At 46.7% G+C, this 141,710-nt stretch overlaps 5 protein-coding genes, 1 long non-coding RNA gene, 3 other non-coding genes and 1 pseudogene across 14 annotated transcripts; 7 read left to right on the forward strand and 3 right to left on the reverse strand.

The window, feature by feature from the left end:
* Nucleotides 1-1,364: 1,364 nt before the first annotated feature.
* LOC136650969 (solute carrier family 12 member 3-like) lies at nt 1,365-24,132 on the forward strand (annotated as a pseudogene).
* Nucleotides 24,133-25,715: 1,583 nt separating this feature from the next.
* Nucleotides 25,716-35,600, reverse strand: OSGEP (O-sialoglycoprotein endopeptidase). 2 transcript variants are annotated; one of them, XM_066628409.1, is made up of 13 exons: nt 35,343-35,599; nt 33,118-33,189; nt 32,821-32,941; nt 32,271-32,390; nt 31,886-32,061; nt 31,275-31,370; nt 30,322-30,371; nt 29,259-29,337; nt 29,072-29,137; nt 28,579-28,669; nt 27,567-27,642; nt 26,903-27,001; nt 25,716-25,899 (listed from the first exon to the last, which is right to left on the reverse strand). In XM_066628409.1, the coding sequence occupies exons 3-13, from the start codon at nt 32,933-32,935 to the stop codon at nt 25,860-25,862; spliced, it is 1,008 nt and encodes a 335-aa protein (XP_066484506.1). In that variant the 5' UTR covers nt 32,936-32,941; nt 33,118-33,189; nt 35,343-35,599; the 3' UTR covers nt 25,716-25,859. The 2 variants fall into 2 exon arrangements, with proteins under 2 accessions (XP_066484506.1, XP_066484507.1); XM_066628410.1 differs by lacking the exon at nt 33,118-33,189 and having other exon boundaries at nt 35,343-35,600.
* Nucleotides 35,601-35,673: 73 nt separating this feature from the next.
* On the forward strand, nt 35,674-42,266 carry APEX1 (apurinic/apyrimidinic endodeoxyribonuclease 1). Of its 5 annotated transcripts, XM_066628412.1 has the most exons (6): nt 35,674-35,847; nt 37,937-38,078; nt 39,098-39,279; nt 40,354-40,546; nt 41,099-41,662; nt 41,745-42,266. In XM_066628412.1, exons 2-5 carry the CDS (start codon nt 38,018-38,020, stop codon nt 41,611-41,613), a joined length of 951 nt encoding a protein of 316 aa, XP_066484509.1. In that variant the 5' UTR covers nt 35,674-35,847; nt 37,937-38,017; the 3' UTR covers nt 41,614-41,662; nt 41,745-42,266. The 5 variants fall into 5 exon arrangements, with proteins under 5 accessions (XP_066484509.1, XP_066484508.1, XP_066484511.1 ...); XM_066628411.1 differs by having other exon boundaries at nt 41,099-42,266; XM_066628414.1 differs by having other exon boundaries at nt 37,940-38,078; nt 41,099-42,266.
* Nucleotides 42,267-44,844: 2,578 nt separating this feature from the next.
* PIP4P1 (phosphatidylinositol-4,5-bisphosphate 4-phosphatase 1) lies at nt 44,845-55,187 on the reverse strand. Its single transcript, XM_066627997.1, has 7 exons — nt 54,992-55,187; nt 53,786-53,988; nt 50,634-50,740; nt 49,598-49,703; nt 48,423-48,475; nt 47,971-48,061; nt 44,845-47,026 (listed from the first exon to the last, which is right to left on the reverse strand). Exons 1-7 carry the CDS (start codon nt 55,137-55,139, stop codon nt 46,883-46,885), a joined length of 852 nt encoding a protein of 283 aa, XP_066484094.1. The 5' UTR covers nt 55,140-55,187; the 3' UTR covers nt 44,845-46,882.
* Nucleotides 55,188-68,286: 13,099 nt separating this feature from the next.
* PNP (purine nucleoside phosphorylase) lies at nt 68,287-94,193 on the forward strand. The gene is made up of 6 exons (XM_066629090.1): nt 68,287-68,323; nt 90,033-90,202; nt 90,318-90,421; nt 91,261-91,436; nt 92,344-92,534; nt 93,342-94,193. Exons 1-6 carry the CDS (start codon nt 68,301-68,303, stop codon nt 93,557-93,559), a joined length of 882 nt encoding a protein of 293 aa, XP_066485187.1. The 5' UTR covers nt 68,287-68,300; the 3' UTR covers nt 93,560-94,193.
* A 5,361-nt stretch (nt 94,194-99,554) lies between these two features.
* Nucleotides 99,555-99,626, forward strand: TRNAP-AGG (transfer RNA proline (anticodon AGG)). The gene has a single exon. It is a non-coding gene; the product is annotated as a tRNA-Pro (tRNA).
* A 16,180-nt stretch (nt 99,627-115,806) lies between these two features.
* TRNAT-UGU (transfer RNA threonine (anticodon UGU)) lies at nt 115,807-115,879 on the forward strand. The gene has a single exon. It is a non-coding gene; the product is annotated as a tRNA-Thr (tRNA).
* Nucleotides 115,880-116,898: 1,019 nt separating this feature from the next.
* TRNAP-AGG (transfer RNA proline (anticodon AGG)) lies at nt 116,899-116,970 on the forward strand. The gene has a single exon. It is a non-coding gene; the product is annotated as a tRNA-Pro (tRNA).
* A 2,153-nt stretch (nt 116,971-119,123) lies between these two features.
* RNASE12 (ribonuclease A family member 12 (inactive)) lies at nt 119,124-119,519 on the reverse strand. The gene has a single exon (XM_066630866.1). The coding sequence runs from the start codon at nt 119,517-119,519 to the stop codon at nt 119,124-119,126; it is 396 nt and encodes a 131-aa protein (XP_066486963.1).
* A 10,873-nt stretch (nt 119,520-130,392) lies between these two features.
* Nucleotides 130,393-139,177, forward strand: LOC136651397 (uncharacterized). Its single transcript, XR_010794515.1, has 3 exons — nt 130,393-130,530; nt 137,306-137,420; nt 138,399-139,177. It is a non-coding gene; the product is annotated as an uncharacterized lncRNA (long non-coding RNA).
* Nucleotides 139,178-141,710: the final 2,533 nt, after the last annotated feature.

Genomic DNA, 141,710 nt, shown 5'->3' on the forward strand with positions numbered 1-141,710 from the left:
AAAATGATAGATCTGGCTTACAATTAACTCTACCCATCTTCGCTTTCTGTTATTGGTAATTTTTCCTGATTCACTGGCAAAGGCACGGCTGAAAGATAGGTTTTTCCACAGAAAAGAGGAATTCTGCCTTACACTTAAGCAGATGAACCCTTTTGTTTTGAAACCTGACTAGTTTCTCTCTATCTAGGCACTGGTGGGCAATCCAATAGGCAGGATCTAAGAAAATGAGGGCAATCCACACTTCAGTGGGATTTAGGGGTAGGCGACTGGCCAATTCCCAAGGAACTACTGTGACACCCTACAGGCCAACACAGGGCCCTCTATTTTCCCTTCATCCATTAGGATAGTGTTCCTCAAACTGTGGATTAGGACCCAGTAGGTGGGTCACGAGTCAATTTCAAGTGGGTTCCCATTCATTTCAATGTGTATTTTATTTTTATTTTATTATACTTGATGCTACCCTGGTATGATGCTAAAGTTGGGGAAATGTTATTAACAGGCTACTATGTATATTCTTTTAAGAATGATAGTTAATGGGGCTTACTCCCGAGTAAGTGTGGATAGGATTGCGTCTTTTGGGATGTTTGGGGAAACGTTTTTTTTTAAACAGATCGGCAACTACTTGGGAGGGTTAGGAGGGTTCATCTTTCTTTTAAATAATATTTTAAACTTATTTATCCCAACTTTTAATTTACTTAGGGTGCAATCCTAACCCACTTTCCAGCAGCAACATAAGGGCAATGCAGCTCCAAGGTCAGGGACAAACATTCCCTTACTTTGAGGAGGCCTCCATGGCTGCCTCCCAACTGCAGGATTCAGCACACGCCCCACTGGCACAGCTATGCCAGCGCTGGAAAATTGGTTAGAATTTGGGCCTTACTTACTTAGGCTGCAATCCTAACCACACTTTCCTGAGAGTAAGCCCTATTGAACAAAATAGAACTTACTTTCTGAGTAGACCTGGTTAGGATTGTGCCCTTAGTTTGTTTGATTTTGTCGTATGGGGGTGTGTGAAAAATTTTCCTGCCTGATGATGTCACTTCTGGCCATGACATCACTTCCAGGTTAATGACATCACTTCTGGTGGGTTCCAACAGATTGTCATTCTAAAAGGTGGGTCTCGGCGCTAAAAGGTTTGAGAAGCTCTGCATTAGGAAAAGCAAGACTTCCTTGGGACGAATGTGAAATTTGCAGGATGAATCTGAGTTCTCCCCCCAAATTTGAGACATTTCTTATAATCTCTTAATAGTTTCTCCTGCCCCCCCCCCAATGTTATTATACAGGGCAAAGGGCAAGTTTTTCCTGGAAACCTGGAGCCTAGTCCTAAGGAAGGAGATGAGAAGGATGTGGAAGCTGAAGAACCAGAAACGGAGCCTGTCCGATTTGGCTGGGTGAAAGGTGTCATGGTAAATGGGTCCTTGATTGAAATGGCTTTTCATTGGGTAGATCGGTGGTTCCCAACCTGTGGTCCGTGGACCACAGGTGGTCTGTGAGACTCTGAGAAGTGGTCTGTGAGGTCTCAGAAAAAAAGATGATCACCTTCTATCACTTCCAGCATCTCGCTGAAGGAGTGCTCCACAAGAACCGCCAGAGAGGGCAGAGAATGCACCCCTGCAGCCACAGCCGGCACTTCCAGCATCTTACCAAGTGAGCGCACCCCCACAGACTACCAAAGAGGGCAGAGAATGGACTACCAGCAGCCAGTACTGAAGTATCAGCTGCAGCTGTGGGCAGTCCATTCTCTGCCCTCTCTGGTAGTTTGTGGGGAAGCACTCACATGGCAAGGTGCTTCCCCACAGACCACCAGAGAGGGCAGAGAATGGACCAGCCATAGCCAGCACTTCCAGAGTCTCGCTGAGTGCTTCTCCATGGACTATCAAATGTGCAGTGCAATTGTATCTTGGGCTGGAACTGGCAGGCCAGGAGGCCTGCAATGTATCCAGTGCAAGAGAGGGCCACTCTTCCCCTTACCCCCGGGTAAGTCACCACAACTCCAATGGGTCTCCTCAGTCTAGCGCCACTGAGGTGGCATAACTCTGAGGAGAGCCACTCCGCACTGCTCGAGGAACAAGGTTGGGATCCGGCATAACACCCAGGTTCTAGCCTTGCCTCCCGCTCCCTGCCCTCCCGCCCTCAGAATCGCCCTCCCCCTGCACTCCCCCCACTCCAGAACACCTCCCTCCTGCCTTCTCCCCACCTCCTCCTGATCCAACCCAGAGCCTTGTGTCGGCCAAGCTCAGCCGACTCAACCCTCCCTGATAGAGTTGGCGCGGAGGCTGGATTCAGCCTCCGCGGGCCAGTGTGCATCTGCGCTCCAGCCCAGTCAACTCTCGAGGAGGCACAAACGTGCTTTTACAGCATGTTTGCAACACCTCTGAGCCAGCGCAAGAGACTTGCGCCAGCCCAAGGCGCACTCAGGATTGCACCCTTAATTGTATGTTTTGTGTGTGCAGGGTGTTGCATGTGGCCCATGACAATTGCAATTTTTGATTTAGTGGTCCATGGGCTCCTAAAGGTTGGGAACCACTGGGGTAGATGTTTTGTCTGTTTGCTCATACAACAACAACAACAACAACAACAACAACAACAGTATTTATATACCACTTTTCAACAAAATACAGTCCTGGTGATATGAAACATCAGGGAGAAACAAGAGGGGACCGCAATTGGTTTCAGATTCATTGATGCAGGATTGTGTGAATGTTCTGAGTAGGTTCTCATTTTTGCCTTCTTGTCATTTCAAAGATTCGGTGTATGTTGAACATTTGGGGTGTGATTCTGTATCTGCGTTTGCCATGGATAACTTCCCAGGCTGGGATAGGTAAGGAATTTTTTTTTTCCTACCATGGATAGCTGGGGATGACTTTAGGAAGACTTTTGTCATTTGTAGGAACCTCCTGTTGGAGGGGTCAAGATATGGCAGCAAACCCTGGTTTGCCAGTGGGTATGTCAATGGAAAATCATGGCCAATCCCAGAATCCCCCATATTTACACCCGTATGTGTTTGCATTCACACTATATCATGTTCAGGCAAAGGGACAGACAAGGGTAAGCATACTATGGGCTCAATCCAAACCTGCGCTGGAGCAGGCAAGCCAGGAGGCTTGTGCTGCATCCAATGCCGGTTCGTTGGGTGCAATGGCTCAGCCAGGGGCAAGGGGAAGCTCTTCCCCTTACTTCTGGGTAAGGGCTGCGCACCTCAATGGGTCTCCTCGGACCTGCACCACCTCTGGAGGTCGTGCAAGTCCGAGGAGAGCAGAATGGCTTGAAGCCGCTCCGTTCTCCCCCGGGACGGGGGTTGGGATCTGGCATAACCGCTGGGTCCCAGCCCCACCCCAGCTCCCCACGCGCGCCCCCCCAGGGCCGTCCATCGCCCGCCCTCCCCCTGCCCAGAAACACCCCCTCCCTCCTCCTCCCCGGCCCCCATGCCTACCTTCGCAGCTTGTGTCGGCGCAGGCGCATCGGTACAAGCGGAGAGGAGGAAGATGCTGCAGAGGCCTCCGCCAGCCTCCGTGCACCAGCGCGTCTGGGAGCACTGGCGCAGCTTCCTCCCATGGAGGTGCAAACATGCTCCAGGGGCTCCTATGCCAGCATAACTGCTGGTTAGGATTGTGCCCTAAGTTTGACAAGTTGGCCCTTGTGCCGGGGAGGAGGGCTGTTAGAGCCAAAGGGGTTGAACCTATGATCACACCAGGCCATGAACCAGTCCAGGTCAGAGCCAGGGAAAAGGTATCATTGCTCAGGCAACATTCCAGCCTGGGCAGGATGCCCGTCTAACCCTTCCTGTTAAGGATAGCCAATAGTCAGCCTGGGAGGGGCAGAGTTACTCCAGCACTCAGGAACTTCATCCAGGGGGATACTTCAGATTGCAGGGCACTCACCTCATGGGGGCAGCATGGGATCACAGCTGTAGTCCTCCATTGTTGGCATCCTTCAGTCTCGGAAGACTATAGTGTCACGCTCTGAATGGTGGTTCTGGAACAGAGTGTCCTCTCCAGTGCGCAAAGCCTGGGTAAAGTAGGTATGGAGGATAGGCTGTTACCCATGCAGCAAATCCCCCCTCTCCACGTCGCTGAAATGGTCCAATGGAAAGGCAGAGGCCAATACGGTTGGTTCCAGCGGCGTCGCAGGAGTTGCCAGAACGTGACTGTGTTCAGCCATGAACTGCCTCAGGGACTCCGGCTCCGGATTTTGCCTCGAGGTTGACTCCTGAAGCCTTTTCCATAACTGGATGTAGCCACAAGGCAGTGGAGGTTTGGGATCAGAGTTTTCCTTCTCTCAGATGAGCTGCCTTCCCAGGCTAACGAGTCCCATCTACCCAGTGGCTGTTTAGTCACCTCTTACGACAAGTACAGCCAACCTGAGGGCCTATTCTTATCCCCTGCCCCCAGGGGAAAGCCCAGGGGAAAGCCCCAGCCCCCAGGGGAAAGCCAGTTGTAGCCCTCACTGCAAAGTATATTACTTGGGTGCAATTCTATCCAACTTTCCAGCGCTGATGCACCTGTGCCGATGGGTCATGTGGTGGGGGGACAGTCATGGAGGCCTCCTGCAGGTAACAGAATATTACACGGGACTGCACAGTGACTGCATTGGTGCAGAAAAGTTGGGTAGGATTGGACCATTTATTTTATGACCTTTTAAGATTTCACCAACAAGAGGGATAAAAATTATGTCCACATCTGTTTGACTCAGATTTCAAAACCAGAATTTGAAAATAATTTTAAATTCAGATTCCGAATACCTGTGAGAAAACATGTTTCTGTTTCATGCATTGTCCTTCTGTTCCTCTATTGAGGTTTTGTTTGTTTGTTTTTAATAAAGTCAGACTGTGCATGTATCTTCCTTCCTTCCTTCCCTGGGGAGAAAGATGAATTTAAATCAGCTTCTTGTTACAAGCATATCCAGAAAAACAAGGACGCACTTTTGAAATCAGGGACATTGGAAGAGAGACGAGGGGCAGCTTAAACAATGAGGTTCCTACTCCCATCTCCACCTCCTGTTTCCCCAGGACTGACCTGGTTAATCATTCTGATGTCAAGTGTGGTGACCAGCATCACTGGCCTCTCCATCTCAGCCATCTCTACCAATGGCAAGGTGAAAGCAGGTAAGCTGTTTTCCTTGCAGAAGCTGGTGCATCTGTTTCTGGGCCTCCCCTATAATGAGAATGGGCAGGTGTTGTTTTGAAAACTGCGGAAGCAACTTTTTACATGCTAAATGAGAGCTGCTGCAACGTGATCATTACTGAGGCCTACAAAACTGTAGATGCTCATTAAAGATCACTGGAGACAGCACCCATGGAGGGCTCATAGGAGGGGATGATTAGAGTGGATCATGTTTGCTCGAATTCCCAAAATGCAGTTAAATACACAACAGAGCTTGTGTGTGTGTGTGTGTGTGTGTGTGAGAGAGAGAGAGAGAGAGAGAGAGAGAGAGAGAGAGAGAGAGGGAGAGCATGTGCATGTGCATGTGCTATGGTGGTGGAACAGATGGCTCAAGGCATTTTGGTTCCTGATATTAAAAATTCAAGGAGTGCCATCATTCCCACAGTGCTAAATATATAATAATCAACCCTCTACTTGGCTATTTGTTGCCCTTGAGTAGCATAGTGAAGTGACCGAGCTGTACATCAAGAGGCGCCCTGATTCAAATCTCCATTCAGTCCATCTGTAATGTGGGCATAATAATCCTGACCTACTTTACAGGATAGCTGTTGAGATCATTTACATGAAACTTGTCAAATGATTAGCAGGTGCTATACAAATGCTGAACACTGCACTGCGTGATTGGCTGATTTGTACCCCACCTTGCCATCCGTATGAGTCTTCCAAGGTGGCTCACAACAAATAATTAAGAACAGAAATGTGAGTCAGTCACCCTCTCACTGACAGCTCCTCTAGTTATAACTACCAACTGTCATCTTGTGCGCCACCAAACTTGAGAACTCCTGCCCCCAAATGACCACCAGGAAAATGTGCCCATGGGTGAAAATTACAGGGGAGCAGAGGTCCTTCTCCATCAGGCTGCAGACTGAATAGTGCAGCAGTTCTGAGTGGCAGAAAGGGTTATGGGAAAAATCTTGGCAACAAAGATGGCAACATCCCAGCCCAGGGATTCCAGTAAATTGTACTTCCAGTTGCTATGTACTAATTATTATCATCATCATCGTTTCAAAACATGCTGCCTGAGTTGGGTAGCCTGATGTTGTCTAATGGTAGGGTTGGCTTGGTGGGGAGGGAGGAGATAATGTCTGAACTGGTTCTCTTGTGTCTGGCACAGGGGGTACCTACTTCCTCATCTCACGCAGCCTGGGCCCAGAGCTTGGTGGTTCCATTGGGCTTCTTTTCTCCTTTGCCAATGCTGTGGCCGTAGCCATGCACGTGGTGGGCTTCTCCGAGACGGTCAAGGATCTCTTGGTGGTATGTGCCGTGTGACCCAATTCTCTTCAATCTGCCCCAGATTGAGAATTGTCCGCTTCTTAATCAGTTCCTTTAACAAGAACTTGACTTGTGCTGCAGTTAATAAGAAGGCATGTTTGGCTCCATAATGTGTAAAACTGGTCAATCTGTGCATATCAGGCTCTGTCTAAAGCAGACTAGATTGGGGGTTTTTTCCTGCTCAGTTGGCAACTGTACATAAGCCCATTGCCTTCCCAAGAACTTACCTTTCTATAGTTTTTAGAAGGCACAGGGAGGTCATGATTTGGATCCAGTGAGAAGCAATCATGGGGTGGGACTACTGGGATTCATTCAGTCTCCTTCAATGTTTTCGTCTATGATTGGAGCACTGTGTTCCAATGTACCATCTAACACCATTTCTCCTTCATCTAGGCCAGATTGACCTTCCCCTTACTTCTGTAGGCACCATGCAACAGCTGAAACCAATAAACCAAGCACTACACCCCAGGGGAAGGCAATCTGGATGCTCAGGCCCTTAGGCCTTTTCTGTCCAGCACTCACCTTTTCGCTCTCCACCAACAGGAATTTGATGCCGTGATGGTTGATCCGGTGAACGATATCCGCATTGTGGGTGTGATCACCGTTACTGTTTTGCTTGGCATTGCCCTGGCTGGCATGGAATGGGAGGCGAAGGTAAGCGGTCTGTGGAACTCCTTGCCACAGGAAGAAGTGATGGCATCTTGCAGAGATGCCTTTAAGAGGGGTTTGGGCAAATTTCTGGAGGAAAAGTTCATCGTGGGTTACAAGTCATGGTAGGTATGTGCAAGGTAGAGGTAGGCTGCCTCTGATTGCCAGATGCAGGGGAGGGCACCAGGACCTATCTGTTGTCTAGTGCAGTGTTTCTCAAACTTTGGATCGGGACCAACTAGGTGGGTCGCGAGGCAATTTCAGGTGGGTCCCCATTCATTTCAATATTTTATTTTCAATATATTAAACTTGATTCTACCATGGTATGTGACTGCATTTAGGGAAATGTTACAGACCTGTACTTTGAACAAGCTACTATGTATATTCTTTTAACAATTTTAGTAAATGGGACTTACTCTTGGGTAAGTGTGGGTAGGATTGCAGCCTAGGATTGTTAAAAATTTTCCTGCTTGATGATGTCGCTTCCGGTCATGACATCACTTCCAGTGGGTCCTGACAAGATTCTCATTCTAAAAAGTGGGTCCTGGTGCTAAATGTGTGAGAGCCGCTGGTCTAGTGTGTTCCCTGAAGCATTTGGTGGGCCACTGTGAGATACAGGAAGCTGGACTAGATCGGCCTTTGGCCTGATCCAGTGGGGCTCTTCTTATGTTCTTATGTTCACAGAGAAATGGGGGTTGGGTTTGTGGACTGAGGGCACTCTGGCCTGCTCTGGGCATGGAGTGGAGCTTAGTGGTTATGTTTGGGAAGCCTGTGTCCTGGGCTATAGTAGTTATACCCATATCAACTTTCATTTTTGAAAGCAAAAGCAAGATTAAAACCCGCAAGAGTAATGAAGACCATGTGTAAGCAAAGGTTGTAAAACAAACTGGCCTGGCCAGCTCCCATGCTTCTAATAGCAGGCTGATCTGCAGATAATAATCAGGTGATGCTTTTCATGGCATGGTGCAAGCATGATGTCAACAGATAAGCAACTATTAAAGGCACAGGAGCATGGGCAGTCCCTCCCCATGATCACTGGAAGCAGGGTGCCTTATGCAAAGCAGACTCACGTTTATTTAATTTGCGTAATGTATCACAGGGTGCTTTCACTGACAAATTGCAGTTCTTCTCAGCATGGAGTAAAAACAGCTCAAATGGTAGCCTTAATTATAGAAGGGAAATAAGATCTCAGGGCATATTTATCCGGTAGATTTAGAGTAGTTTAAGAGTTACTCCCTCTGCCCAGAGAACCTTGGGAATCACAGGTCTGTGAGATTTGGCTGCGTGCATGGGGGGGGGGGGGGGGAGAATATTAGCTCCTGACCAAACTACAATCCCCAGGGGGCTTTGAGCATAGCAGATAGCTTTATGCTGAGTCATTGGCCCATCTAGCCTAATGGTCCATCTAGCCTAATATTGTTTTTGATGGTGGCCTGCTGGTAGACGGTCCTGTTGGTGGACAGTAGCTCTCCAAGGTCTCAAGCAGAGGTCTTCCCCAGCCTTCCTTCTTACGATCATTTCTGCTGGAGGTGGAGATGAACATAACTGACCACAACTGAACTTAGGACCTTCTACATGCAAAGCAGATGCTCTATTATTAAGCTGTGGCTTTGAAGGAAGCTGCGCTGCTTAAATTGAGTTTGTAGTGTAAACATTTGCCTTCGTCATTCTGCAGTAAGAAAGCAAAAACCAGTCTTCTGGGTCATCTAAAGATGGTCTTGGCTTGGAGCTAGTCAAAGCTGAGGAGTGCTGGGAATCCAGGCTCCCTGTTGTCATTGTTGTCCCAAATATTTTCACCTTCCTTTCTTCCCAGGCTCAAGTTGTCTTCTTCTTTGTCATCATGATCTCCTTCATCAATTACTTCGTTGGGACTCTCATCCCAGCTTCACCAGAGAAACAGTCCAAAGGCTATTTCAGCTATCGTGGTAGGGGCCATAACTGAACCTCTCAGAATCCCTTGCATGTTCCAAACACCCCTTCCCTCCTTGAGCTATCATCACTAAGAGTTGCCCTGCTGGGTCAGAGCACTGTGGCTTGACCACAATTTTGATTTATTTATCTTTTAAAGCCAGGGTTTTCATTCCCTGCTTTGTCTTTTCTCTATTCTGCTTGCCAGACCAATCACTTTTCTCTCTTTTCCTTCCTGAAGGCGACATCTTCTTGCAGAACATTGTTCCAGAATGGCGTGGTGAATCTGGAAGTTTCTTTGGCATGTTCTCCATTTTCTTTCCCTCAGCTACAGGGATCCTGGCTGGTGCCAACATCTCAGGAGACCTCAGGGTGGGTTGGTTTGGTCTTGCAGTCCTTCAGGGTAGCAGTAGCCGGAGGCCATGGATGGCACAGAGCTGAGTTGGGGTCTAACCAGACATTTGCTTACTTGGGTCTAATGTCCTTGGGCAGAGGCAACTCTGCAGTTAGGTGAAGTCAGGTGGGTTTTGAATGCCATTAAGGCAGATGGAAGAAGAAGGAACAGGTGTGATCCACAGAGAATTGACCTCTGAGATTTTCTCCTTCACAAGCCCCACTGACCTGAACAGAATCTGACCTGAACAAAAAAGAAAAGAAACAATAGCACACTAATTTCAAGGAGTCTTGTGCAGGAGAACTTCCTGGTGGATTATGCTTTATGTTGACTAGTGGAAGAAGGGTGAGCCAGTGCTTGTACCAGGTTGTTGGAGGACCTGGGGCAAAGCCTTGATCCTCTATGGCCCCCCTTTCCACCTAGTGATGACTCATTGGGCACTGCCATTGGTAGTGTGTGCTCAGCAGTCAGCCTGGTCAAGTGGGCTCTCTAATGACCATGGGCCTTGACCAACTTCTGACATAATTTCTGGGGAGAGCCATCTTAGATTTTCTGCATGAGGTGGAAAAATAATGAAGCAATCAAACCACTTGTACAAAGACTAGACAGGTCCCTGTCATAAGGGCTCACAGTCTTATAGAAGTTATACCCAAGGGGGGAAATATGGGATTGCCAAGGAAGAAAATGAACATGTTCAGGTACCACCTTGATGTAATGCTGGATGTTGTTTACATAATTATGTACTGGAATGAGAACTGCAGGGGAAGGGAGGGACCAGATAGAAGTTTGGGCCCAACTGGGCTGATGTCTTGCTGTCTTGCTGTCTCACCTCTGCAGACAGGTGGAGTCACCACTCTGGAAGCAGTTTTGGGAGGGGCCAAAGGACAATCAGACAGAAAGGGCCACTGTCTCCCCTCTCCCTCTAAGGGCGCAATCCTAACCCCTTATGTCAGTACTTTCCAGCACTGGCACAGCGGTGCCAATGGGACGTGTGCTGCATCCTGCAGTTGGGTGTCACTCACAGAGGCCTCCTCAAAGTAAAGAAATGTTTGTTTCCTTACCTTGGAGCTGCATTGCCCTTATGTCAGTGCTGGAAAGCATTGACATAAGGGGTTGGGATTGCGCCCTAAAGCAATAAGGTAGAAATGTCCTGAGCCAGCCCTGACCTTTGGCTACTACGTGGCACAGGTAATTTCTGTATCTGTCACTGTGCTGTTTTCTTGGCAGGACCCAGCAGTAGCCATCCCACAGGGGACACTAATGGCCATCTTCCTGACCACGCTGTCGTACCTGGCTATCTCTGCCACCATAGGTAAGGAGTGTGCAGTTGGCAGATGATAGGGGATTGCTAGAAAGTGAATAGGTGGTACACCTTTCACACGGAAAATGAGATGTGAGGGCTCTGTGTTTATTTACTCAATGTTGACACTGCTGATTCTGAATTCAATACAGCATCCCTCCTTCTGTCAATGTTAAATCAGAGTAGTATACAGTCTGAATTGCTTTCTTCCTTTCCCAGGTTCTTGCGTGATCCGTGATGCCAGTGGCAATTTGAATGACACCCTGGGAGCCACCAATTTCACAGGGGAATGTGTCGGCATGGGTTGTAGTTACGGGTGGAACTTCACAGAATGCACCTTGGCTGGGACATGTGACTATGGGCTGGCCAATGACTACCAGGTAGGGAAAGCCAAGATTCATAGATTCTCCTCCCCCAGTTTTGTGAACAGAAATGAATGGGGATCTTCTAGACATGACCCAGGGTTCCCTCTACCCTCAAGCTCTTTTCCTGTCTGTCTCCTAGACTATGAGCATGGTGTCTGGATTCAGCCCCCTCATCACAGCCGGGATCTTTGCTGCCACCCTTTCCTCCGCTCTGGCTTGTCTTGTCTCAGCTCCGAAGGTCTTCCAGGTATGTTGTGAGAAGTTGTGGGGGCACAGGGGTGTGAAGTCCAATCTCGTCAGACTCTCCCACAGCCTGAGACAGGAGTGCTGACGCTTCCATAGGGCAAATTTCCCAGTGTCCAAGACTACACTGTTGCTAGGTTCTATGGTTCCCTTCAGGGCCTACCTACAAGCATGTTTGCTGTGTCAACCCCATGCACAATGCCTCTGATTCCTCCTCAGTGTCACTTCACCATGTCCTGTTCCACCCCCACTCACAAGCCCTTTTCAGTTCTTCTAAAACTAGGTGTGCTGTTCGTAGGCAGAGGGGGACCATGCTAGCCCCACCTCCCCTACTGACTCCATTCTCCTTAACAACACACCCTGGGGCCTCCAGGTTCAGCATTTGTCTAAGGAGGGCAGGGCTGAACACTTCCTCTGAGTGCACAACTGAATAGGTTTCATATGCAGCCACAAATGGCCACTTCTCAAGACATAACTTATGAACCCAAAAAAGCTTCTTTGTTCAGACTTAGAGCCCAGTAGGATCTTTCCCAGCCCTTGCTACTTTAATAGGAGATTGTTGAACTTGATGCATTCCATATACAGGGTTTGGAGTCTAGTGCAGAGCAATGACCTCACTCCTCAGGCTAAGTTGCAAATGCAAATAGGGTCTGTCTGTTCCCACAGCCACTTCTCTTCTCCTGCTTTGTCACTTCTTGTGCTGTTCTCCCTCACAGTGCCTTTGTCAGGACAACCTGTACCCCCTCATCGGCTTCTTTGCCAAAGGATACGGGAAGAACCAGGAGCCACTGCGAGCCTATGCCCTGACCTTCATCCTGGCAGTCGCCTTCATCCTGATTGGTGAGTGAGGCCTTCTCCCTAGCTGGTCAATCAGCCCTATCAACCCGCAATTCTCTTCCAAAATTGGCTGGGTCTATGCATGTGGCAGAATGAGGTGGTAGAAAGGACTATACCGCTTTGTGTCGCAGGTGGGGCAATATCACCTTTGATTGCTTTTTCCACATGAACCCCACAAATGCAAAATTAGCCTGCTGGAGACAGGGGGGGTTTCTAGCACAGTTTTTATGTGCTAAGAATATTTATATTCTAAATAAATATTAAGAATATTTATATGCCGCTTTTCAACAGTAGTAGTTCACCAAGCGGTTTACATAGTAAAATAAATCAGTAAATTGTTCATTCATTTCCTGCTGTGCTGTTTAGAAGGAACATTTCACCTAGAAGATTATTCCAATTCCAAATGTGATTTGCCCCCCCAAGCCTGCCTCTGTTCTGCAATCTCAGAACTCTCCCACCTTCATTCTGCTGTATTTATTCTTTTAAACTATTTGTATCCTGCCTTTTCATTCCTAGCAGGGAGGTGCTCAAGGCAGCTCACAATGTATGAATGATAGCTTTACACTCGGCCTTTCAATCAAAATTATGCCTGGGGGGCTTACAGTAACAATCAAAGATAACCCAGGAGCCCTTAGTCCCTTGGCTAGTGCCTCCACTCATTTCTCCAGGCTCCAGCCAACCCTGTAGCAGAAGGGTTCAACAGTTGAGGATCAAGCTGAGCTCAGTGGCACAGGTGCAAAATTGGTTCCTCTGAGGACAAGAGGCCTCAGGACCCAAGAGCACCTTGTCCCACTCCAACATGTGCCAGAATGTGGCATCTCCATGCTCACCCTTCTTTCCCTTGTCTCTGCAGCTGAGCTCAACACCATTGCGCCCATCATCTCCAACTTCTTCCTGTGCTCTTATGCCCTCATCAACTTCAGTTGCTTCCATGCCACCATCACTAACTCTCCAGGTAAGGTGGGTGGGGCAGATGGGACAGGGAGGAGGCAAGGAAGAGCAGCAGGCAGGTGTACTTGGGGTGGGGTGGTCCAATTGGATGAACCAGTGAAGGGAGTCAAGCAACCGCTGCCCAGATAGAGTCTTGTTTTGTGTTGTGGAGGCCTGGACTGTGCTTGGCCTGGACTGGGGAGGTTGTGATGCAGTGGAGGGCTGGTAAAGTGTCTCATGCAGTCAGCAGAATCAACAAATGGTTAAACCTTCCCTGGTTTGTACAATGTTGGGATGTGGGGGTGGCTGGGCTTCATGCTTGCTTTGAATAGTCCACTATGGGAAAAGAATTGAAATACACACCACGACCACATGCAGACATGTAGCAGAGAGAAGGGTTCCAATTTGGTCTATATATGCAGCAGAACAAGGTGGCAGAGTGGTGCCACTTCAGGTTGCTGATTACAAGTGGGGCATGCCTTTTTTGACTGCTCCCTTGGGTAGAAGCCAGCAGGAAATGGTCTAACCTAGGCCACTCATTGCTCTGGGAATTTTCTACTTTCAGGGAGTTTTTACATAAAAGAACATTTAGAAATGGTTATCTCCCACTTATAGTCTATTCTACTACCTCAGCACCCTTCCATGGGTAGACCATGCCTGAGGCTGGGATGGGGCATGGGATGGTGTAGAAAACAGAACCTTCACTTGTAGAAATGTGGCTCCATCTTTACCCCTAGGTTCAGTGTACCTCATGAGGTTCTGCCTCACACTTTTCACCTCACTTATAAGGACTAGTAACTTGGTTGGTTTGTTTGTTAATGAAAGCTGAAGTTCTTGTACTGATGGATTCTATCCCCGTTCTGTTTCTGTGTGGCAACTGGACACACGTTGTCTTTGGAAGGAGGTGGGTTGGCTCAAATGTTGCTAGACCAGGTTATGTGTTAGGTCAGTGATGAGATAAGTCAGGCCTGGTTTTGGACTGAGCAGGGGCATTTTTTCCTCACCCAGGTTGGAGACCTACCTTCCGCTACTTCAGCAAATGGACTGCCCTCTTTGGTTCCATCATCTCTGTGGTCATCATGTTCCTGCTGACATGGTGGGCGGCCCTCATTGTTGTTGGGGTCATCGTTGTGAGCTTGGCATACGTCACCTACAAGAAGCCAGGTGAGGGAGATTGGGGAGTAATGTGCAAATACTGAGGAGCCACAACCTATTGGCTAGAAGTCTTGCTTAGTTAAGCAAGTGAGCTACTAACTGCAAGATTGAGATTTCAGAGGGGGGACCTGACCAGGGGTTATAGACAAACTGAGCAACATCATTACATGATAGGGTCCTTCCTGGAATGTGCCATTTCAGGTGCTGTATCCTTCGACTTGATGCTTGTCAGGGTTGTGGTTAACAGGTTGGCATCTGGTTAAATCCTCTCTGTAGGAAAAGATTTGTGCATGGAACTATTTAAACCTTGCACACGCTTCCTTTTGACACACAGAATCCCCAGAACCTTAACAACAATGTTTTAAAGCAGGGGTGTCCAAAGTTTTTGGCAGGAGGGTCACATTAGCTCTCTGACACTGTGTCGGGGACCGGGGGAAAAAGAATTAATTTACATTTAAAATTTGAATAAATTTATGTAAGTTTACATAAATGCATATATTAAATATGAACTTATATGAATGGATGAAGGTCTTGCAATAGCTCAATGCCTATAAAAGGCCTTGCACAAAGCAAGGCTGGCCTTTCCTTTGCTGCCACTGCTGCATCACAGATGCAAAAGAGCAAGCAGTGGAGGGAGCCCTCATCCCGCAGCTCACACGAGCGGTCAAACAGTCGCCCTCACGCTGAGAGAAGTTGCGTTGGGTCAGTGTGGGCTTTAACAAATCTCCAGAGCGCCAGAGGCTCATTGGAGACTAGGGGCTCCCTGAGGGCCGCATTGAGAGGCCTTGAGGGCCGCAAGTGGCCCCAGGGCCGGGGTTTGGGCACCCCTGTTTTAAAGCACAAAAGCTGTTTTCATTCAAATGCTAACCTCTGAATAGCCTGAATCACACTCATGGTTTCTGAATTAAAACGGGAAGCATGCTTCACTCTGACATCCCAAAACAGTTATGCTAGATTATTTGAGAAGTAAGAATTACCTACTCCTTGTGTTTTTTGTGAATTTTTGGGAGCACCTGTCATGCCGTGGTAGAGCCCCTGCTTTGCATGGAGAAGATCTCATGTTTAGGCCATGCCAGCATTTTCTGGAAATGGGAAAGTACCCTTTTCTGAAACCCTACAAGGTTACTGAATGTCCTGCCCTCAAGGTGAGGCTGATAAGAAGGAGGCAAGGCCAATCATGTAGAGACACAACAGGAAACCTCCTCAGAGTAGTTCTACCTCACCTTTGCAGCAACAGCGATTAAATGAATGACCCTTCCACATCCCAGCAGAGGTTGATTGGATGGTCGAAGCAGTAAATTATACACAGCGGGCAGCCTCCTTTGTGGTTGGGCCCATGGGACACTTTCATGAGACTAGTAGTTCTTTAGCAGCACACAATGAATTTAATGGAATGTACACCAAGCTAAACAGAAAGCTGATCTTTGGACTGGAGGTCTCTGAATTTTCCCAGTAATTTTTTTACTCACTTACTGGCAGGTAAGTGTAGATTGAAAGCACTTATTTTGTTTGTTTGTTTGCTCCCCCCCCCCACCTCATCTCCCCACAGATGTGAACTGGGGTTCTTCAGTGCAGGCTGGCACTTACAACATGGCCCTGTCAAATGCTATGAACCTAATCAACGTTGAGGAGCATGTCAAGAATTTCCGGTGAGGAAGGCGGCATAGCTGTTGTATTGAGCGGAGGGTGGTAGATCTACAGCTGGATTTTCCTGGGTCTCTGTCCCCATTTAGGGCTAGGATAGGGGTTAGGACAGGGAATTTGAGTATAACCTCACTCTTGGGAATAGAATCTGGACAAGTGAAAACATAAGAACATGTGCTTGTTTTTCTTGACTCTTTTTGTGAGATGCAGGCATGCATGCTCCTCACTTGGCCGCTGTAATGTCAAGCAGCAACTGAATGTGTGAAGGGGCACCACAGATATAACTCCACATGCAGAACTTGCATATTGCCTCCAAAACATTACCATCTATGACTCAATGCTTTTCAAAGAGTCACCACACATTCTGCTTTCAGGTCTTCAAGGATATAGTAGAGATGGGGCAGATTTATCAAGCCTGTACCATCCAGCCATATGCTGAATCAAGCAGAGAGTTTTCTCTAGCTCATAATGTTGAACGAGATTCTGTCCACTTTCTGATTCTGAACGAGCACTGACAGGGTGCTGCTGCATAGACCCACATCTAGAAGTCTTTTAGTGCTCATCCCTTGTAATGAAACCCCTGTTCATTGCGGCAAAAGCACACTAACTTTTAATATGAGCATGTGACTTGCAAAACAATACTGTGCTTGGTTAAAAAACCCTGGCTGTATGTATCCAAGCTGGCGTTATACCATTGGCTTCACTTTCACTCATGCATCTGGTACGTAACCAAATTGCAGTTCCCAGGGGAAATTCAAGTGCATGTTGCACAATCAGCACATTATGAGCTGGGAGAGAACTCTTGGGAGACTCACAGGCTTTTCCTGAAGGCTCCTGTATTTGGAGTAAATTCTGAACTGAGGAGAGTTTGCCCACTGCTACTATATAGTTATCAAGAATGTAGAAATCAAGCCGTGGTGCCTGTGTGAACTAATTCATGGCTTAGTATAACCTTCCCTCTTCACAGGCCTCAGTGCCTGGTCCTCTCAGGCCCACCAAACTTCCGTCCAGCCCTGGTCGATTTTGTGGGTGCCTTCACTAAGGGCGTGAGCCTCATGATATGTGGGAATGTGGCTACGGTGAGTATCTCAGGCCAGGCCCCGTAAGACATGGAAAATTGGCAGGAAGGGAGGTGAGGGGCTCTGAAGCAGTTTTCATCGAACCTGCCTTTGCACCAACAGTTGGATGACATCTCATGCGCCGACGACTATGATGAACAACTCCAGTGGCTCAGCAAAAGGAAGATACGCTCTTTCTACAACTTTATCACAGTGGGGGACGTGAGAACGGGGGCCAGGAGCCTCATGCAGGTATCGTATCCGGGAGCTGGCTTGGTCAAGTTGACATGAGAGGTCCTTTCATTGTCAGGGAGGTCAGCAAAAGCAGGGGCACTGTAGGAGAACGAGCCCTTTGATCTTGTTATATGGTTCTCGGGCACACTTGAAGTGTTGGCCTCTAGTGGTCAAGTCAAGTAGTGTTCCATCCATTGAGCACAGCATGCTTCTCTCATTGGTCTACAAGCTAACAGCAGCATCTCCCTGCAGGTCTCAGGCTTGGGACGCCTCAAACCCAACACCATGGTCCTCGGGTACAAGAGGAACTGGCAGACAGACTCACCCCACAACCTGGAGAATTATGTGGGCATAATACAGTAAGGGATGCGCATTGTGAGAATGTGTGATGGAGTGAAGGGTATCAAGTGGGTGTGGAAAGAAATGCTGAAAACCTATAAAGGGGCATTTTAGTCTTCAAGCCTGGTTTTTCATTGTACTTTAGAACACAAGTCCTACTGAGTTTTTAAAAAAATAAATGCAGCCCTCAAACATATTCAAATAGGCAAAAACAGACACTTGAAATTAGAGACAAAGGAATTAAAATTGTAACATCAGCAACTTAAAATGTGATCCTAGCTGAACTTCCTTACTGCAGTTCCCCCTTTGCCTCCTGGGCGTGGAGGGGCCTGACAGCAGCACCCAGCTGGAATAAAACATGCAACATCTCAGTCAAGCTGTACCCTTTTAGGGGGGTTTGAAGAGATTTTTTACTTTTGGCTAATCCACCTGTAGAAAACCCTCTCCTTAGGGGCATGAATTTAACCAGTGGACAGGTATGAGTCAGCCCCTGTAAGGAACCTGTACTTTCCGCTTAGGCCATTGTTCTACCAAGGCCACTTACGTCAACTGCACTGGTGCAGTCCAAATAAACCAGAAATTCAGCCTTTCCAGGGTACATGCAGGCGATAGAGGGGAGGTTGGCAGGGTCGCACAAGTAAACCAAACATACTCCCAAGTTACTTACAAACTGGGGTTCTCCTGTCAGATGAAGAGGGCTTATTCACCATAGCAGAGTTAACCTGATGGAAGACAGATACACTGCACATGTTCAGAGACACTGGCTCCTTTTCCCTCATTAGGTAGGAAAAGAGTGTCCCATCAACCACATGATACAAATGATTTTGGGACCTGACTAATAGGCTTTGGAAAGACTCAAGCAACCACTGAATCTTATTCTTTATGGGTCTTTCTTTCTTTGCAGTGATTCCTTTGACATTAACGTTGGAGTGTGTGTGCTTCGGATGCGGGATGGACTAGATGTGTCACGGAGGGTGAAGGCCCAAGGTGAGCATGTCCAGGAAAGGAGCAGGGTGATCAAGACCACAGAACTGCTGGAATTCAGACCTCTGTCTAGCTGTAGAAGAAAGAAGGAGCTGGGTTTCCATGGAACCACAGGCAAAAATGACTGAAGGCTCCAGGGAAACCGAGAGGTTTCTTCTTCATAAATGGTTTTATATTTTATGCCCCAATAATTAACAATCATATCACAAGGCAAGCTGGAAAAGTCATCTCAGTTAGTGGATTTTGGTTTTTTAATTGCATTTACTTAAAATGTTTATATTGCAGCTTTTTATCCTTCAGAGTACACACATTTATATTTAAACATTTGTTGTATCATTGTTGTGGTTATAAGTTAGACCAGGGGTGCTCAATACGTCGATCTCGATCGACCGGTCGATCGCAAGGCAAAATGAGTCGATCGCAGGCTTCTCTCCCATCCACGCATCCCTGGGAGTGAGCCCCGTTGACTCTACTGGGGCTGACTCATGAGTAGACCTGGAGAGGAGCCGCTGGCAGGCTTCTCTCCTGTCCACGCATCCCTGGGAGTGAGCCCTGTTGACTCTACTGGGGCTGACTCATGAGTAGACCTGGAGAGGAGCCGCTGGCAGGCTTCTCTCCAGTCCACGCATCCCTGGGAGTGAGCCCCGTTGACTCTACTGGGGCTGACTTACCTTTCCCCTGTTTTTGCACTGGTATGTATGGAGATCTGCCCCCCCCCACTTCCATCTGTTGGTTCTGTGTGCAAGGGGTTTTGCACTGGTCTTGCTGTGAAGTCTATATAGAGATCTTCCCTCCCCCACACCTTTCCCCTGTTTTTGCACTGGTCTGTATAGAGATCTGCTTCCCCCCACACTTGTATTGGAATTGAGGAAGATCTGGTGAGGAGGTAGATGTGGTGTCAGCAGTGGCCCCTTTAAGGGTAAGGCCTGGGCATCCAGCAGAGTGTGCTGCACAGCTGCAGCAACTTGAAGGCAATAGGGCCCTCAGGGATATAAGGAGCACCTGAGGCAGGAAGGGCTCCACTTATTTATGTGAGTCAGCCTTTTCCTACATGAAGAACGTTAAGTCCAAGTACCCTTCCACCATGACTGATGAACATTTGAAAGTGTGCTTGAGGCTGGCTGTCAGCAGCTACTGTCCGGACTATGCATCCTTGGCTGATTCACTTCAGTGCAAGTCATCAAAGTAACTCAAGTAATTACAAAAAATGTTTATAGTTAATTATGTTGTGTTGTGCAATATTGGCTCATGCGGTTATGCAAGGTACACCAACATACATTGTACACATAAATGTTATATGTTATGATGGCGCGAACATTGTAAAAAAACTCTGGTAGATCTCTGGGCCTTGCTGGGTTTCAAAGTAGCTCTTGAGCCAAAAAAGTGTGAGCACCCCTGAGTTAGACAATATGTTGGATTCAAGAAGAAATTGACATCTCAGTGGGTGCTGTTGCAACTTTGCCTTTTTTTCATAACTTGTAGAGGCACAATAAATTCTGCAAAATAAAAAAAGCAGAATAAATTATGCAAAACAGGCCAAAATGTTTTAATTTGCATAATTTACCTATCCATCTTTTCTTATTGCAGAATTTATAGTACCCAGACACAGACTTTTGATTCATCTAGAAAAAAAATAAAAATTGCCTTAACTAAACTTCACGTCTCTCTCCTAATAGTGAATCTTGGTTTTGAGGACCCGGAGTCAGCCCTGGACCACGAGAAGCAGAAACGTAAGTTGGAGGTATTAAGGGAATATGACTTAGCGCAATGGTTCTCAACATTTTTTCACTTGCGTACCCCTTGGAAGCCCATTTCTATAAATTGTACCCTCTCTTATTAGCAAAATGTTTGCAATTAATATACTTGCTGTTATTTCAAATATATGTTTACAGCTACTGATCCTTATCCGATAATACATGAATTGATGTCCAGAAACTAGCAGTTGCTGGGACTTTCACAGTGAGCTAGCTGCCTTACTTCCTGCCTTGCCAGCCCCGCAAGGCATTCTAACAGAGACCTACCTTTTCCTGCCATTATTCAATTCTTTTTCAAGTACTCCTACAGGCCCCGGCAGGTGCCCCTGGGGGTAAACGTACCCCAGGTTGCGAACCACTGACTTAGCAGAATGGTTTAACCTGGAATCCAAGTGGCCAACATGACCATCAGGGCTCCTGGCAGGCCTTCTGACTACTGCCCTATTCAGGCTGAGCAGAGATTTGAACCTGCAGTCCCCAGGTTCTGATCTGAGGTTCAAAAATGAGGGTCTCTTGGCAGATCTGGGGGCACTCCAGGGAGACAGTGCAAAGATTCTTCATTTGTGCTTCCTCATAGGTGACGCATTCAAGGTAGTTGGTGCTGACACACACCTGGAAACCGTGTTCCAGGGCAAGCAGAAGAAGAAAAATATTGACATCTATTGGCTTTCTGACGATGGCGGTAAGTGCCTCTCCATCATCATTGGGTTGGCACCCTATGGAGTTGTGGACGTCTCCAGTTCCATTATAATCTGAGGTGGGATTGCAGCATCAAAGGGCTGCAAAATGACAAGCATGACACACATCTATTACTTCCAGTACTGACTGGAAAAACTGCATTTTGTTGTGACACAGGGGGAAGTTGCTCTATCCCCACACATCCAAAGCAAACCTTCTGGAGCTGGTACTATTTGCCATTCCACTTGGCCAGATTCAAACTACCTTAAGAGTGGGATCCTCAGGCCAAACCTATGAGTTTCTTCTCTTGTCCTTACAGGGCTCACCCTCCTCATTCCCTACCTCCTCACCCGCCGAAAACGCTGGAGTCGGTGCAAAGTTCGGGTCTTTATCAGCAGACAGATCGTCAACGCAGAAGCGCATAGAGAAGAGTAAGGGGGTAAAACTTTGTTATGGTGTCATAGTGGTAGCCAGAGCAGCAGTTCTCAGACTTTTTTCCATGGACTCCAGGGTTCCTTAGGAACTTTGTAGGGGTTCTTCATTAAGCACAGCACTCATGGAGGACAAATGTCTCAGAAAGGTCACTTGCCTGGGGCTCCTGAATTGCCTCCTGCATTGTGAAGCCTTAGAAGAATCTTGGGTGTATCCTAGGTCACAGTTCACCCAGAGCAATAGTAAGCCCCCATGTAAGCAGTGTGTCTCCCCCTAGAAGGCATTGCGCAGGTAGCCCATGGCCTATGTGCAGAGGTTTATTGGCAGAAAGGTTGATGTGAAAAGCAGCCCCCAAAGGCAGAACATTTGAAAGCCATTGGGGCAGTGTGTCCAGATGCAACAGGCAGACAGGGCTGTATACGCAAGAGAGAATTTTAGCAAGGCCAGCTTTTCATGTCTGAACATCAGTGATGAGAAAATGCTTCTTGGGTGCAACTTGTAGAGGTTCAAGTACTGTTAAATCCAAAATGAATCACCTTCTATCTGTCTGACCAATAGAAGGCATTTTTTGTGATGCAGCTTCCATATAGAAGCTTAATGCTTTTCTTTACTGAGTAATCACCAGCTTCTCCCCCCCCCCACCTCCAAGTGGTCAGTTAACAAAGACTTATGACTTGTTCCCTTTTTTTCCTCCTCACCCTGACCTTCAGGATCCAGTTTTTGTTGAACAGATTCCGCCTGGGTTTCAATGAAGTTGTGGTTCTACCAGAAATAATGTGGAAGCCAGAAGAGACAAGGTAAACACCCAAAGTTCCCTGCCTAAGAGCTTTGCCCCCCAATCCCAGGTCACCTACAGACTCTCCTTTGTAACATAGCTGTCCTCATCAAGCAAGATTTATCACTATGAGATACACACCAAGTAGTGGGGATGTTTGAAATCCACAGTTATGATCCAGAGCTTGCCCTTTCAAGCTCAGAATTTTCTAACAGGGAAAAGGGCAGGGTGGTGGCTGATCAATAGCCTTTTCCTTATTGTTGTCCTGAGGGTCTGGGGCACTTGAGAGATGCTTTGACAAGTTTTTCCCAAATTCAGTCATTCCTCTCAAGCTATTCAGGAGAACATGACAAGATAGACTTGCCTGCATACAGACATCTAGAATTTTTTTTTTCAGGGCAAGCACAACGACTAACTAACCCCTGCAGTTTTCTACATTTTGGAAACAAATGGCTTGAGTTTGAGTCTATGAAGGCAGCCCTGATATTGCATCCCAAAATAGTAGTTTTCACAAAAGCCCACTATACCCCTCCTAATTCTCACTGATGTCCCATTGTCTCCTCCTCCTTTCAATCTGACTTCTTTTTTTTTCCCTTCTCTTTTGCAGTTGCAAAGAATTTGAGGATCTCATAGCCCCATATCGGCTTCTGGAGAGTCAGAAGGGTGCAGAAGACACAAAAGGGACAGACAAGGACATGCCTTGGAAGGTCACCGAAGAAGACCTCAGAGTCTACAAGAAAAAGGTGAAATGCTTTTGGGTTCCATTTCCAATGTGAGGAGATGGGTGGAGGACCAGAACTGGTGGTTGAAGATAGGAACAGAGAGGCTTCTGCCAGCTTTTTCCAGCCACAGACTTGCTGCACCTCAGCCTCTTGAACTTGACATAGCTACCCTAAGATGGAAGGTCTTTAAATGACTATTTTCTAGTAATCCCTCCTTCCAGATCTCAGAAACATGTGTCCAAGAATCCAGTCTTCTGGAGGCATAGAGGCTGGGAGGTGGCATTTAGATTTGGTAGTGGGAACAGGGTTTCCAGGGCACAACCCAGCAAATATGCTGAACATGTGAAACCCAGCAAACTTTTCAACTCTCAGATGAACTGCCCAGCTGAGAGCATCCATGGCTTCTTGCCTGGGACTTTAAAGGGACACACACATCCTCTGGCTTGTGAACTCAGCAACAACTGTCGGGGAGGTGTTATCAAAACAGCTGAGTCCCCAGTGCTGGCTCCAAAAGGGTTCCAGAGTCTAATAGATAGAGGGGCATAGAAAGGAATGTCTGAAAATCCACTTAATGTGTGTCTCCTCCTCATTTTCCCCCTCCGGCTCTTCAGACCGAACAGTACATCCGCCTCCATGAGATACTGCAGGACCACTCGCGCAATGCAGCTCTCATCGTCATGTGAGTAATCTCCCCAGGTTGGGAGACCTGGTGGTGGTTACCCAGCCCTCCAATTGTCCTCCCTTCTGAAATCAGTATGGATGTGGTCAACACAGAAGACTACAGCAAATGGGTGTTCAGCAACCTGAAAATCTTTCTAAAAGGAAGTTTCTAGTCCTTATGGGTCAACTGATTAAGCTTGAAATCTCAAACGTGGATGGGCAATAAGGGGGCCTAAAGTAAAAGACCATAGGTTGGGGGCCTGAACCAGACCCTCATCCTTTCCACCTCTAGCACAAATACAACATGCTGCACAAAACGAGCAGGGAGATGCAAATTTGCTTAATTTATGCATAATATCCTCAGTGCAGAGTTCTGAATTCTTTAGAAGAAAACTTACAAAGGAGTCCTGATTAGACCATTTTATGGATTAAGTAGGCAGAGTCTGCTCCCCATCCCTCCAAAGCACTACCTCCTTTTCCTTCCTTGCTTCCCCAGGAGCCTTCCTGTAGTAAGGAAAGGGGCCTGCCCAAGCGCCCTCTACATGGCCTGGCTGGAGACTGTCTCCAAGAACCTTCACCCGCCCATCGCCTTCATCCGGGGTAACCAGCAGGACGTACTTACTTTCTACTGCCAGTAACTGCTGTATCAAGGGAATACTATACAAGAGAGACTAAAGAGCCTCGCCAGTTGTGACTGCACAGCCTCATGGGCATGAGGACTCCTGAGTCGGCCAAACATCAACGAATGGGGCAGGAAGTGGCGTCTCTGCCACGTGCGACAATAAGCTGAGTGGCCACCAGTCTTTGAGAAGCAAGGAAAAAGTTCCTGTTTGGAGGCAATTCTGTGACTGAACATAAGAACATAGTAACATAAGAACATTGGTTCTGCTGCCTTCATTTGCCTGGATTGTACCTGATGGACTGACACCGTACTGACAACCCTGGGTTCTGTGTGAAGTATGGAACCGTCTGTAAATATTAAATGTTGTTGTTTAACAACAGGAGCACAACTCTTGCTTTAAAACCTCTGCTGCTCATGCACTGAAACTCCCTGCACTCCCCTAAGTATCCTATCCTGTTTGCAGCTAGAGGAGGTGCAGAACAGTAAGTTTTGCAGGGAGCCTCACCACGCTATGCAAGCGGTCCCTACCCCTCCCCTCCCCTTTGGAGCCATTTCGGGGCACTAGAGCAAAATGAAGGCATACACTCCCTGCAAAACTTATTGCTTTTCACCCTCTCTAGCTAAGCTACTGCCTTTTTTCACCTTGCAGCTGTGGTGCTAAGGACTAGAGATCATGGGATATAGAGATCCCAACAGGAAACCAACACAGAAGTTATGCAATCAAAAGAAATGAACAAGAGATGCATTTGGCCAATATGTTCTGAATCCACTGAAGAGGGTATGTAACTAGAGGGGTTTGAAAACTGTTATTTACCTTACTTAGAAGTAAGCCCATTGTATTCAGTAAGACGTGCAGTGCAATCCTAACTGCACGTTAGGTTGGTGCAAGTCCCCAACTTCCTCATGAGTTGGCTAGGCCGGTGCGTGGAGGCACGTCCACCTGCAGAGGCTGAAATAAACCTCTGCACTGACAGAGGCACTGAGCCTTGCGTTGGCTGAGCTCGGTGGATGCAGGGTTCTGGGGTGGGGGGGAGGTGGGAGGGAGGCGTTCTGGGATGGGGGAGGGCAGGCAGTGGGTGGCCCCAGGGGCAGGTAGGTGTGGAGTGGGAAGCAGGGCCGGGACCTGACCGCTATGCCAGATCCCAACCCCCGTTCCTGAGAAGTGCCACTCAGGAGGTGGCACAAGTTCAAGGAGACCCATGGAGCCAAGGTAGCTTACCCGGAGATAAGGGGAAGAGTTTCCCCTTACCTCTGGCTGAGCCACTTTGGGCACCTATCCTGCACTGGATACAGTGCAAGCCTGTTCCAGCACAGGATAGGAATGCAATCGTAGGCTGTAATCCTATCTTACTCACTGGAAACAAACACTTCTCTATGTAACAGAAAAGGAGATCCAGCAAATTGCCCAATGCCATGCAAGATGCCTGTGCCTCTCTACCTACATGCTTACCCTTTGCTGCCTTCAGGCTTCCTGTGTTGCTCAAACATGCCAAGCCATGAAATTGTCTTCTGAAAGGAAGAGAAGGTGGATTCTACCAAGTGCTTTTTATGTCCACGTGACAGCCTGTTAAGCCTAGGACAGAAACTCCTCAAACCTGCTAAAAAACCAGAGCGTTTATTCCAGGTAGAGTTTGTTTCCCACTTAATGGTCACTAGCATCTCATGTATGCTGGTGCCCCACAACATTCATGCTTTGGCATCTTTACTTTTCAAAGATGCAGCCATTCCCGATGCAAGAAGGGGTTAATCACGCCATGTCACCTCCACTTCATCTGTACGATACCTGGAGGAGGAAAAAAAAGAGGCTAACTGCAGTTCAACACTTCCACATCAAACAGAAGCCCCCCCCCCATTTGTCACAATTCCCACCTCTGGGGTGCCGGAACCCACAATGCCGCCCAATGACTGATTGACTCCCCTGCTAATTGAGTAAGAGGCACTTTTTCAAGTGGGTGCTCCTTTTTTAGCAGGGGGAGAGTAACTGGCCCACCTCACCCCAGCAGTGTCTTTTCTAGTGGCTGCCTGCTGGTGTTCTTTTGCATCTTTTTAGATTGTGAGCCCTTTTGGGACAGGGAGCCATTTAGTTATTTGATTTTTTCTCTGTAAACCGCTTTGTGAACTTTTAGTTGAAAAGTGGTATATAAATACTGTTGATTGTTGATTGACTGACTCTGCTGCCCCTGCCCTAAACAAAAATCTCCAAAGACCTTACCACACTCCTGCACTGCCTGAAACCTGGCAGTGTCACCAGAAGTCCTACACTTCAGAGTTTCAGGCAGCGCACAAGGGGCTGGAGACTGACCGGCTTTGCATTAGAGCAGGGGTCTCCAAACCTCGGCCCGGAGGCCAGATGCGGCCTGCAGCAAGCCTCTTTTCGGCCTGCTGCCAACCTCTTATCCCCTGAAAGCCTCTGGACTACTCAGCCGAACATGACCAGAACTGTTCTGCTTGTGTCTGGAGGGTGTTCTGAGTGCAAGAAAGGTTGAATGAATGAGCCCAATCATTCATTTATTCACTCATCTAAGTTCCATCTCTAATTTATTTAAATTTTATATTTAAATTTTTTTTTTGGCCCTCCACACCACACCAGATATTTGATGCAGCCCTCTGGCCAAAAAGTTTGCAGATCCCTGCATTAGAGTGAGAACTAAGAATCCAGGGTGAAGCAGATCCTCTTCAGTTGAAGGAGTTTGTTTCCCCCTCAGAATCTGCTGGTCAATGCAGCAGTCTGCAGTGGCTGCACAGGCAGGCCTGCCCACCCCATCCCCAGGACATGACATAATCACCTCTGTGTAATCCACGAATCTTCAAGCGCAGTGACTTGTCCTGACCGGAGCATCTCCCAGCCAGCCTGTGCAATCATGGCCCCATTGTCAATACAGAACCTGGACATGCACACAAAAAAGTAGCAAGGGAATATTTATTTCCAAAACTCATCTCCCATTTTCCACATCCACATGGGCAAGCCCAAGGTGACTCACAAATTGAATTAAACCGCTTTGTGAACTTTTAGTTGAAAAGCGGTATATAAATACTGTTAATAATTAATAATAATTAAAAATACAACAGAACAATACAATATGACAACATGCATAACATGCCGAACATCCTCAAATCCCAACCCAGCCAAAACAGTCGCGATGAGAATGGATCTTCCTAGCTTTGCAAAGCTATCTCAACACTAGCAGGAGAGGAAATCATTGTCTTGACTGAAGCCTAAATGAACAGAATCACTCCATCTCTCCTTTGGGCATCTGATGAAGTGGGCTCTGGACCACGAATGCTTATGCCAGAATAAATGTGGAAGTCTTGGAGGCGTCACAAGACTCTTGGTTGTTTTGTTGCCACAGACCTCACACAGCCAACTCACCGGAAGCTCCTCTAATCATGTTCGTGAATGTGAGGAGACCTGTGGAATCCCTAATTGGCAGACTTGGGAACAAATCTTACCTCTCGTCCGTCGCAAAGAGCTTTGCCCCTCTCTCCTGGCACATGACTTCCATCATTCCCTGCAGCCGCTCATTACCTGGGGCAAGGCACAGAGTGAATAATGCCAACAGGGCATCATGTACATCGGAAATATCCAAATGGAGTCAGTAACAGCAAACAAATAACATCCCAGCTAAGCAAACACAGCTTTATGTTCTGTGGCCACCCACCGGTGCACCTCTGACTGTGAAAGATCAGAATTGGGAGTCAATGGGTTCAGGTAGGACTGTGTTCTTGGATGGGAGGGGTCAGCGAAGAGAACACAGTTCTCCTCTGTCTCGTGCCCCCAGCCTCCCTGCTTAGGAGATACTGTCCTAAGAGAACACAGAGCTTGTAACTTGTTTCCAGAAGACTAAACATATGGGAACATAATTGGGGAGGGGCTGTGTGGGATACAGACAGAAATATATGGGGGGATTCTGAACTGGAAAATAGTTTTTTTTAATTATTAGAATTACTAAAACTCAATTGGACCAGAATGGAAGGTTCTAATTCCCCTAACTGGGTGGGCCTTGGGCCTCTCGCCAACTCTCAGGCTGCCCCACCTCATAGGGTTGTGAGGATTACTGGGAGGACAGGCATACTATGCATGTCATTCTCAGTTCATTGGAGAAAAGCTGGATTTAAAAAAGATAAACAAGTAAAGTATTTGGAACTAAACAGGACGTGGATGAGAAAGTCAGATTCTGAAAGTGGGAAGTCATTAGACTTGACTCCACAGTGTTGAAACTAAAAAGAGTTTGGTGTTGGTTTTTTGCAAGGGTGGGGAATTTGAAAAGGAACCTCCTAAACTGGTTTTCAGAAAACACTGGGAGAACATTAAAAAATGGGGGAAACAGTTGGAGACAGAATGTACCAGAATTGTACCAGGCAGAATGGAAAACATTTTTGTGGAACTAGGAGTGGGAAGGTGAAACAACTTGAAAGATTAGAGGCAAAGGTCTTTCAGTCAGTGGCTCCTTGGTGTACCTACAGCCAACACCACCCACGATCAGTGCCTCATGGGAGCCAGTGTGCGCCATGGCCCGTTCTGTGATCTCCACCAGCATAGCAAAGAGGGTCTCCTGGGAAGAGAATAAAACAGAAACTCCTTGTGTCTGACCTGCTGCTCCTACTTTCATTTGCAAAACAAGTCTGGACCTTGCCTACACGGGTGCTCTAGCTAGATGCCTGTTGTCAAAGTCAGCTTGGCTCTTCCATCTTTGTGTGCAGGTGCATTGCCTCAGTTTCACTACATTGCCCTCAGTTTCTAGGAGGGAGAACACTGGTGTTCTTTGTAGTTGCTGGGCAGCTTCAAACAAATCTGCCAGACATGGAACAGCCTGAGATGGCCAAATAGCTTCAGTATGTTTCCATTCCTCTTCATGTAGCACCCAGAGGATGAAGCTGATTGACATACCCAAACAGTGGACTATGCTGCATCCTTGCTAATCCAATCCCAGGACTCTGCCTGGTTGATTCCTCACCTGTAGGGAGAAGCAGAGATCCTCTGGGGTGCATTCCCCTGAGGCAAGCATTCTGTGAGCCACTTCCTGTATCAGAAGAAGAAAGAGCCATGAACAAGGTTGCCATCTATCTCTTTTCTGGCAAGGTTAACGTGCCTATAACAAGGCAACCTTAAATGGGATAGGAGAGAACAGGGTTTGATCTCACCTCTATATGGGATAAGATCCCAGAGAAAGACACGTCCATGCCCTTTACTGTATATGGAAGCTCGACCAACTTCTGGCCCCTGTAGACACACAAGACTGTGTTCGATTCATGCTCACGGCTGAGCTGCAGAATTTGATCTTCTGAAAAAAGGGCTGTTGCAAGATTTCCTGGAGCCTCAGGAGGCATGCCAAATATGGCCTCCTTTACCTAGTGATGCACCAATGATGCATCATCCTTCTTGTTCCCTGGACTGGAAAAGGAAGGAGAAGCAGCAGAGGAGGTAATGTGGATGTTGGATGCTCTAGCCCACCACTCTTCTGTCCTCCACACCTTCTCTTTTGCTGTGTCTTCTTCCTCTTCCAATCCAAGGACCAGCTGAGAAAGAGTACTGGATGAGAGTGTGTAGACAGAGGTTGGCACCCTTGCCAATCTGCTTGCCTGCCTCACTCAGCCTTATGGATGGGCTGGTCCTACCTGAGAATCTCAAGCAAGTTTCTAGACTTCAAGTTTCAAATACCAAATACATGTACCTTAGCGCAAGTTAATACAATCCTTTGTGTCAAGGGAAGCCACTGCTTGAATCTACATAAGCATTAAGCATTAAGATGTGCATCTTGGGCCTTACGCTTTGGTCTGACGCATTCTGAAATTTGGTTGATGGGACCGCTGTATTATCCCTCCCTAGGAAGACACATCATGCTCCCACCCTGGCCAGTTTTAAGCAAGCCTTAACCATTGTTTTATTTCATTTAACTTTTAAGAGACTCTTGATTTTAATGGGAATGCCCTATCTGCTGATTTATTGGTGCATTTCTAATAACCATATGACAATTTTTTTTCATTTTACAAATGATAAAGTGAAATCCTCTTCAAGTTAATCCTAACTTCACTCAGTCTTACTCCTCCTTTCTTTACTGGAGCTTGCAACTTTTGGGCCTTTTATCACATTGTCGAAGCATTCAACATTTTGTCCCAAACTTAGAAAAAAAAATGAAGAAAGAAGGGACAAGTAGAAGTTGGCTGGAGCAAATTAAGCACAACTGAGCAACTGAGGCTTACTCACTTCTTGGCCATCTGTTCAATGTTGTAGCCTGGGCTCGGGTCATTTGAGATCTAAGGCAGAAAACGTAACAGAGTTGCCAGAATTCTACAGGGCTCTGAAGATGCCATCACTTCCCCTCTCATCACAGAAGGACCAAATCAACCACTTGGGAATCTATTTTAGGGCTAGGTAGCACTCTTCACTTGGCAGGACTACTCTCAAGTCTTCCTGTTGAAATTTTGAAGGCTTCTCTACCAACAGGCAGAGAAAACTGAAAAAGACAGAAATCACATGCAGCGAAAGAGAGAGCATCTAGAGAGGCTGAAGGTGATAACAGAGATAAAAGAAGGACAGAGGTGGCCAGTGATGTCTGCTCCACTGCGTGTGTTGTCTATCCCCTCTGGCTTTCACTGCCTGCTGGTGGAGGAGCCTTCAAAATTTCAGCAGGAAGAGTTGTCCTGTGAGAGTAAACTCATCCCCTTCACAACTTTTAGGGAAAAATGTGTAGTTAAGGAGGAAGGGAAAGAGAGAAGGGAGATAAATAATGGAAAGGGAGAGAAGCAGCCAAAGGTCTTCTTCACTATGCATGTAACTTTTATTTTCTCCACCTCTCTCTCAAGAGAGAGCACAACTTTAGTGAGTGTACCATGGAGCTCATCAGTCAGATTGGACCATATTCACACAGAGTTGCTGTACGATTCTTACCAGAACTACTACTATGAAACTCATGCACTCAACTTCATAGCGTAGCCATAAGGTGGAAAAAGTCTCCTGCTGAATGAGTCTCCCCACTCCACAAAGATATCAAATATTGTTCTGACTGGAAAATAGTGCCCATAACTACCTCTGCAAGTATAGCCAAGGCGACGGGCAGCCTGACCCTACCCATGGCGTCTCAGAACAAAATCCCACTGAGTTCAACGAGGTGTCCTCCCAAATAAGCATACATAAGGATGGCAGCCTCCACAGCTCACCTTCAGCACCCGGGCAAAGCGGTCCAGGCAGTTTCCCACAGCTATGTCAATGGTCTCCCCAAATATACGGTAGCGGCGCTCAGAGTATGCAATGACCTGCCAGGGAGAGAGGTAAGAAATTATAACACTTTACCTGGACACAGACCCATTGAGACTTTTATTTATGGCTCCCAGGAAAGTATTTAGTGTCTGCCTCCACCCAGCACTCTGTCCCGACTTGGTGCCAGTTCTAGTGTGTAGCAGAAGCAACTCAGAAGGCCCCACATTGTTTGTGTCCTCTTAATTGTGTCCAATTAAGGGGACACAAGGAGAAAGGGGTTTCCTGAGTGGGCAAGTCTAGTCTGGTTGAGGCCTCGTTGGTGGGACTGCGCTGCTGGGGAAGGAGCATGACAAGAGGGTTTGTGGCGCAGAGGCCAGAATGCAAGAGGTCTTCTTTGAAAACTATTGTGCTGTAGTGTCCAAGATACAAAGGGACTGTATGGGGGAATTGTGAAGAGCACAAAAAGAGCTTTCATGTCAGAAAGGGTGGGCAGAACTGAGTATGTTGCAGGGAATAGATGGAAAAGAATTATGTCAGCCCTGCAGCAAAGAGGCTACAACAGATGGCCTACCTGAGTGTTACCACCACTGACATACAACACTGTTGGGTTCTGGGCACCTGTCACCAGTCGTCCCATTTCAATATGCCCCACACAGTGGTTCACTCCCAGGAGAGGCTTTCCCCACAGCTGGGCCACTGTTCGGGCCACAATAGCCACGGTCACTAGAGGTGCACCCATGCCTGGACCTGCATAAGGAGACAAATGTTAGTTCTAAGCAGTGGAAAAGTAGAGAACATGCCTTTCAACCCACATCAGTGACAATGTTCCACATCCATCCATCCACAGAATCCTGGCTGGAGGGTCACCAATTTGACAATCTCCGTGAATAATCTAAAATGGTGGCTTCCACACCAGGCCCTAATCCATCCCTACAAGGGGGCCTCGACAGACTCACCCTTAGTAAAAGCCACAGCATCAATGTCCTGTGGCTTCAGTCCAGCTTCACACAGTGCATCCTGTAGGACTGTGAGGACACAGGAGCGGTGGTGACGTGCTGTGTCACTTGGTAGGAAGCCTGGAAGGAGGAAGGATCAGAAGAGTGAGACTGGGAAAAGCAGCCAGGCAGAACTCTCAGCAAGACTGAATACGAGGAACTTCAAAAAGACATAGGCCCAAATCAAAACCAACTTTCCAGCACTGGCATAGAGGTGCCAATGGGACGTGTGCTGCATCCTGCAGTTGGGTGTCACTCACAGAGGCCTCCTCAAAGTAAGGGAATGTTTGTTCCCTTATCTCAGAGCTGCATTGCCCTATGTCAGTACTGGAAAGCACTGACATAAGGGGTTAGGATTGTACCTAAAATTATATGCTCCGTTCACACAATTTATATTGCTTGTAGGCTCCTGTTTCTCTCAGGGTGGAGTTTGGGTTAGGTGGCCTCAGAAAGTTCCCTTCTTTCAGCACAGACATCTCTGGACAGTGAGCTGTGTGTGTTGCACACTTACCCTGCCCAGGAGGGGTGACATATGTTCGTCGGGGGTTGCTCAGCACCTCTCCATCCCGCACAATCCCCACGCCAATCTTGTTTGCGCTACCCTCGAAGCCTATCACCACGGGCATCACCTCCTGGAAAGGCAGAAAGTAAAGAGTCTGAAGCTTCTAAAAACAGTGAGGTTCTGGGGACTTCGGTTACAATCCTACCCACACCTTTCTGGGAGTAAGCCCCACTGACTATAATGGGACTTACTTTTGAGTAGACATGGATAGGCTTGGGCTCTTAGAGGTCAAGACTTCTCACCTACCTCTGGTAATGCGTAGCAGAATCCAGATGTCAGAAAAGGGGCCAAAGTTTAGACACCAGGATCTCACATTGCCTGTAAAAGATAATACCACTGTACTTTATATCAGGGGTCTCTAAACCTTTTGGCCAGAGGACTGCATCAAATATCTGGTGTGGTTTGGAGGGCCAGAAAAAAAAATTAAATAAATAAATTAGAGATGGAACTTAGATGAGTGAATAAATGAATGAATGGGCTCATTCATTCAGCCTCTTTGCCCCTCAGAACACTCTCCAGGTACAATCAGAGCACAGTTCTGGTCATATTCAGTTGAGTGGGCCAGAGGCTTTCAGGGGACAAGAGGTTGGCTGCGGGCCGGAAAGAGGTTTACTGCGGGCCGCATCTGGCCCCTGGGCCGGGGTTTGGAGACCCCTGTTTTATATTGATGAATTTGCAACAACTAGCATCTACCTGGTTCCACATTTATATAGGTATCTATACCCCACTCTTCCAACAAAACAAAAAAAAAGTTTGATCTGGGTGGTTTACAGCAATAAACTGTGGTGTCAAATAAATTTGACAGCAATACTGTCAAAAATTAATAGAACATCAAAGTAGCGGTTAAAACAGCAGCATAGAAAACAGCCCAGAAATTAACAGCCCAATCCCAAGCATGTCTACTCAGAAGTAAGTCCCATTTGAGTCCAAGGGGCTTACTCCCAGGAAAGTGTGGATAGGATTGGGCTGTAAGTCATTTCTGCCCAAGGTTGCGCACACGTAACACCGGCACCCTGCGACCTTGAAGCAGCTGGCAAGCTGCAGCTGAGCTGTTCCATCTGCTCGGAGCATGGGAGGATGGAGGCCAGAATGTTAAACCAGATCGGAGTGTAACACCTTGAATGTAGTGGTTCTTGAAAGAAAGAACCTTCTTTCAATTTGTAAAAATCCCTGCGTGGATTTAATATGCCTGCCTATGTAAACCGCCTTGAATAAAGTCTTGAATAAAGACCAAGAAAGGCGGTATATAAATACTGTATATTATTATTATTATTATAACAGGGATCAAATGTGTACATCTGTGGGCTGGGCATAAATGGGTCAAAATACACATTTAAAGGACATGGGAAAGTAAGGTCTTCACTGAGTATCAACATGATAATAAAGGGGGTGTAAGTCTTGGGAGAGTCCTAGGGGTGGGTTACAACCACTGAGAATCCCCTCTCTAGTTATCCCCTTCAGAGGACAGGGCACCCAATCCCCAATGTGGTTTAGGACTCGCCACCTCCAAACTGACCTATAATAAACTTCCACGTAAAGATAAGGATCAATGCTGCAAATAAGAACATAAGAAGAGCCCCACTGGATCAGGTCATAGGCCCATCTAGTCCAGCTTCCTGTATCTCACAGCAGCCCTCCAAACGCCCCAGGGAGCACACAAGACAACTAGAGACCTGCATGTGCAACCTCCTGATTTTAGAAATGGGCTATGTCAGAATGCCAATGCAAGGGAGGGCACCAGGATGCAGGTCTCTTGTTATCAGGTGTGCTCCCTGGGGAATTTGTTATCTGTTATCTGGTGTGCTCCCTGGGACATTTGGTGGGCCGCTGTGAGATACCTTGGCTGCTGGTCAGGTCAGGCATAAGAACATAAGAACAGTCCCACTGGATCAGGCCATAGGCCCATCTAGCCCAGCTTCCTGTATCTCACAGCGGCCCACCAAATGCCCCAGGGAGCACACTAGATAACAAGGAAGGATGCCCTTCCTTGCATCAGGCATAGCCCATTTCTATGCAGATCCTATGCAGACTTTCCTGGGAGTAAGTCCCATTGTTCAAGGGGGAACTTATTGAGTGGGACTTACTTCTGAACAAGGATGCTCAGCATGGCACATGTCACCCGCCTTTGTGCCATGAAAGGTCGGTCAAGGAGCAACCAAGTATATGTGACACTAGGCGTGTCTGCTCAGAAGTCAGTCCCCACTGTGTGCAACGGGGCGGACTCCCGGGAAAACATGGCTAGGATTGATCCAGGCGTGCCCAGATCTTCCCCTCTCCTTGCAGGGATCTGGGGCTTTTAGGGAGAGCAGTGGGGGACCCCAGAAGGAGCAGCAGGTGGCACAACACCCGAGATCATCTCTGCTTGCGAGCAAGGCAGGATGCACGTGTGAACGCGCCCCACGCTGGCCTTCCACGCAGGGAGTGGGGTTGGCCAGCAGGGCTCTGCCGGCTGCCATCCCACACACCCTTACCTGGGAGTAAGTCCCATTCGGCTCGACAGGGCTTGCTTTTGAGTAGACGCGCCTAGGGCTGCACTCCCTGGGAGTCAGGCTCGGCAGTGGGAGAGACAGGAAGGGTCAAGCCTGCAGCCACTCCGCTGCTCCCGGGGAAAGGCCGTGGAGACGAAGAGGCTGCAGGCACTGCGCGTGTCCGGCTGCCACTCGAATGGCCGCAAGGCGCCGGGAGCAAAAGCCTGCACGGGAGCCGGAGCTGCCGCTGCCGGTCCCGCCCACCTCTTGGGGAAGGCTGGCTTGGCCACGCCCACTCCCTCTCCACGTGAGGGCTCCTCCTCCAGCCCCTTCCTCGCGGGATAGGCCCGCCCGGCCGCCCAGGGAGTCGCTGCGCTGCGGCTCCGCGCTATCCAGGCTCTCTTCCAGTCCCGGTCACGTGACCTCAGGGCACTCCACGTGCTGCTGCTGCTCTCCATTGCGCTGGCCCTGCAGCCTCCTCGTCTTTCGTCTCCCAGGACCTGCCAAGGTGAGGGCAGCTGCGGGCTGCGCTGCAGAGCGGGCGAGGCGCGGGAATTGCTTTGTGACTGTGCGTGCGGGGGGGAGACAGCGGCCCTCTTTGGGGCAGGCCCTGCACAAGGCTGCTGGCGCCCCCCCCCATATCTCCCAGAGGCTCTGAAAGGCTCTGCCTGAGCTGCTAAAGGTTCTGCCTGTTGGATTTCTGCCCAGCATGGGGCTTTTAAAGGCTCTGCCCTGTTGGATCTCTGTCTGACACTGTTTTAAAGGCTCTGCCTTGTTGAATTTCTGCCCAGTATGGGGCTTTTAAAGGCTCTGCCCTGTAGGATTTCTGCCTGACTCTGAGCTTTTAAAGGCTCTGTCTGTTGGATTGCTGCGCAGCGGTGGGCTTTTAAAGACTCTGCCCTGTTGGATTTCTGCCAGCATGGGGCTTTTAAAGGTTCTGCCCTGTTGGATTTCTCCCTGACACTGAGCTTTTAAAGACTCTGGCCTGTTAGATTTCTGCCTGAGCGTTTAAAGGCCTTGCCCTGTTGAATTCCTGCCTGGCATGCACTTGTCAGGTAGAAATTCAACAGGCTGCAGCCTTGACCCATCATGTTTTCAGTGTTGCCACTTTTTCATCTCAGAATGTAATTCTGTGCTTTGTGTTGCTGCTGCACACTGAAGCTGATCAGGTTGGGTCCCCACCACCACCTCCCTGGGGATTGAGGAAAGCAACAGCTGAAATTCAGCTGAGGGATCTCAGCTGCTTTAGGGCACAACTGTCTTAGCAAAAAAAGTGGCATAGGCAGGAGGCTGCAGAGAAGCTGTTTGTCGGTGTGAATGAGAGAGATTGGCAGAAGGAGGGATGCTTTTGCTGCACTGAGTGCTGTGATTGGTCCAAAAGCCACCAGCATTTCTTCTACAGCAGGGCTGGGCAAACATTTTGTCAGGAGGGCCACACCATCTGACATTGGAAAAAAGAATTAATTTATATTTCAAATTTGAATAATTTTATTTAAATGAATACATTAGAGATGGAACTTATACGAGTGAATGAATTTTACTGAGCTTATTTATAGTACACCTGAGAACTATAATACAGGCATGTAGGACCACGAGAACTTGCACAGTGAAAACATACAGAAACACATGGAGACCTAAGCTGTTCAGAGGCAATTGGGGGGGGGTGCAAGGCCTGGGAAGGCCTTGAAACTGCCGTCCTCTAAATATTGGCGTGAACATAAGAACAGCCCCACTGGATCAGGCCATAGGCCCATCTAGTCCAGCTTCCTGTATCTCACAGCGGCCCACCAAATACCCCAAGGAGCACACCAGATAACAAGAGACCTGCATTCTGGTGCCCTCCCTTGTATCTGGCATTCTGACATAGCCCATTTCTAAAATCAGGAGGTTGTACATGCACATCATGGCTTGTAACCTGTAATGGATTTTTCTTCCAGAAACTTGTCCAATCCCCTTTAAAAGGCGCCCAGGCCAGACGCCATCACCACATCATGTGGCAAGGAGTTCCATAGACCAACCACACACTGCATAAAGAAATATTTTCTTTTGTCTGTCCTAACTCTCCCAACACTCAATTTTAGCACTCAATGTCCCCTGGTTCTGGTGTTATGTGAGAGTGTAAAGAGCATCTCTCTATCCACTCTGTCCATCCCCTGCATAATTTTGTATGCCTCAATCATGTCCCCCCAGGGCGCCTTTTTTGTTAAGTTCCATTGAACTGAGTGGGACTTACTTCTGAGTAGACACTTAGATTTGTGCCTTGAGACTCCCTGCCTGTCTTAATGGATAATACTAGACTAGGTGACCCAACACTTTGCTCTGTGTAATACCTCCTTTTGTGGCCTGATAGTTGAAGGGCTTATATAGCAAAGGTTGTGTAGTCTGGGAAAGGAGCTGAGATTTGGCCTGGGGGATTAATGTAATTGGCTAAGGCTTAGTAGGTGTTTATGGGACAAGATGATGTCTCACTGGGTGAAAGGTGGGTGCATATGCTATTTTTAGGGTATAGTATCAGGATACTATACCAGAGGAAAGTGCCTGTTTTGGGGGGGAGTTGAGGGTATTTGGGGTTTGTGCTAGTAACTCATTCTTCCCAGGAGACGTTGCTGTTTAGGGGCCTGCAGGTCACGAGGCTGTGCTGTCGGCTGCTTAGGGAAGGACCCAACTGTAGACCGGAAATGCCAAAGCGAGGAAAGAAAAAGGAAGATGCAGTCCTTCCAGAGGAGAAGGAGGTGGCAGGTGGGTACCTCTGTCTTAGCAATAAAGGGGGAATTGGTTTACGGGAGGGCCCTGCCTTTCCATGCTTTTTTTGCATTGTGTCATAATTGCCTTTGATGTTAGTCCCTTCTGTACCTACTCCAAACCCTCATGTATTCACTCCACCCTCCTCTTTTCCAATCAAGGGGGTGTGAGAAAAGGAGGCTGGCACATCACAAGGTAATAGGGGGTTGCATTTGACGTGCTGTCTCAGGTGCTGGCTGGTTGTGGGTCAGCCCTACCCACAGTGTGTGTACAAAACTTGAAGCCAAAGAGGTAGGGGTCATGGTTAAGTTCTTTAAGTACTTTGCTGGTTAAGGTCTTAAATTCAGATACTGGCATTTCCATTTCAGTGAACATGCCAGCTTGATTGGCAGCTGTTCTCCAAGGCATCAACACCTAGCTCTATAAACCAATGGGGTGACTTGGTATAAGTCAGGTAGCATAGCGTTTAAGGAAACCTGCATTTCTCAGGATTAGAAGTAAGCCCAGTGTCCTGTTTTCAGCAGTGGTTAGCTGGCTACCCCTGGAAGCTCACCAACAGGGTAGGGAGGTAATAGTCCTGGGTGTAAACCAGTGGCCCTCACTACATCTTGTGGCAGTGAGTTCCATAGATAAGCATTAACTCTGCACTTGGCACCTGTTTCTGGTGTTGGAGAATTCACATAGCCTTGTAAGCAGTAATATCTACCTTTTTTGTTGCTCTTTTCTGGTCTTGAGCAATGTGCGAGTTATGTGTGAATCTAGTCTTGAAAATGAGTTCGCCAAACTAAAGAGCATGTAACAATTGGTACTAGCATATAAGCCCATAATGACAGTGTTATTCATTTTGGCATAAAAGAAGACAAAGGTAATGAAACCTTCCCCTGCCTGGTCACTTGGAGACAATTATTAACTCACCAGAGACAACCAGGCAAATACCTGTCTACAAGTACCTGTTATCTGTTTTACCCCAGTTCTCTGTGACTAATGAAAGAAGTTTTCTCTCTCCTTTTCACTAGAGCCAGAACCTAAGAAGACTAAGAAAGGTGGCACTAAAGCTCAGAAGGAGGCTGATGGCCCAATCATGTACCAGGATCCCCCTGATAAACTTGCCTCTCCAAGTGGCAAGAAATACACTTTGAAGATCACTTCCTGGAATGTAGATGGACTCCGTGCCTGGGTCAAGAAGAAGGGTCTGGAGGTAATGCATAAGAAGAACCTGACCAGATCAGGCCATCCAGGCCAGCATTCTGTTTTCCACATCAGGCAGATGTCTGTGGAAGTACACAAACTGAAGGCAGTAGCCTTCCCTGGGTGTTTGTCCTCCGTGGCACTTCCATGGAGCCATCATGGCTGATAGACCACTCCCCCTTTGTGAACATGGATAACTCCCCTTTTAATGCCATCTAGGACAGTAGCCATCATGACCACTAATTCCATAAATAAATGTACACCATCTTGTGAAGCATCGTCTTCCCATGGCTGCCCATCAGTTGTATGGGCTAACCCTGAGAGGAGCAGAAAACAAAAATGCCATGCGTGTCATCATGCACAATTTTGTAAATCCCACTTTGGTCATCTTTTCCCCCCCACAATGCTGCAAGTTCTTTAGCTTTTACTCACAGAGACAAATCACTGCTGTATCTGGCAACCTGAGTAAGAACCTAGGGGCATCTTTCAATTTATCCTGCCAACCTCTTTTTTTACTCTGCTCACCTGAAATGAATGAGTTTCTTTCTGCTAGGTTGCTATGGCCCCTCAGGAGACCCATGGCATCACCCTTTCTCATCAAGCAGCAATTAAAAGGCTGTTGCATAGCAACCATAATCCCAGATGAATTAGGAAATACCTTTGGGGTTGCAGGCAGCTAAGAATTGAGACAGTCAAAGCCAGCATTCCAGGGCAGAATGTTGCATTACTTTTGTTTTCTGGCCTTTTTCCAAGAGACTCAAAACAGCATACCAGGTTTTCCTCTTTGTTCTCATTTTATCCTCACAATAACCCTGTGAAGCAGGTTAGACCAAGAGAGATTGACGCACTCTTCAGAGAGATTGAACAGTGAGCTTTGTGGCTGAGGTCTTCCTGACCCTAGTGTGACACACTAACCACTAGGCCATGGCTCTTATCAAACTGTGTGTCTTTTGGTGAGTAGCTAGCTTCATTCGTAGACTAAGCCCTCAACAGTCTGCATTCCTGTTCCCGTAACCTGCACAACCCCACTTGTCTTTTTCATGAGAGGTGGAGAGATCTGATCTAACACCATATCTTCCTGCAGTGGGTGTGCAAGGAGGACCCCGACGTGCTCTGCCTACAGGAGACAAAATGTGCAGAGAAACAGCTCCCTGAAGACATCCGGGACATGGCTGAATATCCTCATAAGTACTGGGCTTGCTCTGACGACAAGGAAGGCTATAGTGGTGTGGCCATGCTCTCCAAGGTCAAGCCAATTGATGTCAAGTATGGTATTGGTAAGGACTTCCTGAAACCTGTGACAAGTGACACCCCCCTCCCCTGCTCTGCTTGTACAAATACCCCATTATCCCTGCACATCCCAAGTTCTTTGGCTTTGGAACTGTGCTGTTCTGCTTTCTTGACCTCCCTTGCTTTCCTGTTCACAGTCTTGGGCTGGCAAACTGTCACTAGTCCTACCCCTTCAAGGTGAGCAATCCAGTCCAACAAACTACGGTTTTAATTTGAACTGGAGAGGAATTCCCAAGTCCTTCCTCCCTCCCTGCCTTCCATGTACCTTCCCTGCTGCACTGGCTACACTTCCTAGCAGGGAGGTTGCTGTCTTGCCACTGCCAGAGCAGCAAGCCCAGGTAAGCAGTTGGATAGGGGGCATGAAGGGAGGCATGAGGCCCAATCTCACTCCTGATGCTGGCAGTGGCAGGTGTACCTGACTTGGTCTTGAAGTAAACTTGCTATTTTTTAAGCTCTGTGGCGGAGGAGTCCTACTCCACAGCGATTTCTGACCAATGCAGCTTGTAAGTGCTGACTTGTTTCCAACCTGTCTGCTTCAGGTGAGGAAGAGCATGACAAGGAAGGTCGTGTGATCACAGCTGAATTCTCCTCCTACTTCCTGGTGACGGCCTACGTGCCTAATGCAGGACGAGGGCTAGTGCGGCTGGAGTACCGCCAGCGCTGGGATGTGGCCTTCCGCTCCTACCTGCAGGGCTTAGCTGCCCGTAAGCCTCTCGTTTTGTGCGGGGACCTCAACGTGGCGCATGAAGAGATTGACCTGAAGAACCCCAAGGGCAACAAGAAGAATGCGGGCTTTACCCCAGAGGAGCGGGCTGGCTTCAGCAAGCTCCTGGAGGCTGGTTTCACCGACACGTTCCGCCACTTCTACCCCGACACGCCCTACGCCTACACCTTCTGGACCTACATGATGAACGCCCGGGCCAAGAATGTCGGCTGGCGGCTCGACTACTTCCTGGTGTCCAAAGACCTGATGGAAGGCTTGTGTGACAGCAAGATCCGCACCACGGCCCTGGGGAGCGACCACTGCCCCATCACCCTGTATCTGGCTATATGAGGGGATGGATGGAGGTATCACATTCCCTCTGTAATACTGCAGCATGCAGGTGGGTAAGAGAGAAAATAACACTTGTTTCCCCTGAGATATGTAAGGTTATGTGAATATCTGTTCCATTTTTCTCATGGCAGGGAAACCCAAGATCCTGCTGAGATGACTCAGGTTGCCAGCTTCTGACTGGAGACTGCCTCTGTTCTTTTTGAAGTCAGCTCTGCTCCCATGTTTCTCCTGCTGGCCACAGCTAGCAGGATCCTAACTTCAACTTATATCTGAAGGGAGAGATGCAGGGGTGCAAACAGACCACTACAGCATAAGCCATATTGTCTTTCCCTTTCTTGTGGCTGTTAAAGGAATGGCTGGTGTATCTGCTTCAGCAGCTGGCAACCCACTGTGCTGTGGAGTTTCAAAATGAGACATGTAGGCAGCTGGTATGGAAAGCTGGTGCTCCTCTACAAACACCCCCTTTTCAACTACAACTGTTCTCAGACTTCCTACACCGTGGAGTGTCCAGCCCCCCTTCTATTTTTTTCTATCAAGCAGCTGTTTCTTCTTAAAGTCAGCCTTCTTCCTTCCTGGCTTTCACTGTGGTATTCCAAGTCAGACTTTGTCAGAAGAGAGCATTAAACTTCCTTTTTTATAATTAAAAAACACTATTTCTTGAACATCCTTATTCTCAAGAAGGGCAGAGGGTGGCTGAGTACTTCATTTAAGGACTTTTCAGTAGTGGCTAACCTTATTACTTTGTTTTTATCCTACCCCACCTTCATCCAAACATTTCAAAGTGACACTTGGGTTCTGTCTCTGTCCCTCACAACAGCCCATTGCCAGCAGGTGGACTTGAGATAGCCACTGAGCCAAGCACCCACTAAGAGCTGGCCCTAGCCAGACCTTCTAGCCCCTACTAGCTCTGAATATTTCTCACTGGACGCTTTGAGTTTACATATGAATAGGGCCTAATTTAGTTATCAACCCTCAATGTATTTATGTCCTCTAAAAGCAATGCATGTGCCTTTCAGTGACTGCACATGAGAATATAGTACTGAATGAAGAATTTTAGGTTTTTTTAAAAAAACTGACATGGGAAAATATGGGCAAGACCTGGTGCGTTTACAGAAGCCAGTATAGCTGAAATGAAATGCCAAGGAGCTGTTTTGGTACTCTGCCCCTCTTGTGACTAGCAGAAATGGCAATGCAAAGGCTTTATTTACTGGTTGGAGTGCAGTGTTCAGCTCTGCCTCTGCTCCAGTTCTGTTCAATGCTGTGAATGCACATCCATTCCAACTAAAGAGAAAGCAATCCTTTTCCTCTTGATAACTCAAGGGGATTCTGGGATACTTGACCTGAAGCTCTGCATCCATATAAAGTATTTGTTTTTGATTAAGACCAATGCAGGCACCCAACTGTATTTGCCTTGGTGGGCATAACACACCAGTACATACCAAGCTACTAAAAAAGGCAGTGTCATGTCAAGGGTGTATTCCAGATATATTTACAAAAATGCATTCTTGCTCACCCAGTAGAAAGCAACTCAATCTTAGTTCTGGAGCTTGTGTTCCCTTGAACCTGCTCTCATGCTGTAGAGCCAGGGGTTCCTCAAGCTGACATCTTACCTGCCCCTTCTCATGGCTGAACCTGGACAAGGTCCCTAACCAGACACAGCCTGGTTAGCACAGTCTGTCTCACTAGTGGTGAGCATGGCAGGGTTTTTTGTTTTTTTTTCTTGCAGTAGGGGAAAAAGAAAGCTTAAGGCTAGGTGTCAGTCTACATTTTGTACAGAATTGGTCTTAGGCAGCAAGTAGGGAGATTGTCTTACAAAGGAGTTCAGGGCCCTGACTGAAGAGAGAAGGTAGGCTCCTGTACAGTAGACATTCTTGGTGAGGGATAAATCCTCTATTGCCCAGTCATCAGTGAGAGCTTGAAAGCCACTACTCTTCTCGCTGGGAAAGCTGGAAGGAAAAGGTATAATACACCAGCAAATATCACAACTCTCTTAGAATAAGGGGTGAAAGTCAAATTACCAGACCAGAGTAACTCCCTCCTGAAAGAAATATTTTCTGTAGGCTATTTGGGGCAGCTTGGCTGATGGGTACCACAAGACTGCTTAGTATGTTTTAAGAAAGGGCAGGCCCAGAAGATACAGCAGGACCTACTGGCAGATCTCTGCCCAATTGGCAATAGATATGCAACAGTTTCTAAATCCCACTGTGTAACACAAAAGGATTGTTTTGCCTCTTTCTGAATAAATGAAGAACCCTGGGGGAAAACCCAGAAGGAGCTCTTTTGTAGATAATGGCAGAGTAGACCATTCTGGAACGGAGGTCAAATCCCTATGCTCAAGTTTTGCTGCTGTTCTTTAAAGCAGTAGATCCTGCCTTCCTGAAATCTGCCTTCATCTATTCTTTGGCATGCCCCCAATCAAGGCAGGTAGGTGGTTTCCTCTCACTTATCAAGCTGTGCTGTCATGCAAAGTGGGGGTCCAATGCTGAACAGAGGTGGTACTGCTGCCAGGGAAGGCCAGGTGGCAAACTGGCAGCAGGATGGACACAAACACAAAGCTAAGGCTTCCTGAGGGACTGTGCCCCTCTATTAGTGTATATGCAGAGAATGTACTTCCCTCTATCTCAGAGTAAAAAGCCCTGGCATCTCACATTAAAAGAATCGGAGGGCACAGAACAGAGTAGACCAGTGTTTCTCAAACTGTGGGTCCGGACCCACTACGTGCGTAGCGAGCCAACTTCAGATGGGTCCCCATTCATTTCAATATTTTAAATATATTAGACTTGATGCTACAATGGGATGTGACTGCATTTGGAGAAATATTACAGACCTGTACTTTCAACAAGCTACTATGTATATTCTTTTTACAATGCTAGTAAATGGGACTTACTCCTGGGTTTGTGTGGGTAGGATTGCAGCCTAGCATTGTTAAAAATTTTCCTGCTTGATGTCACTTCATGACATCACTTCCGGTGGGTCCTGACAGATTCTCATTCTAAAAAGTGGGTCCTGGTGCTAAATGTGTGAGTACCACATGAGTAGACAATACTGGTTGAAAGATAAAAATGGCTTGGGGCAGCCCTGAAACAGAAAGTCAGGGGGGCAACAAAATCTGTGTCCCAAAAGGACATAGGATAAAGCCCCCCAAGGTGACTTGGCTGCCCCACTGCAGGAGTTGGTCTAAAAGACCTTTTGCCCATTTCCATTTCCACTTTTAAAGGGCAGGCCCCAACCTGTCCAACAAGTCCAATGAAAAGGTAACAGAGTTTCTCTTCAGACACGTTGTCAACATATGGAATCTACTTTATTTACAACCATCCAATCATTTGTTCATTCCTCCTTTGGCTGTAGGGAGAAGGAAGATGGGGAGAGAAAATTTAGTCATGAGGAGAAAGAAGGTGAAGGAACACAGGAAGAGAGGCAGGCAGGCAGGCAGCCACCATGGAGGACAGTGAATTAAATACCTCTATGTACAATGAGATCATCCTTATATACAAGCTGCAACAGCAACAAGTTAGAGGCTAGAAGCTCAAAGCTGGGGGGGGGGGGTAGAAGAGAGACTGAGACAGGGAGACCAGGGGGCTTAGCAGCCCTCTAACAAGAGCCAAGACAGGCATGGAAGCAGGACCAACATTTCCCAGCACCGTGAACAATTTAAGGATTCACAGCTGAAACACTCCCTTGTTGCACTACCAGGGCCACCTCCTCTTTGCACACTACTGAGACATGTTGTCTCCTGTAACTGTCTCATGCAGCTCCCAAAATGTTGAGACAAAGACAGAGCTGTAACCCTCCCCACAAAAACCCTGAGGCAGCACAGGAGCATGTTCTTAGAAGAGAACTGGGATAGAAAAAGGGTCACCAGACACAAAAATTAACCAAACAGGCATCACCTGCATGGAAATTACAGCTTAAGGTAGTGGTGGGGGGAAACAAGAGGAGAAAAGGGCTCATTTGTCTCATGTCAAATCCTCACATCAGGCTAAAAGAGGAATTCCATTCACCCCTGTATTTGTGGGTTAAGGCTGACAGGAAGGGTTTCTAAACTAGGCAAAACCAGTGCATGATGGATTACATGGTGGTCCCTCACCCTCCACTCCTAAGAATGGAGCTTTGGCTCTTGGAGGGCAAGGGGGGAATCCCTCCACCAAGGAATGTGCAAATGGAAAAAACAAACCAAGATGGTACAAAGCAAAAAAAAAAAAAAAAAAACTCAAATCAAACAGGCAAGCAAAAGAACTAGAGTACTCAAGGGTAAGTTCTCTTGGAACTTGTGATTCTCGAAACAGTCTGAGTCTCAGAAACAGCCCGAGTCTCAGAAGCATGGTTGGTCACAGAATGAGACAGAAAGAGTTGGGGGTGCTGAGATCAACTCCAGGTGGTATTAAGGAGCCCAACCATTTGGGAGGGGAAGTGCCACAGCACTCACAGGGAAGGAGTCTGAAGCATCCAGGCCATGGTATGCACTGGCCAGTTCAGGAAGGGAGTTCTCCGTGAGCCCCAGGAAGCCAGTAGTGGAGACCTTTTCACCCTCCATGCTTCTTTCCCCAGTCCACCATTTAAGGAATGTACAAGACGCCTATACTCTCACCACTCTGGCTGTCCACTACAGCTGCCTTGAATACAGAGCATGAGTGAAGAGAATGAATCAATGCAGTAGTGGCTGCTGGTAGCTCCTTGGCCTTCCACCCTGGGTAGGAAGCACTTAAGCAGCTCCAAGGAGAGCCAACAGCTTCTAAAATGCACCACTCCCAGCTGAGTCACTGTAGTGTATCATGAGGGATTAAGCCCACTACAAGAACTGGTTCTGTCTAAGCATCCCACGGGTTCCCCTGTTGCGTGGCAAGTCCCAGCACAGCTGCCATAGTTCAGACATCTCCCACAGACAGGAGGCACTGAGGAATTTCTCTGTTTTCTTGGATCCCAAAACGTCCAATCCCATTCAAACGCCTCTTGAATTTGCCCACTGACTTGATAGAAACACCACTGGACCTGGCACAGATCCAGATTTCCACAATTGAGTTATTCAGGACTGAGTGTTCATTGTTGGCGCTGCACCTCACCCAGGGCAACAGACTCTGGAGAAGACTCCCAGGTAAGGGCTGTAGAAGCTGCTGAGATGATAATATGGGGCACTGGAGCAGCAGGAAGATGTCATGGAATGTCCTGGCCCCAAAGAGGGGGGGTGGAAGAGGGCAGGCAGGGCTGGCTCTTGGCAGATGATGTGCTGGGAGCAACAGTAGCTGGAAATGGAGGGGAGCTTAAGAGAGGCTCAGGAGAAGTTCTGGACGGGATGACTGACCCTCATGCAGGCCCAATATGTGGCTCGGCCAAGGCAAACCAAGGCCAGGAGGATAACCAGGGCCCACGAGGCATAGATCCCACCATACCGCTGGGCCTGTTCCCACGTACCAAACTAGAGACAAAGGGAAAAGTGCAAAAGTTAGCAAGAAAGTTTTTGGCTCATACACTAGTAAAGTGGCCTAAAGCTTTTGTGGCAAGAAGCAGGAGACTGGGGATAACAGACAAACCAAGGTTGCATCACTGAGGTCTAGGCTGTGGCTCCACCCACAGTGTAGTGTGAACACAGGCATACCCACAAATGCCAGATGAAGCCACATCAAACGACTCACACCCAGAAGCATTCCAACAACCTTGGTAAACCTCTATCCTTGCACCTTAAAAAAAGATACCCAAGTGCTTTTTTCGTAGTGGCTGTGAAGGGACTACTGTGAACTATCTTTTAAAGCATCTTCCCTCTTCTTTAAAAAGTTGTGTTTAACAGTAAAGCCACTTTGCTATTTTATGTAAAATGTGGTATCATTTTACTGCTTCCTCCAAGCACTTTGCAAGAAATAAGGGCGGGTGCACGGAAGAGACAAACACGATAACAGACTTTAACATTCTGCTGGCAGCATGCTTGCAAAAGATTTTATTTCCTGGTAGGATTCTGGTTTTCCAGTACAGGCAAACTTTGGAACAAGAAACTGACAGCCCCCCCCCCCCCCAGGTATCCAAGCATGTCTGAAACCACTCCTGGATTCTCTAGTCCCCAAGACCCAAGTGCAAGCTTTGGCCTACTGTAACTATAGCCACAGTGAACAATCCACTTTGAAGTTGGGTTCTTGGGGGAAAAAAAAACTAGACCAACAGACAGCCTGCATTTTTACTTAAAATGAAAGGCTGCCACAAATAATGCTCCTCTAAGGATGCAGTGATGTCACTCTAGGGCCTTGGCATCACTATGGTAAAACCTCTGAATAGATCCTTAGAATTGGAAATTAAGAGGAAAGTCAGTTCATTCTAGATTTCGTGCCCATCAGGATCCCACTGGGATTGTAACCCTTTGCCCATACTCACCGCAATGCCCGTTGCTGTTGCAGCCATTATGATGCCCAGCACAAAGCAGCGAACACATCTCTTCCGAGGGTACCGGCGCCCAATGGAAGAGCTGGTGGCATAAAAGACAGGAAACCTCATCAGTCCTCCTGAAAGTCACTCCTTCACAGGGCCTCTGAGGGCTAGGGGAACTAGGGGGTATTAAGTATGAAAAAGTTTGCCCTACTCCAAGGGGCAGACTTGCTGTTCCAGTCATACGCTGTCTCACACACCCTTGTGTCTTCAAGTGGAATGGTTTAAAACCTGTTTCTCTCCTAGCCTGGAGTTATGTTTCCTCAGATATGCAAAAGCAGCTTTCCACCTCCTCCAGCTAATGCACAAGGCGGTTTTTCCACAATTTTCTCTCAACCCCTTTTGTGCACCTCTTCTACTTTCCCAAACAAAACCCTGCCAGGGTTTGCTGGTTAACTTACACCTTGCGGCAGTGTGGACATCGGGCTAAGGTGCGGTCTGTGAACTCGGTCCACTGGAGAAGGGAGAGAAAAAACGAATGGATTAAACACTAGCCAATCACACCTGAAGGAAAAAAAACCCTTACCCCTCCTCCCAAGTGGGCCTGTTCCTCAAAGTGGATTCAGAAGAACTCTTGAAGTGTTCAGCTAAGTGTCACAATTCATCTGAGACCACAACATGTTGAAGACAAGACAACACAGCTAGCAATTTCAGAAGAATTCCAGAAGGGGACAAACCACATTTCGCCCCTTAACTTTAGCAAGTTGGCTTGTCCAAGTGAACTACAGCCCAATTACTGTATTCACGTACACTTTTACCTTGCCCTGCCTACCAGGAGCTTACAGTAGGAGACAAATCTCCTCCATCCTGTATCTCTTCAATACAATCTTGCAAGGTAGGTTAGGCCGAGAACAGTGACGTGATTAGATTTTGTACATTTTGATATAACAATTCTTAAACACTTCAGCACATCAGCTGTAAAGCTTCAGGCATGATTTAGGAGTTCTTTTTAATCTCAGACATCCGGGTTCCATTTTAGAAGCCAGAGTAGCATTTTAACATCTTCAAGGCACTGGGCTACCAATGAAAATGGCAACCTGTTATTCGGTTCTTTCCTCTATCAAGTGTACAGCATACATGTATCCTGTTTGCTGATTTCATTTAAATGGTATATCCCTGACCCTTTCATGTGTTCCTAGTAGCATGTTTTGAAACCCTTTAATTCATGCCAGCCTCCATGTACTTTTTTATGTGAGCATGTCAAAGAGGAAGTTCCTCCTCTTTACAAGTGGAGTTCCTCCTATATTTAGCATAGCAGGGTAACTTTCCCTTTCATCTCAGCACAATATGCTTTCTAGTGGCTGTTGCCAATGTTCGTTCTAGGTCTTTTCAGACTGTGAACCCTTTTGGGATAGGAAACAATTTTGTTATTTTATTTTCTCTGTAAACAGCTTTGTGAATATTTGTTGAAAAGCAGTATATAAATATTCTTAACGGTAATAATATTTTAGGTACTGATGTTGCTAAACAACATCTTTTAGCAGTTTCCCTCTACTGTCTTTCCACCTAAAGTTCAAGAAAAAGCCAGAAGTTCTTGAGCCCCAGTCGCTTCTCTCACCTTTTAAGCAATCCTTACCAGAAAATTGTTTTTGCAGTGGCCACAGTTGACACGGACACCAACTGGCTGGGGCTCAGGGCTTAGAGGTCCAGGATGCACAGGGCCCAGGTTAATGACCCTTTTACTGGAAGACAAAAAAACCTGTTACATCTTAACTTCCTCCAAGGACCTCAGGGTTACATATGTGGCATGCAAAGTTAGTCCTTCCCACCCTAATAAAACCCCTGCCCAACATTTCCAGTTTCAGGCTGATCACTAAGTTCTATTACACTTTCCATCTCATTTCTTCATCAATACAACCATGACATTCAGTGACCACTGTCAAATAGAGGCATGCGTGCACATTCTCTCTGCCCACCTAAAAACAAACACTGCAGCTGCCTTCTTTGAGAATATGCTTTAATAATTCCCACACATGCCACAATCAACTGCTTCAAAAAGCTTTACAACTGCAACCACACAGTACAACCTGAACTCTCACGTCCTACAAAAATAAGCTTCTAATAAAATAATGGCATCTTTTTTGGATGGTATCTAAATAATAAACACATGTGTGCCTCAGAAGGGAGATTCCCAACTGAGGCCACACCACCGCTGAGGCCTTGCATGACCCAGTTGCCACATCAGAAGATTAAGAGTATCCACAGCAGATCCATAGTAGAAAATTTTAGCAAAGAGGCAGCTCACGTGGGTGCCATTCAGCATTCAGCACAGGACCCCTTCAGCAGCTCACAACCATAACAAGTTGTGCATATTAGATTCACACTACCTCCGGACTGCAGAACTAAAGGTTTCATAACAGTGTCAATTATGGGGGAGCCAGCAGGGGAGCACCAATCCCCTTACCTGTTTTTTGGAGACGGCAGATGGGGATCATGATTTTGGTAAGTCAGGCATGAGGCCTCTGGATAAGGGCCCTCCTACCTTTCTACCCCATAATTTCAACACTGTCTTATACCAAAATTCTCTAAAGCATGGACCTGAAAGTCCAACCCAGCATAGTCACAGTAACCCTTTGCCCTTTCTCTAGAACTGCTCCATCCCACTCCTTTACCAGTATGTTCGAGGGCAGGCAATACGCTGTGACGTCACCTTGCAGATCAAGAGGCAATTGCAGGGGCATCTTACATATTTCTTCCCAGGCGGAGCATTTTTGATTGGCTGGAGGAGAAAGGAAAAAGCACACCATCTTTAAAAGCTGAATGACTGGAACAAGTACCCCAGTTTCAGAATACAATAAAGGCAATAATGGACTAATTGACAAGCTATGAATGGAACCCAGATTATTCAAATGTTCTCTTCAGCTGCTGTTCTTGCACAAAGTTGAAACACATTCCAATAAATTGAAGTTGCACTCAGATCTTTAGAAACAATGCATCTTCTGTGAGGACAGTGAAAGGTCAGTTTGGCCAGGGGGGAAAAAAAGAAAAGATCTTTTTAAGACCAGGATTCCACAAAAGGAAATCCCCCCCCCCAGACTATAATGAATAGCACAGTCAATAAGCCAATAAAGATGAGGTTCAATAGGCAACTTGAAAAGTTGCTTAGATCTTTAGCACAAATGTGAGTCAGGAGTTTGGGGGAGCAGCAGCCAATTACCTTATCTTTGCTAAACAGAGCTAGCAAGGATTCCAGGCTAATACCAAGAGACATAAGGTGTGCCCCAGACTGGAAAGTCTTGTGAAAAAGCAAGCATTAAAAATCCAAATGGCTGGAATATGCATCCCCGTTTAAGAAGAGGATAATAGCCCTACACAATCACTTAGCTTGCCAGAAATGCAAACACTGCATTAGAGCTGGCAGAAGAGTCTCTGTTAAGAAACTCCCAATGCATTTTACAGCCTGAGCCTATCTGTTATTCAGAAGCCACTCCCAGGAAAGCATGCACAGGATCACAATATCAAGAAAATATAAAACAAGCAAAATTTATATTTAGGAACACTTAAAAGAAAAGACATGGTACTATCATTATACTACCGCAGATTCTCCTCTTCTCTATTTTAAAACAAGGGGATCTTTCCTCAAAATTTTGATAGACTATAGCAGGGTACTCTAAGCCCTAAATGATATGTCTTGCATACAACACATTTGGTTTCATATTGAATTAAAAAATAAAACCCCAAATATTGCTTTTTCAAAACTTTGTGAACAGAGAGTTTTAAAGCTCTGTTTTGTGGGGAGGGGGTCTGCCTCAGAGAACCCGTACTGTATCTCTGAAAAGCTGTTAGGTTTTAAGGTGCCAGAGGGCTCTTGTTTCTGGTGGGGGGGGGGGAGAAAGAGGAGGTCATTCTCCACTTTTGTAACAACGTATCTTCAACAGAGAATTAAGACAAGTATCTGCCTGCTATCCGTTTTGTAAATGCATATATATATTTGGGGTGGGACTGGATTTCACAGCTGGGAACTGCCTTGTGTGGGACACACTGTGCTAGAGTTTGGACACAGATCAACTATTAAGCCAAGCTGATACTGTATTTGTGAATATTTGTGTAGGACTTATTATGTGAGGTGAGGCAAGGAGACCGAGGCAGGAAAGCTGAGAGCACGAAATTCATGTGAAAAGGCTAAGAGGTAGTGCAGACAGTTGGTAATAGGGCAAGAAGTGGAAGCTAGATGAAAGCTACACAGGGCCCGGAGCAGCTGTTTTTTGCTGGCAGGGGAACTGTGGGCCAGGGAGCCAAGAAGGAAAAAGACAACAGTTTCACTAACCAATATAAACTAACCAAAGCTTGACCGCATGTCTCTGAAAACACGCATGTCGATTTTATGACAAAATTTTATGCAGTAAGTATAGAGAAGACGTCTTCGACAGTAGACCCATCTACATCAGAGCTCACAGACCAGCCTGTGGACAGTCACCAATCCTCAGACAAACATACAGTGCAAGTGAAAACCAAGATAAAAACTGTGAAGCACTTTGTACTTTAGTGTACTACATAAACACAACCACAGAGCCAAATGCAGGTGAAAGTTGAAAAGGGGAGAAAAAAAGAAGCCAGTATGGAAGGAATAGTCACATAATCAATTTATGAGATTTTGGAAAGACCAGAAACCACAGTGAACCAGAATGGTGCAAACCAGTACACAGGTTTTTGATTTAGATTATCTTTAAGGTTAGTACACCCTACATTTCTCAAACAGTACTAAGAACCTAGGAGTGTTTCTAGACTAATACCACAGCGCTGAATGCTCCATCATACCAACAGATACATCTACATACAGAAAATTAACATGGCAAGAAGGCTTGGCTACAATTTTTCTCCCTGACACACCTGTTTTCTATGTGCAGAGAATATTTTTCTTGAATGATATAATCACTAAAGGTGAGTGAGACTAGGAGATCATGAAGGATGGACACCAACAACTGCCAACAAAGAGTGTGGCTTGAAAGGGACACAGAGAAACTGATAGATTTTATTCCCCCAATGATGTTGATCATTATTTGATAGCCTGGAAGAGGGAGATCATCAGACCTACCCAATGAATTCAAATAAAATCTGGGACATGAAATCATGTCCAAAGTCCAACAATTCATCCTCTCAACCACACCTTTAGTTTTCTTTATGTGTGCATTGTTTAAACATCCATAAACAAGATTTTCTTCAGTGAAAGATAAGAAGTCAAACTAGGAGATGTCAGACAGGTTTCTTCAGGAGACTCTGAAAATACACACACACACTTTTTTTTCACCAAGCAACTTCAAGGACCTATTTGAAAATGAATGAAGAAGCAGTAGCATCAAAGCCTGGACTCCAAATCACTCCACTTTCTCTCTTGTTAACCCTATTTCACTACCACACTTTATGGCAGCCATTTTCAACCACTGTGCCGCTGCACACTGATGTGCTGAGAGTGGTCCACAAGTGTGCCACAAGAATTTGGGGGAAGGTGATTTATTAATAGGGCCAATGGGAGATATGAGCCTCCCCCAAACCCACACTGGCAGCATGGTGTGCCTTGTCAACTGTCAAATACCTGCTGGTGTGCCTTGACCATTTTAGTGCCTTGTCAGTGTGCTCTGAGATAGTAAAAGTTGAAAATCACTGCTTTATAGCATAAATGATGCTATAGTCAGTGGGGGAAGATGGTTGCCAAACAGGACATTGCCTCAGGTCCCAGACCAAGTTCATGCCTGAGGCAAGGACCTTCTCACCTACTTCATCATGCTAGCCCAAAATCCCCCCTCACCCTTCTAACAGTGCTCACCGTGGCCTCGTTGCAGACACTGCATTTCACCACATGCTGGTGCATCTTGCCCTCCACATTGATAGGGCTCTGGCAGACCCGGCAGGTGATCATGGGAGCGCTGCCACTGTCTGGAGAAGCCATGGGTGAGTAGGGCGGGGGGTCCTCTCCAGGCAACACGGCTGCCTGGCTCCCCTCACTGACCCCGCCGAACGAAGGAAACCCTTGCAAGAGAAAGAAATGAGCTGTAAGGGAACGGGGCACCAGCCACTCCTTCCATATTCAGGTATGACCTAATTATCCATGGATATATCTCAACATGATGAAAAGGGCCCTTTCAATTGAAAAAAAAAACAATCCTTTAGCAACAGCCTCCTGAACACGAGGGGGCAGGCAGCTGACAATCCATCAATCGTTTTTTCTCCAGGCACTGAGAATGGCTTCACTCCAAGGCAAGCGACCCCTCCCTTCCACCAAGCATGTGAAGGAAAGATCACCACTTTGCATTCTTTCCCAGCGCTGCACTCTGGGTGGAGGGAGGGGCTGCTGGCTTGGAGTGAAACCTTTCTAAGCGCCTGGACAGAGACTGACTGACTGTCTGCCTAAGGACTCTCTGTCTTATATCACAAAGGCAAGCAAGGCTGTTCTTAAACTACCTGGCAGAGGGAAGAAGGGATGCGGGGGGGGGGGGGGAGCTGTGCGGCTGCTTAAGCCTTTCTGATTCACTTTCCTGCCGGAGAAAGACTGAGGAACGACCCAGCTCCTTGCAGCATCCACAGGGGAGCAGAAGGCTTGGGCGGCACAATGACGGCCCTTCCCACTTGGTGATGTCACTTCATTGAATGACATCACTTCCTGCTTGATGATGCCACTGCACCACATGACGTCACTTCCAAGTTGATGACCTCTCTTCCAATGGGTCCCAACAGTGGGTCCCCGTGGTCCAAAGGGTGGGAACTGCTGCCCCAGACCTTATAAGATTGTCAGTCTTTGGGGAGGCTCCACAGGGCAGCCCAGGCTTCTCCTCGACCCCCCCTCAGCCATTAAGTCCCCCGCCTTCACTCACTGAAGCCCCGACCATAACGACCGGGCCCCGCCCACTCCTCGAGGCCACGCCCACCCACCTGACCCAGGCCCCCTCAGCTCCCAAGGCAGAGGCTTTCCCCGCCTCTTTCCCATGGCCCCGCCCACAGAAGCCCACGCATACTCGGAGGGGGCGCGGCTCACCCTGAGGCGGGGCGGGCTTCCCCGGCGGCATCGCGGTCGCCCCCGGCACCAGCCCCGCGGGCCCCACCAGTCCTCCGGCGCCGGGGCCGACGCCGCCATCCCCAGGCTCGGCTGGCAGCAGAGGGGAGCGCTCGCCGTCCGCAGCCATCGCTGCCGTTGCCCGCACAACCGCCTCCTCCGCAGCGCTCTCGGCTTCCGTACCCGGCCCCGCCCCTCGCTCGCGGTCACGTGAGGAGAGCGGCTTCCGGTGGGCGGCAGAGAGCCCTACGTAGGACCATGTCACGTGCCGGGGGCCCCGCTTGCCGATTGGGGGGCTGCGAAGGCGCCCGTTCACGCCCGCTCCTTCTCATTGGTCACGCGACGCGACCGCCCCCCGCCTGCCCCTGGCCCTATGCTGCGGCTCCCTCCTCCTGCTGCCCCGCCCTTCGCCTTCCCATTGGCCGCTCCCACGCCTCGTTTTCCATTGGCTCCAGCAGTCACGTGCCTTTTCCTATTGGCCGCTTCTCACGGCCGCACTGATTGGGGCTGAGCAACGAGGGAGCGGGACAGGCCGTGACACGTGACTAGAAACTCTCTAATCTCATTGGCTGAGAGCAGACACCGGCTCATAGTATGATCCCAGTACTCCGCAGGCATTGGCCAGCGCAGGGAATGCGCCACCACGTGATGAAAAGCCGCGCTCGCATTGGCCAGGGGAAGCCCCGCCCCTCCCCATCCCTCATGTTGATTTTCCTCTTCCATCCTCCTTCAGAGTAGAGCTTGGCTTTGCCCCGCCCTTCGGGCGATGATTGACGTCCCCTGGCAGGACGCCCATCCAACAGTTGGCCCCTCCCACAGTTGGTGGAGTAGCAGCTGCTCCTCCCCCCCTGTAGGGGTGGGAGAGGAAGTGTGGAGGAAGGCTCTGGCCTTCCACTCCTCTCCTCCTGCTCCTTCCCTGTGGGGGAGGAGACAGGAAGTGTGGAGGAGAAAAGACACTCTGGCCCCCCCACTCCTCTTACCTGTGTGAGAGTGGAGAGGAAGTGTGGAGGAGAGGAGGCACTCAGGTGGGCATCCTGACAAGCAGTAGCATAGCTGGAGGGGAGACAAAGCACCAAGTTGCATGTAGCTTCATGGGGCGTGCAAGTGGCCCCTCCCCCTCAGAGCTGTCTCAGTTGAGCTGGGGGAGGGGCCGCTTGCACGCCCCATGAGGCCCCCCCAGCTACGCCGCTGCTGCCTGAGACACCCAACTGACGGGCTTGTGCGTGAGCCAACCCTGCTGTTCTGCTCATAAGAGTCCTGGCCCTGTGTGGCGCTCCGGGGCCCTCGGGACTGCCTGCACCAGCAGTGCTCCCCAGGGCTCCATCCAGCAGTGTGAGAGAGAGATACCATGTGCACACCTGTCAAGTGCAGAACTACCTTTGAATGTTAAGTTACCTTTTACTGAGAAGTAAATGCATAACGTCTGAAGGTAAAGAACGTGGACTGGTTGCTGACAACCAGAGGTTCCAGAGGGTTCTATATGGCTGGCGGAAGTCCAAGCGGTCTGGTTTAAGACTGCCAGGCCCAGGAGGCAGGATAGAATATGTTGGAGGAGGCCATATCCTATCCTCCAGCCTCCTGCTCAGTGGCTATAGTGTGCCTCATCCTGTCCCCCCCAATCCTGCCCCCCAGGCCTGATCTGCCACTGTTCTGCCCTCCACTGCCCAGAAACGCCCCCTCCCTTCCTCCAAAATGTCCTCCCACCATCCTCTCCAAGCCCCTCTGCCATTCAGCATGAAACTCACCTCCACTGGTGGCCAAGGGCTTGGATCCAGCCCTGCTGGACCAGCACAGACCATCCCACCAGCGCTGCTTGCTCACAGTGCTTTTAGTGCTTTATGGCGCTTTTACGACAGCTTGCACCAGAATAGCAACCACTGCACTGGCGTAGCACGAGACAAGGACTGCTCTGTTAACTGGGAATATATCCCACTGAAGTCAGCGGGACTTACTCTGAGTCGACATGCATAGGGTTGCACTGTTAAGTCTGTTGCAGCAAGAATAACCACTGATCTGTAAGAGGAAGTGGAGGAGTGCTCACTTGGAGAGGATCCGAAGTTCGGGAGGAAATACCGGAGTGGCCATTTCATAAGAGGACAAGAAAAGACAGGAAGTGAAAAAGCGGTTATTTTGTGAAGTGTACCATAAAGAAGTCGCGCCTGCCATTTTGAGTAAGGGAAAATTTAACTTTAATAATAAATTGATCATACAGTATTATAGAAAGTTGGAAATAAGGCGTTTTGATAGGGAAGCGCCTGCTATATGTCGTATGGTTTTAGAGAGGCAAAGAGCACTTACTTGGAGAGGCTCGAAAATTGCAAAAAAGGGAAACAAAGAACTGCAATTGGCAATGGAAAGTCTAGAGAAGAAATTTAATGACTTTATGAAAGAAATGTGTAATAAAATAACAGAAAAAATGGAGGAAATGATGGATGGAATGAAAGGACTAATAGGAGACCTCAAAAATGAAGTGATACAAGTCAAAGCTGAGATGAAGACAGTAAATCAAAAAGTACAAGATATGGAAAAGAAAACGCAAGAAGTGGAGGGAAAGGTTGAAACAGTGACTACTGATGTTAAGAGATTGGAAGACTATATGTTGAAACTGGAATGTAATGCTATGGAGACCCGTCTAAGATTGAGAGGTGTACCAGAGAATTTAAGAGAGGATGCGAAAGAAGATAGAAAGAAGTGATTAGAATTTTGGCTGACTTTATAGACTTACAGCCAGAGGAAATGGAATATTAATGTGATATGGTGTATCGAATAAATTCCCAGTACGCTCGCCAAAAAAATCTGTCAAGAGATATAATAGTGCAATTACTAACAAAGAGAACTAAAGAAGAAATATTGAGAAAGCAATATAGGGACCCTTTGAAGGTAGAAGGGACTGAAATAGGGATTATGAAAGAATTACCAAGGAAAATTGTGCAAGTTAGGAAAAAATATAGAAAACTGACAGATGAGAGGCAAAGGTGTGAGATACAGATGGGAAATCCTACAAGGATTAAAGGTGCACGGATTACAATTAAATCAGTCAGGGAGATGGAAGATTTTCTGGTGAACTATAATGAAGATTTGGATTAAAAAAGAAATAAAGTTTAATTTAATATCGATTATAGAATACAAATTAACCTCTTGGAATGTGAATGGACAAAATTCTCCACAGGGATGAAAATTAATTTTTTATTGGATATAAAAAAGGCAAATATTGTTTGTTTGCAAGAAACATATATTTGTAAAAAGGACTATAATTTTTTGGAAAATAAGGACTTGGGGGATGAAATTATCTTGGCAACAAATCAAGAAGAGGAAAGAAGAAGAAAAGGAAAAAAAAGAAATAGTGAGGTATTTAAAGAAAGAATTAGAATTAAAATTAAATTTTTAAGGTTGTAAAAGGAAGATATTTGGCAGTAGAAGTTATACTGAATAATAAAAAGACATTACCAGTTGAATTGTAGGTACTAAATGGAGTTAAAGATGGCTTCTTTGAAGTGTTAATTTTGGAATTGGGATAGATCCGCGATGAACAAATAATACTGAAGGGAGATTTAAAAAAGCAAGAAAATTTCGAAGACATGTGGAGGAAATTAAAATAAGGAGTGCAAGATTACACGTTTTATTCGGCATGAATTTAAGTACAAGAAATTCTATTCGGAATGGCATAAATTTAAAGTTTATCTGGGAAAAAAAGAGTTATATAATGAACAAAAGTTTATCTTGGTAAAAGTAAAATTGTAAAATGTTAAAACGCTGTGGGAAGTCTGTGGGGGGAGGGGGGAAGAGGAAATGGAATATTTATTGAAGTAAAGAAAGATATGTAGAAATGTAATGATTAAAATGAAAGTTGATGATTAGGATCTACTGAAGATATAATGTACTGTGAAATTTCAATAAAATTCTTTGAAAAAAAAGAATAACCACTGATCGTGTGGCACCTGAAAGACGTAACACGTTTATTGTAATTCAAGTATGTTCTACAATAAATTTATTAATCTTTTAAGGTCTTTGTTAGTCTTTATCAGGTCAACTTGTAACAGATGGTGTAGGAATCCATGCATAGTTTTGAACTGCACAGAACAATTACAGAGGAGGAATTCCTTTTTGGAACCTATGTGGAAATATAGCTCTGCCAACCAGGAACTTGAGGGAGTGAGTGCCCATAAAGTCTGGATTGGAGTCTAAGAATAAAATAAACTCAAAAGTAATCCAAGAGATGAAACAAACCATAGAAATAGCACTGGAACGAGTGGGAGGATTTAATATAAGAAAAGAAAAAGATATATGGGAGTTTTATCTGCCTGTCCTTTCGCTACCCAAACCGTAAGCATGAAATGTACTGCTGATGATGTTTACAAATTTACAAACCAAAGAAACGTAGTTTGGATGCAGCGGAGACCATGCGGCCCAACTGTGTCAGCGCAGTTTAGAACTGGTCTACCCATCACTTTCTAAATGCCAGATAATTAACACAGTGCAGAGATATTAAATAACTGGAAAGTTTGATGTGGTTGTGGCCATTTACTGGAGACCTGAGGTCAATGGTGACATGCTTTCCAGTTTATGTCCACCATGTGTCCCCATATAGCCACATGTGACCCCTGAAGATGGTAAGGTGTACATCAGAATAAGCTTGGAAGAGAAGAAGCAATTAACCTGCTTCCTGGAGGTCCTTTGTGGTCTGAGGCATACAGTGTGGGTCACTAATCATATCTTAGGCAAGAATTCAGCAGATAGCCTGATTGTTATCTGTCCAAATTCCTTGATTACAAAATGATCATGACTGTCACAGCATTGCGATGATCATGAACCAGATAAGGAAATGCCATTGTGAGACAGTCTTTCAGTCTCAGTGAACAAAATGAGCGGCACAAGGACAGCAGGAAGTTGTAATTCCTACAGCAGATTGTTAATTAAGACAAAGAAGGCATGTGATTGACACCATGTGCTTCCTCAAGCTCCATGGCACCATCCTCACGCACAGAGAGATTCTACTTTCAGAGACCTCTGAATTGTCTAGAGCTCCGAATTCAGTGCTTCCCAAACCTTTTAGCACCAGGATCCACTTTTACAAACAACAATTTATCATGACCCACTAGATAAAAGAGACCTACAAAGAAATTATTATTATTAATAATAATTAATAAATTTTTGATTAATAATAATTGGGGTCCCTTGCTTCTGAGGCTGCTAGAGACCTTATATGTAGTATGTGTATAGAGACCAGTTTTTCTCAAACTGTGGGTTGGGACCCACTAGGTGGATCATGAGTCAATTTCAGGTGGGTCCCCACTCATTTCAATATTTTATTTTTAATGTGTTCGACTTGATGCAACCATGGTTTGTGACTGCATTTGGGGAAGTGTTACAGATCTGTACTTTTAACAGACTACTATGTGTATGCTTTAAACTATGATATTAAATGGGACTTACTTCTGGATAAGTGTGGGTAGGATTGCAGCCTAGGATCGTTAAAAATTTTCCTGCTTGATGAGGTCACTTGACAGCTTTGGATGGAAGAAAAAGCACAGGCAGGAACAGAGTGGGATAAGAGACTGGAGAGGTAAGGAGGCACAAGGCTGTGGAGGGCTCTGAAGGTAAGGAGCAGGTTTTTGTACTGGGAGTGCCATTTCTGCCCAATGTTGCATATATGCAACAGGGATCACATGTGTACACCTGTAGGCTGGGCAGAAATGGGTTAAGGAAGTTTTAGCGATCTAACATAGCAACAATAGCTCTTGCCCCAAGAGGCCACAAACACACTTGAAGAGGACATTCTCTTTCACAACCCTGCTTTCCCTCCCCATCAGTGCCCGCTTCCTGCCCTCCATGCAGCCACCCATGTCCAAGTGGCACACAGCTATTTGCTTGGCACAAAGTGTGCTGACGCCGTCCCAGGGACACTGTGGACGCAATCAAGCTGCCGCACGACGCTGTTTACTCATCTGGTGGAATTTCAGCTCTTGTCATCTTCTCATTTGAATCTCTGCCCTGTCCCTGATGTGCTATCTTTCTTCACCAGTTTCCTCACTTCAGTAAAGTAAGCAAGATATTATATAAAGCTGAATAAATAACACGAGAGTGTAATCTCCTTGGCAGTGTGCCTACTGATAAGGGGTCACTGAACTTTTACTGAATAAGCAGCTTTGAGTTGTCCTTCTTAATTTGGCCCTGGCAAGTCGAATATATGTTCTGCCTTCTTACTCCACGGCCTCCACCTGTGCAAAAATGTAGGATTTTGCTTTGGATAACCCTATTTTTGAGGGATGGGTCCTACAAGCAACCGAAGAATGGGAACCAGGGGAACTGAGAGAGCTGGAGAGGGGAGAACCTCACTTTGAACCCTTGTCAATCGACCTAGAGAGGTGGGAAAAAAAACCCTGGATAATTCTTTAATTTCAACCTTCTCCAGATACTCACATTTTTATGTTTTTCTTCCTCAATCTTACTGAGGCCAATTTTCTGTCTGGTGTTTCATGAACCCCTCAGCGTATCTGCTTTTCTAAATAAATTGCAGTATTGCATTGAAAGTTGGAGGTCATTTTATTCCCCAATTGCATTGAATGAGGAACTGAAACTTATTAGCACCTGCTGTTGGGAAATTTTTATTCAGCCTGGTACTTTTACTGCTGTTCTATTCCTGTTAATGCCTAAGGGAAATTCAGAGAGAGAGAGAGAGAGAGAGAGAGAGGTGTGCACGTGTCAAGATCAAGGCAACACCTCCTCCCCCCAAGTAGTTCTTTGTATGGCTCACATATTCAACTTCCACCCTTGATCAGTGAAGTACCATTTTTCTTTGAGCGAGAGTTTTAATATACATTACATAAGGCACAGCTGGACTCATGCTCATCAAAGGGATACCACTGTAGCAGGGCTGCTCCAAAACATCCTAGTGTCTGAGGCAGTGTGCCAAATGCTGCCTCCCTTCATCTGATGATGTGCCAGCCTCAGTTTCTCCTACTCCCTGGACTGGAAGAGAGGGATGGAGCAGAAGAGGAAAGCTGGGGCATGGAATGGAAGTGTGGAGGACACTCTGACACTCTAACCTGCAACTCTCCTCTCCTTCACCTTCTGCTCTGTCCTCTTTCTTTTTCAGTTCAAGGAGCAGGAGGAGGAGCAGTGGAAGCATTTGGAGGGACAGAGGTGGGCACTCCTGCCTATCTGCTACTTGAGGTGACCGCCTCAGGACTCATTTCTATCCAACTTTCCAGCACAGATGCAGCTGTGCCAATCGGGCATGTGCTGCATCCTGCTGAGGGAGGGCAGATTCCTTGAGGCCTCCTCAAGGAAAGAGAGCATTTGTTCTCTTATCTCGGAGTTGTATTGCGGCTGCATCAGCACGGAAAAGTTGGATAGGATTGGGCCCTCCGTCATCCTCATAGGTGGGCTGGCCTTCTCCTATATGCAAATCTTTCTGTTGTGTGTCAGGGCATATCTACCTGGCTGTTTTTCTTATCAGCCTGCCTAGCTTGTTTATTACAGGCACTATCTATTTTTGGTTGATTATTCCTTATGGCATGGCTTCTGAAAATGTGCACTTTGGAAGCGGGGAGGGCTCTGGGAGACAGCAATGACAATAATAAAAGAAAAACTCTTGCTTTTCTAGAACAGACAATGACAGTTGTTGAATTTCAACACAATCCCCCTGCATTTCAGTGGCAGCGTACTGAGCTTTGGGTGAAATGTTGCTGGTACCATATAGCAGGCTATGCTTACACATCTTCAGTGGCAAGTTTGTCAGCTGTTTCCGTGGTAAGAGCACATGCTTTGCACAGAGAACGTCTCAGGTTCAGTCCTGGACACTTCCAATTACATGATCTCAGGAAGGAGATCTGGTAAAGTCCAGTGCAGAAGACATTAGAAAGCTTCTGTCACATTAGTCAGATTTGTAAACAATACAGGGCGACAAAGCCAATTGATTCAGTATAGGCAGGTTCATATGTTCAAGACACCACAACTCAAGGTCAATGCATGATAGCGTCCTGACTGATGTTTCTTGCAAGATCTGCACCGAAGGCAGTATGTCTTACTTGGTGGTGCAACAGCTGCCACTGTTACTATTCATCATGGTCCCTGGATTCAGAAAGGAAGAGGGGAAAGCAACGTGGCACACACATACCCCATGTGCCTGCGCTGTCACCACCTCCCCTACACATGCACAGCCCTACACATGTGCAGAAACAGCTCCAGTTGGAGCCATATGGAGAGCAGGGCGTGCAGGAGTGCCAATTTTGCAGCATTTGCCATGCTCAAGAGGTAAGAGATGCCATTCCCCAAGTGGAGACATTGGAAAACCTCCACTCTACCATGGGGGGGAGCAATGTCATGGGGGCTTAGCTCTGCCTCTGCTGGAGATTTCTTCAACAAACATTGTATAAAGTTGGAAATTCCTGGAACCCTGTTAAAAATCTCCTGGATTTCTTCCAGTAGGTTCTGGAAGGTTGATGCTGATTCCTGGAGATTCCAGGCCAATCCTGGAGAGTTGGCAACCATACCCTCAGTGCTCCCAGCATAAGCATTGTTCTGGGGCATCATGGGAAAAAATGGTTCTCCCCAGTGGCAGCCACCAAGGATGCCATGTTGGGGGCATTGTGGGGAAATGGTCTAAGGGGAAGCATTAGAAGCAAACCTTGCCAGTTCAGGGGGATCTATTTAGATTAGGGAAAAGATACAAGGAAAAAAAAATACCCTTCCCAGAGTGCCACCAGTCCAATCAAAAACAAAGCCTGGCTGTTTTAAAATAAAGAAAAATAGAGGTTTTGCCTTCAGATTACCTCTTAAAACCAGAGAGCCTGGGAAGAAGGCAGGAAGGGAAGGGCTGCTATGATCAGAAGATTCCCGATGTGCCTTGCTTCTCCATGGTTTCCAGCATCACAGTTGGGTGGGTGCAATGCTAGACCACTGTTGGAAAAGAAGGACCCCTCCTAAGCAAGCTTCAGAATCCTCCCCTCCATCTGGAACTTTGGGCCATGTCCCCCCAGGGAAATGGGGAGACTGCCCACAGTTTGAGAACCTATTTGAAAAAATTACAACAAACCAACCAAACTCCAGAAAGTCAGAGCGACCAAACTCCTGGGAACCAACCATTTCTGTGAAGCATGTGGTGCCCTATAGCCCCCTAGTACCTATAGCCTACTGTCACTAAGCCAAAGTACACACAACTGAAATAAATGCATATTCTTCCCCTGTTTCTCCCCTGCCTTCATTTATGCCTCCTGCCCTGGTTGTCAAATTATGAATTGCAAGCCTCTTGAGGGCAGAGGCCGAACCTCTTGATCTTTATAGAGCGCCATGCACACAGATAGTGCTCTATAAATAAATATCCAGTTAATTAATAATAACCTGAGGCCAATGCAGTCCCACTATGCCTGCAAGTCTTCTTGCACCCCCACAATGCCCTCTGTTTTCCCCTTGAGCTCTCATTCTTTCCAGGGCCACCCACCAGTCCCCTCTGCTGGTCATTCTTGTCCCCAGCTTGGCCTTCCATGTCACATTGCCCCACTTGCCCTACCTTTTTCTGGAGTGGCATCTTTGTCTCCTTGCCTGGAGAGCGCAGACAGTGGTATGTCACCGGTGGCAGGGTTGTCCTGGGTGTTTTTCTCAGGTTTCAAAGAAGAAAGGTCAGATCTCTTTTCCATGGTGCATGAGGTTGGATAATACTGACCTTGGTGACCACTGTAGTTCCTTCCAAGATGGTAATAAAGTGAGGATTATTTTGTGCAACCATTAATCAGGGCTGGAAGGAAGCAACATACCAGCTTCTGTAAGAAAATACAGCCGCTGCCACCCATGCTGGGTAAGAAGAGTCATTCTGTCCCAATATCCTGTCTGTACCAGCTGCTAAGCACCTGATGAAGCCACAGACTCTCATTATAGACTGATTCACCTCCTATGATATCTGTCATTTCCAGTGCCCTGGATTTGGGGGGATTTTTGGCTAATAGGGACTGATGATCAATTAGTCATAAAGCTGTTGGAACTCTACAATCTACCTTTAATATCTTTGTATCTAATTGCAAGCAGCGTTTTGTCCAAGAGACAGATAAAACACACGTGGAACTGGTCTGGCCTCAGGCTCTGAAAAGCTTGCATGTTCCTGCATGTTCCTATTTGCTTCCAAGAAAACTCTTCCTAGCTCTCAAATGACAGAACATATCCTGTGGCTTGCTTGCTCCAGTCTTGGGTTCTGAGACATGAATTGTGACGCCCCCCCAAAAAGGAGTGATGCTGCACTGCATCCAGACGTAAAAATGAACAACAGGGGCTTTTGATTTATAAGAGGTGTTTTGGCTTTGCGTGCTTCTAGTCCTTTCCTAACTTTATGGGATCATGACTAGGCTCTCCAAAAGGCCAGTGGTGTACAGTACGAAATGTGGGAATTCACTAGATGCTGTCTGTTCTCGTTACTGAGTTTCATACTGGGTGTTGTCACACTGCATGGTCAGAACCTGGATTCTTGCGGTGTTGCTGACCTGGGGCACACCTCTGTGCACCCAGAGGTGTGCGCCACAACCCCATGCCAAGCATGCGTAGATACAGAAAAAAAGAAACTGACCAACCAGAGGGCAGCACAGTGAAAAACACCCAGTGTGATCCCAGGAAGGCAGATAGAAATCAGAAGAGATTTGAGTAAAGTACAGCTGGGATACTCAGTGCCAACTTATTAAGTTTTGAGGAAAGGAAAAAGAGATGAAGGCTGCAATCCTAACCACACTTTCCTGAGAGTAAGCCCCATTGAACAACATAGGACTTACTTCTGAATAGACCTGGTTAAGATTGTGCCCGAAGTCAGACTAATTCTTCCCCAATGAACCTTCTTGCACCTTGAGATCTCCTGGACAGGATATCTGTTATTACTGATGTTACAAAGACAGCGAGACCTTCTCAGTAGTTGCCCAGCAAATGTGGAATGCCCTCTTAATTTGGGAGCCATAGCTCTGCCCCACCATTGGCAGACTTCTGGAAGCTAACAAAAACTTTCTGATTCCAACTAGCCTTTGAGGCCATTGTCTTAAACATCACAAACTAATTTTAACTCTGGTTGTTATATACCTGTTGTTTTCTTGGTTTTCATTGTTATCAGTTGGTTTTTATTTTAAAAGCTGCTTTGTTAAATTTGTCTGAAAAGTGGTATAGAAAAAATAAACAAAGAAACTTGATGATTTTGAGTCCAATCAAAACCCCAAGGACAAGGACAGAAGGGCATAGGTTTTTCAACTGTAAAACTACAAATGCTATGAGGAGTAATTCTTCAATTTATCAGTGGACGTACTCTGGGGCGAATGGCTAGAAATGTGGGTTTCGTTTTGTTTTTGCTTGTTTTTGACAATACATATCCTGTGGGGCTAAACAGAAATGTGTAAGTTTTGAGTATTACAAAATGCCAAGGGAACAAATAAAAATCTTTTGGATGTTAAGAGGATGAAGGATGGTTAAGATGTTAAGAGAATGGAGATATACAGTATTTGCCAGTGTGTTGCTCTTTAGATGATATAAGTATGCAAATATTTCCAATGCTTTTAAATTTGAACAAATCCTGAGTGGATATTTAAAGTAATGGACAGTTTGGTTGGGGCAATACATAATGTTTATATATTAAGAGGTTACCCTGCACATGCCCGATCTCGTCTGATCTCTGAAGCTAAGCAGGGTCAGGCCTGGTTAGTACTTGGATGGAAGACCGCCTGGGAATACCGGGTGCTGTAGGCTTATACCATAGTCTTTCGAGACTTAAGGTTGCCAACCATATATTAAGAGATATTTATCTCACTTTTTTACCAATGAAAGACAGTTAAGGCTGCAGTTTATACACACTTTCCTGGGAAGTCACAGTGGGTCTTAAATTTGAGTAAACATGCATAGAATTGTGCTGTAAAATTAATACAAACACATATATTAAAACCGCAAATAAAAATTGATGCTGGGGAAATATGATGTTTTCTTTAAGGCTGAGGAATATATTTACTGTATTTTTCTTTTTTGCTTGTCAGTTGTTATATATATATAAATCGTGGATTGTATTTAATAAAATCAAGTTGTACAGCACAATCCTAAATGTGTTTATTCTGAAGTAAGACCAACTATATTCAATGGGGCTTACCCCAGGGAAGTGCGCTTAGGACTTCCGTCTCAGTTTTTCTAAAAATTATTTTGCTTGTTTTATTGCATTGGACAACCTTTTATATTAGATGCTCCTGGGCAGTTTAGGAAATGGAAGATCGTTTATTAATGAAACGTCTATTATTGTATCTAATAAAAATTCTTGTGGGGAAAACCCACAAGAAAATAATACACGCCATTGGAGTAATATAAATGGTGTGCCCACACATACATACACACCAATTGATAATATATGTGCTGTACATAATAATAATAATACAGGTATCTATATACCGCCTTTCTTGGTCTTTATTCAAGACAGTTTACATAGGCAGGCTATTTAAATCCCCGTAGGGATTTTTACAATTGAAAGAAGTTTCTATCTTACAAGAACCAAAACATTCAGCTGTTTCTTTCTGATCTGGTTTCACATTCTGGCCTCCATCCTCCCATGCTCAGAGCAGATGGAATAACTTGTCTCAGCTTGTCAGCTGCTTCAAGGTCGCACGGTGCCGGTGGCCTCAAACAGGCGACCTTGTGGATGTTATCTTCAGGCAAATGGAGGCTCTACCCTCTAGACCAGACCTCCTGCCCTCTAGTCCAGATATGATAGATACACATATGCATGTATCTCTCTCTGTGTGTGTGCGCATATATACATGTATGAATGTATACATGCATGTGTATATATATATATGTGTGTGTATACAAGAATGCATGTGTGTGTACATGTACCTGTGTACATGCATGTGTGCATACGCATGTGTATACATGTGTGCATACCTGTATGTATGTGTGCACATGTACTTGTATACATGCATGTGTGTATACATATGTGTATACATGCATGTATATGTGTGTATGTATATGTGATGCGTGTGTGTAATTCACTCCTGCATCCCCCATTCCTCACGCAGCCATCGCTCCTCCCTGGGTGATGATTGATGTGATGGGCAGGGCGAGAGCGGTCCAGGAGATGACGCTGGAGCCCGGCGTTGCCACGGCAACCTTTGTTGCCGGCAGGGGAGGGCCCCGATTGGCCATCCCGGGCGTGACGTCACGCGGTCCTGGGAGGCTGATAAAGGAGCCCCGGCGCGCGGCTGCAGTGAGTAGCGCGAGTCTCCTGGGAGCAGTGCCGGTAGTCGGACTCAGCAGCGGCAGCGGCAGCGGCAGACACACAGCGGCAGCGGCGATGGCGAGCCCCCGAGAGGAGAGGTCAGGGTCCCTGGGCGGCGGGCAAGGGAGGGCGGCTGGCGGGCAGTGGGGCATCCCCTCCGCACGTGGCTCACGGATCCCAGTGGATCCGTTTTGATCCACCCACTAGCTCGATCCACTGGATCCACTGTGTCTGCAGGGGGGGCAGGATCCCCCCTTCTCCACCTCCTCCGATGCAGTGAGCATTTTAAAAATAGATTTCTGGTTCCTGGGATTTCCTTCCAGCGTCCAAAGTCCCGGCTGGGAGGAAGCCCCACACACCTGCCAGGTCGTCCCCCCACTGCCGTTTGTAGCCAAGGCTGGATTCGAACTCTGGACTCCCTGATTGCAAGTCCCAGGCTCCCCTTCAGTGCCTTCCTATGCATGCCTATTCCAACAGTGCAGCCCCAAGGGGTTCAGTGGGCTCTCTCCCTGGTAAGTGTGCGGAGGGTTTCAGCCAGCCTTGGCCACAGGCAGCCCAATCCGAGTCATGTCTACTCAGAAGTAAGTCCCACTGTGGTCAGTGGGGTTTACTCCCAGGTAAGGATTGCAGCCTGAGTGACACCAGCAATTCAAGAGCAGCTTGGGGTTGGTTTGCATCTTCTCCCCACTTTCAGAATCTTTCCACCTTCCTAATGCCCCCTCCGCCTTTTATAGCTGTGAATTTTAGGGTTGAGACCCTGATTCTACCCCCACCCCCTGGATCGAGCTCTTGGATACTGTAAACTTGGCAGTATGAAGGAATTTGGAGTTGTGGCATAGCGTGGCAATCCAGTCTTCTGGGTTTCCTCTCCATGGAACAATGGTGGTGCTTACAGAATAGAGGATGCTGGGATGTTTAGGTTCTTTGGTGGCAGTGGGGCCATGGCTACAGATTTGGAAAAGAAGACCCTTAGTGTGCCAAAGAGGGGAGGGTGGCAATTGGGGCACATGGGTTGTGTCCTGGTACACACTAGGGCAGTGAATGTTGATCTTTTCCATCTCATGGCACACTGAGAAGGCACTAAAATGATCATAAGAACAGCCCCACTGGATCAGGCCATTAGTCCAGCTTCCTGTATCTCACAGTGGCCCACGAAATGCCCCAGGGAGCACACCAGATAACAGGAGACCTGCATCCTGGTGCCCTCCCTTGCATCTGGCATTCTGACATAGCCCATTCCTAAAATCAAGGCACATCACCAGGTTTTTGACAATTGACAAGGCACACCATGCTGCCAGTGGGGGCTCACATCTCCCATTGGTCCTATTTATAAATGACTTTCCCCCAAATTCCTGTGGCACACCTGTGAACCACTCGTGACACACCAGTGTGCCACGGCACAGTGGTTGAAAATGGCTGCACTAGGGATTTGTGGATTACTTTCAAACCATTTGATGTGTCTGGACATAACCAAAGAGTCTTGTGGCATCCTAACTACTAGGATATTTATTTCCGTGTAAGCTTTTGTGTACAGTGATTTGCACAGCTCCTTCCCTCAATGTTCCTACTGGTTGATATATATTATTTGATTTTATTCCCCCCTCCCATTCCTCCATTGAGCTCTGAGTGGCTTTCTGGTCATCTTCCTCCACACCCATTGTATTTTCACAACAGCTCTGTGAGGTAAGCTCAGACTATCCCCAGATTGTTGGGGCAGGTGGAAAGCAGAACTGCAGGCAATGATTTCATTGAGGCCAGAGGGTTCATGACTGAGACTTGAGTCAGTAAGTTGTAGAATTTACCATCACCATGTTCTTAACTGCATATGAGACTGGAGAGATGGAGCAGGAAGTCGTGTCGAAAGTGAAACTTCCCTTTTGTTAAGACCCACAAATTCTGTTTCAGTTTCCTCCTCCCTACCCTTCAGAAGTGTCCTGTTTTGAAGTCTGAGAATGTATCATCCCAGAATTATTTGGGGGAAGGAACGTAGATCAGTGGTAGACCTCAGTGGCAGACCTTTGCAGGCAGACAGGTGTAACTTTGATCCGTGGTTTTTCCAGGTAGGACTGGGACTCTGGAGAGCAGTTGCTAGTCAGTGTAGAAGTGTGAAGGTTGGTTGCATTTGCTCTTTTGGGGAGGGAAGAGCACTCTGCACGTGCTCTGAAGCACAGGCTTCCTTTCTTGGTTAAGGCTGAGTCTTGTAACTTGAAAGCCCATTATGAGGCCCAATCCCTAGTGACTTTTGGAAGGGGCCTGAGCAGTATTTTCTAGTGCCAAAGCTCAGCCCTGAAACTTTTGAAGAGAATACTTCTGAGCATGCACGGAGTGCTTAATTGTAACTGTGAGGTTCTACATATTGAGAGAGTCAAAGGGCAAGTTTTCCAGTTAGACAGGGAGTCTTGGCACTCTTTGTTTGTTTGTTCATTTATTACACAGACTTCTTATCCTGCTTTTCATTTATGCAAGTTTTAAAGTCAACACATGTCATTTAAAGACTATAAAATACAATTAAAAAAACAAACAAACCCCAAATACAATCCTGTATAAGCATTACAAAACAGGAGACAGACTCAGCAAATTAAGCCACATAACAGTAAACCAATTAGAACCCAGCTGACCAGACTAGAGAAGTTAGAGAAAATTTGAGGCAGGCTTTTTGTCCTGCAAAGAGGAAGGTTATTAGTTGAAGATGAGAAAGGGCAGCTGAGAAGGAGGCATGGTGGAATTCCATAGACCAGGTGCCATCCCTGAGAAAGTCATCTCCTACATCCCAATCCAATATAACTCCACTGTTGGTGGGATGTGAGAGGGAGCTTCAGTGGGAGATCATCTGGGAGAAGGGGGTCCACTGTCAAAATAGGGCAAGAAAGTAAAAGCCTTCTCATACTAGCTGTTGAACCATCAGTCTGTTGAGAGATAAGGGAAGTAGAAGAGGAACAATGGGTAGCCTGGGCTCCATTTCCTTCCTAGTGTCTCAGCATCCCCACTCAGACAGATAGACAACAGGAGCATCCTTAGATGGCTTCTGTTGAACTCTGGGTAGCCAGAGGCTACACACAACTATAATGTTGATGTTTAAATATTAATAACTTTATTGTCAGTTGTGCAGGGGACACAAGACTATTAATTGCTTATAGTCCTTGACTGTCATGTAACTTTGGTGCTATAAATGATGTGGACTTGAGGGCATGGAAACCCAGAAGCTATATTGATTAGGAAGGTAGCCACAAATGGAAGAAAAAGAAGATACCTGCTCAACAGATAGATTTTTACATACAGTCATTCCAGATTGGTTTGGAGCAGGGGTCTCCAAACCCCGGCCCGGGGGCCAGATGTGGCCCGCGGCCAGCCTCTTTTCCCCTGAAAGCCCCTGGCCCACTTTGCCAAACATGACTGGAATTATGCTCTGGTTTGCATCTGGAGAGTGTTCTAAGGGCCAGAGAAGTTGAATGAATGAGCCCATTCATTCATTTATTCACACATCTAAGTTCCATCTCTAATTTAGTAATATAATTGTATAATTATATTTTTTTCAAAACTGTGCCAGGCATTTGATGCGGCCCTCTGGCCAAAAAGTTTGGAGACCCCTGATCTGGAGGGAGGTCCACTCCCATGAGGGTTACCAGCTTGCATCCCAGAAACCTTGCTTGCCTCTTTCTGTGAAAGAGAATGCAACTCTGGATTCTTGTGCCCACTGCTCTCCCAGCCCTGGTGTCCACCTTCCTTTCAAGGCACACAAGGGCAGGCATGACAGCATTGGGGGCTGGGTAAGAGGAGTTGCTTCCTTTAGTGACAGAACCGTTGTGTCCTGGACAACTATGTTCTGCTTTTTGCATCCCGGACATTTGGGTCCCAATACGTGTATATTCATATGAGATGTACCTTTTTATTTTTAAAACACACAGAGAGGGTTAGGGTTGGGATAAGAGGCTTAGGAAATATAACATGGGTTTTATTGCTCAGTTATAGTTTGTTGCCCAGTTATAGTAGATACAAATGACCGGGGTGCAAAAAAAAACAACCCAGATGCAAATGTTCAGGGATGCATTTGACCAGGGCGTAGTTGTCCAGGACGCAAATACCCTAGGGCTGCTTCCTTTTTCTTGGTCACAGAGCTATTGAAGTGACATGGATTGCAACTTGGCAACCCTAACAACTACTTCAAGACTCCCCTTATATAGTTATTACCTCTTGCAGAAATTCTGATGTATTTTATAGCATCTCTTTCTCTCCCTCCCTCCCTCCCCCTCAGCTTTGTCTGTAAGCTTGGGCACAGCCTGGAAGAGTGAAAGGTCTATTCTGCCATGTGCTCTCCCCTGCTCTAATTTTTCCCCACCTCCTGGCAAAAAGGGTGACGCTACAATCCTTAGCACAACCACGTGCTCCAGTTCTCATCCGTTCTCTGCTTGGAGCACATGAACCACAACTAAAATGGTTGTGCATGACGGCTCACCCTCATGCATACAACCTATATTTCACAGCTGTGGTGCAAGAAATTCTGGGTATTTTGCCCAGAATTGCTTGTTCAGCACTTTTAATGTTCCCAAACGTTTAGTCTGGACCAGGGGTGTCCAAAGTTTTTGGCAGGAGGGCCACATTGTCTCTCTGACACTGTGTTGGGGGCCGGGGGGAAAAAAGAATTAATTTACATTTAAAATTTGAATAAATTTACATGTTTACATAAATGAATATATTAAAGATGAACTTATATGAATGAATGAAGGTCTTGCAATAGCTCAAGGCATATAAAAAGCCTTGCACAAAGCAAGGCTGACCTTTCCTTTGCTGCCGCTACTGCATCACTGAAGTGAAACAGCAAGCAGTGGAGGAAGCCCTCATCCCACAGCTCACGCGAGAGGTCAAACAGTTGCCCTCACGCTGACAGCAGTTGCGTCAGGCCAGTGTGGGCTTCAACAAATCTCTGGAGGGCCAGAGGCTCATAGGAGACTTGGGGCTCCCTGAGGGCCGCATTGAGAGGCCTTGAGGGCCGCAAGTGGCCCCCGGGCCGGGGTTTGGGCACCCATGGTCTGGACCAGGGGTGTCCAAACCCCGGCCCGGGGGCCACTTGCGGCCCTCAAGGCCTCTCTATGTGGCCCTCAGGGAGCCCCTAGCCTCCAATGAGCCTCTGGCCCTCCAGAGATTTTTTGGAGCCCACACTGGCCCGACGCAACTGCTCTCAGCATGAGGGCAACTGTTTGGCCTCTCGAGTGAGCTGTGGGACGAGGACTTCCTCCACTGCTTGTTGTTTCACGTCTGTGATGCAGTAGCAGCAGGAAAGGAAAGGCCAGCCTTGCTTTGTGCAAGGCCTTTTATAGGCCTTGAACTACTGCAAGACCTTCATTCATTCATATAAGTTCATCTTTAATATATTCATTTATGTAAATTTATTCAAATTTGAAATGTAAATTAATTTGGCCCCCGACATGGTGTCAGAGAGATGATGTGGCCCTCCTGCCAAAAACTTTGGACACCCCTGGTCTGGACTATGGTCCTCTCCAGAATGAATTGTGCAGAACATAACATTTGTGTTGTTTATGTTGGGACACACAATCCAGCTCTACTTCCGATAGACCTCGTTATGCTTCTGGTACTAATTTTAAAAGCAGGTCCTGATAACAGAGAAAAAGTAAAGTGATCACTTTCTTTAATGCAACCAGCTGCATGAAAGCATCCAAGATGCCTGGTTAGGCAAGTGTGTGATTTTTGCTTCCATTATCTGTGTTTGAAGAAGGACCTTTTAAGGTCTGGAAGCTTGCAGCACTTTCAAAACGACTAGTGGAACCAGTAAGAGCTTTTTTATTGCTCTGTTTGGGGATCTGATAGCTGATCGGGCAAGAGATCTCATTTTTTTCATCCATTAGTCACTGTTAATGGATAAGGTAATATAATCCTCCTTTGCAGAACCTTGAACTCTGTTACATGAGAGGGAAACTACTTGGGTAGTTTGAAATGATGAGGAATGTGGAGCACTGGGTGAAAATTCCATTATTTATATAGTTGTGTTGAAAGCCTGGTTTTCTGCCCTGTTGGTCATAGTTATTTATTGACATATCTAGGGAAACTTGGAACTCTCTTGGTGGGATAAAGGTGGACCTCAAGGAATGGAACACATGTACTTCCCTTTCTATAGGATGCTGGCGTTGAGCTAAGCTCAGATTTTCAGATACTCTTCCATTCACAGAGGGCTGGCGTGGTGAAGATGCTGAGTGCTGGGTCTTTTCTTCAGAAGATCCACGCTCACATCCTGTTCAACCATGATTGACCTGGGAAAGTACTTGTCTCACTAGCCTGCCTCATGGAGTTGTGAAAAGAGAGGAAGTTGTGGAAGGCGCCTTGTGTGGAGAAAGGTGTTGTAGAAGTGATAGATGATAATGATTGAGGAGAAAAAGTCAGGTGTCTTAGGGCCCAGTTCTATCCAACTTTCCAGCACTGGTGCAACCACAATGCAGCCCCAAGATAATGGAACAAACATTCCCTTACCTTGAGGAGGCCTCTGTGACTGCTTTCCCACCACAGTAAGCAGTGCATGCTCCATTGTCACAGCTGCACTGGAAAATTGGATAGGATTGGGCCCCTAACCTGTTGTTTTTTTCAAATGTTCCCATTCCCCTTATTCATCTGAACAAGCCACCCCATCCTTCACTCCTCACCAGCCCAAGAACAGACTGAGGGTTCCAAATGTGTAAGGGAAATTGGGCTTGGGTGGATTATACACTTACCAACATGGTGTTGAACAGTATTCAGTATTCCTGGGTTCCCTTCTCGAGACAACGCATAGAAAGAAATCTTGGCATATGCTACTCTTTCTTTGCATGGTGGTTTTAAACAAAAACCGTAAGACTCAGAATGGAAGTGATTTTGGTGTGTATATGTAAGGAGGTGGCATTCTCTTTATTCACAGTTATGAATATGTTCTGGCATTTATTCACCGAAAGGCACTTAATGATTGGGCTCATAAAATGTTCTGAGACATACTGTTTTGTTTTGTTTTTTTAAGTCCTTAAAGGTTCCAAACCAACAGTTAAAACTAGAAAGTTGGATTTGTTAAATTTGGTGTTAAAACTTCCTCCCACCGTTCAGGTTGATCTTCTCCCCCTTCAGCATTGCAATTATCTTCATCCCATCCTTGCTCCTCACAATCTTGTTAGTTGCACTGGGTGAGAGATGGTCACTGTCCATGGAGACGTACTGAGCTTTGGTACTGCGTCGGGATTGGACCTTCCCCCATACTTGGATGCCCCAACCACTGTAACACAGTGGTCCTTTGCTGGCTTCTTTGTCAGGAATGAAGGAATGGGAAAGGTCACAGGAAGATTTAGTAGGAGGAAATTTGGCCTCCTTATAGATTTTCCTTGCCTGGGCACATTCCTCAAAACACTGCTGTCCTTCCTTATTTTTGAGGAGCAATTGTACAACGTGTCATGCAGGTAAGAAATATAACGGACTTGATCCTGGTGGATGGAAGCTACCTGGGAATGTTGAATCTGTAGAAACCTGTCACTTTGGCAGTAGCCAATGGTGTGTAGTCGCAATGTGTGGAGGATGCAAGACCGGTCCATCCATGAGCCCAACAAGAGTTCGCCTCAGGTAGCAGATTGGCAGTGGGTATTCATCTCTGTCTGCCTACTTGCCTCCACTGCTTCTCCCACTTACACTCCCTGAACTGGAAAAGGAAGCGGGGGACAGAGAGGAGAAGGAAATGTGGAATGGAGTGCTGAACCAGAACATTGAAGAGTGGAGCAGAGGGTAGCACATCATTGTGTGTGTGTGTGGGGGGGGTGCGTTGAGGCAGCATCTGGCATGCCACTTCAACCTTGGGTTGAAGTCTTGGGCTGATCTGGGGGGATGTATTAAAAATCACGTATGTCGCGTGTCTCAGTGTAGACGAGGGAAAAGACATGTCCAGGATCATGGGTTCCAAGCATTTTTTTTTTAAAAAAGTAAACAAATTCTGCACTAACAGAATTTTACAACCACTGATCATTTGTGCAAATGAATCAAATCTGACTGTATTTGTGTTTTTGGTGTGTGATGTTTTCTGCTTTTTTGATGGGAAACGAAACAACCCAGGACACTGAACTCAGAAATAGAAACTAGAAATACATCCTGAAATATTTCTAAGATTCCCCCTTTCTCTTGCCCTCCACGGTAGCTTCTTAGATTTCACCAGGCACTGCATTTTAAAATGATCTAGGAAGTCAGTCTGAAAGGCTAGAAACTTGTCGTTCAAATACAACAAGAAAAAATGAAAGCAAAGAGTTTCGGGATTTCTTAGCTCAAAACCTGCACTTGGCAGGTTGTGATTATGAAATTGTGGCCTGCGCCACGCCTGGACATACCACTTCCTTGTTCCATACCAAGAAGCACCTGTCACTTTGTTGACTCACTAGCAGTCACAAACTGATCTGCAACCCTTATTGTTGTCAGGCTCACTACTACAATAACCCCCCAGGGTCAGTTATCATTGTGTCATTTTTATGACTGGGGCCATGAGATTAAGAGATAATAGCTTGCTCTGCTGCAGTTCCCAGGAGCTGAGATCCATGAGTGTTTCTCTTTTGAGTGGGTTAGGGTTGGCTGTAGCCCTGCTTCTGTCCAGTCTTGTGTTCTGTCCAGGGCTTGTGTTCGCAGTGGTACAAGAAGGCCTACAGGCCTAGAGCACCTTCTCCGCTTCCATGATCCCTACTATGCCTGCAGTATGTCTGTTGGGTCTGTGACGTGTGCCTGATGTACGCATCAGCACCACCGGAAACAGTCGGAACTTAAGAATGGCTTTGCTGCATCAGATCAATGTGACACCTTGTTCAGATTCTGTCCCCAACCCAGCAGACACTTCTGGAAGCACAAACGTAGGGGCACAATGGTGATAGCACCCCCTCTTGTCAACCCTTGGTATAATCATTCATGACTCGTTCTTCCGAAAGACCTGCTTTGTTCCATCACAACAAAGGTCTAGCTACGGTCAGCCTTTTTCCCCCTGCAGCAACCATTCAGATACCTCTGGGAGCGCACCAGCAGAGTAGGATGGCGATGATGGCTACCTTTGTCTGTCCCCCAGGTCAGGAGTAGTGCTGACGCAGAGATCCGGTGTGCAGCACCTTCCCAGTTCAAAGAGTTGCCACATTCCACTGCCTTCTTGTACAATAATTTGTCGTCCGAGCATGACCAGTGCTTCAGGGAAGGATGACATTGCAGCACAGCTCGGAAGGGGTTAGCCAATCCCTGTTAGGTTAGCATGCCTGTTGTTTTCTCCTTGTGTATGGGCAAAGGTGCAAGCTCCTTTCGGTGTGGCTGCTCCTGGTCTCCCACCCCCTCCTACTCAGCCCCTTCCCCCCCTCTCCATTTCCCTGCAGTGGCACAGTTTTCTTCCTTTCCCTCCTCCCTTCAGCTTGCATCACAGCCCTTCCCACAGGCAGGGAGCCAATGGGGATGTCTGCTGCTATCACACCCCTGCAGCCAAGAGGCCAATCAGAAGCCCCAGGTGTTGACACGACCTCTTTTTTCCTGCCAGAATTGCAAAGGTGAAGTTATGATGCAAGGAACCAACATCCTGGCATGACCCGGTGTGCAGGTGGCACAGTTACATCTTGCATTTTGCCTTCTCTGCCCCCGTGTTCTTCCTCATCAGTTCATTCCTATCGCCCTCAATCTGAGACCCATAATCTTCTGTTTGCCAGTGCCCAAGGGCTTCTCTTCCTCCTAACTGGTTCAGCATATGCTTCATCTATCCCTGGGAAATCTCTGGCTATGGGAGGCAAAACTCCATAGCCTTTTGGTTCAATCCAGCAGGGCTTTTTTTAAAAAAAAATGAATGATGAAAGTTGGTGTGCTTGTTTTCTTTAAGAAGAAATGGACTACACATGGGATTTGGGAATGTTATGGCTACCCAAAGGTGCAATGGTTTTGCAGCATTGTTTCATTGTGCACTTGGTGGCCTGGAGTCAATATGAGCGCTCCCCCCCCCCCAGTTCATTACACCCTGCAGTTGATTGTGAGAACAGATCCTGTGTCTTTCTGGAGAATTGCACAAGCTAGTCAGGTTGGATTGGATTCATTCTGGCCATGGAGCATTTTGTCTCCTCTGGCTCTGGGTATCAGTTGCAAATAGCAGTCAATGACCCTGCAGTGTGGAGCAAAATGTCCAGCCTGTGTGTGTGCTCAGGAAGGAGTAGCCATCAAAGAGCTAAGCGGCTGTCAGTCATTAACTCAGGGGGTGTGCTTGGGAGGGAGTTCCTGAAGCAGCGACACAGGGAAGTAAGAGAAAGTCACTTGTGCAGCTCTCCAGGGAGGGGATGAATACTGACTATGATGCTAGGCATATGCAGAGCAGCCATAACTCAGTGATAAGAGCATGTGCCTTTAGGGCTGGCTTATCCATAGGGCAACTGTGGTGGCCATCTTAGGCAGCAGATTAGTGGGGGATCTCCAGCTCTGTCTGCCCACTCACTCCTCTGCTCTTCCTGTCGCTCCCTGAACTGGAAAAGGAAGAGGGGGGTGGAATGGAAGAAGAAGTGTGGATGAGATGAGGATAGCAGGTTAGAGCGCCTCCAGAAAAGCTCTTGGCCAGCACCCTTCTCTCTGCCACACTTCCTCTTCCGCTCCACCCTCTTCTTCATTTTCTGGTCCAGGGAGTGGGAGGAGTAGAGTCTTATACATCAGCAGGTTAAAGGCGACAGCATTTGGCATCCTGCTTCAGGTGCCAGGACGTCTTGGGCCATTGTGTGTCTTATCTATGCATTGCAGAGAGTCCCAGGGTCAAACCTCTAGCATGTAAGGCAGAGTGCAGTCAATCCTTGGTAACTGAACAAAAGAACAGCCCCACTGTTACCCTGCACATGCTTGATCTTGTCTGATCTTAGAAGCTAAGCAGGGTCAGGACTGGTTAATACTTGGATGGGAGACCACCTTGGAATACCAGGTGCTGTAGGCTTATACCATAGTCTTTCGAGACTGAAGGTTGCCAGCCAAACTGGATCAGGCCATAGGCCCATCTAGTCCAGCTTCCTGTATCTCACAGCAGCCCACCAAATGCCCCAGGGAGCACACCAGATAAGTTCCCACAGATTCCCTTACCTGCTGGAGCACACTGCCTGTTCTCATGCTATCTGCTTACCTGCTGTGCACATGCCATCTGCTGCCTGTTCTCGGCTATCTGAGGCCATTCTGAAGCTATCCGCAGCATCCACTGCCATCCTGCAGCTATTCGTGGTGGCCATTCTGAAACCATGGCAGCATTTTGGATCTATCCTTGTCATTCTGAAGCTCTCCACAGCCAATCTGAAGCATCCGTGGCCATTTTTAAGCTTCTGCAGCCATCCTGAAGCTGTCTGCCTATTGATTCCACAGGATCAATGATTCCACATCCACTGATTCTGTATCCTCTGGCTTTTCCAGGAACCTAACCCCAGAGGAGAACAAGATTTGACTCTATAAATTCAAGCATAAATACTAATATTAATAATAGACAAGATAACAGTTGAAAAACTGCAACGAGCCACATTCCTAGGAGCATTGAACATTATATGGTGATACCTCACCAATTCTTAAACTCTTGGGTAGAGTCTGGACTAGTGAGCACCCAAAAATCCCAGTACAAACGTCTGGTGGGCTTTGACACCACCCTCAACATTTGGTGGGCTGTGACACCACTGTATAATAACTTCCAGTTATAAGGAGTAGGTAGCGTGCACTGGTAATGATCTCCACCTGATACTTTGGTGAGTCACTGCTTGTGAAGAATAGAAAATATGAGGCCTGATGACTCTGTCTTTGGCAGTTGGGCACTGCAGTCAACAAAGGATGAGTGTACCTGGGTATCAGCCAGCTTTGATGCCCCTCAAGATGACTCATCCCCCTCCTTTTATTCTCACAACACTCCTGTGAAGCGGGTTAGACCAAGAGACGATGACTGCCCAAGGTCACCCAATAAGACTAAGCAAGATTGGAACACCAATCTCTCAAAACCCAAGACTCACAACTACATCACCCTGGCAAACACCTCCATTAAACCTGTTTAGTTGCAAGTGTCTTTTTTTTTCTTGGAGGACTGCTGTGCCTTTAACAGGTGCGTAACAAGCAGTCGCCCCCTCATGGGATGCTGTTGTTAGCAGGGATATTTAGTGATGGGTAGATCTACCCCTGCTCGATTTGCTTCCATTACGAGCATAGGAGCCTTGCCAAAAAAAAGCCCTACCGGATTTGCAAGCCAAAGCAAACATAAAAAGAAGGGCGTAAATGACGCCAACATGTTGTCATGGGCAGAGCAAAGTCAAATAAGATGATTGCTCCTAGCCGTCTCTCCCTTTTCCCATTTCTGTGTCCATAACCCTGTGGGCTTTCTTATCACGCAACTTCTGGGCCTGTGTTGATGTTTATGCCGCCCCATGCTTATTTCAATGGGATGACTGTTTGGGCATTGATGTTCAGCGAGAGCCGGTGGCTGTTCTGCACACTTGTCTGTGTTTAGGTAGCTGGCATCAGACTGCTCATCCTGCAGAAGGAGTCAGATCACATTTTTTTTTTTTTTGTCAGCATGGGTGTTTGGGTGGATTCCTAGAAGCAGCAGGCAAAATACAGCCAAACAAATGGAGATGCTTCACTCCTCTCTGACCTTGCCTTGAAGGATGCAGCAAAACTTGTCTTGTGTTCTTATGATGCAATGATTTTCCGCTTTACGTTTTTGTTGCAATAACCCAATTCCAGTAAAGGACATGTCAGTGAATAAAAGCATGTGGATATACTTTGCAGGATGCTTGTTGGGGTGTGTGTGTGTGTGTGTGTGAGAGAGAGAGAGAGAGAGAGAGAGACACACACACACACACACACACACACACACACACACACACACACACACACACACACACACGCGGAGAAAGAAGAACTGGTTCAGATGACTCACAGAGCCAGGATTAAACCATCGTTTCTTGCCATGTCCCCTAGGCCTGGGCAGGAGTGCTCACCCCTCCCTCCTTACTTAAGGGAAGAAATAATTTCACGTGATTGTGATTCAGTTTCAATAATTGGTTTGTAGCAAACCACGATTGGCAATGATGTGCCAACGGACCAATCCTGGCTTGTCCTAACCATAGTTCTCAAAAGAAACCTTGATCTGAAACCCTTTTTTTCCTTCTCTAAACTTGTTAGAACAAGCAACCATCCGTTGGTTGATGCCTGGTTCTGGCTTGTTACGAACCATGAGCAGAAGTAGTAGTAGTAGTAATAATAATAATAATAATAATAATTAATAATTAATAATAATAAATAATACAGGTATTTATATACTGCCTTTCAGTATATAAAGGCGTCAGATTTCTCCTCAGACTTTAATTCAAGGCAGGCTTGAATTTACATAGGCAGGCTATACTAAATCCCAATAGGGATTTTTACAATTGAAGAAGGTTCTGTCTTTCAAGAACCACAACATTTCAGATGGATCTTTAATGATCTGATATTGCATTCTGGCCTCCATTTTCCTCCCACACAGGCTGACAGCGGCCAAAGAGCAGGTGGAATAACTCAGTATAACTTGGCTCGGCTTGTCAGCTGCTTTAAGCTCTCGCCATTCATGGTGCCAGTGACCTCGAACTGGTGACCTTCGGATGTTATCTTCAGGCAAATGGAGGCTCTAACCTCTAGACCAGACCTCCTGCCCAAGTAGAATTACTCTTGTGCATGAAGAATACATATGTATGTTTGTGGGGCTAGAGGACTTTTGCAAAAGTATGACTCAGTCTTGGATTTGCATGATATCTGAACTAGTCTAGAACGACATAGAGAGAGGGTTGTTGGCTGCTGCTTCCTTGTCCCTTGTGTGCCCTACCCACAGAGCAATCTCCCTGTGGGCCACTGCCCTGAAAAGGACCTTTTGGTTTTTCCACCCATTACTGAGGTGGGTCATGTTTCTGCTGTGGAAACTTTTTAGTCAAGTTGAATGATGTGATGTGACCTTTATGTCAGTAACATCCGGTGGGTTTGAGGCTTTCCCCTCCAGATGTGCGGAGGAGGTTTGGTTGTATGGGGCTTCCTGTGATGGGATGGAGGGGTTCCTGGTTTGCTTAGATCTCCCAGGAGTGTATTTATAAAACCATGCATGAGAAAGTAGATCAAGAGAATGTTCTCTCCTCTCTTGATGCCCCCCCTAAGTGACACTGGCAGTAGTAGATACAGGATGGGCAGAAGTTCTGTACCCCGTACACAATTTATTCAGGGAACTTGTTGCCATAAATGTGCTAGGATCTTTACTGGCTTCTTAGAGTCCAGCTAGCTGACGTCACAGTAATTTTCCTGTGCAAAAACTGCCAAAGAGGAGTAGGTACATTTATGGTGGAGGAAAGGCTAGTTAGTCCTCCATATTCAGAGCAGGCTTCCTTCTAGTACTGCACAAGCCCCTGGTCTATCCAGCTGTTGGTTGCAAATCTCCTGGGTTCCAGGCAGGTATTTTAGATAGTCCTTTCTAGAAATGTCGAATGTTGAATCTGGGAACACATACAAAGCATGTGTTCTGCCACAGAGCCACGGCCCTTCTCCCCTGCTATGCTTTTCGGCTTTGCAGGTGCATCTGGTTGGCCAGTGAGGGCCAAAAAAAGATGGAGCCTTCTGTCTGATCCAGCAGGGCTCTTCTTACATTTATGGTTGAAATGAGATGAGGCTGTAAGGAAACTGTGTTCAGCTATATGAAAAGGGAGCCTCTGCCCGAGATGGACGTGGCTGAGCACAGCTTAGCTCACTCCTGCAACCCACGTGGCTTTGTGCAAACCAAGAAAGTCTGTTGATTTTTTGAGAGGAAACTGGTGTTCTGGACATGGAAACTTGGAAACCTTCTGGGCATGCTGCCAGAAGGGAGTTATAAGGCAGAGGGTATTTGTTAGTAGGGCTGGACCCCACACGGCGTTCCCCTTGCCTTCCCCTTGCCTCCAATCATTACTTTCCCTTTCTGTGGGAGCCTGGCAACTCTACTCCTGCCAGACGGTCAACTTCCGTTGCTGGCTCTCATGCCTTTGCCTTGCACAATGGGAGCATCCTCTGTAGACACGATCAGATGATGATGTTGATTGTCTCCAGGGAAGCTTCCCCAGGCAATTCCTCAGTACTAAGCTGCTGTTCAGGGCACAGGAGCCAGATGGGTCCAAAAAGTCACTTGCATGAGTGCAGATCTTTGTTTCGATCCCAGCCCCAGAGCCCAATGTGGCTCCTTGCTGGTGTGGCAAAATGTACTCTGCACATGCTCAGAGATGCTCTCAGTCTTATTGCTTCCTGGGCCAGTCCAAACATATTCTGGGGCTCAAATGCAGCCCTCTTGGTAAGGAAGGTCATTTCATTTCATCGGAAAGCATCAGGCTGGAATTAGAGCAAAGCAGCTCTCCTGAGAATCTGCTCAGGAATGTGGCCTGTGGGTCGGGTGGGAGGATCTGTTCTCAAGCCTACCAGCTGACCTTGCCTGAAGCCGTCTTGTTTAAAAAACTCCTGTCTGTTTGGGTTCTGTCCTTGCCCGACCCTCCTTCTCCTCACCTGCATTCCCATGAGAATGCTGAACTTGGCTGTGATGAGTATTATGGCCTAGGTCAGGGGTCTCCAATCCCCGGCCCAGGGGCCAGATGCGGCTCACGGTGAGCTTCTGTCTGGCCCATGGACAGCCTTTTGTCCCCTGAAAGCCTCTGGCCCACTTGGCCGAACAAGACTGGAACTATGCTCTGCTTGTGTCTGGAGGGTGTTCTAAGGGCCAGAGAGGTTGAATGAATGAGCCCATTCATTCATTTATTCACTCATCTAAGTTCCATCTCTTTATTTATTTTAATTTTATATTTAAATTTTTTTCAGCCCCCAACACCATGCCAGATATTTGATGCAGCCCTCTGGCCAAAAAGTTTGGAGACCCCTGGCCTAGGTGATGCATAGCTTTCGGGATTCCCCAATCCTCCTTTCGTTTGGTTTTGAATGTGCATTTGGATGGCAGAGGTGGGCACGCGGAGGCTGAACATGGCTGAGAGAGCAGCATGTGACCTATGGTGCAGAGGAGATGTGAGGCTCACTGGGAGGGTTTATTTTGTTTAATAAGATAATCAGATGTTCTTCCCAAGGGTATGCCTACCTCCGCTTCTCTCCCCTTCCCCTTTAGCTGGAGATGCTAAGATCTGCATGCCAAAAGGTCTGTTTTACCACTAAGGACACAATCCTAACCCCTTATGTCAGTGCTTTCCAGCAGTGACATAAGGGCAATACAACTCTAAGGTAAGGGAACAAACCTTCCCTTATTTTGAGGAGGCCTCCGTGAGTGACACCCAACTGCAGGATGCAGCACATGTCCCATTGGCCACCGCTGTGCCAGTGCTGGAAAGCACTAAAGGGTTAGGATTGCACCCTAAGTGTGTTTCTGCCCCATGAAGAAATCAAGTCTCATTTTGTCTCTTCCTGTCAGAACAACCTTCCCCCTGTTGATTTTTGTTGGTTGCCACAACACCCTGAATGTCCTGTTCTCTCCTGGCCCCCAACCCACTTTAACATTGTAGTTAAGCTCCTGTATATGTCAAGTTAATAGCACTTCTGAACGTATGCAGAGTACATTTTCTTTCACAAGCACAGAAAACCCAGATATGGCAGCTATTCAGCAGTTAAGGAGAAAACACTCTTAACATGCTCAGTGGAATTTATTATTCCTTCACCAGTTCCTTGAGAGAACGTGTGAAGTGCATAATCACAACCTGTCCCAAATGTCTAGGGGCAGTGGCTGAATCATCCGTCCATGTTAGATGAATCAGCACCTATCTTTTTAGAATCCAGACTTTGAAGGGAGGGTAGGACTTAAAGAGAAATGGGCAGGATGGCATGTATCTCTATCCCAGTCATTTAAAAAATGAATGAATAAATAAATAAAACCCTCTGGGCAGGTGAACTAATTTTTATTTAATTGCTACCAGTTAAACCCAACCTTCTGCTTTCATAGAACTGCTGTACTTTTCAGTTGCCAACAGACCAGAAAAACCAAGCCTGACCTACCTTGTGCTTTTAATAGCAACTCAGAATGGAGGAACTGAGTGATGAATCTTTTCAAGGTACAGAGATAATAGGCATTAGCTCCTACTGATGTCGGCAGATCCCTGTGGCTGTTAAAGACACAAGCACAGAAGCCTGTAACAAAAGTTGGCAACTTTAGCTGCACTGAGCACTTTGGCAGGTTTTACTGCAGGCTGTATGTGGGCAGGAACTTGAAGCATGTTGGTGCCTTAATTTGAAACAAAGATTAAATATGATAATATCTGTGGTTGTGTGCGAAGTGCATTTCTCCATCCCCTGAAGAACTGCAGCCAGCTCCCACACAACGGACTCTGTTTCCTTCCCCTTTGTTGACTCTTCTATGGTGAGTTATAAACTGTAAGCTTCTTGGGGCAGGGATCTGATCTCTTTTCTTTATGAAGCTCCGTACACACTAATCTGGAACTAGGGCCAAGAGGATGTTTCTTCCTGGCACCTTTAAAATATAAAATGGTTCTTTTCAGAAATAGACCTGTGTTCCCTCACTGTCGGAAGCAGCCAGGGTTCCAGTCTCTGACTGTTCTGTGCTGAGTCACAGCAGTCTGAGCTTCAACCAACTGCAGCATGGACAAGCACAGAATCGCTGCATTGGATGTTTATGGCAAGGGGGGGGGGAATGAGCATAGCAATTAAATGGAGTCTGCAGATAGAAAATGTTTAAAAAAAAAGCCCAGCAGAATGAATGCCTCTGTTGATCTGCTTGGCAGAAGGAACAACAGAGAGCACAAGGTTTATAGGAGCCTTTATAGTGGCCATGTGACTCCATTAACATTTTCCAAGAGGGGCAGGTCTGGAAGCTGCTTCTTTGGAGAAACCAGACCACGGCAGGCCAAATTGTGGGAGCCTGGATCTGATTTTGAGCAACCCTGGAACATGGGCAATAGAGGCTCACCTGAGCATGTGCAGAATGCATGTTGTTCATCACTGAATAGCCCCAACCAGTACTTATGTGTCTGGAATTAACCCATTTCTGCCCAACCCACAGGTGTACGCATTTGATCCCTGTTGTGTATATGCAACGTTGGGCAGAAATGGCTTAAACAGGGGTGTGGTGGGATAGGGGAGAGTTGCATCTCCAGGTGCAACTTGCAGGCAAGTGTTTCTCTGTTCCTTTTCAGTCATTTTTTTTTTACTGATTCTAGTTTTTTGCTTCATTGAATCAGATAATCTAAAAAGAGAGTGAGAGAGGAAAAAAAAGGTGGACCAAAATGTAAGGAAATAAGACTCTGTGCATGCTCAACAGTACTTCCTCCTTATTATCAGTTCACATGCCCCAAGGCGGAATGTGACACCAAAACAGGGGTGCCTAGGCTAAGAGCAGCCATTTCTTCTGAAACATAGTGGAGGGGGCATCAAGGAAGCTAAGGGTGGAGCTTGGGGTAGAACATGTGAGGATAGAAGGCAGCGCTGACTAGTGGTGTGGGAAAGTGGTCAGGTTGGGAGCAACCTGGCTTGTGCCTGGAGCCTCAAGAGTGGAGCCTGATGAAGGTAGGCAGAGCTGGTGGCCAGAATTCTCAAGCTATGCAGAAAATAGCCTGCTTTCCCCCTTAATTCCAAACCCCCCCCCCACCTTGAGCTATTTTTTCCTCTTAAGGCAGCAGCCTGCAAAGAGGCACAGCAGGGGCTGTGAAAAATCTTGCTCCTTCCAAGACAGAGTTTAATAGGTTTAGAGAAGGAATTAAAGGGTGATATCCGCAGGGCAGCGCTGGAACACAGAGATTTCCATGCACCGCTGAGCCCTTTCATCACCTTCCACGCCTTTCATGCCTGCTCCAGAATCTCCCAATTTCAATAGAGTCCTTTCCGTTTTGGTTCTGATCACTTAGCGTCTTTGCTGGTGGAAAATGGCCGCATTAACCTCAAGCTGCCAAATCTGGGGGTCTGAGATGGCCCTGGTGCCCTTTAAGGGGTGCATAGAAAAGAGACATGCAGTGACATTCCATCCCATGGTTTCTACCACCATGGTTAGATAGTCCCCTTTATGCAAAAGCAACAAGATTTTGAAGATCTGTTGTAGTCTGGAGCTGCCTCTTTTCAAACGTTCTGCTCTCCAGAAATGTTTCCAGATTGATTTGTCTGTCAGGAACCCCTTTGAGCCAGCAACCGAGCTTCCCACATTGCCAAGGATTCCGGGTTGTATGTCCTAGATGCACTCTCAGTTTGTGCAAGGGAATAGGGAGGCCTGCCTAGTTTTTGCTCCATGTGAATTGAGAATATGCCTTAGGATAGCCCCAATGTGCTCTGATTGGCCATGGCTGAGAAGTCATTTCCCAGGCTGTTCTCAGTCATCTCAGGCCTTTTAATTTGTCCCGTACAATCCATGTACAGGGAATACTCTGTACATCCTCAGAGGCGACAAAGACAGGTCTCTGCTCCCAAAGAGTTTACAATCTAACATTTTCATTGAGGAACATCTGACAGGTGTCCTGTGTGTGCGGTTTCAACATCACTATGTTCCGTCACTCTCCACTGGCTTAAAATAAAGCCATTTCCGAGGCTTTTGGAGAGGAAATCTGATTTCCTGGGGTGGTTTCAATTTGGAAGGAATTTAAATTTGTGCTCTTTATACTGTCTCTTTTGCTTCCTTGGTGTGTACAGGACGTGCACTCACACAATTCCTACCCAGTAAAACCAAGTTCCTTTTCTGCTGACTGCCCTGTTGATTCTGAGCCTGCTTTGTGTGACAGTGATCTGTTATAATTGTTGAGCAGGAGCAATAATTTAGGTTAGTTCCTGCCTGAACACATCCAGTCATATGATGAACCTTGGAAGAGCTCATGCAGCAAACTCTTTCTCATTCACTTACCCAAAGGCTGATGCTGTGTTACTGTTGTGTGTGAGTGGTACTCCACCCCAGAAGTGGTGACTCTTGCAGACAATCATCCTAGACATTACTCATTTGCTAGCTTTTTCCCTTAAGGGTGAATTTTCATTTTTGTTGATGTCATACTGCCCCAATTCTCAGGATTGCAGAGACGCAGTTGTCTCCCCATTGCAATTTGGAGCCAGCTTAGCAGAAGAGGCAACCTGGCCTGCTCCTGTGTCTTTAACAGCAATCTGCAGGCAAAGCTTCTCATGACATGGAGGGAAGCTAGCTCATTTTCTGTGGGCACAGGAGTAAAGATTGGTGAAAATGCTGCAGGCCTAGCTCTGTGTGGAAGTAAGCTGCAAGGCTGCCACAAGTATCTATTACACAGCCCCTGTGAAATCACTGATTAGTGCCAACACCCCTTTTGCCCATCACTGTGTCACATGATGCAGTTGGTACCAGTGCTCATCCTTGAAAAGAGGGGACTGGGATTAGGAGCTGAAATGGTCTAGCCATCCTGTGGTGTGAAAATTGTCAATTGCTTAATGGTCTTAGTGGTCAGTTGCTTAGTGGTCTTTGAACTGGTGACATTTGCAGGACAGCCACAAGGGGGTGCAATGGTAAGGAAGTCCTGTAGATGAGCCCCTGGATGCCACAGCAGCCTTTCTCACTGTGTCTTCAGGTAGATGAGTAGCTCCAGGAGGGTTTGTCTGTGGGTTAGCTTCTGTGATGGAAAGCTACACAGGGAATGGCCACGGAGCTGGTTTGCCAAGTGGAAATTTCCACCACTATGGCTTAGTTTGTTGAAATGGCCCAAAGGCAAGGGTGGAGGAGGCAGGAGGGATATAAATTTCTTAACAGTGGCGTAGCTAGAGGGGGTGCAGAGAACTAAGTTTTGCAGGGAGCCTCACTGCAGCGTGCAAGTGGCCCTCCCCTTTGGAGTCATTCCGGGCTAGAGGAGCAAAATCAAAACAGTGGCATTTGCCTCTGTTTTGCTGCCCTCTCCCTGAATGGCTCAGAAGGGGAGGGCCCACTTGCATGTTGCAGTGAGGTTCCCTGCAAAACTTAGTGCTTTGCACCCACTCTAGCTATGCCACTGCTTCTTGATGTTCCTCTTTAAAGGCCTGGGTGCCTGGGGGAAAAGGGTTTCTTCATAACAGAAGCAAGAACAGTGGAGTGCCCTTCATTTCACAATAATATTTCCATCCTTTGTGCAGATGCAGACTGGAGGAGTCTCTGAGCATACACTACTCCCCCGCCAACTGTGAAAAGGGAATCTGAAAGCAAAATACCTCCTTTCACACCACTGTGAGAAGTGGTGTGGTGTAGGATCTAGAGTACTGGGCCAGGACTCCGGGGAGATATTGGATCCCACCCCTGACTTCATAGTGCTCTGGGCTTGTTGACATCTCCTGGCCTACCTCCAAGTGTTGCTGTGTGTGTGTTTTGTTGTTTAAAGAGCCAATAATGCTCCCCTGAGCTGCTTGGTGGAAAAAAATAAGAATATAAATGTAATAACTAAAGTAACGGTGGCAAACTGCTGTTGTTTCAGTCCACCCTTTGTTTTAAGGATTTTCTGGGATTATAGTGCAAGGAATGAGGTGCTTTGAACACTTGATTTGTTTATCTGAATGCCAAATAACTGTGAAGCAGGCAATTAACAAACAGAATTGAAATGGAGGTGGGGAAGTGCCCTTTGCATGGAATTTGGAATATTTTGACTGTGGAAGAGGAGATCCTGTGTGCTTCTAAAATGCTTTCCATTCATTTTGAAACATTCTTTGGGGTTGAAAAGATCAACAAATCTAAGATACAAAGCCTTTAGGATTAACTAGCAGGGGTGTGTATATGTGAGTGTGTACATACCTGCTGCCCTCCGGTGGCATGAAGTTAGTCCTGCACCTGTGTGTCCATTTGTGAGCCCTGCACTAACCTGCTCAACTAACTACCTGTGTCTCTCCTTCTCCCAGGTACACTTACGAGGACTGCAAGCGGACGGCAGATATGCTACTGTCCAAGACCAAGCACCGACCTAGGGTGGCCATCATCTGTGGCTCTGGCCTAGGAGGACTGGCTGACCTTTTGATGGACCAAGTGGTATTTGAATACAGCAAGATCCCCAACTTTCCCAAGAGCACAGGTAGGGCCAGATTAGAATTGGCGAGTCTGAATGTGCTGCCTGTATAAAGCAGCATGTGGAGAGGAGGTGGGGCAGCAGCAGACAATATAATAATCCTTTCTTGGTCTGACTTCAGTTCTAGGCCATGCCGGGAAGTTGATCTTTGGAAATCTCAGTGGGACACCGACTGTGGTCATGCAGGGCCGTTTCCACATGTATGAAGGTTACCCGCTCTGGAAGGTGAGCCATTTGAAAGCCAGACCTGAAATTCTTGTATTATTTATAAATAAATAATTATTATAAATAAATTATAAATTATATAATAATTATTATTATAAATAATTATATAAATAAATAATAATTTATTTTGTCCCATGTATAATTTTATCAACCTCAATTGTGTCCCTCCACAGCCATCTTTTTAAACAAGCAAAGACCAAAAACTGTTTTGAAAGTACCCAAAACTTTAACCGTCCTTTGTATTTGTTTTTCACATTTTTAAGCTGCCCTTCCTCCAAAAAGCTCAGGGTGGTGCACATAGTTCCTCCCCGCATTTGGTCCTCACAACATCCCTGTAAGGTAGATGAGGCTGAGAGATAGTGACTGGCCCTTGGCACCCCAGGGTGTTTCATGGCTGAGCGGGGATTTGAACCTGGATTTTCTAGATTCAAGTCTACTTCCTGAACCACTACACCATCCTGGCTCTCCAACCCTGGTTCCAGCCCTTTGATCGTTTTGGTTGTCTTCTTCTGCACTTTCCCCAGCTCTGCAATGTCTTTATGGAAACGACCAAAACTGTACACAGTATTCCAAATGTGACTGCCCCAGAGATTATGTGGGAGTAAGATTTCTCTTACTCAGCTGCTTTCCACACTCAAAATGTCCATCTCCATGGTCATTTGGTGGATGATGCAGCAACCTGGAGAAGATAACCGTCAGGGTTGCAGCGAGTTCAGGAGATCCTTGTTCATGGTTCTGGATGTGGTTAGGAGCCTACTCTAGAGAAAACCTGAGACCAGACATCCTGCCCTGATTAAATGGACAAACCCTTCAGTGTTTCCTTCCACTCTCCCTTCCAGGTGACCTTCCCAGTACGGATCTTCCATCTCATTGGCGTGGAGACCCTTATCGTCACCAATGCGGCTGGAGGGCTCAACCCTGATTACAAAGTAGGAGACATCATGGTGATCCGCGATCACATCAACATGCCTGGTTTTGCTGGGCAGAACCCCTTGATGGGGCCTAATGAGGAGAGGTAAGTAGGAGTTATTGTCCCTTTTTCTATTGCACCCGGGACTCACACTCTCAGGCCCAGAACAAACGTGCCAAAACCCATGTGGAAATCCTCACTTCCTATGGAATAACTGCACGTTTGGATGCAAAACCCTTGTGGGTTTCCTCATCTGTGAGTTTAGTCCCATGGAGTAAGCCAAGTACATTTTTCACTTAGTCTATGAGTTTGGAGTATTCCACTTAGGTTTTGAATGTATGGTTGGAAAATGTGTGGTTGCCAATATCTGTGAATTTGAGGAGATGAGGTAGTGCCCTAGACTGTCTCTTACAGCTCCACCAGAGGAAAGAGGATGCTGACAGGTAATCCATATGTCCCCCAAGAGCCTTGAAGAGTCAATTTCTCTCAGTTTTCCTCACAAATTGCTGCTTCTCCACTTGCATTGGTCCCTTTGCTGACAGTGTTCAACATGGGTCTTCCTTCCTTCACTTGGTTCACAGAGAGACAGTCTTCCAAAACATGGCTGAAGACACAGGAGGGCCGTGTGAGCCCTGGGGGTTTCAATTGAAGTAACAGCCTTGGTTGGGGGGGGGGCACATTCAAAAGTCGTGAAACAGTGACAATTGTCAGAGGTACTGGGCTCAACCTTTGCTGCGTGCGTACAAACTGTTAACGCTTCATCAAATAAAATGTCTCCGTCTGACCTCTGGCCAAACAAAAGGCAACTTGTAACCCCTTCTCAACATAAAAAGAATAGAGTAGAAGGGTTGCACTGTCACTGTGTTGAGTGGTACTTACTCCCAGGAAAGCGCATGTAGGATGGATGCCACTCCTCCTTTAAAAAAGCCACCCCCTCACCCTCTCTGTGACTGTTCACCTGTACGTGTTTGTCTCTTACCAATCCGATCCTCCTCCCTGTTCGCTCTCACAGGTTTGGGGTGCGTTTTCCGGCCATGTCCGATGCCTACAACAAAGAACTGCGGAAGATGGCACTCTCTGTCGGGGCAGAGATTGGTTGCGCCGACATCTTGCGTGAAGGAGTCTATTGCGCCTTGGGAGGGCCCAACTATGAGACCATCGCTGAGTGCAGCTTCTTGCAGCGACTCGGTGTCGATGCTGTGGGTCAGTCTGGGGCAGAGTTAAGGGGCAGTACTTGTGTGTGAAGAGCTTTAGGAATCTTTACCTAGCCCAGCTTACCACAGTTTCTGTAGTGCTGCTTGTGTATTCTTTCTTCCCTTTGCCAGGTTGCCAGAAAATAGTGCTTTTACTTCACAATATGAAACACAAGGGATTGTGTCCGCAGTGTACGTTACTGGTCCTGACTGTTAGGATCTCATAGGTTACCACCCACCTCAATTCCTCTGTGACCCTGCTTCAAGTTCAGAATGTACAGAAAAATGCTTTTAGGATTCTGAAGGCCTCCATGTTGGCAATTCAAAATGGCTGTTGTCTTGTCAACCAGTTCATCAAGCAGAACCTGGCTAATGAATCTTGACACTTATAATGAGTTCATATTCAAGCTCCGCATAAAACGGGCACCTTGTGCCAAGGTTATTATATTGTGCAAACTTGGTTTCAGGGATGGAGGAAATGGCTTGCTACTCTTTCTTGTGTAGGGATCCACAAATTTTGTCTTGGCTTTCATGTGAGGTAGCCCTTACTGAGGGGCTGTACCACTGCAGAATGCCTGTTAGGGATGGGGTTGCCTGGTAATTCCCACATATAAAAACTCCATTCCTGAAGAAAGCTAACCTGCAACAGAGAAGAATTGTAGCCCAGTCTTCTCCCTCAGGCCCTTTTTTTTCTGAGAGTATATGAAGCCTCAGAAAATTCAGTTGTGCAGTTTCCTTCCCAACCTTCTAGACAGGTTATACCATGTGAGTCACCTGAATGTACAAGTCTAATTCCCCTCCCCTTTCCTTCCTCCAGGTATGAGCACAGTCCCTGAAGTGATTGTCGCCCGCCATTGTGGCATGCGTGTCTTTGGGTTCTCCCTCATCACCAACAAATCTGTCCTAGACTACGAAAGCAAGGAGAAGGCCAGCCACGCGGAGGTGCTGGAAGCCAGCCACCACAGTGCCCGCACCCTCGAGAAACTGGTCTCCCTCATGGTGCAGCGCATTGAGCGGAACAACAACTTGGCCTAGCACACGGATTGGGTCGGCCCACCACAGACCCCTTGCCACTTGCTTTCTGGCGGGGAGCAGGCGCCTCGCAATTAGGATCGTTCACACAAGGCCGGGCAAGAAGAACCTGTTTGACTCCCTCACCCCCCAAATATCCCCCACCCCTTGTCCAATCCTGCTGCTAAGTTTTCTGCCATCAGATGGTATCCCAAATGTTTGTTCTGCTCTGCTGCCCCGACAGTCTTTGGCCTCAATGGATCATCCATTCCTATATTTCATCTCTGTTCTCCGATGCAATGGTCTGTCTGTCTGTCTCTCTGTCTCTCCTTTTCTGTGTTCCTGGATCTCGTCACTGCATTGAGACCATGTGTAGCTTTTTCTGGGCCAGTAAGATATGTGTCACTCACTCAATTATTCTATGGCCTTTACAAACTTTTAATTTATTCAGAATGTTGATAACATGCTACTAAGCCCTGAGGGCTTCCATTTTGGCAGTTCCAAATGGTTGCTCTCTTATCAACAGGTTCCTCAGGTTGAGCCTGGCTAATGAATTCCTGCCAGGCTGCTTCTTTGTTCCTAACAGCTAGGACTCCATTTCCTGGATGCTGCAATGTCCATCTCACCTTAGGAAATCTTTAGTCTGATCTCCAGTTGCTACAAAGTGGTTTGTTTTCCCTCATGCCCCAAGATGGTCACTGAACTAATGTTCATTTCTGCTTGTCTCTTTGGAGTCCTTAGTTTCTCTTCACGAGTTTCTGTTCCTTCTCAGCTCTGTTGAGGGAGAACTTTGTGAACAGAGCTGTTCAGTGAAATCTGTTCACTGCCTTCACTATGAATATCTCACTTTGTTCCACAGTACTTCTGCCCAAAAGAGAGTAAGCTTTGGGATGCTAATCAATCAGGAATTTTCTCCACATGAAATAGATAACTCACAGCCCAAACCTAACCAACTTTCCAGTGCTGATGCAGCCCCAAGGTAAGGGAAAAATTGTTCCCTTATCTTGAGGAGGCCTCCATGACTGCTCCAATCACCTCAGAATGCAGCACATGCCCCATTGACACAATTACTGGAAAGTTGGTTAGGATAGGGCTGTAAGGTGATCTGACAAACAGCAGATGAAGTGGCAAACCTGTTTCTGGATTGACCCATTTCAGGCTAAAGGTGAGGGCTAACATAAGAGAATGCTGCTGCATACAAGAAAAGAAAAAAATTCCCAGACATAGAAAACTAGCATGTCAAAGAAGGCCAGGCTAGAATCCTGACATACTAGTTTTCTATGTGCAGATAATTTTTGTTTAATGGGAGAGCATTCAAGTAGTACAATACAGCAAGAGTTTGACCTCTTTGTCTACTCTTTGTGAGTTGTAGCTGTAATAACCCTGAGACCCTTCACTGCCTTTGTACCTCCCTCCAGCCTCCCCTTCCTTTTTTTAAACAAATGGGATTAGTTTTAGGTAAGCATCCCTTTATGGACCACCAAAGAAGTAACTTTATGTCCTTTCTTTAAACATTTTCTGGTTTGGAAGCCAGGGGTGCTGCCTCCAATCTTTCTGGCTGCATTTCTGCTTGCAGTGGTCATTGGCAGATTCTATAGGAAGAGATTCTCTAGCCCAATAGGACACAGCCATGGATTTGCATTGTCAGTCCACAATGCACAAAAAGCAGCTGGGCTGCTGCAACTGGACAGCAAGCCATGAGAGTGGACAACCTCAGTACATGAGGCCGATTGGCCACCAGAGGGCAATGCAACGCACCATTTTGGTGATGGAAGGAAGGTCTATTCTCATGCTCCATAATCTCCATTCTTGGTACTCTGGAAGGGGCAAAGAGACACAGGGCCTGGTCCTGTCCAACTTTCGAGTGCCAGTTGGACAGTTGGATTAACTTTCTTAATTTCAAGACTGTGGCTATTCATATCTTAATCACGTCACAGTTTTTTGCTGTCGGAGTCAGTGATGAGGGAACTTCTGAGCTGCTTGTGAGCCCATGTGTGTGACTGCACAAGCACAGGTGACTTTTCAACCCTCTATAAACATCCCCAAGTCTCAGTAGCTTCTGATGATGGTGCAGCATCCTGTCACATTCCTGAGCAGCTCTCCACTTCAGAGGAGACACCTTAAGCAGTGCTGTAGTGGGGTGGAAGTCCAAGCACCAAGGAAACCACTCTGTTTAGGTGAGCTTCACACAGCCCAATCCTACCTAACTCCCCCTGTGGCGATCCAACAGCACCAGCGTGGTGTCCGCTGCATCCCCGCAGAGGAGTTTTGGCCTCCAGAGGCCTGCCTCCTTGGGAGAACAAATGTTCCCTTCCCCTGGGGTAAGGCCCCTCTTCCCCCATGGGTCAACTTGGGCCTGCACCAGCGATACCACTGGCTCAGGTCTGCATGAACCTGTGGAGGCAGATCAGGGCTGGGAAGGTGGTTTGGATTTATCATGCCACTGCTGCAGAACCCACCGCCTTCCTGGGCTTGATCCACCCACCTTCCCATCCCATCACCTCCCTGTTACATCCACCCCCACCCCGCTTTGCCCCTCTCTAGCCTCCTGCACGGTCTTACCTACAGTGGTGGACATCCCTGGTCTGTCGCCACACTGACCTGGCCACTTGCTGCTTGTGTTGGCAGCCAGGCTGCGCACTCTGGCATGTCACAGTTGTGGCAGCCGGAACTCATGTTGTACCACCAGTACATGCATTCCAGTAGTGTAACTAGAGATTAGGGTTGGGTCAATAGACAGGTGCATGTGGGCAATAGGAACAAGGTTAGGGTTGCCAGCTGACCAGGAAAGCCTGCTCTGCCAAGCTCTTGTGCCTTTAACCACGGCTCCATGGGCAGAAATCTGTAAGGGAAGCTTTTCAATAAGCACAACCACTTGCTAATATCTGCCCAAATCAAGCCGTGGTTCCAGGGCTCAGGTACAGCGGCTAGTTGGAAAGTTGGCAACCTTGAAAAGGAATGGGCCTACACATACTTGTGTGGAAGTTTGCCAGCTGAATATTGGACTTCTATTGTTCTCTGCTATGAATATAAACCATTTCTAAAACCAGCACAGTTGCCCTGAAAGTCAGCCACTGCCTGCAGAAGCTGCTGGTTCTTGCCTCATAAATACGAGAATGTCCCCTAAGCTGATGTGACTCTGAACTCACTGTGATGCCCCCCTTTGCAAGGGCTCCTCCAGACCATCCTCTCTTCCCAGCCCTCTCTACACTCAAACCACACATACATCATGGGTGAGGAAATTGCCCCTCAACCTGCAAGGTGGGACTGCCAATGCACAGGCCTTGGAGGAGACTAAGGAATGATTGCTCATATCTGGTCAGTGACTCTGAAAATCTTGGCAGGTGTAGCAAAATGTGTATAAATAATATCTATTTTTTTAGAGGGTCATTAGCATTCTGCACTTTTTATTTTATTTAAATGAATTGAGCCCTGGTTTAATTATTATCACATTAGTAAATAATAATAAAAGTTTGAGTGAACAGAATTGTGTGGTTGAGTTTTTATTCCGTTTGTTATCAAGAGCACCTCTCAATAGGATTTGCAAAGACTGTTGGAAGCACAAGAGAGTCTCCTATCATGAGACAAGCCAGGTTGGAAACCCTGCTCGGGTACTGGAGGAACACAACACATTCAGCACTGCTGGCCCTGGGATGTTTAATATTTCTTTGCTATGCAGCAGCCATGGGGGAAGCAGGGTTTTGGATGAGGACAGCAGCTTGGAAAGCTCAAACCTTTTAAAAAACGTTTCTTTACCCAGTGCGCAATCAACCTGTGGAACTCTTTGCCACAGGATGTGGTGATGGCATCTGGCCTAGTTGCCTTTAAAAGGGGATTGGACAGATTTATGGAGGAAAGGTTTGTCACAGGTTACAAGCCATGTACACAACCTTCTGGTTTTAAAAGTAGGTTATCTATGAATGCCTGGTGCAAGGGAGTAACACCACGATCCACTTGTCTTGTGTGCTCCTGGAGGCATCTGGTGGGCCACTGAGAAATAGGAAGCTGGGCTAGATGGGTCCTTGTCCTCATCCAGCGGGGCTCTGCTTATGCTTGCCCTGACATGTCCCAGACCTGGTGCTCCTTCATAAGGAGAAGTTTAAGGTTTAATTCCTCCGTCCTGCTTTGCAATCAGATCTGACTTTGCATTTAATGGCTTTGATTGAAGGCTCTGCCACAGCTGTAGGAGAAATGCAAATTTATTCCAAGATTCATGGAGAATAGCACTATCAGGCTTCAATCCTATCCACACCTACCTGGGAGTAAGTCTCATTGACTATAATGGGACTTGTGAGTAGACATGCATAGGATTGGGCTCCTATGGCTTTTGTCTGATGGTTAAATAGAGCCTCCATGTTCCAGGGCAGTGTATCCATGGGGATGGGGGGTCTTTCCCCTGTGTCCTGCTTGTTGGCTTACTGAAAGCTTTCTGTTGGCTTCAATCGGAGACAGGTTGCTGGACTTTGGCTTAATCCAGCAGGGTCAGGGTGGCCAGATACAATGGAGGATGGAGTGCCTGTACCTTTAACCATTGTATAGAAGAGGGAATTTTGGCAAGTGCAGCTTAAAAAAACCCTCCCAGGATGAGCTGCACCCATCAAAATTTCCTCTTCTATATAATGGTTAAAGGTACAGGTACTCTGTGCTCCATTGTATCTGGTCACCCTGAGCAGGGTTCCTCTTCAGTCCTTAAGCTCAGGGCTTGCTGGATCTAAGCAAAGCATAGCTCATCCTCTCTGCAAGTCTTGCAGACCTCTGTATCTTTGCAAATTAAGACTTTATGCTTATATAATACCAAGCACTGCTGTCTTAAATATTAAGATGTCCTTTGCTGAACCTGAGCTGCTAGAGACCTGAGATCTAGAATCCTGCTTTGCCAGGTTTAGCAAAGTCAGTTCATCCATACCAGCTGTTTGGTTCATTCTTTTGCCAGCAGCCTAGGAGGGCTGAATTTACAAAACAGGAAGCCCAAGGTTCAAAATGCACGTGTGCAAGGGTAGCCAGGTGGGCCAACCCTGGCCTGACAAGCACACACCCAGGAAGTGCAGCAGCTTGCCCCACTCCTGTACCTGCATGCTGCAGGCAGTCTGCTTCACCGGTTGGGTTTCAGCCTGCCACCATCTGTTAAAGGCATAGGAGCTCTGCAGGAAGTAAAGGTGGCTGTCTCACTTGAGAATCAGTTACAGGCCTTACAACCCAATCCTAGGCATGTCTGCTCAGAAGTAAGTCCCATTAGAGTCAATGGAGCTTACTCCCAGGAAAGTGTGGCTGGGATGGGGCTGATATATTCAGTGAATACACAAGAGCTGCATGGAGCTTCAGGCTAACCACCTTACTAATCTTAGACGTTTAAGGAAATTGACATTACAAGAAAAGCAAATCAGACAATCAGGATTTTTCCTGCTGCAACATCAGCAAGTAAATACTTGGCCCCAAGCACTCCTCTGTCTAGACTCATCTTCAGTTCCAAACCCACCCACCCCCCCCATGTACACAGAAAACTTACAATTGCAAAAGAGAATTTAGAGAACTGACAACCCAAACCTCTGCATGTCTACTCAAGAGTAAGTCCCAGTGAGTTCAATGGGGCATACTCCCAAGAAAGTGCGGATAGAATTGCAGAGCCCAACTCTCTCTGTGTCTACTCAGAAGTAAGTCCCATTACAGTCAGTGAGTGTTACTCCCAGGAAAGTGTGGCTAGGGTTGCAGCCCAACCCTAAGTGAGTCTACTCAGAAGGAAGTCCAATTACAGTCAGTGGGTGTTACTCCCAGGAAAGTGTGGCTAGGATTGCAGCAGCCAGAAGTAAGTCCCTTTATAGTGAATGGATCTTACTCCCAGGAAAGTGTGGCTAGTATTGCAGCCTTAGAGAGTTCTATTTCTGCACCACCAGGCGGAGCTACAACAGCCACACTACTGTACTGTATAAACATCTGGTGTATAGACAGGGTGGTCCTACCCTGGAGTTAAACGTGGCAGATGATGCTGCAGAAAGTTTTACAGGAGAGTTTCTTTCCAAGCGGCTCGTTGGTCTAGGGGTATGATTCTCGCTTAGGGTGCGAGAGGTCCCGGGTTCAAATCCCGGACGAGCCCTGTTTTTATTGCTTAACGACCAGATTTTTCTATAGCTTGAGATTTATTTTTTATACAATGACTCTATTGAGTACCAGTTTTCCAAGAAAACTTTTTCTCCTGCTTGGGAAAAAAAAACCAGGTTATAAAAAGACTATTGAGTGCCAGTTTCCCAAGAAAACTTTTCCTTCTGGGAGAGGGGGACGACGACGACAGGTTCCATATTCTATATATTTAGTACATATATCTGGATGCTGTTTCTAAGATGAAGCAAATTAACAGCATTTTTAAAAAAAAATGCTTCAGATCTTAACAATTTTTCAAGTTTACATCTAAATTTTGTTCCTCTGCATTATATGTTTAGGGTTCTGACAGCCCAATCCTAGCCACACTGTCCTGGGAGTAAGACTCACTGGCTCTACTGGGACTTACTTCTGAGTAGACATGCTTGGGCTGTAAATGAGTGCCAGAACTTGAACACAGCACTACAGCATGTGAGATAAGAATCAATGCAAAGCTAGGAACATGTGCAGATTTTCCTACCCAAGCCCAAGAAGCATCAATACTAGGGGCAAAGATTAAAGGCTGTGTTCTCCTATTTTTGAAATTCAGCACACACTTTTAGCTACAGCATGTGCATTTTGCACCCTCTACCCAACAGCGTTTTTAAAACTGCTATCCATAAATTAGGGCGTTAAGTTACAAATATGCCACTTTTAAAAAAATACACCTAGTTTTCAATTTTTTTTTCCTTTAAAGGCTCCACTTGCAGGAACTCCAAACTCATCTGTAAATTATTTTTTTTAGAGAATACGGATAAATTTTCTTTACCCTGCCCCCAGTTTTATTTTATTTTGTTCATTTGTTATATTGTTTTTCTATCCAGGGCTGGTCCAAGACTCCTAGCACTGCATGTGGTGTGCCAAATATTGCCCCCTTACCTGGTGATGTGCCAGCAGGGTGACCAGGTACAATGGAGGGGGGATCTTGGCAAGTGCAGCTTTAAAAACCCTTCCATGTTGAGCTGGCACCTGTCAAAATTCCCTCTTCTATAGAGTGGTTAAAGGTATAGGCACTCTGTCCTCCATTGTATCTGGTCACCCTGTGTGCCAGCCTCTGGTCCTCCCATTCCCTAGATTGGAAAAGGAGTGGGGGGCAGAGCAGAAGAGGATTGTGGAGGAGAGGAAGTGAAGCCACTGGCTTGAACTGAAATCACTTAGGTCTCTCTGGAATGGATGCTGTAGCCCACTAGTCTCTTCCACGCTTTCTTTTCTGCTCCTCTTCCTTTTCCAATCTAGGGAGTGGGAGGAAGAGAAAGCGCAGCAGTGGAGGAGAGTAGGAGGACAGGGGCGACCTGCCAATTACTGCCTGAGACAACTGCCTCAGTTGGCCTCATGGAGGGGAGAGTCCTGTGCATAGCCCACCTTTCTTCCACCCTGAAGCATACATGGAGTTTCCAAGCAGTTTCCCACCCAGGCACTGACCCTATGCAGAGCTAGTATCAATTTCCACGAGACAAAAGGGTCTTTTCTAAAGAAAAAGAGGGTGAGAAAGCTCTTCCTATGGGAATACACTTTAGAAATGGTCAGAGGGAGAAAAAACAACAACAATTATACACAAATATTTATGTATTTTTGCATGCATACCCCACTTTTCCATGCAAAATCATATTAAAGGTAGCTTAATGAATGATAACATATCACAGCAAATGAAAAACAAGCCTAACAATCTATGCTTGTGGCAGGATTTGGCAAGGATAGAGGTCTTCAGGATTCAGCTAAATACTGAACACTCCATGGTGTGTAAGGCTCCTGCACACACACACACACGCACACCCCAAGCTTCCTGGTGGAGGAGCTGCCCAGATGAGCAGGCAGATGGAGGTAGGCACCCCTCCCCCCAGCAACCTGCTGCCTGCAGCAAAGGTCTCAGTCAGCCTCATGGATGGGCCAGCCTAGTTTATACTCCACTCTATTGCACATGCCCAATCTCATCTGAGCTTGGAAGCTAAGCAGAGTCAGGCTTGGTTAGCACTTGGATGGAAGACTGCCTGGGAATACCGGGTGCTGTAGGCTTATACCAGGGGTGTCCAAAGTTTTTCGCAGGAGGGCCATATCATCTCTCTGAAACTTTACATTTCAGATTTGAATAAATTTACATAAATGACTATATTAGAGATGGAACTTATATGAATGAATGAAGGTCTTGCAGTAGCTCAAGGCCTATAAAAGGCCTTGCACAAAGCAAGGCCGGCCTTTCCTTTGCTGCCACTGCTGCATCACAGACATGAAACAGTAAGCAGTGGAGGGAGCCCTCATCCCACAGCTCACGCGAGAGGTCAAACAGTCGCCCTCATGCTGAGAGCAGTTGCGTCAGGCCAGTGTGGGATCCAACAAATATCCAGAGGGCCAGAGGCTTGTTGGAGACTGGGGACTCCCTGAGGGCCACATTGGGAGTCCTCGAGGGCTGCAAGTGGCCCCCGGGCCAGGGTTTCAGCACCCCTGGCTTATACCATAGTATTTCGAGACTGAAGGTTGCCAACCAACCATATATCAGTGAGTGGGGGAAAATCTTCAGCAACAGCTCCTTCCCCTTCCATCTTTGGAGAGCAGCAGGGAGAGAAGCTGTTGCCATCTCCCCTTCCCATTTCCCAATGAGGACAGAGGGTGCGATAGAATGGCACTGCCATTGCTGTTGACTCCCTTGGCCAAGGGAACCACTCCTCCTCCTTTTGCCCTCCTCACCACTCCAAAATGCTCAAGGAGCTCCAGGGGAATGCTCCCATTTGCAGAGGGGGAGTGTGTGTTGTCAGGTACAGCAACAGAAGCATGAGTCCCTTGAACCACTGCTGCCCTAGTCCTGAAGCTGTTGAGGGGCAGCCTGGCTGGGTGGTCTCTCCAATGATAGACTTGGGCTGCAATCCTAACCACACTTTTCTGAGAGTAAGCCCCATTGAACAAAATAGGACTTACTTCTGAGTAGACCTGGTTTGGCTTGTGCCCATAGACTCAAAGCCAGTGCCCAACCTGGCTGATCCCTGGCACTGTCCCTGCTCTTAGTGAAACAAACCAATGTGGTGGTAGAAGCAGCATTATCAAGAATTTGGACGGGAATATTGTGGTCATTAGGGTCAATTCAAAGGCAGGCAAAACCCACATGCAATACCATCAGGCAGTGCTGACATCAGGTCGCTGAGGGCCCTGGCACAAGGCCCTGCACTGGCCCTCCCTGGAACCCTTCAGATACCTCCTGATGGTGCATGGACCACAGCACTGAGACGTCAGCCTGACCGGATGGGTCAGGATGGATGGTCACCGGATGGGTATGGGCTCTCAGGCACTGAGTCATCTGGCTGACCTCTCACATCCTCCCTGCTGCCACTGTGATGAACCCCCATGCAACTCTTAGGGAGGGCCACCATATAGGGTCTTTTATCAAATGTCCCCAGGAACACAGAGTCAGATTTCAGATTGGGCAGATCTCTTACATGTCCCCCCCCCCCCCCCATAGAGCTAATTCTAGCTAAGGATGGAGGGAGGTGATTTAATTTGGGGAAATGACAGGGCAGGAGAGAACCAACATGGGAGCCTCCTTCCCTATGGCTGCTTTATGACTTTAAGGTTTACAAGCCTATGCACACTTTCCTGGGAGTAAGTGCCATTGAATACAATTGTACTTACTTCTGAGTAAACGTGCATAGGCTTGCACTATAAAACACGCTCGCAAACATGGAAATCTGATATGGATCTTCCATGTTATGTCTGTTTCTGCCTTGAGGTCTGGGTCTAATGGGGGGGGGCGAGTCTGTGTGTACAGAGGAAAAGAATGTGTTTTATTGACCCTGATCTTGACCAGAGTTGGTGCTACCATCAGGCAGGGTGAGATAGTCTGAAGGCAGATTGAATTAAGCTTTTATTAAACAGGTATGCAGTTAAATGAGATTTGAAGTTGGTTACTTTGCTTAGTTGCACATAAATAGTTATTGTTGGAAGCCTAAAGTTCAGCATCTTATTCATTAGCAAGCACATCAGGTCTTGGGCATTCTCTGAGAAAATATTTCTTTACTCAGCATGTGGTTGGTCTGTGGAACTCCTTGCCACAGGATGTGGTGATGGCGTCTAGCCTGGACGCCTTTAAAGGGAGATTGGACAAGTTTCTGGAGGAAAAATCCATTGCGGGGTATAGGCCATGATGTGTATGCGCGGCCTCCTGATTTTAGAAATGGGTTATGTCAGAATGCCAGATGCAAGGGAGGGCACCAGGATGAGGTCTCTTGTTATCTGGTGTGCTCCCTGGGGCATCTGGTGGGCCGCTGTGAGATACAGGAAGCTGGACTAGATGGGCCTATGGCCTGATCCAGTGGGGCTGTTCTTATGTTCTTATCTTCACATGACATTGTGCGACCCACACAGCTCCAGTGCCAATTGGCTTAGACTCATGATTCTTGTTCTGTCTAAGCTACACAGCCACACAGTCGCACAGCTCAAATAGGAGCCCTGCACAACTCCTCTCTTGGTGGTCTACAGCGCGATGATGATGTCATCGCCCAGTGCTCTGGAGCAGCCCATGTGCAGCCCCATTAGGGCTCCACACTCTACAAACATTGCTCATGATGTCATTGGTTTGCGAAGGTGTTGCCCCCTTCTTCTTTTCAGCCTCTAAAACAAAATACACAAACTCAACACTGGGGTTGCTGGCCTTGATTCCGCTCCTTTAACCACAGCTTGAAATTATGCAAGTGGTGTTCTAACCATGGGTTTCAGGCCTGAAAAAGTTTCAGTGGTTACTTTTCTGAATGGTGGGCTGCTGTGAAAGGTCCCGCAAACACAACTTGACAATAGCCCTAATAGCCTTGTTTGAGAATGAGCTAACTAGTTCGGGTCCCTGGGAGGCGAGCTCATGGCTCAGGGGGGTTAATTGCTGGGTCTTGTAAACATGTGGTCAAGGGATGCATTCAAAATCCTGTGGGGGCTTGACCCTGTGCCACTATTGCCTTGTGCCTAGAAGTCTGGGCTTTGCTGCGAGGGACTATGCAAGCCTCCCTCTGGAGGTTGCCACAGTGTCCCCAGCAGTTGAACAATTTCAACTGCTTCTCAGCCCTGCCATTAGGCCAGTTAAGAGAGTCTCTCGAGAAAGATCTCGCCAGCAGAATTGGCTGGGGAGCTTCCCCGCAATGCCACCTGTTGTGCCCAAATTGCACCAGCCGAGCTGAGGCCAAGCGGCAGGTAATGGCAGTGGAGGGCTTGCAAAGGCTTGCCTGGGCCTGTCGACTCAATTGCCAGCCCATGGGCTTCAGGTGTTTTGGCGCAGGTGGAGCAGGAGAGGAGTGTTACTGTTTTCATCTGGCTCTGCCTTCAGCCAACCTGTTAAACAACTATCAAGGGTAATTCAATTAACTCATTTTCCCTGTCAGTGCCAATGGGAGAGAAACGCCTCCGTGGTTCCTTGATCTCTCTGTCTGTCCAACTGAAAAATCAACTCTATGTATGCAAGTGGACAAGGGCACCTGTAAAAATAATTCTTGGATGGGGTGAGAAGGTCTGTTCATTCTCACTACCGGTCACTGGCTTACTCTTGACCCCGTGGCATAGCAATAGGGAGGGGTGTGTGGGTCCAGTCCACCCTGCAGTCACTCCTGCCCTGGCCACACCAGTCTCAGACATGCTGCAGCTCGGCCAGCAGGAGGCTTGGGGAGCCAGTGGTACTCATTGCGGCTGGAACTGATGTGCACCCACACCTGACACAATGGCTTCTCCTCCCTGTGGCAGCGAAAGCTTGGCAACCTGAAAGTGAGGTGTGATGTGGTGATGTCATCACGTCACCACCACACTTCTGGATTGCCAAGCTCCATACTGGGTGATGTCACTGTCTATCTTAATTCCATTGCACCAGTGCATGATGATAAAGAGGAATAACAGGGGCTATAAATGCCTGGCCTGCCTGTATTTTGGGCTGGCCCCAGAACTCCTACCACTTGAGGCAATGTGACAAGTGCTGCCCCCCTTTACCTGGTGATGCATCAGCCTCTGCTCCCTGGATTGGAAAAGCAGGAAGGGAAAGCAGGAGCAGATGAGGAAATGTGGAGGAGGGGTGGTGGACTAGAGTGTCTTTGGAAACACTCTAGCCCACTACTCTCCTCTCCTCCACCACTCCATCCCCTTCTTTCTTTTCCAGTCCAGGGAGTGTTGGGAAGTAGAGCAGCAGTGGAAGCAAGTGAGTGGACAGAGGTGGCTACCAGCATGTTGCCTGAGGCAATTGGTTCAGTTGGTCTCATGGATGGACTAGCCTTGAGTTTCCAGTATTATATAGTATTAAACATTATGGAACTAATTTATAACAAATAGTTGAATAGCACAGTCCTCTGAGTGCCTACTCAGAAGTAAGTCCCTTTGTGTTCAGGGGAAGGGGCTTACTCCAAGGAAAGTGCATACAGGATTGCAGCCTAAATTTTGGCCATTCAACAAGGAGACAGGAAGACTCTAGAGAGGCCTTGAAACAGAAGCCAGAGACCAGAGTCTGACTAGTAACACCCCCCCCCCCCACACACACACCCGAACACATCCTCTGCTTCTGCAGCAGGTCATGCCTTTTTACAGTACACAGGAGCCAGTAGTGTAGCTAGAGGTGGGTGTGAAGCACTAAATTTTACAGGGAGACACACCGCACTATGCAAGCGGCCCCTCTCCCTATGCCTCCATTTTGCTCTAGAGGCCCAGTATGGCTCCAAAGGGGAGAGGCCGCTTGCATGGCGCGGTGAGGCTCCCTGCAAAACTTAGTGCTTTGCACCCCCTCTAGCTATGCCACTGACAGGAGCTATCTGTCTTTGCTGTGGAATGCCAGGCATCAGGATTTAAAGAAGTGCAATAATTTTTAGTATCTAAATATATAATCTTTCAATACATTTAAAATTTCAGGGAAGGCAAGTTTTCTCTCTCTCTCCTGCCCCCCTGCCAGACCTGTATGAAAATGACCAGAGGTGCAGGGAATGCTGTGGGTCATTGCAATGAAACCACTTACACTATTCCCACTTCACAGGTCTTGCTTCCTCTGGTCATTTTTAAGGTTAAACAAAGATTTGAAACTGCTGGGGAGAGGCTTCTATAGACAAGGAAAACAAAAAAGCATCCAGATTTTATCTGTCCATGTCACACTCAAGCTAGAGGTGCCTTCTAGCTTCAGAAACACACACTGCAGGTCACATTGCCCTTCTCAGGTAAACAATGAAAGTGTGGATTAGCTATATTTACACCATAGCCTTAAGCTGCAGTAATAAACGTTTCCTTTCCCCAGAGAATCGTGGGAACTGCAGCTCTGTGAGAAAGGTGAGGATCTCTTAACAGAGAATCCTTATCACCCCTGCCAAGCTATGATTCTCAGGATCCTTGGGGGGAGCACCAGCCCCAATAAAATAAAGAGACTATAAAGTCAATATAAGTCTGTATTGTAGATGTGACCAAGTTTGGTCAAACTTATCCTTAGAAACTGCACTGAAAGGCTGGGGAAGGGAAAACATGATACTCTTTTACCAGCTCCTTGTGATGACAACAGGGTGAGGTTGCCATCTGATCAGTTAAAAAACACCAGCCTGGTCAGTTCTTTAAACCACAGCTCAGAAATCGGCAGGCAAAGCTATTCACAAAATACAGTGAAATGCTGTCACTTGCTTGTATCTGCACACATCAAACTGTTGTTCAAGGCCCAGATACAGGGACTGTTGAAAAGTTGAAAATCTTGGTTAGGCACAGCCACCAGTCCCAGTTGAAAAGTTGGCAACCCCAGTCAAATGCCATTGAATGGTAACTGAAGGAATGTGTTGAAAATGTATATACTATATACCAGTGTTTCTCAACCAGTGGTATGGGTACTACCAGTGGTACTTGAGGTGGTGGTGGTATTTGCTGGACCCCTTGACATTTGCTGCCCAGCAGTGAGACCAGGAGCACGACGCAACAAACAGCGGCAGGAGGCTTGGTTTATTGGGCAGAGCTCCAAAGCATGCTTTTCTGCACTCAAAAAAGCCCTCCCATCCACCCTGAGCCTCTTACTGGTGTTTGTCATATCGCATCTGGCTTCCCAACCCAGATGTAACTGGCAATGATGTCATCACTAGTTACTTCCAGTGGTACTTCAAATAGGTGGACCATGTAAAGTGGTACGGCAGAGACAAATGTTGAGAAACACTGCTATACACAACATTGGGGAGCTGTAAATGACCACAAAGTTTGGCTTTGGCTCCTATAATGTGTAAAATGGCCTTAATCTGCTCACAATGATTTTGGAGCACATGCTGTACAATGAGGGATGGAAGCTGCTGAATTGTGGATAAAACATCTTGAAATAAAGGGGTCTGCATATATAAATAAGCCCAGTTTTCCTGATGTATGAAAAGATGAGGATGAATTTCTGTGGTCATCTCCTGAGCACTGAGGAACATGGTTAGCAATGCCCACACCTTCCCAAAAAAATCCCACTTCTCCTCCAGGGTCCAGTTCTGGATTCATTGGATAAGTTAGGAATAGGAAGGCCAACTCTTTATCAAAGTGTACTCCTCTGCTTTTTACAGCAGCTTGATATGGAGTTGCAGCTTTTCAAAGTGTGGAGATAATAAGCATTTGCAGTCATTAATATCTGTAGAACACGTGACTGTTAAAGGCGTAGGCATGGAAGTGAGTAAGAAAAGTTGGCAGCCCTAACCCCGTACAACATATGACCATAGGAATTCATTCTTGTCTACGGCATCATAGATTCTTATTTTGCCATCGCAAGCATCAATACAGTTTGACTCATCAGGCTGTCCCCAGTGGCTGGAGCGTGGGAACCAAGTTCAGTGAGAAAAAGCCCCCACCTCTGCCTCCAAAAATACCCCTAACGAGCCAAAGTTTCCTGACAAACTTTGCAAGAGTTAATGAGGTCCCTGCTCTGGCACCAGAGCACCTGCTTAATGACAGGGTCATAATTGGCAACCTGGTATTCCGGGAAGGCTGCTCTTAATTTGAACTCCAATTACCTCTCCTCTGAGCACTCCAGAGGTGTCATTATAGTAGCGCAGTGCGCTTGTTTCCGTAAGGGTCTTGGGGAGTTGCTGAGAAGGCTGGTGAGATTGTTAGTTATCCAACTGTGTTCCTCTGGGTGTTAAGTCCATCTGTAGGGGAAAAGATGCCTGTACTTCAAAGAAGAACTGATCTGCAGTGAACATTAATTATATGATCATAGGAAGCTACTTCATATGGAGTCACATATACAGTGACAGTCCACATAGGTCCAGTGAGTGTCCACAGCCACTCTCAGGCAGAGGTCACTCCAAGCCCTCTTCTCTGAGACCTCTAGCTGAAGAGATAGAGCCTAGGACCTTCAAAAACACATGTGTTATTGACCTATGGCCAATCCTCTTGAATTGCCTTCCTGTAAGGTCTTAACCCATGCTAGGTTATTATAAGCTATTTGTCCACCATAAGGCTGAGTGGCATAGATATTCCAACTCTCCCTTTTTCTCAGAAGTAGCCCTAAGTTTCTGATCCCTGTTCTTTGTAAATCATCACTGTCCCATTTGGGCCTTTTGGGGACGCCCCATTAAAATTTTGTTATGGTGACTGCTGAGTTGTAATTCTTTAGGGCTCACTTCCCTTCCCAGAGTCTGCAGAAGTGACAGAGTGTGTAGCAGATGCATCATCTCTAGTGCCAATGCATGCACATGAACCCTAAGGTGCGAGGCAGCACATAGCTGACAATGTCCCATGCTGCATTGTAGAGGCACATTTTCAACAAGTTGGACAGTTCGGACTTTTTGGTACATCTTTATCCAAATGAACAAAGTTATCTAGGTTTTTACATCAGTGGGAGGCAAGCAACTGCAGAGTAAATGAATGCATTATACCCAAGGTAGAGTATAACCCTCAGCAAGGTGTAGTAGGAGGTCTGTCAGTGATCCTTCTTTGCTATGAGAACAGGGTGTTACAAACCATTGTTTTCTAAAGTTCGAGGGAGTGGTGATAGTGGTTAGAGGGAGTTTAACTTTTTAAAAAAATTGTTTATATCACTTGGGCACCCTGCAAGCTTGCATGCTTGCTGCTAGTTTAAAGTCAAGCGGATGTGAAAGACAAAGGGCACAAGCCTAACCAGGTCTACTCAGAAGTAAGTCCCATTTTGTTCAATGGGGCTTACTCTCAGGAAAGTGTGGTTAGGATTGCAGCCAAAGACTGTTGCAGGTTAAGACACATTGCTGTTTCAGCATAAAGATGGCAACCAGCAAGTCACTTAGCTGAACCTACTGGAAAAGTTACCACCTTAATTTTTCAGTAGGTGATGGGAGAGTTAAGATAAAAATCCACAGAACTAGTCACACGTTATGTTGAACACACAGGGAGGAGTGAGTGGGATTGCCCAATAGTCCAATTAAAAGTGAACATCAGTTGGGGATGATACGTCAAGCATATAACATTTTATTGGACCATGGCCTTCAAGCATGGACACTTTTGACTGGACTATTGGACATTCTGGCCATGAAAACCTCCATATGTATGAGTGGGATTGTGCTTGCTAACTTCAGCCCTACTCCTGCATACTTATGACATGTGAATGAGTGTGTACACAAGGAATGTAATTCAGGATCTCCTGTTACACGCACAAAGGTTATGCGTATATACTTTGCATGCACTTACACTGTCACAGATTATGCTTGTGCAGGGGTGGGGAGGCTGGCAGTGGACATGCTCCTGGTCAGCCTAACATCTGTACCAGGTAAGATGGTGGAATGCCTCATCAAAGATAGGTTCTCAAAACACATAGATGAACAGGCCTTGCTGAGGGAGAATCAGCATGGCTTCTGTAAGGGTAAGTCTTGCCTCACAAACCTTATAGAATTCTTTGTAAAGGTCAACAGGCATGTGGATGCGGGAGAACCTGTGGACATTATATATCTGGACTTTCAGAAGGCGTTCGACACAGTCCCTCACCAAAGGTTACTGAAAAAACTCCACAGTCAGGGAATTAGAGGACAGGTCCTCTCATGGATTGAGAACTGGTTGAAGGCCAGGAAACAGAGAGTGGGTGTCAATGGGCAATTTTCACAATGGAGAGAAGTGAAAAGCGGTGTGCCCCAAGCATCTATCCTGGGACCGGTGCTTTTCAACCTCTTCATAAATGACCTGGAGACAGGGTTGAGCAGTGAGGTTGCAAAGTTTGCGGATGACACCAAACTTTTCAGAGTGGTGAAGACCAGAAGTGATTGTGAGGAGCTCCAGAAGGATCTCTCCAGACTGGCAGAAAGGGCAGCAAAATGGCAGATGCGCTTCAATGTCAGTAAGTGTAAAGTCATGCACATTGGGGCAAAAAATCAAAACTTTAGATATAGGCTGATGGGTTCTGAGCTCTCTGTGACAGATCAGGAGAGAGATCATGGGGTGGTGGTGGACAGGTCGATGAAAGTGTCGACCCAATGTGCGGCGGCAGTGAAGAAGGCCAATTCTATGCTTGGGATCATTAGGAAGGGTATTGAGAACAAAACGGCTAGTATTATAATGCCGTTGTACAAATCGATGGTAAGGCCACACCTGGAGTATTGTGTCCAGTTCTGGTCGCCGCATCTCAAAAAAGACATAGTGGAAATGGAAAAGGTGCAAAAGTGAGCGACTAAGATGATTACGGGGCTGGGGCACCTTCCTTATGATGAAAGGCTACGGCGTTTGGGCCTCTTCAGCCTAGAAAAGAGACGCCTGAGGGGGGACATGATTGAGACATACAAAATTATGCAGGGGATGGACAGAGTGGATAGAGAGATGCTCTTTACACTCTCACATAACACCAGAACCAGGGGACATCCACTAAAATTGAGTGTTGGGAGAGTTAGAACAGACAAAAGAAAATATTTCTTTACTCAGCGTGTGGTTGGTCTGTGGAACTCCTTGCCACAGGATGTGGTGATGCCGACTGGCCTGGACGCCTTTAAAAGGGGATTGGACAAGTTTCTGGAGGAAAAATCCATTACGGGGTACAAGCCATGATGTGTATGTGCAACCTCCTGATTTTAGAAATGGGTTATGTCAGAATGCCAGATGCAAGGGACGGCACCAGGATGCAGGTCTCTTTTTATCTGGTGTGCTCCTTGGGGCATCTGGTAGGCCACTGTGAGATACAGGAAGCTGGACTAGATGGGCCTATGGCCTGATCCAGTGGGGCTGTTCTTATGTTCTTATGGTCCTGCGTCCCCCTGTACACATGTTCAGTGTAATGAAGACTCATTGTTTTTAGATAATCCCAGGGTCAGGAGAACTAGAAGCTCTGGAAACTCCTTTGGGCGACCCAGACACCACCTGGTTCTATCTGAAGGTTATGTTCAACTCGTATGCAAGGTCTGTACAGCGTACACATGATTGTTGATCTGTATGCACATTTATGGCCCAACCCCATCCACCACTGAAAATAGCATTCCAAAGGTGGAATGTGCTTCCATTTGTTCCAAATGGTGACCTGGAAGTGAGAATTGCCGTGTGATTCTAGACCACCGTCAGAGAGGCCATGGAGACCTGGTGTACAAAGGGGGAAAGAAAAGTGCCAGTGATGGTGAGTTGATGGCAGGGCCTTAACAGTGCTGGAGGAGGATGGAATGGGAAGGAATGGGGGAGACGGGAGGCATGTTGGAGGTGTGAGAGGGTGGCACCCCATGCAGGATACTTACACTGGATGCTATCCCTCCTGAGCTGCCACATCTCCTTTGTCTCCTTGGACTTGTGCCAGCTAAAGAGCTATTGCAGGTCCAGAAGACTAAATGGAGATTGGGAAGCTTATATGGGGATATTTTTCCTTACCTCTCCCATGCCTTCTGATACTCCCCCATAGCATGCAGCACAGTTCATTTTAGTGTGGCTGCATGCTATGGTGGGAAAAACCATAAGAGTGGGCTGATAGTGATATTCTACTTGCACACAGCAGTGTAGGTGATCTGTACTCTGCCTTTTCAAGGATCTCTGTTCTGTGTTGTGCTTCTGAAATGAACAGATGTCCACACAAAAATGCACAGATGCCTGTAATGGGCTCGACTAGATGATGCATCTCCTCTGATCCAGCTTCTTACACTGAGGGGAGCAGGTGTGCTCAGCTCCTTCCTTCTCACCCAGTGCATCACATGGAGGAGCTGTGTGCACTCACTTCTCGCCCTGCAACAGGCCAGGTTGGAGGAGCCCTGTCATCTGATCTAGCCCAGTGGGCAAATACTCCAAACCTGTTCCCCAAGGACATTAAGAAGAAGGAAATGGGCCCTCCCTCGTGCCTTCACAATGCTGAAAGGCAGGCAAGACTGCAGAGGAAAACACATGGGGAGGGAATTGCCCTCTTTGCGTTCCCCGAGGACCTCTCCTTGATCGTTACTTCATATTTTCTAGGACTATTGTCCCATTTTCAAAACAGGCTACAGGCTGAGCACCAGCCCCAGTAAAATCCTAGACACTCAGAAGAAGCTCTGGACAAAGACTGTCCTCCTGAAGTTGGGGGGCAGGCTATCTTTGTGAGCCCCTTGAGACCTTTCGTGTTGTTGCAGGTGTTGAGACAGGCCCAGCTGGAATCCACCAGTTGTGAAGGTCGTGTCTGACTGCGAACATGCTAAATCCACATTTTGGGGCTTTTGGCATGGGCAATAGATGGGTCATTGCAGAACAGAGGTTGGGGAAAGAAGAAAAAGCTCAGCAATGTTTTTAAGAGGAAATCCAACCTGCCCATGTTGTTGCTGCTAAGAAACTCAGGATGGTCAGTCCTCCATATGAAAGCCAGGCTGTGCTGCCCAGGAGGGGAGAGGAGAGCGGTGCTGAAAATTGGTTTGCTTTTCTTGCAACATGCTTTGTACAATATTATCCCCCTTTCGTAGTAGTGTAGAATTGATTATTGTTAATGAAAATGACATGCCTATATGCCAATATGATATCCAGCCCCATCTTAAATGCCTGCCCTGGATCCAGCACCAGCTCCTAGTCTTGACCCAAACCCTCCATGGCCTCTTTCTTCTCCTTCCTCTTGCCAGTGAGCTTTACTTTCCTGGGTGGTTCCACCATTTTACTATGATGATGATGATGATGATGATGATGATTTTATTAATTTATACCCTGCCTTTTTGCCCAAAGGGCACACAAGGCGGCTTACAAACAATTTAAAATACAACAATCATTAAAACAATTTACAATAATTAAAAATCTAAAAAACAAACAAACCCCGTGGATTCTCATATAAAAAAGCAAGAACACCAGCCAGCCTGTCAACAATTAAAAGCTTTTTGAAATAAAAAGGTCTTCAGTCCATGCTGAAATGTTAGCAACGAGGGAGCATTTCTCAATTCTAAGGGGAGGGTATTCCACAGTTCCGGGGCCACCACCGAGAAGGCCCTCTTCCAGGCTGCCGCCCCTCTCACATCTCTTAGTGGCGGCACAGTCAAAAGGGCCCCCGCCAGATCTAAGAGCACGGGCAGGATTGTAGGGAAGGAGGCGGTCCCTCAAATACCCCGGACCCGAGCTGTAAAGGGCTTTAAAAGTCAAAACTAGCACCTTGAATTGGGCCCAGAACAGAACCGGCAGCCAGTGTAGCCGCTGAAGCAACGGCTCGACAGAGTCAAACCGACGTGCCCCAGCAACCACACGAGCAGCCGCGTTCTGTACTAGTTGTAATTTCCGGACCGTCTTCAAAGGCAGCCCCACATAGAGCGCATTGCAATAATCTAATCTAGATGTCACTAGGTCATGGGTTACTGTGGCCAGGTCCGCGCAGCTCAGGTACGGTCGCAGCTGGCGAATCAGCCGAAGCTGAGCAAAGGCTCCCCTGGCCACAGCCGCCACCTGGGACTCCAGGAGCAGCTGTGGATCCAGGAGAACCCCCAAGCTGCGAACCTGCTCCTTTAGAGGGAGCCTCTTTTCAGCCTCTTGAAGGGCTCCTCCTCTCCCAAATGACTCCCGCCCTTCTTTCTTGCTGTCCTTTATGCCTGGGACTCCCCCTCCCCATCTTGGGAGGGATGTCACCTTTCTAACTTCCCTTCTCAGAAGCATGAACTCTCTGTTCATGAAGCTGTTGGTTCTACCCATTAAGCCCTCTACCTTCTTGCAACTAGGCGTAAGTGCATGCATGTGAAATCACGGCATGTTCTTTCCTTTTATCCTGGCAGGCAGGCAGGCGGGCACCCTTTCCTTCCCCTTCCTCAGTCATTTCCCTTGGGTCTCTTTGAGATTGGGAGCTCTGCAGCTGTCATAGGCTGGCCCTGGACTTCAGTGTCAACAGCAGGGCTCCTTTTCATTCATTCTTCCGGTCACAGAGCCGAATTTCTCGCCACTAGGTGGCAGGCTGGAGCTCAGTCTGGGAAGAATCAATAGATGGAACAGGACCAGTTTCCCAACTTTAAGGAATGGTGGGCAAACACCATAATTATCTGGTTTGTTGGTCTACGGGTATGATTGTCGCTTTGGGTGCGAGAGATTCCGGGTTCAAATTGCAGATAACCCAAATGCTTTTGTTGTCTGTCTGGAAAAAAAGAAACTGACTGGCAAAGACAGTTAAGTTTTACTTGTACATTGGGAAATGTGTTCTGGGAGACTGGTTGCTCTTCATTTCAGTAATCTGCGGGGGGGGGGGGAGAGAATAGGGGTCCATTGAAGTGTGTGATTTATTTCTGTGGTGTGTGTGATGGGCTTTGGAGAAATCTTGGAACTTGGAGCCCATTCATTCATTCATTCATTCAAGTTCCATCTATCCCAGCCATTTTCAAGCTTTTTCATCTCACTGCACACTGAAAAGGCACTAAAATTGTCAAGGCACTCCATCAGGTTTTTGACAATTGACAAGGCACACCATGCTGCCAATGGGGGGGCTCACATCCCCCATTGGACCTAGTAATAAATGACCTTCCCCCAAATTCCTGTGGCACACCTGTGGACTGCTTGCGGCACACCAGTGTGCCATGGCACAGTGGTTGAAAATGGTTGATCTATCTATCTATCTATCTATCTATCTATCTATCTATCTATCTATCTATCTATCTATCTATCAAGTTTTCTCTCTAATGTATTTATTTATTTAAATGTATTTTTCTGGCCTTGGACACTGTGCCAGACATACGATGCAGTCCTCCAGCCAAAAAGTTTGGAGTTCCCTGCCCTACATGAGACATTTGGCAGAGTCCAGACTTTCTGCTCTTATTTTACCAGATTGTTGGGTAAACGTATTCAAAGTCCCAGGCTCCATAGCTCAGGGGTTAGAGCACTGGTCTTGTAAACCAGGGGTCGTGAGTTCAAATCTCGCTGGGGCCTTAGTTATATTACCTCCACTGGGAAACTCAAAAAGCGTCTTGCTGTTTCTGCACATGCAGTGCTGCTCTGAGATGAGCGTCCTTCAGCTCATTTTGCCCCCTTATTTGCACTGAAGTGGGCGAGCCCTGGTGCCACCTGGCTGATGGATTAAAGTCTCCTTGTCTCCTTAGTGGTGGCTCCTTCTTTCTGCTCCCCAAACAACCCCTTCTGCGATGAGCTAGCAGTGAACATTTGGTATCATCCATGATGATCATCAAAATAGCCATTAAAACAGAAGTGGGGAACTGGCCCAGTTAAACACCCCAGCATCAAGAGCTGTACAGACTGCGCAGCTGTTTTGCTCTCTGCTGCAGTTGCCTATGGGAAAGGCACTCTGTGCATGTCCACAGAAACTCTCCCCCCCCCCCTTGTCCATCCTCTGAGTGCTCTGATGCCAACCATTGCAGGATCTGGAGGTGGAGATTGCTGGGAATACTTGCCTTGCTCTGAAATCCCCTGGATCTGGGGATTGCTGGGAAACCTTGCTGGGGTGAGGATTGCTGGGAAGGAAAAGCACTCTGTGTATGCTTACAGAAACTCTTCGCTCCTCTCTTGTTCACCCTCTGAGCGCTCTGAAGCAAACCACTCCAGGATTTATGCTCTGGATTCGGGGGGGGGGGGGAGATGCAATTTGCTGGGAATCTATGATCTCAGGGGCTTCCCCATCACAGGCAGGGGTCCTCCCAAGCGAGCAGAGCTGCAGCCTCCTGGTTTGTCCCCCATGGGGAAGGGAGGCAGAGAAGAGGGTCTCTGCTTGAATCCCAGGTCGTGTGATGTTTTAATGCATTGCATACAAAAGTTTGCTTTTGGATGCCAAGAGGAGGAACCATTGAAAAGAAGAGGGGGGTGGTTTCCAGTTGCTTTAGGAGAGAAAAAGTGGACCACATCCTCAATGCACAGAAAAGACGCTATGCACCACTGTGGCCACTGGGTGGCACTGAAACACAAAAACATACTGCTAGGAAAGTCCTCAAGCAGCAGGCTCGTTGGTCTAGGGGTATGATTCTCGCTTAGGGTGCGAGAGGTCCCGGGTTCAAATCCCGGACGAGCCCTGTTTATTGTGAAAACTAGTTTTGGGTGCTCTGGTTGCTCTGCTGGAAAACGTGTCTCCGGGCTGCGCACTGCTTGCAAGCGGGATGCGCGGACGTGGTTTCCGCTCCTCCAGCCAGCTGGTCTTCTTCTTCCAGTGGCGTAGCTAGAGGGGGGGTGCAAAGCACTAAGTTTTGCAAGGAGCATGAGCCTTTGGAGTCATTCCAAAAGCAAAACGGAGGCATATTCCTTTTTGGTGCAACTGTATTGGCACTGGTGGTGCGGATGGCTGCAAAGGGCAGGGGAAGGGGCCCCTTGCATGCTGCATTGAGGCTCCTGGCAAAACTTAGAGCTTTGCATCCCCTCCAGCTACGCCACTGTTGTCTTCTTCTTCTTCTTCTTCTTCCTCTTCTTCTTCTTTGTAATGTTTTGTTAAAAATCCTTTGACTACAATTTTGTATGAGTTGTGTTTAAATGACTAAACCGCCTTGAGAATTCTTGGCAATGGAAAGGTGGGTTTTGGTGCATTAATGTATGTGTCTATTCATTTCCAGGTACTTATGTGTTCCAGATGTTGGCCCATAAAGTCACTTAAAGGGGCTGACAATAATCAAGAACCTTAGGAATTAAATTCAATCACCTTACAATATGTGCAATGTAACATGGAGAGAAAAGAAGCATAAATACTCCAGGTGGCAGAACAGATTCTTGGCCTAACTGACCTTTTAACATTTGGACTCCCTGTTCCTTGTTAAAATCTGCAACATTGACAATGAACCTTCTTCACCCGTTTCCCCTTTTCCACTGTTAATGGAAGATTAACAGTGGAAAATTCAGCCTGTTAATGGAAGATTTCAAGTGGGTTGTTGTCTATGGATTGATCTTCAAAGTGCCATATGACTTTTGGGCCCCAATCCTATTCCCTACCACCAGCGCCAATGCAGTTGTGTCCAAAAGGCATGTGCTGCATCCAGTGGTTGTGGGTGACCCAAGGGCAAATGGGAGGTAAGTAAAAATTATTTTTACACTGTATCTAATCCCATCCATTTTAACCCCCTGCCCTTTTTCCAGGACACCCACCACCAAAACAGGTGGCAGATGTCAGAGAAGATCCATGAATGGCCCCAGGGCTTACACAGAGGCAGTGGCGTCACAAGGGGGGCGCAGGCTGCACCGGGTGACATGTACGGAGGGGGGATGACACTTCTACTGGCCAAAATTTTTAAAATCTTGGTAGTTTCAAATAATACCATCATGTTATATATTGTTCAGTGTGTAATTTCATGAGGAATGCAATGAAACAACTGTGTTGAAATATCTCTATTCTATCAAGTTATAGCCAAAAATCCAGTAGGGCGGGGCAATGGTACATCACTACCCCCACCCCCTGGGACATTGCCCCACCCATTGCATGGGAGGAGGTCCATCATGGGGGAAATGTGCTTGCCTCCTTCACTGGGTGACACAAACCGTAGTGACAACACTGCACAGAGGTAAATTTTACTTACTTCTGTGTAAGCCCTGGAGCTACCTATGGGTCTCCTTGGACATATGCCACCTGTTTTGGTGGCATTTGTCTGGGAAGAGCAAGGGGGTGGAGGGTTAAAATGGGGGGGGTTAAGATCCAGTATGTGCCATTGCCTCCAGACCCACACCCTCCCTCCTCCTCCCTGCCCCAGGTTCCTTCCCCCTCCCTGCCCAGTTACATCCCCACTCCCTGCCCCCACTGACCATCACCAGGGGCTGTTTTTACTACAAGAGATGAACACATTGACCCTCTCCCAAACAACAAAGAAACAATTTTGTCTAAAGAAGGGAGGCAAGAGCGTTATATATACTTCAGCTGATTTTATTTCCAAGAGACAAGTGGAACTGAGATTTTATCTGTAACACATAAAAAGAGGCATAGTAAGGTGAATGGCAGAGAATGAGCACTGAAATGTATTGGCTCTTTCTGAATGTCTGGATGTGCACACTGAGAACGGCCATTGAAACAAAACTTGTCCCTTGAAAGGGAGCAATGCATTTCAATGACTGTGCTGGAGGACTTACTAAAATGATAAATAAAAGCAACAGTGTGGGAAGAGACAGACAGACAGACAGACAGACAGACAGACAGACAGACAGACAGACAGACTTATGAATGAATGAATGACACTACTGTTGCCCCACACCCTCAGTCCCACGGCTCCATAACACTTGGGACTTCTGTTTCCAAGTGGACGGGTTGGCCGTCCTCACAGGCAATGATGATCTTTTCGGTGCTACTGTTGCCCTCGTATCTGCAATCAGGTGCCCAAGAACTTTTCAGCAGCCTGCACAGTGTGAGGGGAAAGACGGCTTCACTTTCCCGGAGGTCGCCCGTGGTGGGTGTTCCACCATCGCCACACACGGCTTGAATATAGAAGGGGTCTGCGTGGAGGAAAGTGTTGAGATGCTTGCAGTGGCTTGGGGTGGCCATCTTGCGCCGCTTCATCATGCGGTTGCAGTACTGCAGGGGGTCGGAGGTGTTGGTGGTCGGGAAGTCAACGTGCTCTCTCAGGAAGTTCTCGTAACTAGCGGCACTGGCCATGGCTAACCAAGCTGCCAGCAGGACAATCGCTGTGGTCAGCGCTGCATGTGGACCTCTCCGTGCCATACTGCCTGTCTGTGATCAAGAGAAAAGAAGGGATGGGTGACAACAAAGAACACCAGAGAAACGCAGGCAGCTCCAAGACGTTTGATGCCTGAGGCACAAGATCAAAATGACACACCCATGAGCGGCAAAAAAGTAGTCATGCACAGTACTAAACAATTGGCAATTTCCTGCTCTTGATTACCTCACGTGGCCCATCAAACCCTCTGCCTCATAAGGCAGGTCACTTCCTGTAGCTTAATGGCAGGGCTCACGCTGAGCAGGAACTGGCAGCATCACGGTGGGGTCCCCAACCTCAGATAGATACCAAACTACCACGCCATTTGTGGATGCTGGCAGGGACAACTGGTATTGGGATGATGCGATACCAAGTGTGTGTGTGTGTGTGGGGGGGGTGACAAAAAAGTTTATGAGGGAAGGATTCATCTCAGGAATGTCTGTTAAAGATTTTTATTTCACTGTATCAATATAATATTTCCAATGCAGTGGACAAGAAATGTAAGCGCTACCAAATGAAAGGAAAAAAACAACAGTTTAGAACAAAGTTAAGCAGTTTTACAGCCCAACCCGATCCTCCACCACTCCATAACCTTCAGCTGTGCCCATAAAGCGCCCGTTGCATGTTATGGTGGTGATGGGGCAACCAGAAGGCCAACGAGAGGTAAGAGAACTAGTGTTTTCACCAACCACTCTGTAGGCCTTCTGGTTGCCTTCTGGTCTCCTTGCACCCATGCCAGCTATGCAGCTGGTGTAAGTCTCAGGAGAAGAAGAGGGAGGTCCTGGGCTGGGCTGCTGCCCCCAAGAATGACTTCTTCCTATTCCTGAACCACCCCAAATTCCTCTCCTGAACTGCCCTGATCCTCCCCAAAACAGGCTATGGCCTGCCCCTTTTGCCACCTTGCCTGCTTTGGTGTGACCTGGGTGGGAAGCTGGCATCCACGGGGAGCTACTGGCCACTTCCACTGGTGGCTCCTTCAGTGCTTGGCAGCAGAGCTCCATTTACCACAGCAGGACATAAGTTCCACTGTTGTAAATGGGGGATGGGGTGGCTGTCAGCCGAGCAAAAGATTTCAAGGTAACTAATAAATACATAGCTACAAAGACAATACCTTGACCAAAAATGTAACAGAGAGGAAGCCCATGTGACTTTTCTGTGGAAGGACATTCCAGAAGTCTGACACCACCCAGAGAAGACTCTGCACCTTGAGGAAGTCAGTCTGGCCATCTCATAAAACGGAACCATTGGTCAATCCTAAAAATGAGGGGTCCATACCTTTGGCAGCCTCCCTGAGGTGGGTGCAATGTGAGCTTCTGCTCTGTAACAGCCCAGTCCCATCCAACCCCCACCCTGTTGAGGCAGCTGTGCCACTGGAGAGCACACTGCATCCTGCAGGGAGGAGGGCAGTCCTTGAAGTCTTGTCCAGGTAAGGGAAGACCCAGGAAGGTGGATTGAGGTCAGGAAAGGGGATAGGATATTGGGGGAGCTGCCAATGCCAATACCCTCCCCTTCCTGGCCTTGTCACATCCCCCCACTAGTCTCTACCTGGTCCTTTCCCAGCTCACCCAGTTCTGCCCACCCCCATGCCAATCTACCCACAACGAGGCTTTCAGAGGTCACTGGTGTGTGGCCAAAACTGCTTGTTGCTTGTGGGGACAGCCCATCTGTGCAGAATGGCAGGTTGTGTTTTGTGACTGCCATAAAGCACACTGCACTGCCAGAACATGAGTTCAGGAGGCGCAGCTGGCCCACAGGATTGGGTCATAAAGTGATACCATATTTCTCTGCCCAAAATCCCCTTCCTGAGTGAGACTGAAGCTGTGGGAGACGTTGTGGCTGAGTCTTAAGTGTTATCGGTCGCAGGACTCTCTTCCTGTTATGAGGCAAAATTGAAGTCTCCGCCTTACCTAAGTCCTTGTGATGAGGGTTTTGTTGCAGAACTTGAGCTGCTTCTGCTGTGGTGAAGTTCTCCCTATCAGTTTTCCTCCAGTCAGATAACCCAACCGATTACAGAACCAACACTGTCAAGGAAAATCCCATAGATGACTTCTTCAGCAACCTAGGAATAAACAAATGAACCTTCATTTATAATATACATGTAGCTGCAGCCGGATTCAGGTGGGCAATGCCACCTTATCCTCCGAGCTAAGCATGGAGCAACTTGAAGCCACCAATGGCCTTCCTTGACTGCTAGTGCACTCAGGTTCGCTAGCTACCATCTTAGCTCACATTTACATCCAGGTAGGAAAACACATCTGGCCAACGCTACCAGGAACAGAGTTAATGTATTTCAAGCTTGTTTAATAAAAGGACAAAAAAAGTCAGGCTGGAGTTGTCCAGCATGTTTTTCCCCCCATAGTAGCCCTGAGAAGCAGCCCCTGGAAAGTTCACAAGCAGGCAAGGAAAGCAAAATAGAACAGTTTTCCAAACTTATGTCCCTCCCTAATAAAAAACATCCAATGTAGCCCAAAATCCAGCAGGTTGACATTTAGCTAGGTTTAGGCCAGAGCTGAGTTGGCCAGGCAAAACTTGTCAATATTCTTAAACAAGGAGAAAAAAGTTTATTTAGAAAAAAGACAATATCCTTTCAGTCATAACTTACACATATATTTTAAGTATCGTCACCATCTACTATAACTAAGGAATAGAACTCATTGAACAGATTCCCAGGAAGGGCTGAGGGCAACATGATGTTGCCTCTCCCCATTGCAGAAACTAATTTTAGGGAAGGGAAGGAAAAAGACTAGAGATAAAATTGATCCTTTCTTTTTTCTCCTTTAGTCTTGGACATTCCTTTTCTCACCCCCCCCCCCCCCCCCCGGACTTGGAATTTTTGTTCTGGATGGTATTGTTTTCTAAACTAGTCATATTTAAACAGAAAAAAGCTCCTAGGAGTCAGTCTAAAAAAAAAAAAAAATCTCCCCAGCAAATGTAGAGAGTTTGCAATGAGTAGCTCCCCTAAATAAGAGAAATAAGTTAAGTATAACCCCTTCTTCTAAAGTTAACAGGATAACTTTCATTCCTACCCTCCAGTTATTGCAACCTTGTTCCTCAAGTACAAGAAATTCTCCACCATGAATATACATTTAATCCAGTTTGTTTTCAAAACCTACCTCTGTTTCTAGATGCTCCCGTCTCTTCTGCCCTAATCCTTGGATCTCACATGGAAAAGAGTAATCCAGAGGGAGGGAAGTGCATATTTATTAGTGACAGGTAAGCCATGACGCAGGGAAACAGGAAAAACCAGAACATTTTTCCAAGCAATTGCAGCAGGCACTGGGAAATGCCAGGGACATCATCTTGTCATGCTGTTCTTTGTCATCAGGAGAGCGAAGATGTTTTTTCAAAAATTAAAAGTTAGTCTATTAAGACTCAGAGACAAATTTGCCCCAGTGTGCTGTGGTGTGAATCAAATCCAGATGTTGGCATAAACACAGCAACAGTGTGAGGGCATTTTATCAGGTGTAATGATCACCTGAGAGCCATGATGTCACCACCCTTTCAGAATTGCCTCTGTTCACCTGGGAGCCTTTTTCCTGCTGTCAAGGGGATTCCACTTCCCTCCACTGAATACAGGAGAGAATACCCTCCACCCACCCAGACATGGAAGTCATATAGCTCTGCTGTAATAATGGCACATGGAGATTCAATCGTGCGCTTCATGTGGGGTGCATTTGCTCACAGACCATGCCAGAAATTAATGTAGACCAAAGAGCAAAAGTACTGCATATCCACTTTCAGAATACCCCCACCCCACACTGAGGGCAATGGGCTAGGATGCTCCCAACCCTTGGGAGAAAGATCCCCACCTCATAGACCAGTGGGGAGAAGAGGGCAGCAGAAGCATGCCTGCAAAATTCACTATGGGGCTTCCTTTTCCCCCTTCTCCCCACTGGCCAATGAAAATATTTTTGCCCGCTTGCCTGCCTGAATGGGTAGTTGCCAAGCAAGAAAATATACAATGGGGGGGGCAGGGATGAGGGAATGGGGGTGGCCCTAGGGTGTGTGTATTGTACTTTGCATGCAAGGCACCTGTCTTGAGCAATTCTCCCCCCTAGTACAATGGAGAGCTCCAGATCTAGCTGGGCATGTGTAGTAGAGGCAGGCAGTCAACTCCCTCTTGACTGGATGGGGACCAGGAAGGTGGAACAGAAAAGTGAAAAGAATTAAAACTTACCAGAAAAGGGATTGGGAATACAATGCAAGCAACAAGGCATTTTTGGGAAATGCACAGTGGCAATGGATAAGCAGGTAGAAGGGGTAGGGCAGTGGTTGCCATGGGGACTGCAAGGTATGCTGAAAGCAAATTATAAACATGTCTTTCTAAGTACTAATACAAGCCATGATGTGTATGTGCAACCTCCTGATTTTAGAAATGGGCTATGTCAGATGCAAGGGAGGGCACCAGGATGAGGTCTCTTGTTATCTGGTGTGCTCCCTGGGGCATTTGGTGGGCCGCTGTGAGATACAGGAAGCTGGACTAGATGGGCCTATGGCCTGATCCAGTGGGGCTGTTCTTATGTTCTTACTCACTCTAGTACAGGAGATCAGATCCTATGTCCACACCAGGTTGGAGTAGGTCCATGTTTCTCTCCTATGCACCTGATGCTCCATAAATGAGACCAGAGCAAGTGTGCAAGGGCGGGGGGTGGGTTCCTACTTCACTTTTATGGCCCAATCCTATGGTCCTGCTTTGCTGCTGGAACTTGCATTCTGGTGGCGCAATGTGCTTTATGGCTGTCTCAAAACATGACATGCCAAGAGCACAGCGTAGCTGCCATTGTAAACAGTAAGCAGTAGTGACCAGGCAACAGTGGACTCCATAGGCACTTTTGTGCTGTTAAGTTGCCATGGTGGGTGGTGGGTGCAATGGGGCAGGAACAGGGGCAGGGATGGGCATGTGTTGAGGGCAAGAGGGGGGCAGATATCAGAGGCAGAAGCTCCATCAATATCCTATGCCTCTTCCCAGCTTTGATCCACTTACCTGTCTCCTTGGACTTGTGCCAGCAAAATTGCTGGTGCAGGTCTGAGTAGACCCAACAGGGCAACAAAGGCTTACCCCCAAGCAAGGGGACACCTGTTCCTTTACCCAGAGGAGACCTCTAGGACTGCACCCCATGCAGGATGCAGTGTGTGCACCAGTGGTGGGGCTGCATCAGTGGGGGGGGGGGATTTGGATAGGATTGGGCTGTTAACCTCCAGGCACTAACTAGATTTGCTTCCTTGGGATCCTCTGAGCTTTTTGATTTTCCCTCTTCAGGGAATCAGGTGGGCATCAGAGCAAAGGCCAAGGCCAAGTTCTTTGTCTAGCAGTCGCTGGGGAAGAACAGGAAAGTCAAGCAGAGCCTCAGCAGGGTAGAAGGGCAGCCTAATAACAGTCATAATAATGATATTCTGCCATGACTCAGCAACCCTTCAGGATGTTGATTCTACACCGTTGCCTCTTAGGGATGGGAAGGTGGAAAACAGGCAGAAACAGAGGAAGCTCAGGGATTTTCACCAGAAGGACATGGAATAACAGGCGACAACAGGAGCAGAAATTGGGGTCAGAAACAATCCAATCAGGCAGAACAGGGAAATAATGAAAATCAGCTACTGAAAAACAATTTTGATTGGTGATTAGCAATAAGCCCAGGCAAGCTGAGCCAAAAAGTATCTTTGCCTGGCGCCAGGAAGAGATCATGGCTGGTGCCAGCTGCGGCATTCCATACCCTGGACACCACACTGTTAAGTGTGCCAAGTGAATCTTCAGGTAGGCTGAATCTACTGTTCTATTGTATCCGTTAGTTTTACACACAGATAGTCCTTAAGTTGTGACATAAACAAACTTGCAAGCAATTTTGGCTGCAGTCCTAACTAAGGCTCCCATCAATGGAATGTGCATCCTGCCAGCAGAAGGGCTGGCCTGGTGGCTGATTGACACATTGCCAGTGCATGCAATGAGGCCTCCAGCACACATGTGGCCATGTGCACAGGCTAGCAAGAGGCCTCCCACCAGCAGTGCTGGTAACTTAGCTGGCTCTGGGGTCAGGTAGTGGGAGGAATGGGAGAGTTTCTGAGTGGGAAGGGGCTGTGTGGGAGGAGGAATGGGGAAGGGAGGGGGTGGATCCTGATGGTACTGGTGTGCCCAAGGATCCTATCCCTGTTTCCTCTCCTCTTCCCTCTCTCTTACTTGGCTCAGCTCCAGAAAAATAGCTTGTGCAGATCTGAGCAGACCCATTCGGGCAGCGGACGCTGGCCCCATGAGGAGCCCTGGTAATGATCCCCTTACCATGAGGAGACCTCTGTGACTGACTCCCCACCAATGGAGTGCACACTCCATTGGTGTGACTGCATCGATTGGGGGTGGGGATTCGCCGGGGGGGGTGTTTAGTTAGCATTGAGCAGTTTCTGTCATAATTGAAAAACAGTACAGGCGTGCCCCTGTATCAGTGGGGAATCCATTCCATGGATTGGATCTTACCACTTCCTGATGACCTCGTTTGAGGTTTTTCAAGGATTTTGGGTGCTGGGTAGCAGCCTGCAAGGCATTATAAGCCTATAGGCTTATAGTGATCTTTATAAGCAAGAAGATTTTCGCCCCAGTAAGGTTTTAAAACACATTAATGGGTGCAGGGGGGTTGTAGAGGGTTTGCCCAAATTCGTGAATCTACAGATAACTGAATCAGCGGATGCCGATAGGTGGTTCTGGGGGCCCGCCTGTACACTCTGGATTTTTTGATTTTTTTTTGGGGGGGGGGGTTGGTTTGCACAATGTACAGAATGGGCCTTAGTGCAGCTTAGATGGTGGAGTTGTATTTGCATTAGTTGCTTTTTACAACCCGCATTTTACATTTTACGAGTTACAATTTGCATTAGTTGGAAAGGAACAGGAGTAGAGTTGGACCAGCAACCCGTATGACCTCCACTGCTGAGCTACAGGCCACTTCCGAGCAGAGATGCAACAGGATCAAAACACTTCACTTGCCAGCCCGATCACAAGGGATTGTGGGATGGATTCTCTCTGGGTACAGAGCCAGGCGTAGGCGAGGTCAAGAAGAGCTGCCTCACCCTGGCTGGACCTTGAACCGGGTGACAGCCAAAACGAGTACTTCCTGGCACTTGTCTTGAATCTGTTGCCAATTGATTCAACTCGGTTGCCCCAAATTCTACTGCTGAGCAAGAATCCTATGTCTGCTCAGCAAGAGTAATTGAATGCACCTTGACTGTACCCTGACTTGGCCATCATTTGTGCAAACTAAAAAGGCCCAAATGCTTGACCTGTTCCTCCTAAAGGATGTGTTTGAATTACTTGATTCTTTGGTTTTCCCCTTTTCGGCTTTTCAGTCAAGGTCTCCATAACCTGTCTCTAGTCAGTGAGCACAAAGCTTTAACGGCTCTGTCCCCAGGCGGTCCTCTCATCACCTTGTTTGCTGCTAATTGCACTGCATGGCAATCCTGAGAAGCCACAGGGATGTGACTTCAGGTGGGACCAGTGGCTGCCTCTTTCCTCAGTAGAATGTATGCATGCTGGCTTGTGGGCAAGGAGTAATGGCATGAGTTGGCACTAAAATTTCAAAATAGGGAAATTGAAGGGAATCTCAGTTGTTCATTTTCAAGGGATGCCAAATGAGTTTCTAAAAAACAAGAGACATTTCCCAAGGGTGGCCACAGCATGCGCACTAAAATTTCACATGAATCTGAGAACTCTTCTGGAGGGTAAACGTTTGACTGATATCAATTCAAAGCAAAGTCTGGGGTTACTCCGAAGGTGTTTGTATACGCAAGTGACATTTCTAAGGGGAGTTTCTTCACGTCCCACTGACGTTTCCATCACACTGATTTGCAAAGATCCCAAACCCCTTTCAGTTCTAATAAATATATGGGTCTTTTGTGCTCTTAATCCAGCGATAAAAGAATGTAGCTACATGCACACTTGCTGGTTCTTTCATGAGTTATGCTGAAGTCACCACACAAGAGGTGGGAGTAAGGACAGCAATCCCTTTGTATTTATACACTGAAAGAACAGAAGTAAGAGAAAAAGAAAATACATTGCAATTCATTACTTCTGTGTAAATGGATCAGTCTATCAGTGTGCACACAGGGTGACCCCTCTCTTCTAACCTCTCTGAATCACCTGAATTGCTCTGATGCCTCCAGACACTTCTCTTCCTTAGCATTAGCTAAGCCAGTAAAAGCAGTCTTGAAAAGCTTGCAGAAACCTGCCAATCACACAGATAACCTTTAAGTGAACAGACACACTGCAGACTAAGCTGTCTCAAGCACACTGAAAAAAATGTCTTCAGTCAAAGCGTATTAAGGATATAACAGCTGAGCAGGCCAATAGCTCCCTTTAGTGGCTGTTTCCAAAATTGCTCATTACTTGTTTTGGAAAATATGCACACACACCCAGATTTTCACAGTCAAGCAAATCAAGCAAATTTTCAAAAAGATGACACCAGAACCTAAGTATTTTTGCCTTATATCCTGAACATCATGGATAAGATTGGGAGGATTTTGGAGAAAGTCAACCTCAGACCCCAAAGATATCTCAGGTGTTGTGGTCCATGAAGCATAAAAGACCACCACTTTCCACGGCTGGTGTCTATCATATTCCTTGTGCGTGTGGGCGAGTCTACATAGGGACCACAAATAGGACCACAAATAGAAGCATGCTTACAAGAGTAAAGGAACACAATCACCACTGCCACCTAGAGCACAGAGAAAACTCAGCAGTGACAGAGCATGTTGTGAGAACTGGCCACCAAATAAATTTCAATCAGACTCAGGTTCTTTTGACAAGACCACACTAGAGTCTATAGAAAGGTCTTTGGAATTCAAGAACAGAAAAACTATATGAGCAAAAAAGAAGAGACTCTTTGTATAAGTAATGCCTGGCTTCCCACACTCAAATATACTAGAATAAAAAACTTGGAGGAGAAACCTATATAAGAAATTGTGGTAATGATGAACAGCAAGAGCATGTTAGCATGCCTTTAAAAATTCAAGCAGGAGCTGGAAGTTAAGCCAGCAGCCAACCAACAGATGAGAGGATACAAATTCTTTACAACCCATGAAGATGCTTTCCACAGTTGGGACTAGATCCTATAATGTGTTTTAATCTGTGGCTTTATGACTCAAACTACATGTTAAATTAGGCTTTAAATTTTGCCCTCTTTTTGTGATAGCACAAAATTCTGCCCTGCCTTCCCCACCCACCTCATTCCCAACCATGTAGACACATTTGCTGCAAAGAGGCTGAATGGGGCCTACTAGCTTTATTGTTCATTACACAAATAGCATAAATTCCAAACATCCCTGTTTGTCTCTCTTTTGGCTTTTAGGCAAATTTTGGAACGGACATTTCCAATTTTATTTCATGATCATCCACATGGACAACTGTTGTTTTGCAGCAGAATTCAGAGCGCAATCCAAACTGTGCGCTCAGCCAGTGGAAGTCCCTTGCGCCGGCCTGGGAGGGTTGCAAACATGCCTTAAAACACATTTGCGCTTCCTCTGAAGTTGACTGGGCCATGCAGGACGTCGGCTGGGCCGGCACAAAGATTCATATTCAACAGTTCATTGATTGGAAAGTTCAACCCTGAATGTTGCCGTAACACTGTTAGTAGTTTAGCTTTGCATTTGCAATCTACGAGATTTGCAGTGCAGCCGAGAAGCATTGCGAATGTATCATAATTGGCATCCACAGCCATTTGGTGTTGGTTCCATCTCTTGGAGATTGTCAGGAAGCAACTCAATGTTGTGGGGCAAGGGGGGGGGGGAGATGGTGGAGGCCTGGCCAGAGAACAAGACATCAACTTCAGTATTTTCTAAGCTGACTGGCAGTGGCTGCCCAGGGTTTTAGAGATGTGTCTTTTTCAGTGCCACCAAGAGCTCATGGTGCTGGATTGTGAGAAGCTGCACCAGCCTAAATTCCTGGTGCAAGAGGAGCTCTCCTGTCCTCCTTTGCACCTTGTTTCCCAAAAGGAATATTGATAGAATGAGAACCCTGAAGAAGGCAGAAGCACACCAGAAATATATACAGAAAAAGACATTTATTAACATAACATTAAGCTGAAGCGAGGAAAATGGATCAGAAAGAGAGAGACTCCCAGAAGGCAGCTCTTCAGGGATGGCATTCTGAAGAGGTGGATGGGAGATGGATGTTTGCTTTTCCAGATGAACTGCTGATATCGCAATACAGGAGGGACACCTATTGAGTCAGGCAATCCCTCAGTGACAGATCCATTCACATTCCAGTAGGCACATTCCAGTTGGGGCTACGAGCTCTTCTAGAATCATGCTTGTAGATGTAGGCGTTTCGTTTCTTACAGGACAAATTATTCCATTCTTTAAAATCTAAAATGCAAAATACAGGATAATACAGGCTGTTCCTTATCTTTTTCTCTCTTTTTGGAGCCATTTGTTTTTGTCTGGAGTGAGCCAATAAAATGTGCAGGTTTCATTCATTCAAAAGATTTGCTTCTAGTCCTCAAGTTGCTAATGTTGTTATTGAAACAATTCTAATATTGAATAGGCAGGGTACCGGTAGAAAAACAGTAGCAATTAATTCTCATTTTTTGCTCCTATGACACCTACTTTAAGAAGTTTCCCATTCTCATTTCATTTTCCCACTGCCCAGTCCAGGTTCCATTCTGGGACAACTCTGTCTCATCATGAACACTGCAGGAAAGAGGGTACATACTTTATCATATAGCTAGGCCACTGCCACAAACAGAAGCATGATGTAGAAATTATCATGATGATATTTGACTAAACTATGCAGATTAGCTGTGGCCCTCTGGCTCATAGGATATCATTGACATGTCCCAGAGGTCAGCAAGTAAACCAAGTGGGCAGGTAGAGGCCCTCAAAGCTGGAAACTGAGCTTAATTCAGCATGAATTCTTTACCATTGCTGCCAGATGGTGAAGCTGAAGGCCCCAGCAGGGAAAGACGTTGAAAGACTTAAGTAAGTGTTATTCCGTTTGTGTATGCTTGGCGTGGACTGAGTAACTGATTGCCTGATCTGGTTCTTTTTTGCCGTGAGAAGAAGAGGAGGGGGGAGGCTTCCCCCCTCAACTGTTTATCAGTGAGAGGAGAAATTGTAGAAGAGATTTGCCAAGCTTGTTATGGATATATGAAAGTATAATTACAACTTTATAACTTTGAATTTCGGTGGATTACAATTTAATTGTCCTTGGATTAAGTTTGTGCATTGGAGTGTTTATTGCTTTGGTTTGATACTATTGTTTGGGATTGCCGGAAAGAGCGATTGGATGTTTTGAGATTCTTGCGAACAGAGGAATTTGGTTGCCAAGACTAAAAATATAAATAAGAGAACAAAAACAAGAACACTGCATCAGTGACATCTAGAGACATCTAGTGGATTAAAAAAGACATTGCAAGAACTGGATTTGTGTCTATAAGTGGAGCAGGGAAGATAATACGCTGAGTACATCTAGTTGTCTTAAAGAGCATTGGAAACAAAAGATATTTGAGTTTCAAAGGAAAGAAGAACGAAGATGGCAGGTAAGAAAGTCTGAAGTTTGCCAGCGCCGGAGATGGGATTTGAAAAATTAGTACAAGAGGAAGCGGAAGGGAAAGACTGGAAACAGACTATGCAAGACAACACGGAAAAACTGTTGGTAATAAGAACATAAGAACATAAGAACAGCCCCACTGGATCAGGCCATAGGCCCATCTAGTCCAGCTTCCTGTATCTCACAGCGGCCCACCAAATGCCCCAGGGAGCACACCAGATAACAAGAGACCTCATCCTGGTGCTCTCCCCTACATCTGGCATTCTGACTTAACCCATTCCTAAAATCAGGAGGTTGCGCATACACATCATGGCTTGTACCCCATAATGGATTTTTCCTCCAGAAACTTGTCCAATCCCCTTTTAAAGGCGTCTAGGCTAGACGCCAGCACCACATCCTGTGGCAAGGAGTTCCACAGACCGACCACACGCTGAGTAAAGAAATATTTTCTTTTGTCTGTCCTAATCCGCCCAACACTCAATTTTAGTGGATGTCCCCTGGTTCTGGTATTATGTGAGAGTGTAAAGAGCATCTCCCTATCCACTCTGTCCATCCCCTGCATAATTTTGTATGTCTCAATCATGTCCCCCCTCAAGCGTCTCTTTTCTAGGCTGAAGAGGCCCAAACGCCGTAGCCTTTCCTCATAAGGAAGGTGCCCCAGCCCCGTAATCATCTTAGTCGCTCTCTTTTGCACCTTTTCCATTTCCACTATGTCTTTTTTGAGATGCGGCGACCAGAACTGGACACAATACTCCAGGTGTGGCCTTACCATCGATTTGTACAACGGCATTATAATACTAACCGTTTTGTTCTCAATACCCTTCCTAATGATCCCAAGCATAGAATTGGCCTTCTTCACTGCCGCCGCACATTGGGTCGACACTTTCATCGACCTGTCCACCACCACCCCAAGATCTCTCTCCTGATCTGTCACAGACAGCTCAGAACCCATCAGCCTATATCTAAAGTTTTGATTTTTTTGCCCCAATGTGCATGACTTTACACTTACTGACATTGAAGCGCATCTGCCATTTTGCTGCCCATTCTGCCAGTCTGGAGAGATCCTTCTGGAGCTCCTCACAATCACTTCTGGTCTTTACCACTCGGAAAAGTTTGGTGTCGTCTGCAAACTTAGCCACTTCACTGCTCAACCCTGTCTCCAGGTCATTTATGAAGAGGTTGAAAAGCACCGGTCCCAGGACAGATCCTTGGGGCACACCGCTTTTCACCTCTCTCCATTGTGAAAATTGCCCATTGACACCCACTCTCTGCTTCCTGGCCTCCAACCAGTTCTCAATCCAGGAGAGGACCTGTCCTCTAATTCCCTGACTGTGGAGTTTTTTCAGTAGCCTTTGGTGAGGGACCGTGTCAAACGCCTTCTGAAAGTCCAGATATATAATGTCCACGGGTTCTCCCGCATCCACATGCCTGTTGACTTTTTCAAAGAATTCTATAAGGTTTGTGAGGCAAGACTTACCCTTACAGAAGCCATGCTGACTCTCCCTCAGCAAGGCCTGTTCATCTATGTGTTTTGAGATCCTATCTTTGATGAGGCATTCCACCATCTTACCCGGTATGGATGTTAGGCTGACCGGCCTATAGTTTCCCGGGTCCCCCCTCTTTCCCTTTTTAAAAATAGGCGTGACATTTGCTATCCTCCAATCTTCTGGCACCATGGCCGTTTTGAGGGACAAGTTGCATACCTTAGTCAAGAGATCTGCAACTTCATTCTTCAATTCCTTAATAACCCTTGGGTGTATGCCATCAGGGCCCGGTGACTTATTGATCTTTAATTTATCAATGAGGTCTGAAACATCTTCTCTTTTAACCTCTATCTGACTTAACTCCTCGGTCAGGAGGGGCCGTTCGGGCAGCAGTATCTGCCCGAGGTCTTCTGCCGTGAAGACAGATGCAAAGAACTCATTTAATTTCTCTGCCATCTCTAAGTCTCCTTTTATCTCCCCTTTCCCTCCCTCACCATCCAGAGGGCCAACCGCTTCTCTGGCGGGTTTCCTGCTTCTAACATATTTGAAGAAGCTTTTATTATTCCCCTTAATGTTGCTGGCCATGCGTTCCTCATAGTCTCGCTTGGCCTCCCCTATCACCTTCTTACATTTCTTTTGCCACAGTTTATGTTCCTTTTTATTCTCTTCATTAGGGCAAGACTTCCATTTACGGAAGGAAGCTTCCTTGCCCTTCACAGCCTCTCTAACTTGGCTGGTTAGCCATGCGGGCACCCTCCTGGATTTAGTGGAACCCTTCTTTCTTTGCGGTATACACCTCTGCTGGGCCTCTATTACTGTTGTTTTAAGCAGCCTCCATGCACTCTGGAGAGACTGGACTCTTTTTACCCTCCCTTTCAACCTCCTTCTAACCAGCCTCCTCATTTGAGGGAAGTCCGCCCGTCGGAAGTCAAGGGTTTTTGTGAGAGATTTGCCTGGTATTCTTCCCCCAACGTGCACGTCAAAACGGATCGCAGCATGATCACTGTTCCCCAATGGCTCAGTAACGTTTACATCTCTAACCAGGTCCTGCGTACCGCACAAAATTAAATCCAGAGTCACCTGTCCTCTGGTGGGCTCCGTGACTAGCTGATCCAAGCCACAGTCATTTAGCACGTCAAGAAATCCGGTTTCCTTATCGTGACCAGAACACAAATTGACCCAGTCAATATGAGGATAATTGAAGTCCCCCATGATTACAACCCTGTCCTTCCTTGTCACCTCCCTGATCTGTTTCCTCATTTCAAGGTCCCCATCAGATTTCTGGTCTGGAGGACGATAGCACGCCCCCAGTATTACATCGCTGCACAAGCCTGGTAATTTAACCCACAGAGATTCTACGGTGGAGTCGGACCCACCTTCAATCTCTACTTTGCTGGATTCTATCCCTTCCTTAACATAAAGGGCCACCCCACCTCCAACACGCCCCTGCCTGTCCCTCCTGTAGAGTTTATAGCCCGGGATTGCGGTATCCCACTGATTCTCCGCATTCCACCAGGTTTCCGTTATGCCCACTATGTCAATATTTTCCCTTGTCACCAGACATTCCAGTTCTCCCACCTTTGCTCGTAGACTTCGGGCATTCGCATAAAAGCATTTATACACGGAATGCCCCAGGATGGGCTGCTTATTCGCTCCTTTGTCCCCGCATCCTCTCATTGTGCCAAACCGTCTATCACATCCCATCACCCTACCTTTCCCAATTTCTTCTCCTACCCTACCTTTGTCTTGTTGTTCTCTAACCTCCCCATCCCGAACCGGATGCCCCTCGGCTCCTGTCGGCCTTCCCCCAGGGATCAGTTTAAAAGCTGCTCTGCCACCTTTTTAATGTTATGCGCCAGCAGTCTGGTTCCATTCTGGTTCAAATGGAGCCCGTCCCTCTTGTACAGGCCCCGCTTGTCCCAAAACGTTCCCCAGTGCCTAACGAATCTAAACCCCTCCTCCCTACACCACCGTCTCATCCACGCATTGAGACCCCTGATCTCCGCCTGCCTAGCTGGCCCTGCGCGTGGAACAGGTAGCACTTCAGAGAACGCTACCTTTGAGGTCCTGGCTTTCAGCTTCCTGCCTAAAAGCCTAAATTTGGCCTCCAGGACCTCCCAGCTACACTTGCCCACGTCGTTGGTGCCGACATGCACCACAGCCGCTACCTCTCCCCCAGCACTGTCTACCAGCCTGTCTAGACGAGAAGTGATGTCCGCAACCTTCGCACCAGGCAGGCAAGTCACCATGCGGTCCTCACATCCGTCGCAAACCCCCCTCTCTATGTTTCTAATAATCGAATCCCCCACTACAAGAAGCCCACGACCCCCCTCCCGCCGAGGAGTATCCCGAGTGCGCTCGGATACGGGCCCATCCCCTGGAGAAGGGATCCCCCCTAGGGGATTGTTTCCCTCCTCTCCAGGATGACGTCCTCCAGTCCCGAGACTTCCCACCCGGGCAGCCGAGGAGCTGCACGCCTGAGGTTGGGACGAAGCCTGATCGTCCCCAGAAGTCTCCCCACGGTCCTCCTCTGGCTGCCTGCGCTTCTCCAGGTCGGCCACCAAGGCTTCAAGGGAGCGGACGTGTTCCCTGAGAGCCTGGAGCTCCTTGCATCGAGGACACACCCATGACTTATGCCCCAGAGGCATATAATCATACATGTGGCACTCGATGCAGAACACTGGATAGCCCCCACCCTGCTGCTGGCTGTCTGACTGCATAGCTTTTTTGTTGTTGTTGTTGTTGTTTTATTTAGGGGTCCTTTTAAAAACCGTACACTGGATAGCAGCCCTCTTCTCAAGGGAAGAGGAAGGGCAGTGTCTGGGGCCCTGGCCTCCTCGCCCTGCTGCTGAACTCGCCCAGATGCTAAACTCTTGTGCCTTACCTGGCACTTAGTTCCCCAGGCACTTGGTTCCCAGAGGCCACACGCGTCTGCAACAAATAAATCAATCTGCACAGACCCAACACAGCGTGATGCTTTAACTAAACAATTAGATGAACTTAGTGGACACCTGATAGATGTGAAAATTACATCAGAAGAAGACAAACAAGAGATTGAGAGATTGGGAAAAAAGATAAGAAAAGACCAAGCTAATATATCAGAGATAGAAGAAAATCAGCATGACGCAGAGACAACGTTAACAGAAACTCAGATGGATAGTGCAGCTCGAGTGGTGAGGATACAAAATATACCAGAAGAGAAAGGAGAAGATATGTCACGACAGATTGTCAGATTAATATCAGAATGGATTGATATACTGATGGAGAAGATACCTAAAGAATTGGATTCAGTGAGAAGAGTGAACACTTTTTATTTGAGAAAACACAAATTATCAAGAGAAATTCATGTGAAATCCATCAGAACCTTTTACAAATTACTGAAGGCTCCACAGGAAAAGAAATGGACAGTGGATGAGAATAAAGCTAGGATTCTGAGACATGTTCCATGGAGAGTGAGGAAGAAGAGAAAAAAGAAGAATTGTCAAGGCAAGGTGTGGAAATGGGCTGGTGGATGCACCTATAATTAGATTCAAGATTTGGGGGAGACAAATAAGAAGATTTCTTTATGGAACAGACTCCATTTGATAGACTATTATTAGAAACAAAAGAAAAATATACTTAAAAATGTATATGTTTTAACTGGATTTTGAGAAGTAAGAAGAAATAGTAAAACAATGTATGATAAAATGGGCACAAAATATAGGCCATAATATCATAATAGATCAATGGGAATAGATCTGGAAGCATAATATAAAACTTATTAGAGCAACACAGTTTAAAAACCTGAATTATTTTGTTTAAAACTATTTTAGATGTCATAGATAAAGAAAAAGATGTGTATTTAGTTATTATGATTTTAATTGTAGTGAGGATTTTATATGTTAGATATTGGAAGGATTTTAAAATACCATTGAAAGATGAATTAATAGAGACAATAATGAATGTGGTGGAAATGGATAGGTTTTCAGAAAATTTGGATCAACAACGAAAACCGACACAAATTGAGCAATGGAAATTATTTTATGCTTGGTTAAAAATGAAGTTTTAGAAATATATGATAGGGCATTTAGATGATTGTATTACGTATATACTATGATATGATATAATAGATGAATGATGAATGAAAAATGATATTAAGAAGTAAATTTAGAAGAGGAAACTGATTAAGATATGTAATGATTTATTAGTTTTAGGGATATATGATAATGGTATATGATTTCCTGTACCCCCTTTTTTGTGTAGTGAAATTTTTTGTGTTTTTTGTGTTATGTGTTATATATTTTTGTTTTTGGAAAATTAAAAAAAAAAAAAGCTGGAACTGAGGCACAGAAACTCCTGCATGCTTAAGAAGATATCAGAGTTGTCCCCCAACCCCTGAGAGTGGTCTGCCGTGGGGCCCATCTTGCCTCTGTCCTCACAATGGCGGAGACTCTCTTGGTGTCTGAACACATCTCCAGTTACCAGAAAGACCTCAGTAATGTCTGGATAGGACTCCATGATGTCCATCAGGTTTGCATCTCATGTGTTCCATTCCTGGTGATGGCCCTGAGAGGTGCTGTCCAGCTTACTGTGATTCCAGCTTTAAGCACATGCCACTTTTCTCCATTTTGCAGTTGAAGTCCTCCTCTACCTTTGTACTGGCACTACACCTGAGGTCTCTCTCACTTTCTGGGTCCTTCTTTTCCTTCATAGCATGATCTGCTTTGCTTCATTTCTACAGAAAGGGCAATGGAGGTGGGCTGATGAATCCACCTACAGCTACAAGGCCTGGATGAGAAACCAGCCAGACAACTACGGCAAGTCTGAGTACTGTGTGGAGCTGCGCTATTCCACAGGTAAGCAGACCACTCTCAGGGGCTGGGAGAGGACGCTGAAATCTTCTTAAAGATGCAGGAATTGACCTGCCTAATCTCCAGCTTTGAGCGACTCTACCTTACCAGCCTGGAATTTGACTACTTGTTAACCTCTAGAGCAGTGTTTCTCAAACTGTGGGTTGGGACTAGGTAGGTCATGAGCCAAGTTCAGGTGGGTCACCATTCATTTCAATATTTTATTTTTCATAGATTAGTCTTGATGCTACCTTGATATGTGACTGCATCTGGGGAAATGTTACAGACCTGTACTTTTAACACGCTGCTAGTCTTTTAACAATGGTAGTCAATGGGACTTACTCCTGGGTAAGTGTGGGTAGGATTGTAGCCTTGGATAGTTAAAACTGTTCTTGCTTTATGATGTCACTTCTGGTCATGAAATTACTTCCGGTGGGTCCTGGCAGATGCTTATTCTAAAAAGTGGGTTCCGGTGCTAAGTGTGTGAGAACCACTGCTCTAGAGACTACGTCTGTGATAAACAATAAACCAGAGGGCCACAGCTAAGCTGCATAATTCAGTCAAATGTGGTCATCATAATTTATATAACTTATAAATTTATATAACTTATAAGTGACATATAATTTATATGTGGCCAAGCTGCACTGTATGCATGTCTCCCTTTTCCTGCAGTGTTCATGATGAGAGTGTTGTCCCAGAATGGAAGTTGGGCTGGGAAGTGGGAAAATGAAATGGGAAAGGGAAACCTTTTGAAGTAGGTACCTGAAGAGCCAAAAGAAAAATTAATCAGTACTACTTTTTCTGCTAGTGCCTTTCCTGCTCAGTCTTAGAAATTTTTCTATCACAACATCAGCAGCTTGAGATCTAGAAGCAAATCTTTTGACTAAATGCAAGCAAAACATCTTATTGTCTGGCTGTGTGTGGCAAAAACAAATGGTTCCAAAAGGCATCAAGATAGGAACTTTTGTCCTGAAATCATTTTAGATTTCAAAGAATGGAATGATGCCCCCTGCAAGAACATCTGCAAGCATGAGCTCTAGAGGAGTCTGTAGTCCCCAAGTATGTCTCTGATATCACTCTGTCTGCAAGTTATCTGGCAAAGCTCCCATCCACCTCTTCAAAATGCCATCCCCGAAGAGCTGCCTTCTGGGAATTCCTCCCTGCTGATTCTTTTTCATCACTCCAGCTTAATGTCACGTTAATAAATGTCTTCATCTGTATGTATTTCTAGTGTGTCTCTGCCATTCTTTAGGGTTCATACACCTTTTGGGAAACTAGATGCAAAGGAGGACAGCAGGACTTCTCTTGCCCCAGCAAAACGTTTTTCACAGAGAGAATTTGGGCTGGTGCAGCTTCCCACAATCCTGTATAACAAGCCGCCCATGCCCTAAATCCTTCTCCTTCACATTTGCTAAAAGCACAGGAATCAGTTAATTGTATGTATTTATATCCTCCGTTCTGGTATAAGGCTATTACCCAACCATTAGAACGCATTCAAGCCTCCTTTCTGCGGAAGATTTTGGGTTTACCCAGGTGCGTTCCCTACTCGGTTCTGTGTCTTGAGGTGGGGTTAATTCGGCTAAAGACGACTGCTTGGCTTAGATTACTGAAATTTTGGTTTAGGACTTTATTTAACCCTACCTCCTCTGGTCTAATGCTCCAATTATTGTCGGATTCAGTCCTGCCATTAGAGATCACTGATCTTCTAACCAAGCTCAAGTCAATAGGGCTGGACACTGCAGAGCTAGGCATGATTGGGTGTGATGCTGCTTACAGAATCGTCAAAGAAAGAACTCTTGACATCGAACAACAAGAGCTGTTTAGTGCCGCCAGAACCACATGCTCTCCACTCTATCTCCATGTTCCAATCAGTTTCGGGAAACTGGCCTCCTTCTTTTATCACCTGGAGTGCCCACAGGCTCGGAGAGCATTCACACTTGCAAGATGTAATGCTCTTCCATCAGCCGTGTTATCGGGCAGGTTCAGTGGTATTCCCTACTCAGAGAGGAAATGCAAGTGTGGTAGGGATTGTATTGAGACCATAACACATACCCTTTTCTACTGCCCACTTCATGACGTCTCACGCAAGAAATATCTAGGCCCTTTGCTAACTAGGATGCAGGGCTGGGAGGACTCAATCATGCTTCAGTCTCTCCTTTCCACATCTGACTCTGAGACCCTTGATAGGGTCGCTGCCTTTTTATCTGGGGTAATTGCCAGGCAGAGCTCTGGAACTCTGGGCAGTATGTGAGGAAAAGACTGATGTCTATGTTGTGGTGTCTTTGTATATTTTTGTTTTGTTTTGTTCTTTCTCTGTATTTTATGCCAATAAAGGTCTACTGAACTGAACTATCCTCCGTTTCCATTCAGAAATCTGCAAAGCTGCCTCCTCTGATGGTCATCCTAAAGTTCTCTAGGGCTGTGATCCTGCACACACTGCCCCGGCAGCCAGTCTAATCAAACACACTGGTATTTGCTTCTGAGTAGGCACCCATAAGCCTGCTACATTAGATCCTTATCATAGGATTGTTTAAGTACACAAGGTCATTTATTAATTAATTAGTACTGTTAATCTTATAAAGGGACACACACAACCTATGTCTGACTTGGCCCCACATGTTGACTCCCTTTCCCTGTATCACCCAGTTGCTACCCCCCACAACTGGCATCTACAAGGTTGGTGCTTGGGTTGTTGAAGAAGACAGGAAGGAAGCTGCTCCTCTACCTTATGTGTTGTTCTACATGGAATCTGCCCCCTACTGCCTCTTATTTCTCTAGTGCCTAATTTCAACCCATTTTGTGTGGAGGAACATCTCCCAAGACAAAGTGGCTGTCCCTCTCAATAAATTTCCCCTCCACACCCCTTGGAAGAAAGGGGGGGACACAACCTTGCTAGAACACCCTTTCAAGCAAACTCTCTTCTCTCAGTGATGCAATCAGGTCTTGGAGTCCATGCGCCCCTTTTAAATCATGTATGATCCAGCCATTGCTATCAACCAGAGACAAACCCTATTTTCTAGAACCTGTTTCCAGGAATGGTTGTAAGGATGCCTTGCTAATATCACATTAATTGCCATTTTTTAGGTTATAGCCTTCTCTTCCAGAAGCACAGTCTTTGGGTAGTGCGATAACAGATGCAGCTGGCTTCTACAGCACATGTAGGTCTGTACACTGATGCCCCACACAGTACGCTGCCTACCATTTTGCATGCTGTGGCTGAAGTATACCTGGGTAATAACAGGACAATTTTTTTCTACCAAGGAGCCAGTTTGGATCACGTTCAGTGATATGTAATCGTAGTTGTGCTGTGATCCTTGTTCTGAAAAACAGGTGTATCTCCCTACTGGCATCTGGTGACCATAAGGTTGGCACAAAGATGCAAACTCCATAGACAGGAACAATTAGCATGCACTTCCCAGGTACCGTTGCATGTCCCATTGCCCTGCATAACCCATGATCTTGCTCTCAGTTGGAATGCTCTGTTTTCATTTCCACCCTGCCTAAAAACTCCACTCCTTAATCTTTAGAAAGCTGCACTGCACATTGTATGAAAAGCACAATTCTGGTCTCATGATTGTGTGCTGCTGGTCCATTGCCACCTTCACACAAGCCCCTAGAGGGCTCTCTTCTCAAGAGTGAAGCAAGCTGAAGAGCTCAGGTGTTCCTCCATCTCATCTCTTTAAAAAAAAATTTTTTTTAAATTTTCCAAAAACAACTATAAACAATAGCACATAACACATAACACAAAAAACATATACACTTCACTACATAAAAACCACAAAGGGTGCAGGAAATCATATATCATTATCATATATCACTAAAACTAATAAATCATTACATATCTTAATCAATTCCTCTTCTAAATTTACCTCTTAATATCATTTTTCATTCGTGTATCATATCTTATCAAATATAATATATATGTAATACAATCATCTAAATGCCCTGTCGTATGTTTCTAAAACTTCATTTTCAACCAAGCATAGAAGGGTTTCTTCCATTGCTCAGTTTGTGTCAGTTTTTGTTGTTGATCCAAAATTTCTGAAAGTCTGTCCATTTCCGCCACATTCATTATTTTCTCTATTAATTCATTTGTCATTGGTATTTTAGAATCCTTCCAATATCTAGCATATGAAATCCTCGCTACAGTTAAAATCATAATAACTAGGTATACATCGTTTTCTTTATAATATCTAAAATAATATAAAATATGTTGCTCTAGTAAGTTTTTTATTATGCTTCCAGATCTGTTTCCATTGATCTATTGTGATATTATGGCCTATATTTTGCTCCCCT

Source organism: Tiliqua scincoides, chromosome 5 (assembly GCF_035046505.1).
Source record: "Tiliqua scincoides isolate rTilSci1 chromosome 5, rTilSci1.hap2, whole genome shotgun sequence".
NCBI lineage: Eukaryota > Metazoa > Chordata > Lepidosauria > Squamata > Scincidae > Tiliqua > Tiliqua scincoides.

Bases quoted from the DNA above. Each gene is read 5' to 3' on its own strand.
- OSGEP (XM_066628410.1), bottom strand. From the start codon at position 32,935: ATGCCCGTGGTGATAGGCTTCGAGGGTAGCGCAAACAAGATTGGCGTG. The intron at 31,371-31,885 runs GTAGGCCATCTG...TCTCCCTGGCAG, and splicing joins TCAGTGGTGGTAACACTCAG to GTCATTGCATACTCTGAGCG. The intron at 30,372-31,274 runs GTGAGCTGTGGA...TTTCTGCCTTAG, and splicing joins GCTTTGCCCGGGTGCTGAAG to ATCTCAAATGACCCGAGCCC.
- RNASE12 (XM_066630866.1), bottom strand. From the start codon at position 119,519: ATGGCCAGTGCCGCTAGTTACGAGAACTTCCTGAGAGAGCACGTTGAC.
- APEX1 (XM_066628411.1), top strand. From the start codon at position 38,018: ATGCCAAAGCGAGGAAAGAAAAAGGAAGATGCAGTCCTTCCAGAGGAG. The intron at 38,079-39,097 runs GTGGGTACCTCT...CCTTTTCACTAG, and splicing joins AGAGGAGAAGGAGGTGGCAG to AGCCAGAACCTAAGAAGACT. The intron at 39,280-40,353 runs GTAATGCATAAG...ATCTTCCTGCAG, and splicing joins TCAAGAAGAAGGGTCTGGAG to TGGGTGTGCAAGGAGGACCC.
- PIP4P1 (XM_066627997.1), bottom strand. From the start codon at position 55,139: ATGGCTGCGGACGGCGAGCGCTCCCCTCTGCTGCCAGCCGAGCCTGGG. The intron at 50,741-53,785 runs GTGAGCACTGTT...TTTCTCCTCCAG, and splicing joins GTGTCTGCAACGAGGCCACG to CCAATCAAAAATGCTCCGCC. The intron at 48,476-49,597 runs GTAAGGATTGCT...TCCCTTCTCCAG, and splicing joins ACTGCAAAAACAATTTTCTG to TGGACCGAGTTCACAGACCG.
- PNP (XM_066629090.1), top strand. From the start codon at position 68,301: ATGGCGAGCCCCCGAGAGGAGAG. The intron at 91,437-92,343 runs GTAAGTAGGAGT...TCGCTCTCACAG, and splicing joins ATGGGGCCTAATGAGGAGAG to GTTTGGGGTGCGTTTTCCGG. The intron at 92,535-93,341 runs GTCAGTCTGGGG...TCCTTCCTCCAG, and splicing joins ACTCGGTGTCGATGCTGTGG to GTATGAGCACAGTCCCTGAA.